Source organism: Scaptodrosophila lebanonensis, unplaced genomic scaffold (assembly GCF_003285725.1).
Source record: "Scaptodrosophila lebanonensis strain 11010-0011.00,11010-0021.00 unplaced genomic scaffold, SlebRS2 tig00000001-arrow-pilon, whole genome shotgun sequence".
NCBI classification, from domain to species: Eukaryota; Metazoa; Arthropoda; class Insecta; order Diptera; family Drosophilidae; genus Scaptodrosophila; species Scaptodrosophila lebanonensis.
This window is the reverse complement of record NW_022060529.1, coordinates 24,862,683-25,006,861: the sequence shown is the minus strand read 5'-3', so window position 1 is coordinate 25,006,861 and position 144,179 is coordinate 24,862,683. Positions and strand designations below refer to the sequence as shown.

General features: G+C 39.2%; 5 protein-coding genes across 7 annotated transcripts in view; all 5 read right to left on the bottom strand.

The window, feature by feature from the left end:
• The window catches only part of LOC115634424 (heparan sulfate 2-O-sulfotransferase pipe-like), a 1,096-nt gene extending 730 nt beyond the window's left edge, over positions 1-366 (bottom strand). Inside the window, exons 1-2 of the mRNA XM_030532131.1 lie at positions 352-366; positions 1-320 (exon numbers count right to left, since the gene is read on the bottom strand). The exon at positions 1-320 is cut by the window's left edge and continues 243 nt beyond it. Coding sequence (XP_030387991.1) covers positions 1-320; positions 352-366 — 335 coding nt within the window. The remainder of the gene's footprint in view (positions 321-351) is intronic.
• The window catches only part of LOC115623200 (heparan sulfate 2-O-sulfotransferase pipe-like), a 48,039-nt gene extending 8,147 nt beyond the window's left edge, over positions 1-39,892 (bottom strand). Inside the window, exons 1-6 of one of the 3 annotated variants that reach the window (XM_030517436.1) lie at positions 39,589-39,892; positions 17,069-17,235; positions 7,559-7,623; positions 4,937-5,763; positions 4,722-4,876; positions 4,427-4,656 (exon numbers count right to left, since the gene is read on the bottom strand). In XM_030517436.1, the coding sequence (XP_030373296.1) occupies positions 4,427-4,656; positions 4,722-4,876; positions 4,937-5,763; positions 7,559-7,623; positions 17,069-17,235; positions 39,589-39,677 (1,533 nt within the window). In that variant the 5' untranslated portion in view covers positions 39,678-39,892. Of the gene's footprint in view, positions 1-4,426; positions 4,657-4,721; positions 4,877-4,936; positions 5,764-7,558; positions 7,624-17,068; positions 17,236-39,588 lie in introns of those variants that run through there. The other 2 variants (XM_030517428.1, XM_030517445.1) reach the window with 2 other exon arrangements.
• LOC115634421 (heparan sulfate 2-O-sulfotransferase pipe-like) lies at positions 632-1,801 on the bottom strand. Its single transcript, XM_030532128.1, has 4 exons — positions 1,781-1,801; positions 1,158-1,717; positions 929-1,083; positions 632-876 (listed from the first exon to the last, which is right to left on the bottom strand). Exons 1-4 carry the CDS (start codon positions 1,799-1,801, stop codon positions 632-634), a joined length of 981 nt encoding a protein of 326 aa, XP_030387988.1.
• On the bottom strand, positions 1,935-3,720 carry LOC115634418 (heparan sulfate 2-O-sulfotransferase pipe-like). Its single transcript, XM_030532124.1, has 4 exons — positions 3,697-3,720; positions 3,070-3,626; positions 2,178-2,332; positions 1,935-2,122 (listed from the first exon to the last, which is right to left on the bottom strand). The coding sequence occupies exons 1-4, from the start codon at positions 3,718-3,720 to the stop codon at positions 1,935-1,937; spliced, it is 924 nt and encodes a 307-aa protein (XP_030387984.1).
• Positions 39,893-47,576: 7,684 nt separating the features above from the next.
• LOC115623825 lies at positions 47,577-139,442 on the bottom strand. The gene is made up of 14 exons (XM_030518373.1): positions 138,977-139,442; positions 117,899-118,112; positions 117,694-117,830; positions 112,293-112,418; positions 104,091-104,195; positions 103,053-103,144; positions 100,512-100,748; positions 98,741-98,899; positions 89,741-89,919; positions 65,992-66,179; positions 61,246-61,905; positions 52,254-53,185; positions 49,211-49,587; positions 47,577-48,540 (listed from the first exon to the last, which is right to left on the bottom strand). Exons 2-14 carry the CDS (start codon positions 118,110-118,112, stop codon positions 48,251-48,253), a joined length of 3,696 nt encoding a protein of 1,231 aa, XP_030374233.1. The 5' UTR covers positions 138,977-139,442; the 3' UTR covers positions 47,577-48,250.
• Positions 139,443-144,179: the final 4,737 nt, after the last annotated feature.

Sequence of the window (144,179 nt, the reverse complement as noted above, 5' to 3'; positions counted from 1 at the left end):
CGTACCATTCCCATATATATGGGCTTAGGTAAATCAAAATCCTCAAAGTCCAACCAATTGATGTGCTCTATGTAAAAAGTCCCTTCTTCAAGATCGGCAATAAACTCGGCTGCCTCACGCTGTTTCGTCCTATTCAGCTGCCGAAAGACACTCTGTTGCAGACCTGTGCGCTCCACAACTAGATCGTCATTGTAGTTTTCGAGCGCATTAAAAAGCTCAAGAATCGCTTCGCTGCCCACTTTAGCGGCCCGGTTAAAGAAGAGCACATCGATTTCCGCATCTCGTGTATTATTCAAGCGCTCTACGCTCAGGCGTTTCAGCTGTGTGGGCGTGGGTGAAGTTTATGGTTACTTCCACTGGACGCATTGTTAGTGGCTCGGTAGTGTTAGTATTCAAAGATATCTTGTACGTTCGAAATGTAGCGGAAAGAACGGGCTTTAAATAATGCTTAGGATGTTTAAAGCGATAGATTACCTCCAGAGGGAGCAGAATACAGGAAGAACTAGCTGGGTGCTCGGATTAATATTAATACTCAAATCTATTTATAATAATTATTCGCCACACTGTTCAACACAAATACTTGTATTTAAATGTAGAATATCTAAAAATGCAACGGTTCACAGAACAGCTCTTAATTAAGTAAAGTTCTAAAAAGGAGCCGTTTTGAGCCATTTTGAGCCGGCAATCGAGTTGATTCTTTGTTCAAACGCTTTAGTTCAGGCAACTTGAGTGCCAGATATTGCTTGTGCAAGCGCTGGCGACAAAATTGGTAGAACTCGATTTCGCGTGTAAAATTCTTGCGCACCATTTGCAAAACTTCTTCTCGAATATGCGGTTTCATGGGATTGTCATTGATTCGCTCATTGTGCAAGCCCGCTGCAAAAGTGATCCCATTAACTTTGATTCTGGTTGCTCGGTAAAGACTTACAGTAGTAGATTTTTGTGGCACTGGCAAAGTAGCGCGGTATATAGGCTTCCAGGACACTTAAAGTTTCGTTTGTGTGCTCCCAAGTACCCACGACTGCATATTCCCGCTCCACATTCATTTTGGCCAATTGCAGAGGCAGTCGAGAGTTAAAAGGCCTAGGTTGGAATGAGATTCCATATACATGTACAGAGTTATCGCTGCGCTTAGCTTTCCACTATTTAGAACTCACGTGCATTTAAACTCATTGTGTCCACAGAAAAACAACGTTTGCCTACGATGATCGCCTGCGCGTTCTAGCAAGGAGCCCTCGATATATGTGCAAGCTTTTTCTCCGCTAAGAACACACTGATCGAACTCAGTGTTGACCCACTTTGGATTGGGCATTTCGCGGTTGTTGCGCCGACGATTGGGTACAAAGATCCAGGGTGCCCGTATATAGTAATACCAGCTAATTACACGATCAACTGGATCGCGTACCATGTTGATATAGATTGGCTTGGGCTGATCGTAATAGCTAAAGTTTAAGTAGTTCAGATGACTAGCAAAGACAGAGCCATCATCTAAGCCCGCTATGTTTTCAATATAATCGCTCTCTTCAGCAGGCTCTAGTAATGGTATGATACCGCCATTCTGTGGGTCTTCGTCTACATCATAGCCATGCACCTTGCTTAATTGTGCCATGAGCTTGATCAGTTGCATGCTACCCGTTCTTGGTACTCGATTATAAAAGAGCACATCGATCTCAGACTTTTTTGTATTATTTAATTCCTGGGCATTTAGATGAAAGAGCTGCGAAGTGGTTTGGAACAATTAGGCTGTGACAATTTATCGTCAGGAGCAGATTGGAACTACATACGAGTACGTGTATATCATGAGGAGGGTATGGGAATGGAAACTTTACCTATTATCCGCTGAGATTAGTGAAATGAGAGAAAGACTTGTTTGGATTTTGTTGTAAGAGGAGAGCCCTGTATTTTGTTTTTTAAATTATTAAATCTGAAAGAACCTAATGCGCCTCGAATTGGCGCATCAACTCCTCTTTCTGAATCGCTATGTATTGCTTATATAGTCGCTGCTTGCAAAAGTTGTAAAGTTCAATTTCAAAAGCAAATTGCATTTTGAGCATCGCTTCTATATCGTCATCCAACTTAGTGTTGTGTGGTGTGGTATTAATATGAAATCGATCTCTTCCACCTACAGGAAGGTAAGGCTTAAGTTATATGTAATTTATAATAGGTTCAGCACCTACTGTAATAGACTTCAGTGGCATGACTGAAGAATCGCGGAATATACGCCTCCAACACAGCTAGGGTTATATTTGTATCCTCCCAGGAGCCAACCACTGCGTACTCCTTCTCCACGTTCCACTTGGCTATCTGTGTGGCCGTCTGCGAGTTAAATTGTCTGCAAAGTTGGTTGAAGGTTTCGCACTTTACTATTGATTTTGTTTAGACTTACTTGCAGGCGGGCATGTTGCCACACAAGTGCAAGGCCTGGCGCCGATTGTCGCCATTATAGGCATTAAACGGGGCAAAATTGCAGGCTTCATGAACACCCTGTCTTATGCAATCATTGAAGTCTGGTCTAAAACTGGCTAAATCACTTTGACTGTAGGAGAGCTTCACACGTTCAATGGGGTGCTGCACAGAGCTGATGAAAATTGGTTGAGCCTGTCCGAAGGCAGAGAAATCAAGCCAGTTAATGGATTCTATATAAACCAAGGGCTGCACAATTTCTGTGAGTCCTTCGACCAGTTGGCGTTGTTCGATCGGATCGGTTAACAGACTGTTCGTCTTATAAGGACCTGCGCTGTAACAGCCAAAGCCACGTTGCCGCGAAAGCGTGAGTAGCAACTTGTTGATGCTGCCACCGCCCACAATTTTGTGGCTATTGTGGAAGAGGATGTTTTCATTGGCCTTTATTGTGTTATTCACAGAGGACGGAATAAGCTGTTGCAACTGTTTTAAAAGTTGAAATTAGAAGTGTACAATGCACAAGCCACTTACACAATAAACACTTAAATGACTGTGAAAATCTACTAAATCTACACAAAATGTTAACCAACGACTTTCAAGGATTGCATATGGACAGAGTCACATTTAAGCTAACGGGTCAACTTTGTTATCAAGTCAGATACCTACACGCAAACAGGCTTATTCCCACACAGATGCAAGGCGAAGCGCCGCCAATCGTTGTTGAAGGGATTGTGGGAGTCGAAGACACATTCCGGAGCAATTTGCTGTCGGACGCAATCATTGAAGGTTCTGTCGAAGTACTCCTTGGTATCCACAGGTTTATTTGGCCGGCGTTGTATAGCATTGGCGTATATCATAGGATGCCGACGATAATAATATGCACTCATGACCTTCTGTATGGGATGTCGTACCAGATTGATATAAATAGGTTTTGGCATATTGTGACTCGTGAAATTAATCCAATTAGTGTGTTCCACATACACAGCGGGGTCTACAAGTTCAAGAAGCTGTTGCACAAATTCCTCTTCTTCTTCAAAGAGCTCCGTGTTTGGCTTGGAAGGAGGTATCTCATTGCGATACGTAGCAAACCCATTGCGCTCCCCCAGCTTGCCTAGAAGCTGGGTCATTGACTGACTGCCAACTTTTTCCAAGCGATTGAAGAAAATAAAGTCGCGCTCAGCATGAACTGTGTTATTTAATTGAGCTGGATCCAGAGATTGCAGCTTGAAATTAAAAGGAATATTGAGAGCTACTGTCAAAAACTGAGCTGATGTTAGTGGACCACCATAAGACCTGCAAAGCCCACCAATGGCCCATTCCTTAAATAATTTAGCTCATAATATAGCCCATATTTTACAAAATCAAAATGTTAAAAATGTATTTCCGACCACACTTACAACTTAAAACGCTTTATTTAAGATGTCATTAAGGCATTGCTTGACTCGCAATGGTTATTGTTTCTGTGATTAGGTTCGAGGCAAATAAAACAGAGGATTAGGGCAGATATTGAAGAGAAATATTTAATCAGCATGATATATAGTGCTCCAATGCCACAAAGATTGCATTTATATCCCTGTCCTCCCAAGAGCTCTACAGCAAAGTCCCGCCACACCTTTTGCTTGGCCAAAGCTAAAGCCCCAGGTACATTGAATATGCTAATGATGGAGGTTCCATTTCAGATTGAATCGTTCGAAAAATAGTTGGCAAAAGAATAATTTCTAACTCTTTGGACTGCCATTAAATTTACAAATTGTTCGACTCGATTTGATTAGTCAGGTTATATTATTTTTCAGAGCTCCAAGGAATTTGTCTGTAGTAGTAACAACTTTTTTCCAAGCTAATGTAACTCATGTCGATGTAACTAAAGGGCTTAGATCTAGTTGCTGCTCATTGGACAACCAAGTGTAAAGTGTCCAGTATTCTGTAGAACACACAAAGATTGAATTCATGAAACGCAGGAGGAGAGATGGACAAAAACTATTGACTATGCTTAACGATAAAATGTTTATTAATTTATTAATTATTAATAGTCCTCATTATACTCGTTGCGCTGGTCCGGCACCAGTAGATAGTCATCATCTCCGAGTCTCTTCCCTTGAGTGAGGGCGGCGTACTGCAGGTATAACCGCTGTTTGCAGAATTCATAGAATTCAATCTCATTTGTCAGATTCTTGCTTAGTATTTGACGTGTCTCCTCACTAACAATGCGTGTTACATTATTCCTGTTGACGTTAGAGAGTCTTTCCAGTCCCACTGCAAGTGGGGTTGGTTTATTTTAGAAAGCAGCTATAGAGATGAGTGATGATTTCATTGCTTACGGTAGTAGGCCACCTTTGCATTGCGAAAATAGCGCGGTATGTAGTGCTCGAGCACTGACAGCGTAATATTTGTGTCTTCCCAAGTGCCTACGACGGCATATTCGGCCTCCACAGTGCGCTTCGCCCTTTGCATAGCAACCGGAGAATTAAAGGGCCTATGTAAAGGGGTTGACAGTATTGTACGAGTATATCGATGGCCTTGAAAAGCTACTTACATGCACACTTTCTGATTCATGCCACAAAAAAACAGAACCTGTCTGCGATGATCGCCCACGGGATTTTTCATTTGCATTTGTTCAAAGGTGCAGTGTTCATTCTTCGTTCGAACACATGTGTCCAAGTCCATATCCAGAAACTCATCCGATGGCATAGGAGGCGCCTCGTCACCCAATTTGTCCTTCATATCACGATAGTACCAACGTGCTCGAATATAATAGTGCCAGCTGATAATTCGCTCCACAGGATGTCTGACAAGATTTATGTATATAGGCCGTGGCAGATGAAAGCGCGTAAAGTTTATATAAGCAATATGCTGACTGTATATATGAGGTTTTTGACGGATTAGCAAATCTGCAATTAGCTCCTTCTGCCGGTCTTTGCCCATTAGCACGGTCTCGTGTGCTCTGCCTTTATTGCGCCCGTGCTGGAATCCATTAACTTTTCCAAGGCGCTGCATTAGCTCCATAAGCGATTGGCTTCCCACCTTGGGAACGCGATTGAAAAAGACAAAGTCAACCTCAGCGAGCTTGGTATTGTTGAGTAGATCTGCGTCTAAGTTGAAACCTTCATCCTCATCCACATCGTCATCCTCATCTTCGTCTTCATCATCAAAGGCTTCCCTGAGCTTGTGTGACTTCCTTCTCTGGCTCTCGTTCACTATATCTCCTCGCACCAGCTGCTTATCGGTTTCGGCCTTGTGCAGGTGGTGCTGAGCATTGTGCCCATTCTTGAGATCGTGAATAAAGTTGTTACCTTCGGAATCCGGCTCTTTTTCCTCTCCGTTTAGGAGTTGCGTCCGCGCGTGTACGTTGCGCACATGTCGCTGTACAAGTATAGTGAAGTTTTCGAGTGATTATATTGATAAGTACAGGGCCATAGTGGCTGCTACCGTCCCAACATGGCATGCGATGACTGAATAATGTGCCATAGCAGTGTAGTACAGAACATAAAGCAGTGGAAAAGTAATTCAGTTACAGGTGTATTCTTGGAAACGATATTAGACAAATACTTGTTCACTTTCAGCACTTGAAGTTTGTTTAATTGCAATGCAATGGGCAGTATATTGTTTGTACAACATCGCGGCAACAAACAAACAAATAAAGCTCGATTGTCTTCTTGTGGGAAATTATTCCGATTGACTCTGCCCAGTTGTTGATACCAACGGTTAGTAGCCTGACTCCTGCAAAGAGGCGTGGCATATAGTTATATTTGTATCTTTCCAAGTGCCGACTACTGCAGTGGCCTGTTCCATGGTTCGCGTACAAGTTAGGGCCTAAGATGAGGGAACAATTATTGCTTCTTCTTGCTGTTGGCGACTGAAGAATCGCATTTGCCTTCTGAGGTCTGACAGTTTGCATTTCTGCCCTTACTCATAAACAGATCGCCGTTCTCCGAAATTATTTTTCTTCCAAGCTATATAGGGCAGTTCAATTAGTCTAGAGACTCTATGTGTTGCAATTAAGTTTTTTTTTTTTTTTTTTTTTTTGACTTGAGCAGCTTAATGCGAACCTCTGGCTCACCATTATTGACTCATGCATGGTTTCGGCGTCGCGTTTCAAATTTGTTCCGTTTTGTTAGCGGTGTAAGCACTTCCAGTAACTTTTTACTGCTGGTTTTCGGCACGCGATTAAAGACGACTGTGTCCAATTGTACATTCCCAGTGTTGTTTGGTTGTGCGGCGTTTAGTCGTTAAAGCTGTGAGGCAGTACTACCATGTACACACAAGACAAAGCGACTCACGTACAATCCGACAGATAGACAAAAAGCTACAGACAGCTACCATTAAAGACGACTAACTAGCACACGTGGACATAATGGTATTTGGTCAATAGGCTTGAAAACAGTCAACAAACAAGAGACCACGAAAAGCAGGCGCAATTGCCTCTGTAGGCGTTCTTTGCCCAATATGATTATACAAGAGTATTTAAGAGGCTCAGTATAAAAGTCCCAAAGCTGGCGTTTACAAAATGTGGTCAATGTGTCAAACACTTACCATTTGCCGAGCCTGCAGATCGTGTTTTTCTGTGTGTGCGAATGCTCAAGACCTGACATGTGTGTCGAAACTGGAGTCTGCCTCGGTTTAAAAAAACTGCACTAACAAATTTCCAAGACAAAGTCAAAGCGAAGAGTATGTTAGTGTAGAGAGACAGTGTTTCAGAGAGAGACAGTGAAAGAGAGCACAAGAGAACACGAAAGTCAGATCAAGAGAGATAGAGACAGAGAGAGAGAGAGAGACTGAGAGAAAGAGAACTATATCAACAACCAGAGTAATATTGTGTGTTGTATGAATGTTATGTGGGTGCAAAGCGTGTACACTGATTTACTGATTTACGATTTACGAGTGTGTATGACGAGAGACATTTCACAATATGAGAAGTGTAATAATTACCCTTGATCTAATGAGCAAGACAGAGACAGACAAAGACAGAGAACATGTGAGATGCCTTAAATATCAAACACCATGGAGCAGTTTCAGGCAAGCACCAGGCCACGATTCAAATGCTTAGCATTTTTATGGGATTCGACGAATTTATGGCCAATCAAAATTGAATTGAAGCATTGATGTTTACGACTATGACATGGATATGGCAGTATGTAATAAATAGGATATTTGATGCACTTACCTGTCCGGTGCTTTTTAAATATTGATAGGTACCATGCAGCGTATTGATGTCTTCGGGTTCTGAAAATGATATAAAACTTGAGTGATACGCTTAACCGATTGTAAGAGTACAAGAAACTAAAATTAGACCAGGCTGTGAGAAAAAAAGGAATGTTATGATGACGAGTGAAAGCAGGGCAAATCAGTTTCCCTTCATACATACATACATATGTAGTTTTCATCGCCTGCGTGCTTAAACTATTTACCCTATCCAATTCTTCAACTTGGTCCTTCCTGGTCACTATATTTAGAGTGTTCTGAAGTGGTCCGTACTGGTATTCATGTCCCTCCCCAGTGCGAAGTTCTAACACTGTGGAATTGACACAGGCAGACGTACAACGCCATTTGGATTTATCTGCTGATTAAACTATAAGTAATAGGATATTGTAAGCCATTCATCACTCTCAGTGTAACCTTTCACTTCTCTCTGAAGCTTAATGGCAGCCAAATGTAGACAAGCCAGCCCTATACTTTGAACCAAATAGCTTAGAGTCACCAATCTTAATATGACATTTGTCTTATCGGTAAGCAGATGAAAGAGATAGGTGGGTAGGTAGGTGCGACAGCCAAGGTGAAAACCCTGACTCACTTAGACCATTAAAATAGGGCCATTATGTTGCCGCTATCTGTTTGTCCCCATCCATAAGCCTGGATGAATTTGAAAATGTCCCCCGACTTCCTATTTGATAGTGGCGTTAGATTTGGGAGGAGGCTGGCCCCTAGAAAGCGTTGTCTTGACCTTAACAAGACTGGCAGTCGCAAAAGAGGTGGCTTACTATTTCCTCCTCTTCCACGTCTCTTCAGTTTCTACAGATGTCGGTCGATTTATGGTAAAGTCCCAGCCTGAATGAAAATCACTAGCAAGTAATTTTGCTGCTAGGCATTTATATATATGTTTGGTAAAGTGAATTTTCATATTTTAAATTGTTTATGCATGTATGTTTGCGAATTTTTGTGGAGTCATAACGAGCATTGATAATTATTACAGTTATGGGTGTAACCTTTTTTAGAGTCGATATACGAGTATTAGCTCGACTTGAATTGAGGAGAAACTGAATAAAGAGCTTAAATATTCTAGCGCTTAATTCATTCAGACTATTGCATATCGATTTGTCTTATCTCACTGATCAAGAAAATAATAAAATTGTTCTGGGGTATGTCATGCCTCCTTCTAGACCTTCTTTTAGGCCTTCATAAATCAATTTTGTCGGATTGACACGAACTTGTCCAAAGTGCAGAAGAGTTAAGCCAGACTCGTATTCAGTTTTGTCTTGAATGCTGCTTCTTTTGTCAATACTTTTACTTTTGGCTTCAAATGTTTATGCAATGTTTAACAGGGAAGTCCTCCACTTACTCCTTACAAAACAAAATCGACTTAAATATGCAACCTCATGATGGCTCCTTTCACTTTCGACAGAGCGTGCGCGTAGGATAGAGAGCTAGCTCAGGCTCCAAAATGTGTTATCAGCAGTATTCGAAAGTTTTCACCACGCACTTGCGATTGTGAAGTGAAATTAAAAAAAAGAGAGACAGATATTAGAAGTGCAGCAGGAAGCCAGACAGAGATTAGTCACAAATAGAATACAGGTTTTAATATTTGCTGAATGAAATTTATTTATTTTCAATTTCTTTCTGTCAATTTTGGTGTCAAAATACACCTACATACTATATAGAGCAAGGCGGAAACGTTTCAATTTATGTCCAATAGCCGCACCACTTTTGTTTTTGGACAAATACAAGTAAATCGTAATTTGGCAGTTGGTGGAACTGAATGAGGAAGTCTAGCTACCCCTGGTGCGTCCCATAAACTTCATGTTAAACCAGATTTGTTGTATTTGGACTGCAGTCCGCAGGAGTTTCTCGACGGAATCTGGGTTTGCTCGTGTGGCCTTTTTACTGAACGGCAGTCGTCAAAAATTGAATGAAAGTTGTAGCGTGTGAACTGGTTTTTGCGTATTCAAGTTACTGAACCAAGTTGTGCAAAGTGAAATACGTTGCAGATTTGCTTTGTATCTGTGAGATACAAAAAACAAGATGAAAAAGTTTTGTGGTCGTGAAATTGGGTTACAGGCTTAGTTATAAACATACAGCCGTACATACTAACGCATTTGCTATTGATATTGCAATCCCACAATTAGTTGCACCTGCTCCATAGTTGTGCACATTTGTAGATGATCTGAACAGATTTTAGCCTTCGTGGCTGAACCTAACCCGGTTATTGAACATTAAAGTGTCAGTAAAGCTAAACGATGATCGCTCGTATAACCAAAACCGACATTTTAAGATTATTTTTAGGGAAGAACTTTGCAATGGCGCAGTGGTATATTCGATCAGTAAGTTTTTGATTTAGCTAGAGACAATTGGCGCTAGCAATTTCATTGAAAAGTCTGAGGGTAGGTACACAAAAAAGAATTGGATGGACCAAGCATTAAGTTACATAGTTATAGTTACCAGGTCGAAAGAGTTTTGCGTTTTACTTGGAAAGATATTGAAACGTATGTTGCAATTGAGAATTTTATTGTCATGTTATGTCACTTGTTAAAAAATATATGTACTTCGGTGTGTTACATAAACAAACAACAAACCCATTTAAACAAATTTAAAATAATTTAATTAAAATAAATCTCAATTTTTTGTTTATTTTTTTAGAGTAGGTAAAAGGTATTTAGAAGTTTGGCTCGCACGGTTTTAGCATTCCTTTCTTGTTTGATGGGGCGTTTTGACTGGTTGTGAGACTTTGTCGTGATTTGTATAATTTGTTTTGGATATATAGCGAAGAGTCCAATGTGGTTTGCTTTTTCTTCAATTGAATAGGTCCCAAATTTTGTTTGGGTCATTAGAAATTAATAAATGCTAGGTCAGATGCGGTACACAGCTGCTATAAAAAGTATGTATTAAAAAATTGATGAAGTTCACACCCCGATGATATTTATTGAATTGCGCATACATAAAATTAAGTATTAAATTCGTATTAGCATTATGTTGCATTATGTTGTTTAAAAAGAATTGTATATGAAATAGAAATGAAAACAAACCAAATGTGCTAATGCTTTTAATAATAACACACGTGTATATATTATGTAAGCACTTTTCTACAAATGTTTGTACATACATATGTGCAAGGTAATGATAACTTCTCTTCTGTTTCTATAATTAGAAGACAGAGTGCATATTTGATTAACCGAAATATTGTTGTCAATTATTGGCAAGTCATTCCAAATTAGCGATAACCATACATACATATTTGATTACTCAAATTCAAGTTCAATGCTGTTTTGCCATTCATACGCGTATATGTATGTATGTATGTATGTATGTACATATGCATATATGTACATATGTACTTAAAGCAAAACAAAACAGACACAACAGAGTCGTCACGTTTTTAAAGTCTGGTGCATCGTCGAATGAGTCAATTAAATGAAATATTTATGAATGAACGAATGAAGTTGAATGATAATGTTGTATTTTTTGGACCGACGAAGACGCCGGCAGTGCTCATCAACGTCACATTTGTGTTGCCAAGGCCTTTTGTAACTTTGGCAGTTAGCTGAGTCTTGCCTTGTCTGCCAAAGACGAACAATTTGAAGATCTCGCCCGTCTTCGGCGCGTGCGGATCCCAGCTACAAAAAACGGCGACACCACAACAAAAACAATAACACTACTTGTAGAAACAGCTGCGCCGGCGCATGATGCCATCGGCAACGGCAACGGCAAAGGCAACCCACAAAAGCATTCAGGCACTGCTTTTGTCTGAGCATTTTGGTATTAGAGCGCATCTGTAAAGTCGTAGCCAGCAGCAACCTCTTCGTGGTCAGCTGTTGTTGGCTAGAGATGTTGTACATAGTTTCTGTCGCTGGCAATCGCTGGCACTAAGCCGTGAAGAGCTGTGGCAACAGTCGCTCGCTGGCTTGAGTACATTTCGTCAGCGCCAGTTCCAGCTCCAGCTGCAGCAACTGCAACTGCAACACTAATTTGCAAGCGGATTAGAGGCCTAGTGTGAAACTTCCGGCATGCAAATTAGGGTTTTGCATGCGGAAAGTTGATTTGATTTTCTTTATTTCTTGCTCTGACTGCTTAATAATAGAGCTATTAGTAAGTTAGTTGCATAGTCGGCAGCAGTCCAATTGCTGCAATCAACAGTCTCAAGTGTTACTTGAAGCTTCTAGAAGTCCCTTTCCCCTTTTGTTGTTATGCACTTCTTTGAAGTGTTGGCATTTTCAATTGGAACCAATACGCTTTAAATTTAAGAGTTCCCATTCTCCAATATTTTATTCCCAATGGTTTTATGTGCAATAAGCTATGAAAGTTATGTGACCGACTTTTCGAAATGTTAGCTAGAAATTTGAAATACTTGTAGTAATCGTATTTTATCAGCTGAAAGCATAGCCATGTCTTTATTGCTGTTGTCGTACAAGGCACATACTGTATGAGAGAGCGGATTAAATGCTGGAGAAGAACATTCCAGTCTCTTTCCACACTACGTAAGCTCTTGCTTTGACAAAGAATTGACATCTTTTTCCCTTCCACAACAATTTAACCAAATTATAATAATAAATTAGGCTTATTATGTCGTCCCCCGCGCTACACCCTTTGCCACAGCCTCGCTCTTCTCTTTATGCCGCATGTTGCGGAGAAGTGTACATAACATATTAACAATGCGATTGATAGCCCTTATATTTTGGATCGTATTTTGTATATATGTGTTTTTCCTATATTTGATCGTGTTCCTTCGTGCCCCACAACATACATACATACAAGTATATGTATGAAACATAAACATCATTTAGAAACATTTTGTGTGAATGAAGCAAAACACTTAAATGATCTTTAATTGCAAGTCTATACCATTCATACTTATTCTGACCTTATCTCCGGATGTAGTTGCACCATTATGTGCCGTGGAATTCATCATAAAGCGCCGTTAGAAAATAATAATAGCTCAAATGACGAACGAGAAACTTGTCGAGTTGCACCATAAGTTTTTGAAAATATCATCATCATGTTTCTTTTAAACGGTGGTTCACTATCAACTGTACTTATTATTATTATTACTGCCACATCGGCCGGGATTAACTTTAATCACCATGTGTACTTCTCTATTTCCATATCGGGATGTATCATACATATTCCTTCATTGGTAAAAATCAGCGCACAAATGGGTTAACTCTATGTATATAGTTCAGTCGAAATTTGTCACATCGAAACAGGATTGATTTGCTTGCATTCTACTGTAGAGCAACTCCATCTGTGTATTGTTTATACTAGTATTATATTATGAATGATAAACGAAACTTGCAATTGTCTCTCAATTTTGTGTTTCTGATGTAACCATAGCGGAAGCTGAATTGTAATGCCGAATAGTGTTAAAATATTTTCTTGATTTACGCGCCATTTAATTGTTCGAAGAAAGTCCGGCATATAGTGATTAACACGATTCATTTTGCTTAATACTAATTTGCCTTTATGGCGTCACGACTTTACAACATTATGATAGCAATTAATGACTTCAGATGAGAAATGTTTGACGTTGTATTTAATGCACACTTTATCCATTGAACCAAGAGACTGTCTTCCAATGTTTAGGTATAGTTACTTCTGCCCTTCTGGATTAGGAAGAATGTATACAATAGTTAGCATTCATTATCAGTCTAATTTTATAAGTGATTGGAATATGTAGTTCTTAACTGACTCTTTTTTTAATGTTTGTCTTGTACAATTTCCATACACCTTGCTTGGATGGAAAGCTAATAATCATTTTTTAAATATTTACAAAAAGCTTGTATTGGAACTGGGTATTGAGTCTGATTTGATTGGCATTGATTACCTTACATTATTTTTTAAATGGTTGAACGCACGTACTCGTATATCAATACTAATTGAATTAAAATATTATGGCAACATTAATTATTAACCGAATAAAACCCATATTACTAAATAGGTGCTAATGACTGTATTCTAACGACAATGCATTACATTCATCTTCTCCAAAGTTAAATAATTAATTAATGTTCTAAAAAACACAAAATTTATGAATTTTTATATACTTATACACGTATGTATATGTTACAATTATAATTTCTCTATATATCTTATTGTGCATGCATTATTTTTATTTTAATTGCTTAGTATATTAAGCGCATCATTTTCATGGGGCAGTCCGCCACAAAATATGCAATAATTTATGCATGCATAAAGCAACGTGCACTAATTTTGCTGAAAGCGATCAACTTATTTATGCATGAAGGCCTATTGTGCACAGTAAATGGCAACAAACGCTAAGCCGCCAAAGAGGTAGGTGAGTGTCGTGTGTAATGGCTTATTTCATAGAGCAATTAGAATTCAATTGGGCGAGGTTTAAGTATACACCAATAGCAAAACCTGACATTCTTAAGACCAACGAGGTCTTTCTATGTCTAGAACTCATTACCAACACACAGAGGATACATAATATTGTGGAAAAATAAACAAACAAAAGAGATTCAACTAAAATAAACTTTGACAGCTATATGGTATAGTAAAGACTTAAGGCAAACCTAAGATTCTAGTATATATAAAAAAAAAATAATAAAAAAAAATAAATTAAAAAACAAAACCAACTTTAGATCAGTGAACGTTTTTTGTTGTCATTTAAAGTGACTTAATGTTTCGATGATGATTTTAAAGTAACAGCGTCCTGTTCAGGAATAGAATGTTTAGCTATTTGGACTGAATCAGGTATGTTTAAGGTAGTTTTTAAAATTGATAACCTCCTTTTTTTTCGGCTAAAAAATATGTATATATATATATAACCAGAGTCCTGCCTCTACTCGCGCGAGTTTTTTTTACAAAAATTTTAAAAATTATACACTTTAAAACACACACACACACATACACCCTCCTTTTTGCTATGAATTACATAGAAGGAGTGAAATTTTGGATATTAATTGAATGATTTGTTGTTCGTTTTTAGTTTTTTTTGTTACTCTTTAGTAGGTCAGAGGTTCTCTGTAAAATATATTTGATGTTTTATTTTGTGGTAGCAAAATAAATAGATTTTTAGGAGCCGTGATAGGTCAACATAGAGTAAAACATTCCTTTCGTATGTCGATCCCTACTAATTCAAAAGCTTGGCCTTTGACTACCGGAAATTGAAGCCTATATGGCTTGATCAAATGGGATCAGCGGTATCCTCGGTATTCTCGTTATATGAGCTAGTTGACCAGTTGCTGGGCCGTTGATAATAGTTGCTACACAATTGTCCTGCAATTCCTTAATAAGCAGCCTCATCCCATTGTACATGCTTGGAAGGCTTTAATTTCTCAAAAGCATGATTGCAATTCCGAATTTTACCGTCAATTCATGTGGCGGCAGTCCAGAAGGGTTTAGTGAATTTAAATGTCTTCAATACTAATCACGGTGTCAGTCGATTTGTAATCTTTTATTTGGCTGGGGGCTTTTGAATAATATTGCCTTAATATTTAAAGTGGCAATGTTTTGAGGATGATTATGAACTAACAGCATTATGAACTAAACAGCAGGAGTTTTTAAGGTATTTTTTACACCTTTGGTTACATTATTGGCGTTTTAGTAAGGATTCCATTCTTTTTTGTACATATTATATAGCCCATGTTCGGTCCAATAGATTCGGAGCCTTTTCAATTCAAACAAAAAACAATCAAACATACAAACAAACAAACAATTCAATCTTTCCTCTTTATAATATTAGTATAGATAACATAAATACAAGTATATAAAACAAAATGTTATAAATACATATATCCATGGCTTATAATATATTTGCGACACCTAAAGTTTGTGCCCCTAGCTATTGTGGCTGACAAGTTCTCGGTGTTCATACGAATCGACGGTCGGATATACATATGTATGTAGATTAGTTTGTACTCGTATACCTTTAACATTAAAGCTGCACTGCAAATGGTCCATCTTATGCAACTCGTAGCACGGGTGCTTATTGATCGACCAAAGTACAAGAGCTATTTCAACAAACTAGTGCCATCATCATTGGAAAAATCAACATAGTAAGTAGCAGTAGCAAGCAAGTGTATGCAAAACGTAAGCGAAATGTTTAGTTAACATAATTTTAATTTGTTATTGCTGCATGCCAACAAGCATATCAGTAGCAAAGCTATGGCTTACACGGGCGATCCCAAAAAGGAATAAATCTATATTTTTGTTAGTCATTACACTTTGTGTTACCCTATATTATATTTTCTTTTGACTGCGATAATGCAATGAAATATTTTTGAGAGACTCAATTGTAAGTTTGCTTGAACTAGTATTCTTAGCCTACACTCAGGGAAAATAGAATAAGGAAATAGTACATATTTATTTACATGGTCAGTATAACTGCCATAATTAAAGCCAACAAGAAAGGAATGCTGAAGTCGAGCAGGCTCAACTCTTAAATACCCACAAAAAAGGAATTAAATTAATTAATTAATTAAATTAAATTAATTTAATCAATTAACTAAATAAATTTAATTAATTAACTAAATTAAATATAAAATATTCCATACATGCATACATATATTTACAATTACAATTACACATCAGAATCATGTCTATGCATATTGGTGTACTTGTACATATGTATGTATGTGTGCATTGGGCCTGGTTATATGGCTATAACTTTCTTTCTGATCAACGTATCATAATGAAACTTGGTATACGGATATATAATCACTAACTTAATGTGACTATCAAATTAGATAGATACTTCAAAATTTCAAGAATTACGGGAGTTATAGGAAATCGTGAATAGGGGGGAGTGGGGGTGGATCAGAAAAAATTAACAAACTCGTCCTTTCTCGGGTTCAGGAGAATCTGGATACCAAGTTTGGTTATTCTAGCTGTTATACTTTCTGAGAACCTTGCGTTCATACAGACAGACAGACGGACATGGCTATATCGACTCGGCTTGTCATGCTGATCAGGAATATATATACTTTGTGGGGTCTGACACGCCTCCTTCTGTGTGTGCTTTTACCCTTTTGGTACAGGGTATAAAAACTAATATACCCTTTTACCCTTTGGGTACAGGGTATAAAAAGGCCTAATATATTGGCCTCAGAATAGGAAAGGCTTTATTATTATTACCGCTTCGTCAGCTCAGATTTCTTCGATTGTTTCTTTGTGTACAAGTATTTATAGCAGGGGGCTTTCGCGCAATGCATCGGACACGCTCTTCCGTCCATCGACATTATCTTGAGCGTATCTCTCGCATCAAATCCCAAATCGTACATTTGCATACGCATTGAGTTGCGGCAATCGAGCGTGACTGCATTGCTATTGTCCGCTTCATCTAGGGGAGATGGGTTGGCCATTTTAAATGATATACTATATACTTGAATGTAGTGTTTAGGAGCCTACTAGTAACACACTTAGGGCAGTGGCCTTGAGCCCTTGAGCTACTTTTAATGAAGAAGCGAGCTGGTACTATGTAGGTAAATATGGAGGTACTTACTGCCCGTGTCATGTCCACTGATGTGATTGCCCGTCAAGCCCAGAGCGGAAAACTCGGAGGGCTGTAGTTTCACCTCCATTTCCTTGAGGCGGCTGTTCAGTTTGTTTGTGTGCATGAACAGAAAGAAGGTGCACGATATGGCCAACAAAGCAATGAGCTCCACCGATCTAGGAAAAAATGAAAATATTGTCAATTAATACCAAAAGTCTTTTGCTTTCTTAATCACGCTGTGGTTTCCAACAATTTACACAAAGTTAATTTTTCGTTTACACTTTAAATCGCTGTTACCCGGCCCGACGCCTTTTGGCGGCCCACCGGCTTGGCGGGGCACTATTAGCAAACTGCACAAAGTAGTGTGACAGCATTTAATTAAGTTCTGAAAAGCCAAAACTATCGAGATAAAATACAAAATGGCAAAAACGGAAAACAGAGCAGCAAAGCAAACAGCTTCGAAACATAAAAGAAATTAAGGAACAAAGTAATGAGCTAAAAGCGGCCATGAGGCAGCAACACCCTCTGCACTCTTAAATGAGGCTACCATATTTGAGGGAGTTGTGATACACTGTATACAATATACTAGGAAGAATTGGATAAGCAGCCCAAAGGTTTATGTGAATCTTCTTTAAAATTTTTTTTTTTTTGGGTGGTTGATTCACGTATCACACAATCTTTCTAGGGTTCTCTACTAAAAATAATGAACATAGAGAGCTTATATTGAAAGTTTTTCTTTCATCTCATGTCATTCATTTTCTGCTTTATGTTTAATCGTCTGATAATCTCTAATTAGCTCTAATGCGCACAATAAACATAAATATTTCCTTTATTGCTCATAAATTGTATGCGTTTTTTACAAATCAACTAAATTTGTGTTTTCTTTGGAAGGCCGAAGAAAACGTTGCCCAGCCATTCGTCACGGATCGGTAGGGAAGATTCTTGAAAGAATAAACAGGATGAAGTGACACACTCCATGTTGTCGCTTTGGACATTTAGTCTTATGCTTCAAACGCCAGCCAAAAGTTGTTCTTAAAGGATTTAAGGATTTGAATTCCAATTAGGATCAAACAAACAGCTTTAGCAATACAATTTCGTTTATCTCTATTTCTCTTCCAATCGATTTTTCCCTGTCGCTGAAACTTCCTGCAGAACAACCCTAATTAAAATTGTCAATTCTGTTCCCCCATAACCCAACAACGTCTGGCCAAATATTTTTCCAAGTGCTTTAACAGGCGGCGCAACCTTTTCTCCACCTTTCCCTTGTCGCCATCCCTCTCTCCTCAATAAACTAGCGCAGAACACTTTAACATTTTTGCCGGTGATTTTGTTTTTTATTTTTGTACGAGTACTTGTGTACATATTTCCAGCGCTGATAACAAAACAAAAGTAAAGTCACAACAGCAGAAAAAGAAAGGGAAGGAAAGGACAGAAAAAAGAAATAAGAGTAGAAATTGCAATGCAAACTGTTTTCTTTAGCAACTTTTTTAATGCAGCTGTCCATTCGCCTGCTCTGGCGGTCAAAAATAGAAAAAATTAAAAGCAAAATTTGTATTTTTTATTATTTGCTTTTGTTGGCATAAATCTACGGCTGCCTGGCAAGTACTCAGCCACGACAAAAATATGTTGGAAAAATATCAAAATAATAATGACAATAAATGCGCCCGGACTGTGGTATGTGAAGACACAGTATGCCATTACAATCTGCAACTTTCGTACTCTCCCTGTACAGGTACATACTACGTCATAATGTGTTTCAGGTACGATTTTTTACTGCAATTCGCCAGAAGGCCAACTAATTAAACCAGAGTTATTGTGGGAGTACGTAATCTTTAGTGACCACTTTTGAGCATGCCGTCAGACTACGTCCTTATCGCAACCACTTCTGTCGGAGCTTGCGTGATGAGGAGGAATAGGAAATGGTGATCCTCCCTCGGAATCACTTTGCACTATCCGCGAGAAGCCGAAAAACTTTTATATTAATTATATCAAGGCTTCTGGGTAGATCTAAAATATGCGTGGACACGTAGAACACCAGGGGAAGTAGAATAGCCTAAGTAGATAACTATCGCTCCTATCTAAAGGAATGCGGCTGTCTAATTTTTTCTGCCAAGTGAATTAAGAGTCGCACCACACTACTAAAACTTATTGTGACGTCACCTAAAGTGGACACCGAAAAACGCACCTGCAATGGTATACCGCATTTGTTTCTACCATCCGCCGGCCTTATTTTAGATATAAAAAGTCAGATAGCTGGAGTTCCTTAGCTGTTGTTATACTTGTACTACTTGCGATTGTTGTTGTTTTTGTAGCTGTGTCCGCTTCAGTCTTCATCAGGTGCACAAATTAATTTATTTCAAATGACTGCACCGCCTCTCTACCTGCAGTTCAACCCCATGGCGAGGCACCCGGGCCACCATTTGGCGAACAGTGAGCGGCAGAAGTTACCGGCCACCTCAGACGAAACTTGATGCCTTGCTAAAATCTCAGTCTAAGCAGCTAGAAGTGCAGTGTTTATTTTACCTTTCGAAAAGGCTTTCTTCGACTTTCTCTTTGGCCATAAGCAAATGAAATCTACGACTATGGCTCTTAATCTGATGGCCACCAGCTGTGCGGACTTGGCCAAGTTCTGCCATCGATTTCATTTCATTAGCCAACTGGGAAGTTGTCGCTTGCCATTTAGTAAAAATTAGAACGCAACACTGCCTACAGGCTGCAAAGACAAAGTTTGGTCCAAGAATTAAACTATATGCGTAAATATATATTTTTTTGTATGTGTGAATGGGTGTTGTCCACTTGTATTTCTTCTCTTGCAGTACCCGTCCGTCCAAGTTATTGTTAAAGTTGACACTAAAGTGCGCCGCAAATCCCACTCAAGCGCTACTTTTTCTTTGCTTCTGCTGATGCCTTCTATCGCCAAACTTTAGCCCAACGCCGATTTCTTCAAAAAATTTATTGACATTTTGTTTTGTTTTTTTTTTCCTTTCTCTGGAGCTTTCGGGTGCTGGGCCGCTACTCCCAGTGCGTGGCGTGTAAATGCCGAAAGTTATGTGATTATTAAAATAATTTTACGTGACTGCGACGACTTCTTTTGGACATTTGTTAGAATAGTCCACACATTTCGTTGCAAGGGAGAGGTGGGAACGGAGCCGTGTGGGCGTTCGAATTCTGCTGCAGCTCGTTTGTCGCCACGTAGCACATGTGCACGCCATTAGGGACCTACCCTTGGTTCGTTAGCGTTTTTGTGTGAGCACGAATACATTCATATGTATGTGCGAGTATGTACTATGATATGTATCTGTATCTGTATCTGCATGTGTGTGTTTGGGTCCAGATGGGAGTGCCACTGGTAGTACACCAGCGTACACAGCCCGGACTTAATGTTAAATTCCTCAATAGAATTGCGCATTTATTAGTAGTGGTCCATAGTTTTAAATTAAATTTGTATGTAAACATGTCAGCCGTAAACAAATGAATTAATTCAAAATCGAGAGACTAGCAACAATTGCTTGCTCAACTTTTTACCAACTTTTTGTTGAATGAATTGTTTATATCCTGTGTCCTGAATCATTATATCCAATAATTGTACCTATACTTTATACTTTTTGGTTCTATCACAATGCATAAACACACTGCCTTTTTTGGCACTTGCTGAATTGTTACATTCTCTTTGGTCTGTTTTTCAAGTTATTGAAGCCGAATTGGATATCGGGAATGGTGCTGTTATTCCCGTTTTTTTTTTTTTAAACGTAGTACTGTATACATACATACATATGTATAGCATGCAATTATTTAATGTAGGAATAAAATACGACAGTTAAAACGCTTTTAGGGGCTCACTTAATGAATTTTTGGAGAATACAAAAAGCACCCTACTATTTCAATCCTTAATAAAGTAAATATTTTTTAATGCACACTCATCTGAAATGAATGCAATCTTTTTGATTGGCTAACTACTTGGACCTTAATTGCTCTAAATGTAAGCTTACAAACTTTCACGAACTATTATGGAAATCGTTAGCTACTTATACTGTACTTTTTTATTCCAATTTGAACGCCAATCTTCATATATTTTCTACTGTAAATAAGGCTAACGGGATAGTTTTCATATACCTCCTGTGCTTGAATACTGCTAAAGCGTTTGGTTTCCGTTCTGTTATTCTGTTTACACGGTCTTTTTTACCCGATTTTGATAAAAAGTGAAAATATATTTCTTTAGAGATAAGGAACCAATCAATGTCTTTTTTTACACGGTTGTTTCTGGAACCAATCTACCCTGTAAAAACAGAATCAGGTGCATTTATATGTATGTACGTATATACGTGTATATTAAATTTATCAATGAATAACATTTGTTTCAGTCCTGTGCACCTTTTCGGACTTGAGTTCATTTTCAAATGTGAATTTTTGGCTAATTCAAGTGTATTTATAAAATTAAACGCAAGTCATATATTTGCTCTAGTTTGTAGCAGGGGTGTATACATATATGTATGTATATTATTTTACTGCAATTATTAAGATATTAATTTATTTATTGTACTTTATAGTTATGGACGAGGCTATAAGTTCTTCTGAAGTTAGACTCAATTTTGGATTCGATCTGTTCTGCTTTGGATTAGAAACATACTTTTTTCAGATTTATGAAAAATTTTACAATATTTCAATCAAACGAAATTAATATTTCTCGATAACGATTTCATTTCCCCGAACTGTTCTATCATACTATTTGCACAGCATTTCCATGTCCCACTTGCCTCATTCGTATACTATACTTTCAATCCTCTACAAATACGAGTAGACTAATATCTCAGATTGAGCAATGAAACTGTTTAATAATGCTTGCTTCGGGTGCACCTTTCACTAGCTTCCAAGCAAAGAAACACCCATGCAAATGGCTCTTTATTTCCGCTCTTTCTGTCCATCCATATAATCCCAGCTCGACTGTAATATAATTTGATCAAATGATAGCAAATTTTCCATTTAATCAAACTACAACCGGCAGCACCGTCGCGTCGTCGCCGTCATCGTCGTCGTCGTCGTAAACGCTGGTGCCGTCGACATCGGAGTAGCAACCAGTTAAGCATTAGAAATGTGTATTGCAAAATGCTACTATATAGTGATACATACTCGTAAGCATTGCACATGTAACTGGTTGACTTAATGCCGAAGCTGAGGCTCTTACGAGGAGCAGCCGCAACAAATTGCTTTTAAAAACATTTAGAAACCATTTTATATTTTTTTGCAATCGGTGCGCAGATGTGCCTTCGCACTGCGTGTTGGCAAATCAATGGCTTTGGCGATGCCCCTCCACAATGCCCTCGAATCAATTTTGTTTGCTGGCTTCACGCACTAGACAAGTTTTTGGAAAGGTGTTTGAACCCGCCTCGAGAATTTGAGGCGCTGATGGTAGTCAAATAGTCAAATAGCCGCGGGCTCAGCAATTCCTACAGGTCTGTCGACTTGTCCAAAGCAAGTTGAAAGAACTCGACTATCGAGCAGACAAACAAAAGATTTATAAATCGAACTTTTTTATACACTCGCACACACACACGTTTATAAATAAATACAAAGGGAATATGCATGTATATACATTTGTAAATAGATACATATACATATATGCCCCTGACTTTGATACGAAAAAGTTCTTGTCGGCCTCTGCTCACATGGTCATTAGCATGGCGCGCCATTTTCTAAAAGCATCGTTTTTGCTCATTAAAAGTTGTTAGAACCGTTCGCTGTTGCCGTGACATAACCGAACCGGCATCAGTGGGGCAGGGGCAGTGAGAGGGGCAGGGGCAGGGCAAGTGGCACCAGCATCGGCATTGGCTTCGCGCCTTCTTTTATGTATATGGAATAGTTTGCCCTCAGGTCAGTGGATGATTTGGCTGTTTATTATGCGCGAATACAATTTTCGAATATCTTGTGCCGAAGTTCAATAAACTGCGCATTGCTGGCTTTCGTGTCTGGCGAAAACCTTTAGCCCGACACGGTCGAGAGTCGCCATCATGAGCACTTCATTAGCCGCTGCTGCTCGTAAGAGTCGTCGCCATTACAATTGTCAACAGAGGTCAGTTAATGAGCTTGGAAGTGACTTACCTTTGTCTATACTAGTGTACTACCCGTTCCCATTGCCCATTCTCCTTTTGAGTTGTGTAAGTTGGCAGAGTCGGAGTCGAAGTCGAAGTCGGGTCGTACAAACAATGCCCAAGACCTGCTGATTTATTTATTTTATGTTTTTCTGTGACTGCCAACAGCGGCAATTTCTTTTAAACTCACTCGCACTTATGTGAAATATTTATGACAATTACTTTGCTTAAATGCAGCTATTAATGCGTTTTTAAATACCACAGTGTTTTATTTTGTTAATTTTTTCTAGCACCTTCGCCTCCGGCAATATAAACAATAACAACGACCGCAGTAATGGAATGTAGTTCAAATATGTCACAACATTTGTAAAATTAAAATAAATATAATTTTGGTGAGTTGTTTTCGCTTGGGTTTTGCTTTTTTTGCAGACTTCAATTAAATCATGTGCCATGCGGTGGCGGCTTCTTCAGCCAGCATAAAATTATTATTGTAATGCCATTGTTGTTTTTTTTTTTGTGTTGGGATTGCTGCAGCTATTTATACAATACGCTACGTGCAAATAAAAAACAACAATTACGTAAAAAATTCACATGGCTGACTGTCTGTCTGATTCCGACTTTGTGACTACTTGGCTGTCGGTCCATTGGTCCGACTAGCTGCTTCGTTACCCCCTCAGATTATACAACTTTCTAATCAAAATAGCAGTATTACATTTATTATTTCTCTATACTTGGCTGTTTTTTATTTAGCTATTTGTTTATATACGAGTACGTGTACGTGTATATGCGGCTTTTTGGCGTCTCGCAAGTACTTCATAATACAAAGTCTAAAAACAAACTCAATTGGGTCAATCAGCCGAAATGACCAGTAAAAAGCTGTGGACCACTTCACGCCATAAGTTGTCATCTTGGCCGCGGTCTTCAGCAATAAGCCAACGCACTATCAGATGGCTGACACTTTTCTAGGCCGCCTTCCAATAAAGTCGGTCAAATTGAAGCTGCGGGCAGCCAAAAAGTCACGTAGAACATTTTAATTGCAATTGGCCTAGTTTTTCGTAGCTCTCGGCCAAAGGGGAAAAGTGATGATCAAGTTAGCTGCGTTATCAGCCATAAGCTTCAACTATCACATAATCAGATTAGAGTAAATTGTTTCTTTCGGAATTGTGATCGCGCAGACGCCAAAATAGACGTCCTCTTGGCTGTAACTGTACAGAAAAAGCGAATGAATTATCGGCCGATACGCCGATCATATTTAGCCGTAGGACTTTAATATGAAGAAGGTAACAGCTCATTAATTGACATGAGAAGGTCATTCAGTTCGGTTGTTAAATATAAGCTGTTGGTTTTCTTAATACCAGCACATTTAGGCACTTAAGATGTGCAAGCGTGAAGTACTGTAGAAATTTTAAGAATTATTTTTTTCAAAATACCTCTAATTACAAGCTGTATTCCCGGATGGTCACAGGCCGCGGACTACGAGTATAAGCCTAAAGTGTCCCAATAATTTTCATTAGAAATAAATAAATAATTTTTATTTCCTATCATCGTGCATGACAATGACATTTCGAATACGAATGTGCAATTGTGTCTCATATCATGTCGTATCTATGATAACTGTGTGATATAGTGACCTAACAAGGTCGGTCTCGACCTAGTAATCGCAGAAAACAACTTCGGTGCAGCGTTTCAACGCGATAGCTCCAAAACAGAGCGAGAAGTGGAGGTGGAAAGAAACGGACCACGCTCTTCGAATTCGTTTCGCTATGCTGATCATACATACATATGTGTACTACACACCAAAAACAACATACCTGACACTTATCAGTGATGGGTATAGAAATATTGAGTCAATACAAAAGTATTATTAACCAAAGGCTTAGCATAGCTTTTGCTAAGAAATTTAATGTATTCATACAAGTATATATACCACGTAACATCCAAGATTCAATGACAAATAAGTATACAAGAAATTTATAAATAGCTATCTATTCCAAATTGATGATCTTCTGATTTATTGCAATTTCCAGAGCGTTATATCGTGTAGCCAAAGGTCTCCGCAGGTATAAGTGGAAGAATCTCAGGAAGTACAAGAGCTCGATTAGGAAAACTTGGCATCCAGGTTCCTCTAAGCCCTAGGCAGATCATTTATGATTTTCCAATAAAAATCATTATTATTTTATTTTACAGCAAACAAAATGTGCACTTTGTATTTAGGAGTTAGTCCTGCTCGACTCTAGCATTTTATTCTTGATTTGTATTTTATTTTAGTACATAATGTCAGTGTCTCCTTAATAGACAGGGCAATCGTTACATTTATTAACAGACGAACTATTATTGTTAAACGCACAACAATGCGCAACAAACAACTAACAATGTAATAACAATAGCCAAAAAGTTAATGACTTTTGCTTCGCTGTGGATGCATGTATGAAATCGTTATTAGCAGAAAGCACAGTGAAGGAGGAGCACGAAAAGAAAAAAGTCGAAAAAGTAGCCTTGGATAATGGATGTGTTTGGGAAAAGCGCAGAATCTGGCAACGTCAGCATTTAAAGCATTTCACGCCTATTCATTGAGCAACAACAATAACAACCACAGAAGAGGCAGCTTCAGCTATCATATATCGTTGGCCGCTCCTAGCCAAAGTAGCGTTAAACACGCACTTGGCCGAGTTGAATGTGCATCCCCAGCTGGCTGCCTCATGTACCAGCTAGCTATCCAAGCATGCGATGCATGTACATACATATGTACATACATATGTTTGCATACATACATACGCCTGTCGCTCTGCTCTCTCTCTCTCTCTCTCTACTGTTACTGTGGCGGAGAGTGATGTATATCTCGGTTACACTATACTATAAACTATATGTATGTGTGGCATGACAGTTGCATATCCATCAGCTGCCTCGTTGAAATATTTCACGTATGCAATAGAACGTGATCTCATAAAAAGTGTTCTCCTCATGAAGCTGGCCTCTTGGTCCAGTTGGTGCTGGCTCTGAGGCCGAAATACATACGGCTACATACATAGTACATATGTAAATACATATACTGCGTTTATGCTCGCACAAAGCCAGGAAAACAGAAAGTCACTTCATGAACTGGACATGAACACATTTTCTGGAGTTGGAGGGACGTGTTCCTAATCCTACTCGAACAAGTACTAGTGCCTGACTTATCAAGAAAACATTTGTGAATGACGCTAATTCTTTTCATTCAATTGTCTTCACACTTTGCGGTAACAATTTCAATTCGTTCAAATTGAATTTGCGTATACTGGCTAGCATAAACCAAGGAATATGTACAAATACATGATTTCGAGTGTACTCGTATATAGAGTCGGGCCAGTTAAGAGCTTGGGAAAGTCCATGCGGCCACTGAGTTGTCTGCAGTTCCCACTCTTGAAATCTATCAAGGCTGCTGAGGTTTTCAGCCAACTTTCAATTGCAAGTTGTGAGTTGCGGCCAAGTGCAACGTGCGTTGCAAGTGCAGTGGCAGCGGCAGCAGGCAGCAGGCAGCGGAGATACGGCCGGGCGAGATTTGCGACAAATTGTTTTTTGCGCTTTGCTGCGCTGCTTTCAATTCGAGAAAGAAAGACAACGTTGGCCATCAAAAGTCGATAGCTTGCCAGCCTACCTGCTGTCACAGTCATGGTCGTTGAATAAAAGTGTCACTCTTAGTGCAGTGGAAACAGACAAAAGACCAGCCACATCAAAACATCAACACCAACATTTGCAGCAACAAGCTTAATTCTGTATTTCTGCCAAGACAATACTAGTACGTTGCTCTCAGATCAGTAGAGCTCAGCTTAGTTCAGCTTGGATTCATTTGGATCTCTGGTGGCAACATGCCACATGATGTATGCGTAATGGGCGACTGCTCAATTAAAACGTCATTTTGTGACTTGCTAGTGAGGGATGCTGCCTCACCTCAACATACAAGTATAGGCCCTGCGGGGTGTCCTAGGATAGGCGAGGCATCTGCAGACGGCTCACTAACGAGGTGCTTCAGCAAAAACAGGAGGCTAAATACCTGGGCATTAAGCTAGACCAAAGGCCTACAATTAAGCCTCACATCGCCGTCATAGTCGCAAACAGCAGGTGGGAATTGGCCAAGCTCCAAACTGCCCTTGAGACGCAAGACGGCCTTTTACCGAAATATTGTTGTACTAACATGGAGTTATGGTATTCAGATTTGGAGATTAGCTGCAGCGGTGAACCGCAGACGGGTCCAGACGCTTCGGAATAAAGCCTTACGTCTTATTAATAGGTGCGATTATACGCCTGCGAATCCACGCTGCACCATGTTCTAAATCTGGAGAATTCGATTGCTTGCATAAATTGATAAAAAGTAGGTGAAGAGGCTGTTATTATTGGAAATGAAGCTCCAAAACGAAGAATTGCAGGCGCGAAGAAGAGCCAGAGTGTACAACACTTCTTTTGGTCAACCAGAGACGCCTACGGAAACGAGTCTGTCGACAACATGACAATGCAGGTCCTGTGTCTAAAAGGACAGCTATGTTTTAAATAGGAGAGCCAGCGAGTACAGTGCCAGAGAAAGGTAAGAAAATGCATACATATATGCTGGGGGAAATAAATAGCTAAGAGTACCTTTCAAGTGTGTCAAAAAAAGTGTTATAAATATGTACATTGAATAATAAATAATTTATTTAAGTATTCACTTTTTTTTAATATACAATTATGTATTTATATATTGCACGAAATCGTTTCATTCCAGTCAACAAATCCATAATGAAATAAAATATGTTACATTTTTACGCAATGCATCTCTGTACATACTTCGGACCTCTCACTGACAGGCTCATAACATTCTCAACGAACCGGAGCCCTAAAAGAAATGCTCTCGAGAACTCAACATATGTATGAAGAATATTTCTTCGACTTTGCTCAATCGAGATGCACGCACAAATTAAATAACAGATTAACAAATTAAGTAAAATATCATATCGTTTGTTAGATACCATTATTAATAAAAACTCGGAGCAGAATAATTATTAACAGAATAATTATCGATAAGAATGGAAAGGGCACAAAACATTCGTTTCCCGAACTATAATAATAAGTTTGATGGTTACAGGTGGGCGGACATGGCTATACCGACAGATTTAGTCATACTGTATAAAAATGTGTGTACTTTGTCAGCCACTTTTTCTTCAATGTGTTACATACTAAGGACGTCGGCAGGGAGGGGTGGGGGGGGGGCTATTTTGGGCCCCCATTTGGTAAAAGCTGGCTACGCCCTTGTTGCATACTCTGGAAATAGACTAGCACCCTTGGTTCATAAATAAGTATATAAAGAAAGGTACGAGTCACTGATCAGTGCTTAAAATGTTCTGCTAAACACACCCAATGGTTTCGTTTCATTGTGGGGATCCCCATCTCTGCCACTACATAGATCAATTGCTGCTGCTACAGTTGCTGATATTTTATGAGTGTCATGTGCATGAATGCTTGTTGCTGCCTCTAATTGTTGTTTTAGCTGTTGCTGTTAACATGTTGCCGGCTTTTATTATGGTGGCTGTTACTGTGCTGGCTTCCACTAACACAGTCTAATTGTCATTTGTGGCTCGCTGACTCTGCCAGGGTCATAAATTTTTGTTGTTTTTGATGTCAGTTCGTGGTACTTGTATGTGCGAGTCAATGTGGAAATATGTGTGGTTAATGGTTTGATAGCTTTCCAAATTATATACAATTAACAGCTAACTGTTTGGGTCATTCGCTGTCCAATTTGTGATTGCTTCCAGGTGTAATGACACGTGTGATTAGAGCCAAGAAGGATAGAATTGGGTATTATCAATGGAAATCAAGAATAAAATAATTAACTAAAGCACTTATCTTCTGTAAACTGACATGAAAATCAACAAAACACGTATACTGTTGATGCCAAATGATCGGATTCAAGAACAGGATGTACTTAAAACTGAACAAAGCTTTAGATGTGAAAGGTTAATTACGAGTAAATTCTTTTGGTCAGCGTTTAATGATTTGATATGAAGATGGAAGATCAATTTTTCATTTCATATATAGAAAAATAGGACTAGAGATGATTATATATTTAGCTTTTCATTCACGTTTTAGGTCAGTTTAACTCTAAATACATATCATATATATAGACTCAGTCTGCATCCCTTTTCTACCCAATAAAAAAAAAATTTCTTACACCTGTCCTACATAACCCTTTACCCAACTCTTATTGTGCAACTCAAATGAATAAAATTGTATATTCCCTGTAAGAAGTCAACATTTTTACTCTTCTATATACAAATATAATGCAAACTTCTATGTCATCTCCATAAGCTGACAGCTAAGCACATAACCCCTCAACTACCTGATGGGCCGGACACTCTCGTGTGGAGAGATTGGGACAGACTGCTACATCGATGGGAAGTCATGCAGGCGTTGAAAGAGTAGTGTTTGACATGTGCGCCGCGTTCCTGCTCTGAAAGCAGAAATCAGAAATTAGTGTGCCAAGTTGCGCGTCTGCAACGCCCGTCTTTCTGGCAAAGGACTGCCTATCCCTTCCCCCTCTTCACACCTCCCCGCGCTGCCAAAATTAATTGCAATGCCGCAAATGACAGCGTCAAGTAGTAAAAGTAAGCAGAAGTATGTAGGGCGGGCGATCCCGCGTCGAAAGGGGGGAACAGGGAGACATACGCGATAGTTGCTACAAGGATGAGCTCGTTAGAGGAAACGAAGACAACGTCGAGTTGTGTGTGAGCGCGTTAGTTCTGGTGTCATTGCCGGTTGGCTTTGCAGATGTTGCTATTGTTGTTTTTGTTATCATTGTTGTTCTTGGCACAAAATGTTATTAACATGTGCTACAAGCAGCACGCGCGGCGCCAACTCAAATAGGGAGCTTTGGCGGCTGCAGCGACGATGCGGTTGTCACTGAGCTGGCTGCCCTTAAAATTATGCAAGTGCTTTTTGTCTTACGCACACTCACACACACACACACACACACACACACACACAAGCATATTGTCGGAGGAAGCGTGCAAAAGTTTTGAGTAAATTGCATTTGGCAAAGGCAAAGAAGACGCTGCCGACACCGACCCCGCACCGACGCCCCCTTCGAGTGTCGGCAAACAGTTGAGCTGGCAAACGTCACCTACTTATGTAGGTAAATTTTGCGGTTGCTTCCACACAGAGCCGGTCGGCAATGAGGGCTGGGAATCTGAGGCTACTTCCTGCTGCTGTCTGTCTCGTGTTTGTCGCTGATGACAATTTAACAGGAAGAGTTGGCAAAGGAAAGTACTTGGAGTCGGAAGAGGCACCAACAACGGCGCTTCAAAAGAGGGTTTAACATGAATATCAAGTAAAGATATGAATAAAACCTTCAAATGAGTCCATTAATCAGGAACTGTAATCATTATAAGTGTTATTATAAAGATCACAAAATAATGATTCTTTTTCAATTTATTCATTCGCTCACAATATAATGATTCATTTTTAGTTTTACTTTACGACTTAACTAATAATCATTATTTTAGAGCCCAAAAAATCTCATAAGTTGTAAAGTAAAACTGAAAATTAATCATTACATTTTAAAGTTACTATAGTTGATGAAAAAACATAAAATAATCATTATTTGCGGTCCCTGATATTAATCAAAAACAGGTATGGAGATGAAGTGAAAAGGATTTTTGTCTGAACTCTAAGTGCTGAACGGATCAAAGAATATAGTACCCATAAGCGGAAATTGATTGTATTACGAGAGTTAAAGCAGATCTAGGACAACCTCTGTACTAGGTAGCTTCGTTATCCTAGCTTGTATTCTTTCTGCGATCCTTGCGTTCATACAGACAGGCCGGTACGTCTTGTCCTAATGATAAAGGACTTGTATGCTTAGTGGGGTCTGCGTTCTATTTTTGTGCAAGCGACATTTCTTGCCAGAGCCTTCTATTTCCTCTTCTGAAACACTTTCCGTAATATGCTAAGCACGTTAGCCTTCCTACATACCAAAAGGCACAAATGTATACATCGATGTGCACACGTTGTAAACTTCATAACACTAAGGGAAATTGCTTAATTAATTGCAAATCGCAATCGCAAAAATTGAAAGCACGGTGCGCATTTTACAGTTCGAGCAGAGACAGGAGAGAATAAATTTGAAGGCAGCTTACGAGCTTTCCGTTCCCTCTGTCCGCCCGTCACCCTCCGAGATTTCAGATCGCAGCTCCCTCAGGACTCGTTCTGTTGATATTTTTATGCATTTACTATAAGCGCCTAGTAGCTGTTTTTGCGTTTGCTGTTGTGACTGTTGCCGGTAAAACGAGTTGGTGATGACCTACTTTGGCTTTAGCTTTTGCTGAGCCAGAGCCAGAGCCTGAGCCTGGGCGGCAGTGGCAGCAGCAGCAGCTCGGCGCCACTTTCTTTGGCGACAACCACGTCCAGTTAGCCGCTTGTTTGGCTGTTGTTGGCTGGTTGCTTACTTTGTCGTAGTCGTTTCGACTTGCAAATCTGCTACTGTAGTTAACGCTTTGCACTGTTTCTACCATTATGCTAAAATTTAACTACAAATAAGCTAGCTGCTGGGTGACATGTGAGTGTGAAAGTTCCGACTACTTCTACTTCCAGCCATCTGCTTGGGGCACCCACGCTTCGAGTTACTTTTAATCAGGCTTTGAGGCTTTGAGAGAGGGAGAAAGACCTTGCCCTGAGGCAGCTGACTGCTTGGCTGTTCATTGCAGTTTCATTTGCAGCTGCTCTAAAATGAAAGTCGCATGTTTAGCTAATGGGTGCGCTTAACGAGCTGACCAGCCATCCAAGTCGTACTCGCAGCACCCGCCCCACCTGCTGTTACTTTCGTGAAAGGTTCCACTGCTAATGTAATGGCAAACTGAAATTGATTTTAATGATGTTGATGCTGATAGCCGACACTAACGCGTTGTAGGACAACAGTTGTAGTTGCATGTTGAACATGTTCGTAAATCATAAATCTTGCTATCATTTCTCTACGTAAAAATAAATTGACGAAATGTGTTGCCAGCCACGTGCTGAGTAACAAATCTTGAGTCTTTGCCATTCCACTATTTTCATTTCGTTCACAAAACATACAAAGGGCAGCTTTTTGGGTGAGCAATCACTGCCAGGTGCTGTTGCCAGTCCCGATCCCATGCTGTTGGTCGGGCCAGCAGGTCTGGGGAACTTAAAAGTTGCCATCGATTTGAATTGTGGGCTGAGGCAGTTGAAGTAGTGGGTGCGGTACTGACCTCCTGCTGAATTCAAAGAGACCGCCTTTCACCACATTAAGCAAACCAACCAATAAAAGAAAATATTAGGTATGCATGTCTATTGCATATCGATATCTTTATGAGTGTAGCTAATCAGCTTGCAGATATTTGAGCCAGGTTTGTGGTAACATTGTTCGCATTAAGCACTAAAGGCTCATTCTCTTAAAGCTTGATTAATCATGGACCACGTTTTATTGAAATAGACCTACTCTACATGATATTACAAACATAAATATATTATTCAACCTCTGCAGGTCATTTTATCTGTGAGTATATATTAACAATTTTTAAAACTTACAGAGTTATTAATTAAGATCATTGTGCGCTTGACTTGCTCGTTTCATGTAAAGTCTGCTTTTACATTAAACATTTTGAAACTTGTAAAAACATTCAATTCTGTCTGTCTCTCTTTCTATCTGTGCGTCCAATGTATAAATCGCTATGAAAGGTGTACAGTGTTTTCATATTAATCAAGCAAGGCAGATAGGCAATATTTCATATTTCGTTTAAAAAAGTGAATGGTACCATCCCTCTACATTTGTATAGAAGAAAATTGGCCAATAAACAGAAAATATTTGACGCACAGTTGTGGCATTTATGCAACATTCAATCAGAGGAAATAACTGATTTAAAATGTGAGTGGTAAGTACAAGTAAGTATTTCATTTTAAATGTTCTTTAAATGCCCCTAAAAATAACTATTCTTAAATAATGTGGTACAAAATTTTGTCTAGCACGCGTCTTTTTGACTAGAACATCCGAGTTTCTAAAGTCTTATTGATATTAACATTTGTATGTAGTTTTTAGTGGAAAGAAACTTAATTATGTTGCATAAAATTATATATACTAGAGAACCTTGAAATCTTTATGAAAAACTACGATTTAGTGCCCCACAAGTACCAATGCATAATATAATTAATATACGGCACAAGCTTAGCGGCATTTCTTTATGCATGCTATTAGAAATGGATTCAATTCATTTCTTGAAAATTTGTAGTGCATTGCAATTCAGGGAAAAATTAAATTTCTTCTTAAAAAATAAGTAACTAACAATAAAAAGTTTTCGAAGTAAAAGATAATACTTTAAATTAAACCCTACATTTTATAAAATAGGTTAAATAGGTTAATCAAATCGTCTTTATTTTTTTTTCAATTAAAATTGTACGTTTTTTTTGGCTATTGCAGTAATTTATAAGAATTTTTCTGTCGCACTAGGAAATAATAATAAATAAAGAAAGTTATAAAATTCTTAGAAGATTTATGTGAAGATTTGTAGTATTCAGAGCATGCTTGAAAATGATTAAAAAACATTTTGATTTAGAAGATCATTAATGCTACACAGTGAGCGGCCCACAGGATGTGGGGTGGAGGTGCTTGGAAAAATTACGATGGCTTAGAAAAGGTAACCACAGCTTTACATCTATCAGTAAGTCATACGTATACCTACTTTTGTAAATATAGTTTATGTATATATAATATACTTACATTAAATTTAAATTATAACCATTAAGGAAACAAATGACTGCACGCATGCGCGACCGTCGCTAGCAATTTTCGTCGACCATCGCGGTTAAGCCATTGGCGAACAGCTCCGAAATTGCAATGGAAGCACATGGCTTGGTTGCGGTCATTACGTCATGGCTGCAGTGAAAAAATTGTAAGCCATACAAAAAAAAAAAAAAAAAAAAAAAAACTAAAAACCGCATATTTGTCGTGAGCATTTTGTTACAATTTCAATTTGCTGCAAGACTTGTCATGGGCTTTTGTGTTCAGACTCGTTTTTGGGTTGCTTAGTTGCTTAGGCGTTGCCTTTGACGTTGGCAGCTGAGGCGGCATTGGCTGAGATCTGCTTGCCATTCCTACATGGCTTTGTTTAGTGGTTCTTGTTGTTGTTGTTTTTGTTGTTGCTGGCGCTTTTGCTGTTTCTGCTGCATTTGAAAGTGCTTTTGGTCGCTATCTGAGTGCTGGTGTCTTGGCCAATATTTGCCAGTAAACACCACACCGCCAAGCTGAAACCGAAACTGAAACCGAAACTGGTTTGATGCAGTTTGAGGATTCTATCTGCGCTGAGTTGCTCACAATTGAAAGTCTCTGTCCGTGTTTTTGTCCACCGTGCTGCCCCTATATAGGCTTTAGACTGACGTGAATGAGAGATTGATTGACTTCAAGTGCAAATACTACATTAACTGGTGTTTGATGGTGTGGACTACATTCACATTGGACACTAATAGTTAAGATTAACTTAAAAAGCTTAAGTCTCAATGAATTAAAGTATTATCGCAAATAATGTTTGATAGCAATATAGTCTATGTTAAAAAGTGTTAAAATAAATACAGAATTTTCTACATTTATATCAATGGCTTGCCATTCTTAGATTAAAATGCTTTGTGCGCAGGAAGGACGTTTTGCAGAGTGATTTTTAGTCCATCTGGCTTGAGAAAATGCCTCATATTTTAACATAATATTACAACAAAAATATTAAATGATAAATATTCATTGGCGAGCAAAAAAATATTCAAATAATTTAAATAATATAAAAATGTTATTACATATAAACGATGTGCAGATTTTTAAAGGAAAACACCAATTTTGGTAAGTGATATTATTTTATTTCCGGAAGTCTTATATTCGATTTATGTGCTGCAAAAATTTAACTTTCATAATTCGCCTTTTTCCAAAGCTATGACTAATTTCTTTGTGGCGCTACTTTCAATTTCGTTGCCCCCCCTCACCCCCTTTGAACAAAAACTCAAACATAGTTTGGTTTCTTTGCATAAACAATTTGATTTCTTGAATCAAATATGCATGCAAATGCCATAAAAAGTGTAGGAAACAAACTTCCATTTAATTTCAGCGCAGTTTTGTTTCTTTTTAGTTTTATTTTCATTGTTTATTAGCAGCAAGAAGAAGAAGAAGATTCCCGACTGCAGCGAAAGTAAATATAGTGTATATAGTGAGCGTCGCTGGCTTACAAGTACGAGTGCGAGTATGTAAATCACTTTTACTACAGCCCGGAGATTTATGGGAGTCGGCGACTACGGGTACTAAGCATAGATAATTTTTTATGTCGCGCATGCTTTGGATAGCAAAAAGGGGCGGCAGGTACTAGGTTTGACAAGAGCAGCTTGGTACCGTGTTAATCAGGTTTGTCGCTCGTACTTGTATATGTGGGTGGCCCGTTTGGAGCGGGATGCAGAATCGAAGCTAGTGCGTGAGTGAAAGGCATTGTCGAGCATGAGACTTTGCAATCAAGTAGATGGGGCTAATTGAGCTCTTAACCCCTAGCCTCGCTTCTGTGGGGCCGGCGCTAATCACTTGGCAGTCTGTTTTGATGGCTCTCTAGAGCTTAACAGAAAAAACAAAAAAACCAAAAACAAAAACAACCACTTAATCAGATCACCCAACATGATCATCATTATCATCTTTAAGCGAAGCGGCAACACCGTCATTTTTGTTTAACAATGTTCGTGTTTGTCTTGATGGCTCTTACGCACTTGGCCCGCTCGCCCGTTTTTGCCATATTTGAAGATCAGGTGAAAGCTATACATTTAAATTCTGTCTTGGCTGTTTGTAGCTGAAAGTGCTGCACATTTTTCACATGATTGTGTTAATCATTTTACCTTTTTCATGTAGTATATTATGCGAATTTGGTTAGACACCCCTTGTTTCGAATCCACCCACGCTCCATGCCTGGGCTTTACTCTGACTTTTGACCGCTTTCCTTTACATAACCGCAGTCGGCAACGCCAATTTGCAATGGGTCTTGTGTTTGGGGAGCAGTTGATGTGGCGCTTGAAGCGTAACCCAGAGAGCCGCAGCCGACTGGTCGATTAGTTGCTTTTTTCCTTACGACAACTAATAACATGGTCGGTCATGAGGGCGTGTAGTTGTTTTGCTATAGCTGTGTGGCGCTGACATGTTTTTATTTATGTCACAAACAGGGTCCAAAACGCGTTAAACAGTTGCGCTCGTAAATGTTATTGTGTTTGTCCGAGTATATGTTACTGTTTCGGGCTTTGGGTTAATGGTATTGGTAAACTGTTTTGTGGACTTTCTCTTGTGGTCACTTGCCAAAAGATGGGTTCGCAAAAGTTAAAGGCTCTTCGATTCAAATATTGGTGTTCAAGTCGGTATTGACAGTTGAAGAAGGACGGCTTGACAGGTTGGAGCACTGGAAATGCTTCTTGAAGAGCATTAACAGGCACTTTCATTTATTGGTTGTGTCTGCAACTCACACTGCAAGTAATTACTGATGCTGTTCTGTTTTTATATTCAAAAATGGCATTCAAGGGTTTATTTGTTAAATTAAATAATCCTTTTTGCTCATCCCAAATTTTGATTGATGGTTCACCTACATGTATGTGCATTGTGAGTTGTTTTGTTTTGCGACTTCAACCGACTATTAATGTTTGGCCCATAATGTATCTGCCGGTGTGTGCCGTGCTGCTATTTAAAAAATAATTGATTTAATTAATTAATAGCAATTCAAAAAAGTATTGTAAATAATGAAGAATGGTGAAAACATCAATATTTTTTAATCACCAGCCGTTTTTATTAACACTATTGCAATCACTTTTTTCCACTTTGCTTATATAAATATTTATATCAGTTTTATGTGTGGCTTTGGCTTCTTTATTCAAACAAACCCTTTCCTCTCATTTATCGGCAATTAATTTGGTAGTGAAAAAACAACAAAGCTACTTACTGACGGCTGCCACAGTGACAGATTGACAGACAGTGATTGGCAACAAGCGGTGCGTGTAATTGTCAAAATAGTCGTAAAATTTATGCAAACGAAGCTTCGCTGCTAAGGCACTTGTTAACTTAAATACTATTTAAGCAATAAATAATATTTAAGCAATAAAAACCTAATACAGTGAACTATTGTTTGTTTCAAAAATTAAATAAAAAGTAAAGCTGTCTTAATAATCCCAATAAATAAGGGGAACATTTTAATACTATTACTAAATGCTTTAAATTTCTCAATTAAATATTCAACGCCATTCAAAAGGATTCCTCCATGTTATGTACTATACATACAGACATGCATTTTACTACCTATTGCAATTCAATAGCTGTTCCAATTAAGTTAGTGGATACCCTTTTTATAATTAGTGGGGGAACGATTTAAGAACTGGTTATTGACAAATTAATTCATCTTGCCTTTTCTAAGATGCCACAACTCAAGGTACATGAGCTGATTTGAAAATTGTCCTTTTGACAAAAAGCAACAATTAAAAGAAATATTTTGTATTTTATTAATTTTTATTCGCCATCTAGCGGGTTGAATTTTCAAGTCGGAATTTTTGCTAAAATTTCATTGAAAGCATTCTTTTGTTTATTTGTTGTTTGCATTAGTTTATCAGGGTGTCTAATATTTATAGTAAAAAGACTTCAGAAGCATTTTCCCATACCAAATGGCTTGCTCTGTATGCATAGTAAATCCAATTAGCTAAGAACTGTTTAAATAGTACTTATGTGAGTATCAGTATATGATAAAATCATATCTAACATACACTTGCAACTTTTTTGGATGCCCTAAAAGTCAGCCACATACGAGTATTGCACAACAACAACAACAGCAGCAGCATACATATAGTTTCATTTATGGAGAGGCGCCTAATGAGTGCCCGGTCGGGCTACAATGCGCTGAAAGAACGAGCGGCCGGCCGGCTAGCCCGCTGACCGGCTGACTGTGTATATGTTCGGACAGCGTCCGCAGCATTTCAAACTTAACGTGGCTAACAAACGCCAAAAAAGCAAACACTGCATAAAAGCGCAGGGCAACGGCAACGGCAACGGCATCGGCAACAACAAGAACAAGAAAAACTCAAGCCGTCAGCAAGACATTGGAGCGTGGGGTGCAGCTCGGTGGTAGGGGCTGAGACTCAGGCTGCGGTCTCTCTGGCTACTTAAAATATTTTAAGGTTTTTCTCTTTTGCTTTTGCTTGTGCTTTTGTTCAAACATAAACATTTTTGTGCGCTGGCCCGAGGTGCTGCAATTGCTTCACAAAATGAAATATGAGCAGCAGCAGAGGTGGAGGAAGTGGCAGCGGAGTGGCTGAGAACAATTGAAAATGTGGTGTTCAGTCCGGCAGGTCGGCACTAAAACTGGAGCACACACACACACGCACACACATACACACGCACAGAACACAAACACAGATACAGAAAGCGACAGTCGACACTATACTTGTGCGTAATTGAACTGCTGGGAGATGGAGATGATGGCCATGAAATAACGAGCCGAATAGTTTTTATCTCATTTGGCATCCGTTTCTACTGTTGCAATACAGTGATTAGAAAACAAAACTTGTTTAATGCTAGAGTGGAGCGCCCGCCATTCTCCCATACACACTGCACCCAGCTCAGAAAAACTGTTAAACTACTTTTTTATTTTTAATTAAAATTACAACTTGATTTAATGACAATATGTTTAAAATAGTATTCAAAATGGGTTAAAACTTATATTTATGAGCCATTCATATAAACGCACATAAAACGGGTGATCATGAGTAGCTTAATTCATTTTTGCTTTAAATGAAAATGGTTTTGGAGAACGCAATTAGAAGGAATTACCGACAATTATAATAAAACGCTTCTGGGAGGGTTGTGAGGTGACTTGTCCCGACTTCGCAGACTTCAGCTACAATACTTTTCGAGATTCCCACGTTCAGAGGCAATGTCAACTCATTTCATCCTACTGACCAAGAATACATACTAAATTCGAGTAGTATTGACCTCGCCTCCCTTTGGTTGTTACCAAACGAATGAACAGTTTCATAACACCCTCCACCCTTAGGGTACAGATTGTAAAAAAAAAAACAGAATGTGTTTCCAGCAGCTGCATGAAAGACAGCGGCAATGGCTACGACTATTGCAGTCTAAAGTCGACCACAAGTCACCGTCGATGTCTGTCACATCGGATATATTTGCTTCGAGCACTGCATTCAATAAGCAATTATGAGTTGGACCGGTTTTCAATTAGGTGCCAGTACCATGGGTAACAGAAACTAGCCGTTTTTCTTGGCCATGCCATGCAATTTCTGGAATACCCGTGACTCCGGAGTAGAGTTGGTCGTACAGCGAGTGTCCAAACTTCCTGCTTTCCTCAATGTTCTTATGCTTGCGAATGATTTTGCATTTCTATTGATTTTGCATGCGCGGTACCGTTAGTTGCACTTTTGACTTACCGCTTGGGATATGGTATGCGGCGGTACTTAAAGGCATTCTCCATATCGCGCAGCTTCATTTTGTACGATCGTTCTGAGTTGGGCGACATGGGCAGAAGCTAAGCGCGAAACACACTCACAAGGTCGGAGGGGAACGCACAGAACTGCACTTTCAAGCTTCTTTCGATTATTTGTAAGTAATTTGTATTATTTAGGCCCGGTTAACAAATCGTGCACCACTGTTGCTGTTACGTCCGTTAGTACAAGTAGAACTGTTACTGGTTCTACAAATCTCAAGTTTCTTGGGTTTCTCTTTAAACTAGCAAAGCGTTTTGACGTCTGGAGCGCACGACGGTCGCGGCAAAACTGAGAATTCCTGTGACTGGCTAACCGCCTTTTGGGCCAAACAGCAGCGGCTAAGTCGGCGACGACGGCTTGGACTCCGACTCCGACTCGGGCTGCGGCTGCGGCTGCGCAGGTAGCTTGTTAAGCTTGCTCTTGTTGCCGCGAGTGGTGGCATTGCTGTTGTCGTTGTTGTTGTTGTTGTTGCGGGCTACTTTTACCATTTTCTTTTGCGCGCTCATTTGGCCGCCGCAACCGAGCACTGAGCTGAGCTCTTAGCTTTGGCTCTTTTGATTGCACAGCTGTTCGGCAGGTGTAACAATAGATTGGCACGCACTGTACTATACAGTCTTTGCGGTTGGTTGGAACCTTTGGATGGCTTGGCTCTATTGTTTCTAATGTGGTTAAATGCGACTCAATTTAGGTTGCCAATATTTAAACAAATGCTATATACAAGTATTCATTGGGCCGCCAGCTGATCAAATACAAGAGTCAAAACTCGAATTGTGAGGGAAGTCGCTTTATGATGACAAAATTAGATACGGATGTCGATATCCGCGCCTGTGCCTGTGTCCTTATTTATACAGTTGACAGCATGGTATCTAGCCCTACGCGAGTCAAAAGGGAGAATAAAACTAGAAAATTCTAGGCAATATAGCTGTCTATTTGTCTAGCTCCGCCACTTATTTCCACATGTGATCTGTCTTTAAACAGGTTTAGGTTTCGGCCACTCTCATTTGAATTCTTTAATTTTTCATAAATTATCAGTAAACTTGACCTTATCGTTATTTTGCCTTAACGAAAATACATTTGCTAATCGATTGCGCATAAATTAATGGCCGGCATCTAATGTTAAAGTAGTTTTATTTTCCCTATGTATGTATCGTGTGTGTAAAAACATGTTTGCAAGTTTCTTTAGAAATTTATTTTACTCCATTGTTGCTAAAGCTCATTGACCCTTACACTTATATATAGCGCTTTTTGCCCACACTTGTGTTTGAAAGTTTGCGCACAAGAAATCAAAACAAAATAGCTGGTTTTACCTGCATTAAGTAATTAATTATTTGCCTCGGATCTAGAAGAATCTAGGAACCACGTGTGCTCATTCTACCTTATATGCTTTCTGAGATCCTTGCGTTCATACGGACGGGCGGCCGCACAGACAGACATGGCTATTTTGACTCATCTGGTCGTACTGACAAAGATTATTAAAGGATATGAAGATATAACAAATTGTATAATCTGATCAAACGCAGGGATATCCAAAAGAGTCCTTCAACTAAGTAGCCGTGGAACGGTCGAGTTATTGTTTTGTTTTTCCCGATGCATTGCTTTTTTTTGCCCTATTTTTAATAGTTTAGATTTAACACGTTGTAAAGTAATATATATGTATATACCATGCTGAAATGGAATTATTTTATTGATAACCTATGTTATGTGAAAGTGAAAGCACCTACAATAAATTTGTACATTTAACTTTCTAGATCTACATAATGTACAGACTTTTTATTAAAAACAACCAAACCTCTTCTGAAAACTTTTACGAAAAAATAGAACAAGATGAAAGCTCAGTTTTCGTGCAGACCTTCTCACAAATGCTACTTGATATGTAAATAAGAGCAGCAGGAAAAGTTTTGCGGCACAAAATCTTTCGTTACGGAATAACTTGTAGAGTGCCTTGAGGTTTTTTCAGATTTCGGAAATTATTAATTAATATGCGGGCACATACTGCCCAACAGCACGGTAATTTGTGGAGTTTCTGACATGTGGATGGACTGGCGTCTGACGGCTGGGTTATGTCTTACGTTTACACATTTATATGTGCTAGGTCAACACTTTTGGTCGTTTTTTGCTGCCTGCCAAATAATTGTAAATATTTTTTGCAACAAGCTGAAAATTCGTGTAAACTTCTGCATAAAAAATACAAAACGCTGCCGTCAGCGAAACAGCGAAGCCCGTCGGTCGCCGGTAGCTGGTGGCCAATGCATCTGCCAGTATTTAGCTATGAAGTGCAACGATATTGGTCTAAATAGCCGTAATAATTAGCACTTGGAGTTTTTTCGCACTCATCGCAATGCTTGAGCGTTAAAATACTGTTTACATAAGTGGCTAGTGACCAGAGTGGCGGCTTGGCTCAAAGCCAGGGCGAAACGGAAATCGATGCGATTTGTGCAATACTGTTTAAGCTCAAGCGTGTGAATTGTGCAATGTGGGAGCCCTGCACTGTACAAATATGTAGCACTTACCATATGTACATATGCACAGATTTTCATGGTTCTTTATGCGACACTTGCGGCATGGCCAGGCTAAAAGGTCCAGGCTGGGGCTCGAGGGAAGGGTGTCCACACCTTACACTTCACTGAACAACTGTTATTTTTGTGTGGTTCAAATGACTGGCCGCCAGTTTATCAGATGAACAAAAGTCTGTTTGTTTGTTGCTCGTTTACTGCCTGTTGTTGAAGTAGCAATAGTGCTGAGCCGACAACTCAACTGTCAACAGCTTAAATTGGCTCTAGGCCCGAATATGCATTACATGCTTGTGAAAATGTATTTATTTATGTACTTCATTTTTGTGTGTGGTTCTAGCTTAATATTTCTTATTGATATTAGTTCATGATATGTTTTAAATTACCTTATACCCAAAGGGTCTTTAAGTCCTTTAAGTCTGTGTAATCATAAAATCAAAGTAAATCAAAGTATATATGAACTGGGCTAATGGCTTCCAATTGACACTTATATCTTGGAAGTGCTGATCATGATTAATCGACTCTAACGCAAGATATAGTCATAAATTTAATCTCTGTTCATGATCTGGCACAATTCGGTGTATGTGTATATATGTATATATGTTATTTGACTGAAAAGTAAGATAAAGCAATATATATACAAGGTGCGTTCCAAAGTAAACAGGACTTTTTGAACCTAGCGCCCCCTGGTGGCGCTATCTATATGTCGAACTTCTAGAATCTGCTATCTTTATCGATTGTCCAGTGAGAATTTCATGACATTTCATCGATTCGAAGTGAAGTTATTGCGTTTTAAGTGTCAGTACGTTTGTATTATCGGTGCGAAAATGAGCTTCGAACAACATTAAATTTTATTTTAAAATTGGTAAAACTTTTACCAAAACGTTTCAATTCATGGAACAAGCTTATGGCGATGATTGCCTATCCCGTAGCAGAGTGCACGAGTGGTTTCAACGTTTTCAAAGTGGTCGTGAGGACATAAATGACGATCAACATGTGGGCCAATTAGAATTCGTTATCACCGAAAATTCCATCGAAACTGTGCGTGAATTCATCAAAAATCAGCCGAAATCATTATTGAAATTGATGGAAATGGAACTGAACATCTCCAAAACATCGATTTATCGCATTTTGACCGAACATTTGGGCTTACGAAAGGTGTGTGTTCCGCACAAATTGATAAACGACCAAAAATTGCTCAGACGATCGACGCTTGTGACCGATTATTTGACTAAAAATCACATTTTAGCCATTAACCACTCGCCGTATTCACCTGATATGGCACCGTGCGACTTCTACCTTTTCGGAAAAATGCATTTGCCCATGAAAGGAAAGGGTTATGCAGACGTAGAGGCCTTTCAAAAGGCTTTCATCGGCATACTGGCGGCCATACCGGCCAATGAGCTAAAACACTCGTTCGACATGCTTTTGGATCGTGCAGAAAGCTGTATTGAAGCAGAAGGAGACTATTTTGAATAAAATAAATTGATTTTGCCGAAAAAACCATTTGTTCTGTTTTATTTTAAAGTCCTGTTTACTTTGGAACACACCTTGTATCTTTGCAAAAGTATATCGTGTGTTGAAAAAATACATTTGCTGGTCTTACTGAGGCATAGGAGAACATGAAAACTAAACAATTTCATAATATCCGTTTATTATTTGGGAGAAAGGGAAAACATAGAAAAAACAATTGTTTATACCACGTACTCAAGGACTAATGTATGTAACACACAAAAGGGGGCAAAGAAGTATCCGCGTTATCTGCATGTCAGGAAGATTCAACATAGCTATACCTAACTGTGCGTCTGTCCATTAGTTCTGATATCCACTTTCTCCTGCATAAGCCCGAGGCAGATCAGTCTTCATTAATGTTCGGAAAAACCCTTTGGGTTTGGTATCATTGTACAGACTGAATTCTTCTGACGCTATATTTCATTGAAATTATTCGAATATTTTAAAATTGGCATTTTACGGAAACTATAGCAATATTACTTTAAATAGCTAATAGCAACTGGTTAATAGAAATGCCAACTGAAAATGTATTTTCACAAACCCTGAGCTTAATGCGGATAGTGATGATAATTCTTGAAAGCTGTCTGTAAAAATGAGAAAAATACTTTCTCATAACAATTTATGAACTTTGTATTATCTATATAAATATATAAAAATGAAAGTATGTATGTAAGTATGTATGTATATATATATATGTTCCGTATAGACTCAATGCAAAGAACCATCGTTTTCTGGCTTATTTCTGATCATTTTAATATGTTTGACAGTCACTTTTTACTTTGGTTGTCAGTGTAAATTCAAAATAATAACGAATTGCGTTTGCAAGACCTTTGCGAAAGGGCATCCACATCTAGAGCCATAGAAACGGAACAAGAATGGGAGTTGCGGCTTTGGCAAATGCGCGAAAGGGCATCCATATCTGATCCAATAAACACCAATTGGGACGATGGACATCCTTGTACAGACAAAGAAAGGTGGACGACAGTGGGTACTCAATCAAGGACGTAATCGAATCCATAAAAATCGGAGGAAGTATTGGGAAAGATGTGACGTAGGAAAGATTAAAAAGCATTACAACTCAACTTAATAAAATTTGAAAAATAATGAGTTTCATATACTTACCTTGACTTTAAATGTCCATGAGAACGGACAAAAGTCCGAATACAACAAGTCATAAGAACCACTCGGCGCCAGAGGTAAGTTAAACAGATGGACGTATTTCAGTAGCACTGCACAGGAGGTCAAAAATATTAATCCATTTCTGCCAAGCTAAAGTATTTTACTTCAACATTAAAAATATAAAAGCTTGTTTAATTTGCTTAATGCAATTTGATAATTTATTTATAGTGGTCGTCGATCATCTTTGGCAGAGCAAGCCACCTGGTAGTTCCAATCTTTGGTCAATTCAATTGGAGAAGCTTATCTGTAATCCCAGAAATTCTTACCAAGGTATTAATGAACTGGATCCGGGTTTGTCATATATAATACTGATGACGGAAATCAGTAATGTATAGCATGTGTGTTTTTGTGATGTAAAATCGTCTCCATAAAATTACACAATAAAACGCAGCTTTTATTTGTTTTGTTTAATTTTTATTTTAGTCGTTTCTTCTATTTGATTCAGTGCGTCATTATTTCAAATTTTCTTTTCGATACTCTAAATATGTATATATAAATATTTCTGTTTTACTGTATATCATTTATAATACAAGTGAGCCTTACATGTTAGACTAGCGCTTTAAAAACGTCAAAAGTTCCAATAATAAATAAAAAGTAATTCGCAATTTATGGGGTAAACAAATAAAAAACCAGGAAAAACAGAAAAATTTGACAAGTGTGTATGTTGGATTTTTTTAAAGTATGTTTATACGTGTGTATGTTTACGTGAACAGTATGCCATACGACTATTTACACAGCTGCTGTATTTTATTTACTCTCCATTCCGTTAACGTCGTCTCGTACCTCGGCATTCATACGCATTTCACTTCTTTCCACGTTTCAAATAAATTACATGCAATGTTTTATGCTTGGCCATAATTCAATTTCTTTTTGTTTTCATTTTCAAAGTCTACTTTAAACAGTTGGCACAAATTTTCCGTAGCTGTGGAGAGGAACTGAACCGAACTGATGTGACCATGTGACAGTGGTGGCCATAAATAGCAACGGTATTATCTATATTTGTATTTTGTATTTTGTGAATATTTTTTTAAAGCTACATACTTATTCAAATTTATTTGCCCACCTCTATCTTTTCCATGCCTATGGCACAAATTCCATTTGGGCCTATATGCCATTTTTATTTGAAATTGTTTTTCGATTTGTTTACTTATGCATACGTATGTAAAATATTCCAGATATTTGTATGTTTATGCTATTTGGGGTTGTGTATTCTCCTAAATTTTAATTACTTTTATGCACTCGCATAAGCAGAACATTTTCCCTTTTATTGAAATTGTACAAAGTGCATTTCTTGTTGATATTGGCTTGCTATTCATAAAGAAACTGAAAAAATGTACTTTTAAGAAATCTAATTCTGACCTTGCCAGCATCAATGAAATAAATGTAAAGCCTATGTATTACTTAAAACGAAGGATTTCAGGCTTTCTCGAGTTCCAACAACAATTATGCATACAAGTAATTGCGCATAATTATTACTCACAAGAGCAGTTTTCATTTTTGTTAATGTTAATGCAAAAATGTTTCCCTTTTCTTAATTAAGCATCTATTAAATAAAGTATTTCTGTCTTAGGGGCTTGCCTTTAATTAGCTTACATTTCGATTATGAAAATCGGCCAAAAATTTGATTGTTTATACTCGTGTAAGTATGCCCTCGTACGTAGGTGTATTATGCTAGCACTTATGATTTATTTATAGTACCCCATACAATTGGCATATTTTACTATCTTATTACATAATGCGGTTATTTGTTTTCGATTTTTACAAATTTCTCGTTAAATGCTTTGAACTGTTAATGTGATTAGGTATTTGTTTGGAGCTAGTAATTGAATAGAACTTGAAAAAGAAGTTGAAATTGAAATTGTTAGGCCCGACTCAATCGGTTCGCCACTCATTACCATTAATTGTGCACACACATACTTATTTATGTACATACGAGTACTACACACACATACATATACACGTTGATATACGGGCACATACATACATATGTTTGCTTTCATGTGAATAAAATCGGCTTAGGGACTAAGTTGCTTTCAATTGCTCTCGAATATGTCCCGAAATACAATGGCAGACAGAAATGCTTGAGTTGAAAAGAGTCGGCAACCTTTTTCATGCAGACTCACTAAAATAAGAAGAAATGAGAAGTACTCGTACCTATTAGAGAAGTTGTTTATTTAACTTCTTTAAAATTTGACATTTGTATTTTGTGTTGGAAAAAATACTCGTAGTATCTATGAATGTAAAACACAGTAGATGTTATGCTTTGAAGACATTTAATGGCAGTATTTGAAAACTGTTTACCTTACGAGGATATCTGTTTAAGTACGAGTATGCGCGACTTCGAATGCCTTAGATCTATCATTTAATTATTAACAATTGCATTTCAATAAAGAATTCGCTAAGTGTTGTATTTGTTGCATTGTTTATTGAGTGCAGTACCAAAAACGTCGTGCGGCTTTTATCTTTCAGTTTGTGGGGACTAGGCGTGTTTTATTACGTCAAAGACTATACATTAGTACATACACGTACGTTTATTATGCTCTAACACTTGCTATATCTGCAATCTCCAATAAATGCCTCTTAGTAAATAGTTTTCAACGTAACTCAGTATGTGCATGCATGAGATCACAACACTGTCGAGATTTTACTTGCCTCCAAATGCTGCTAACCGTTTAAAGCTTAAATCTAAACTTACTTGCTATGGTAATGTAAAAGAGCCGAAAGCCCTTTTATGTTTCTGGTTTGTTGTTTAATTTGTTTCTTGTTTTTTTTTTTTACAATTTAATTGCAGCAGATTTTAGATTTTGTGTTGAGTGCTTTAGGGTGCTAGATTCAATTTTCTCGGACTAATGCTGCATTTATCTGTTCAAGGTACCTAATTTACAATAGTTGCGCTCGTGTAGCTCGATCCAAGGAAACTAAGGAGCTTCTGCAGCTTAAACATTCGATCCGAATTAAAGGTCTATTCCAACTAAACATTCACTAGAACCTCAACAAAGTCGTTATGTACACACTAGGCAGTGATTGTTAACCCAACTTAATTAAACAAAATACTATAGATAAGTCCAAGACACGTCATATATAGTACATACAATTCTTCATACACAACACTATCGGCTGGCTATAACAACACACACTACATACACTACACATTACTTAAGCGCTTAGAAAAAGTTACCAACTTATAATTAGTTTAGTTCACTCTATCTCTCTATCTGTTTCTCTATGTCTTGCTGCACCCATCCGTTCACACAGCTTTAAAATCCCCGTGCCACACACGCCTGCCTAGCCGCTGGGTACAGAGGTCAAACGATTTCCTGCTCGTAGAAGCCACAGCCGGTAGCAACATATCACACGGTGGTCTCGCGATCCACATGTATGTACTCGACCGGCTGGAGCCCGTGTCAGGACGCTGGGTCAACGAAGAGCGTGTCCTTCTTCAAGTCCTTCTTCAGAGTGCCCACGTTGGCCGCTACGTTCCCGTTGGTCGTCCCGTTCATGAAGCTCTTCTGCTGCGTCACGGACTTTTTGCGCTTACGCATAAGCCCGAACATGCAAAACATAAGGCAGGCGGTAAGGGCGGCCGCAATGCAGCCGAGGGCGGCGAAGACTCCGCCGGGTAGCTCCAGCAGCTTGCGCGCCGTACCGCATTCTTCCTCAGACTCATCGAAGCCGGAGGGGCAGTTGTGGTGGCCTGAAAGTGGAAAAAGCAGTGCGTTGAGTGAAAAGATTCGGGACTATACGTGTATTTGCAAATTGAAAGCGACAGTGCCAATTGGACATCGCATATCACGAACGGATTGGCTGACTGTCTCTTCGTTTGCTTAACGCCTTGCCTTTGCGGCTAAAAAGCTCGGTTTCGGCCCGCTTGACTGCCCGTAAATAATTAAAGCTAAAAAACAAGGCCAGCCTGTGATATTTTTTACAGCTGCTCTTTGCCACATTCATTCCCCCTCCCCCCCTCTCTCTCTCTCCACCTGCTGCCTTTTGGCCGACGCGGCAGTCGACAAATGCGGCGCAAATAAGTTTGGCCGCCACTTTGCACAGCTGCTGCTGCAGCGGTTATGGCGGGCGGACATTGCAAACTTTTGTGCAAGACATTTTGGGGTTTTTGCTGCGGGTTGTCGTTACCCAGCAGCCTGCTGCCTGCTGCCTGCAGCCTGCAGCCTTGTGCAGTTGTCACAAAGTTGCTCTGATTACAGAAGCGTGGTCGATGTGAGGCGATAGGGCTGCGAGTAGCCAGCATTGAAATTAGAAGACAGTCGACCACGAATGCGATGGCTGTTGTTTCTTGCGGCCAAATCACCGAATCACGTACAGGCTACAAGTCCCCTTCCCCGCCACCAGGTCCGCAGTCTACTTACCATCGCACCAGAGGCTGGCCGCTATGCATGCATCGATTTCGGGACATTTATATTCGCAGTCCGATTCCTTGGGATAGAAACCAAATTCGTTGAGCGTTTCGTTGGCCATGCTTGACGCTCCGCCGCCAGCTCCACTACTGCTTGTGCCGCCGCCAGTACCCGCAACTCCAGCACTGCCCGTGCCCACACCTCCGCTTCCGCTGCCCGCCGAGCCAGTGCCGATGCTCGAGCCGCCCCCTAGACCGGTGGTTACGCTTGCATTGACATGTAAATCCAATTGCTGTAGCAGAGCGTTCTTCGTCCGATGGATCTCCAACCATGTGAAGGCTATGTCGCCTGGCTCCTTCAGTATAGGCTCCAACACCAGGCTGACGTGTCTGTGAAATAGATAAGTCGCAGTTAAGCCAAGTTGTAAATATTTCAAACGTTCTGCATATATATCTTTGTGGCAACTTAGGTACTCCCCAATCCTCAGTCACAGCCCAACCCGTTGCTGGCTCCACAATGTGATCCAAGCCAAAACAGAAAAGTGTCTGATATCGCGCCTAAGAATATTCTAAGATTTATTCCAATTATAACATTGTAATCCAGAGACTGCGAAGATATTACTGTATTTAAAACTAACACTAGACTAGCACGATACCGTTAAAAATCCAAATTATATAATATAAACACTGAGTAAAGCAGAATATACGAGTATAGAGGGCTATTTTCGAGTTATGTTTTTGAGGAGCATTTCTATCTGAAGAGCAGGTGCAACTTCTAGAAGTTTCTACAATAGTAGAAGTCGAATGCTTAGTTTTTCATTTGTATTTTAAATTAGCTCGATTTTGTGCACAAACTGCAATGGTCCGCACTTTAGAAAACATTTCTGGCATTTCTGATCATATAATTGCATTTTAATAGTTACTAATAACCCTGGCTTGGCTTCCACAACTGCACTCAGAAAGCACCTGCTTAAAAATGCAATAACAGGAAATGGCAGTGCTGTGTATTGAGGCGCACATGAGTTCGAAACGGGTGGGGCAGAGGGGTAGTGGTTGGGGGCGATGGCTACAAAGCACAGGAAATTGAGCGCAAAGAAATATGCTATGAAAAAAGCAAACAAACATGGTCGTCGCTCCTACACCAGCATACGTGTATAGATATATATATATACACACACACACACACACCTGCATGCTCACGTTGGCACTTGTTTTAAGTTAAAACGATGTTCAAAAGCATGCAAAGCTAAACAGCCTGGCTGAGACCTCGACCATTGAGTCAGGCAAGCCGTAAAACAGCCGAGTAATCGAGCGAGTGTGTCATGACGTGTGTCTGGCAATTTATGTTCAAGGTGCGTGCAAAGAAAATGTAGTCCCATTTGGCTTGAGCTCCTGACTGTGGGTTCCTTTAACTTTGGGTCGTGGTCAGTCCAGCCTTGCACTCGGCTCAGCTCTGAGCGTCTTCTCAATATGTTGCCATTAAATTTTATGGCAATGCTGCATGCATTTCTCGCTCAACTTGTGCGTGGCATATAAATTTGTCGCTAATACCATACTCCACACATACACACGCACACACACACACACACACACACATGCATAGTCATCTACGTGTATGCATTGCTTCCAAAATGGTGGCACATACTATACAACGTGAAAACATATTTTTATGGCACCCCGAAGGGTAATTGCTTCGTGTTATGTGCTAGTTCCTTTTCTTGCCAAAAGGCTAATGAGTGTGCTTGACATTTCGTGGCCCTGTTTGTGATTAGAGTACCTTAACCCAATTGGTCAACTCCTCAGTTGCATGCCACCTTTTATAGATGGTGCGAATGAAATGCTGTATTTTCGTATACGAGTAGATCTGTGAACACATGAGTTGCCAAATACTTGTATTTATAAACTATATTTGTAAACGATACTAGTATACTCACAAATATCTTTTTGATTTGAAAAAAAAAAAACTATTATACAAGTAAAACTGCATTGTGATAAATCACGTATTATAAAACCTTCAATTTATTATAAGTATTTCCACGTATGGTCATTCTCGTTATAGTATGTATAGTTTGCTCTTTCTAAAATATTAAGATTTTCACAGAAAACCCACTTTTTAAACAACCGTACATATATCAAACGGGATGAAAAAATGTATGATTATTATTAATATTTGAATCACGTGTCTGATAACATTGTAAAGAGTAGAATATCTTCTCAGCTGCTGGTAAACATAGTTCATGCTTCTGATTAGTAAACTTTTCTGTTATATTAAATTAATTATTTAATTATTAATTAAATATTATCAATATTAATAATATATTAATATTATTAAATAGTTTTTGATTCTACACCTCTTGTTTGATTGATACGGTCGGTTTAAGTTTTATATTTATTTATAAAGTGAAAATAATATTGCCCCAAACGCCGGATTGGTTATAAAATATAATTGCAGTTTTCTATTATATTTATCATGGTTTTCCATACGTCGTCCTTTTTACGACTTAAATAAAATAAATAAATATACGATAATATTTATTTTAGCTCCCCCAAAATATCAAAACACGGTTTTTGGTTTGTCTTGTTTTAACTTTGCAATTTTAAACAATTAAGAAAAGGGAAAAAATGCATGCTTCTGTTAATTTCTTTCCAAAGGCGCCCCCCAACACGATCAAAATATAGTATTGGCAGAGTGTCCAGTTTTGAACAATTGAGAAAAAGTATACATTTATAAAAAAAGTTCAAGTTTTTTGTTTTGTTTTTCTAAAAGGCGCCCTCAAAATATTCAAAATCTGGTGACAGAGCGTATTGTTTAAACTTTGAAATTTTTGACAATTAAAAATAGTAAAAATTTATAAACATTGTTCAAGATTTTGTTTAATTTCCATCGAAAAGGCGCACTCAAAATGATTAAAATTTTGTATTGACAGGGTTTGCAATTTTGAACAATTTAGAAAAAGTATAAATTTATAAACGTAGTTCATGTTTTATTTATTTTCTATCCAAAATCACGTTGCATATCCCCCGCTTTAGATATAACTGCTGAATTGTTTACTTACTTATTCATGAACAACGGCTGTCCATTGGTCCAGTCCTCTGAAAATATGTGCAGCGACGTAGGTCGCGGACCGCTCTGTGCTGGACATACTACGCGCATCGGCTTCAGGGGCCGCCCAGAGTATACCATAAAACGGTTCTTGGTGTGGCAGCGCATTGCATCCTCCGAGGTTGGATCGACAGGTAGATATGTGCCCCAGGTTTGCACGAACAAAGACCGCTCTGCGGATTGCGCCTCTATGTACCAGGCCAGGCCCTCGCAGCTTGCGTCCTGCGTCTTCAGCGGATACTTAAGCTCATCCTCGCCTCCAGCACCACGAAGCTTGAGTTGCTTCCGGCAATCAGGTACGCGCTTGAACTCGTATGACGCGGAGAAGAACACATCTGCGAAATCTTCGGATATGTTGAGGCGCGTGACTGTGAAGCTCAGTTCCATGATGCGAGAGTGTGAGATGAAACTCAGTGGCGCGTTGCTATAAAGCGCGCTGGAGTTGTCGCAGAAACAGCCCAGCTGAATCTTAACATCGCGGAAGGGCACATCGTAGAGGCGCAACTCAGTGATTCGGCCCTCGGGGTCAAGCTGATTACACCGTGGCCGCCCGGTGTGCAGATCCGAGTCTGTGGTGCAGGCGCTTCCCTCGCCAAAGGATACATTATGCAGTACTAGCTTGACGCGCTCCGAGGCTCCGGCTTCAAAGCGATACAGGCAGCTTATATTTTTGGCTCCACCACGTCCGTAAAGAAACACGTTCCGGGGTACTTGGATGTTGCCTTTGCGCTTCCGAAAGATACGCGAGCATAGTGGCGGAACGGGATCTTCGCCACGCCGTCCCGGCCAAAATTCCCCACCCTGTTCGGTATCCACAAACTCGTAGCTTAGCGCGAATTGGGCCGGGAAGAGTGCGGTGCCCGTGTGCGTGTGAAACTCTAGTTTCTGCAATAAACAAGACGAAGTAGACAAGAGAAGAGACTCAATTTAGCGAGAAAATATTTGTAGTTCATATTTGCGTCGCGCTTGACTTTGACTACCAGCCGTCGGCGTTAGAGCTGGAGCCACAGTCTGTTTGGCTGTGCCGTCAAAAAGGCTAAGCAAGCTTATTGCGGTCGTCTATTTGCCCAACCAACCGCCCCTTCATACACCCAGTCACTAGTTCGCCAGCTCGCCAGTTCGCCTGTTAGCCTGTTTGCCTCCCCCTTGTCGACATGCAGTTGCCTCATGCGCGTGCTGCCCTTGTGTGCTCTGCTTGCGCCTTAGAAAATTTGAATTTGGCAACGACAACGACGCGTTGTCAGTGTTGATGCCCCAGGACCTGGTGAATGGTGAATAGTGAATGGTGGAAGGGGCGCTTCGTTATTTGTGCACGTCTGGCGGTGCAGTCAAGTGTTTAATTTGATTAATTTTGTCAAGTTTAAAGCAAATATAAATTTGCGCTGTGCCAAATTGTTGGCTTGGCGCGCTCGGATTCCTATCCCAGATGGCAGTAGTAATAGCTACTGCCTGTTCGTTTTTTCACCAGGTGCCAGTAAAATAACCGAAATGCACATTGTTGCACAAGAAACTCGTGAAGGAAATAGTTGCAACCAACTCCGCTATGAAGCACTGCATGTGGGAACTGAAAGCAAAGCGTTCCAATTGGACGGCCTGAAAGTATGCTACGTTTGTAGACTGTCAACTAAAAAGCCAAGTCTACTTTTGGGCTGAAACCGTATACTGCACCTAATTCTGTTTTATTTTTGTGCCTACCCTGGTAGCTACCAATTTATGGCATTGCCGCTGCTTCAAACCTAAACAAAATAAGAGTTGCTCAAGCTAAAATACTCAGAAAAATATGCAACGCTCCCTGGTATATGCGCACTAGGGACATCGAAAGAGACTTATGTGTCCCCAAGGTTGGCGATGTCATTCAAATGCACGCAAGCAATTACGAGAAGCGACTCGGCAGTCACCCCAACGCACTAGCGAGGCGGCTCCTGTCCAAACCTAAGAAGAGAAGACTGAAGAAGTGCCATCCAAAGGATCTCCCCACAAGAGCCCTTGTATAAAATACATAGTATATATCATAAAATATAATCATTTTTCATGTAAAACATTGTAAATATTGTATATATGTACATAGATATAAGTGCGTCCTATAGATGCTTACTATAGACAACTTTTGTATTCCCTAACTTTCAACTAGCTTAAGCTGCCATATTGGTAGTAGAAAACTAGTTTAATAAATTGTATATATGTAAAATAGAAAAAAAAAAAAAAAAAAAAAAAAAAATACCCTGGTAGCTGTCAAAGTGACTAGTCGACTTTTTATTGTGCGCTCCGTGAAAAATTGTAGTAAATTCCTCTTTTTCAATTATTTCGCGTATAGTGCGTTAAAAAAAAAAAAAAAAAAAAAAAAATCACCCGGAAACCTAGTTTCACCTTGGCTTTTTGGCAATCGTTTAGTATCCTTATTTTCTTGGATTCCAATCAACAATTAATCTGCTGTATGGGGCTGCTCTGCTGACGTATACACGTCATCGAAGCAGAGACAGCCCAGAATTTTTCTTCTTTGCTTGTTTTTGCAAGTCATCTTATCTCACGTAAATGAATGCTGATGAAGACTCGGCCGCTCTCGGAGCAGCTGAGGAAGTAGTCAATAAGCTGCCGAAGTACGTGGAGATGAGAAAAATTTCTGGTAAATCACCTTCGGAGCTGAGAGCAAAAATAACCAAGGACTTGCATATGTCAATGGGAAAACCATACTTAAAGCCGTCAATCTCAACCAGTAACTGGATTGCCTCAACCACTTGTACATCGACTACAAGTACCCTAACATTTTCTGTGGTGAACTCTCAATCAATGTATACTACAGTAGCGACATCAAATGGCAGTTTGTGCTCCACACCCGCCGTTGTGAGTACACCGGCTTCAATCACAAACTTAGTTGCAAATCCAACTCTGGACAAATTTTGCTCGTTTCAAATGCCAGTACCCGGTATTAATAGGAAGCGGAAAGGAGCCGTCGAGTCACTAAAATCGGCTCAAAAAAATAAGCCAACTCCTGTCAATACAACCCAGGGACAACGAACTGCGTCCTCCTCTCCGGCAGCGCTTCAAAATAATAGATTTGCAGCCCTTTCGGAAGAAGCTGATTCCATTATGGAAATGGAAGAGCCAGATTCCGAAGATCCATCGAGCCAGCAAAATGAAGCCAGCCGTTTCCAGCAGGGAAGTAGTATTCCTAAGCCTCCTGCTATATGTGTGCCACAAGTTAACAAATTGGATAAGCTGGAGGTGGCGCTCAATTCTGCTGTCTCCCCTGACGATTACGACATACGCACATCGAAATCTGGGATCTCGCGTATTTATACGAAGAATTCGAATGCGTTTCGTGCAATAATCAAATTATTGTCCAATCAAAATTGTCAATTCTGGCACCACCAGTTGAAGGAGAACAAACCCTGCAGATTGGTGCTCAGAGATATTCATCCCAATGTACCCAGGCAATTAATAGAGCGCACCTTTACCGACAAGGGCTTTACAGTTTTGAATATATATTGCCCCAGAAAACCGGACTGGCGTAACATTCAAATTAATGAGGAGGATGGTGAGGACATAAATAATGTCAAAACAAGACAAAATATGTTTTACGTTAACCTCCAGAACGCACCCAACGTTGCTGAGGCACTAAAAATAACTCAAATTGGTAGACACAGGGTTACAATATCAAAGGCCAAACAGAGTAAAGAGCTGGTACAATGCTTCAGATGCCAAGATTTCGGGCACACGAGGAACTATTGCCTTAAAAAGCCGGTTTGCGGTAAATGCTCGGGGGACCATGATACTGGCTCAAAATCATGTAACCTGAATGATAATGGGGAATTTATATGCGCTAATTGCGGCGAAGACCACATGTCGAGCTTCAGAGGCTGCAAGGTAAGAATTGATCTAGCCAAAAAACTTAAGCCAGCTGTGAGGTTGCCGAGAGATGGTCTAGTCATCGGTAGCAATAGGAGTTACCCAAACAACCAAGGCAATAAAGTACAGTTCATCTCAAGCTCTGCTGTTAAGAGTGGCTTCTCTTACGCTGATGCAGCAAGGCCAATTGAAGGAAAGCGTACCATCGCGCCAACAAACCAAAACTCGCCCCGGGCACACATTTCCGCTGAAGATTGGCATCTAAACAATAAATTTAGTATGCTGGAAAAGGCGATTTTTGATCTAAACGCAAGAATGGATCAAATGTATAAGCTCATTCAGGAAAATATGGATTCCAATAGAGCCTTCCGTGACTTGGTACAAAAACTAATATCCAAATGTTAAATCCGCTGTTAAAAATCGGATTATGGAACGCACGGGGCCTGGTCAAAAACAATGATGAACTCAGGCTTTTCCTAAGTTCAAACTTGATCGATATCATGTTAATAACCGAAACGCATATGCGTCCTGGCTTGAACGCATATTTGCCAGGATACGACCAGTACTACGCTAATCATCCCAGTGGCACCGCTAAAAGTGGTTCTGCAGTCATCATTAGATCAAGTATCGCTCATTCACAGAATGAGCCAATTCTAAAAACAAGCATCCAAGCGGCCAGCGTAACTATACCGACGAATGGTGGAAGCATCAAAGTCTCCTCCCTATATCTTCCTCCCAATGAAGCTTGGTGCAGGGCCGACTTTGATCTATTGCTTGCAACCTTAGGAGATAAGTTTATTGTAGGCGGTGATTTTAATGCAAAACACCAATGGTGGGGTAATTCCAGATCTTGCAGGCGAGGAAGGTGTTTGCAAGAGGCCATAGCTAGTACTACTTGCCAAGTTCTTGCTACTGGAGAGCCAACTTTCTACTCTTACAACACACGGCTTAACCCCTCTGCACTAGACTTCTTTATTGTCAACAGGATTGCCCTAAACAGACTCACCGTTGAAACAAAATATGAGCTCGCATCGGATCACCTTCCAGTAGTAGCGACGCTACATCATGCACCGCAATATAATCCCAAGAGGGAATATATTCTACCACCTGGCTCCCGTATTGATGTTTTTAAAGCCGATCTCGAAAGAAGAATTAACCTGAACGTCGAAATTAACAGCCCAGAGGATATCGAAGACGCGATATCAATCCTCATGAAGAACATTTCACTGGCTGCGTCTTCTGCTGCACCGAAAACTTTACGCTTGCCAACCCAACATAGTCAAGCTAGTCTACCACCAACGGCTGCTGCGCTCTTAAGCCTGAAAAGAAGAGTCAGGAAAGAATATGCAAGAACTGGAGATACTCGCATTCATCAAATCTACAAAAGACTGTCCAATCGACTGCAAAAAGAGCTTGCTAAAATCAGACAAGGCAGAATTGATGACATATTGGAAAGTGCTGGTCCAGATGCATCATTTAATTACTCGCTCTGGAAGCTTACGAGGCGATTTAAGAGGCTGGTCATCCCTAAGACTCCAATTAAGGATCCTTCAGGTGGATGGAGCTATTCCAGTCAGCAGAAAGCTGAAATCTTTGCAAACAGCCTAAAGGAAAGATTTAAGCCTTTTGACTTTACATCAGCAGATAGGCGAAGGGTAGTCGAGCTTAGGCTGGAGATGCCATTCCAAATGGCCTTGCCTGCAAGCCCAGTTACACTGCAAGAAGTGGTACAGCAGATAAAAAATCTAAAGGTCAAAAAAGCGCCTGGAGAAGACCTTTTAGACAACAGGACGCTGAAACTGCTCCCCACAAGGGCTCTGCTGTATATTGTTTTGCTCATGAATAACATACTCAGGCTGAGGCACTTTCCAAACTGCTGGAAAATGGCGCTAATTACGATGATTCCAAAGCCAGAGAAACAGCATACTGAAGTAGATGGATATAGGCCGATTAGTCTGCTACCTGCCCTCGGGAAGATGATGGAACGCGTGATTCTGGACCGGATTCTCCAGCTCGAAGCCGTGACGCGCAGAATTCCAAAATGGCAATTTGGATTTCGAAGAAGTCACGGAACACCGGAACAGCTCCACCGTGTGGTCAACTTCGCCCTGGAAGCCATGGAGCAAAAGATGTACTCAGTGGCTGTGTTTATGGATATTAAACAAGCTTTTGATAGAGTGTGGCATGATGGTCTCCTCTGCAAATTGAAAGGCATACTAACTCCTCAATTGTTTCAACTCATCGAAAGCTTTCTAAGGGACAGAAGCTTCAGAGTTGCTGTTGATGGAGTGAAATCCACGAGGCGCTCAATTTGTGCAGGAGTGCCCCAAGGCAGTGTTCTCGGTCCTACCCTGTATACATTATTTACTGCTGATATGCCTGCACCGCAAGAGATCCTTGGAGTAGACGAGAATGACGCACTAATAGCTACTTACGCAGACGACACTGCGGTGCTTACCAGATGCAGAGATATCGATGTAGCTTCGGAAGCCTTACAGCAGTATGTAAGTAGTTTCGAGAAGTGGGCTCTGAATTGGAACATTGGTATCAACGCCAGCAAGTGTGCGAATGTCACATTTACAACAAGGCCGTCGTCATGCGGAGATATCACAATGTTGGGGTCCACGCTCAGTCATACAAATTCGCACAAATATCTTGGTGTCATTCTGGACAGAAGACTCAACTTCAGCAAGCATACAACAATGGTCAAGCGATCGGTCATGGCAAAAGCCGGAAAGATGGCATGGCTGCTTGCACCCTGCAACAAGCTGTCTCTGCACAGTAAGGTGACAGTATACAAGTCCATATTAAGTCCAATATGGAAGTATGCGCTACCAATTTATGGCATTGCCGCTGCATCGAACCTAAATAAAATAAGAGTTGCGCAAGCTAAAATACTCAGAAAAATATGCAACGCTCCCTGGTATATGCGCACTAGGGACATCGAAAGAGACTTATGTGTCCCCAAGGTTGGCGATGTCATTCAAATGCACGCAAGCAATTACGAGAAGCGACTCGGCAGTCACCCCAACGCACTAGCGAGGCGGCTCCTGTCCAAACCTAAGAAGAGAAGATTGAAGAAGTGCCATCCAAAGGATCTCCCCACAAGATCCCTTGTATAAAATATATAATATATATCATAAAATATAATTTCATTTCTAATGTAAAACATTGTAAATATTGTATATATGTACATAGATATAAGTGCGTCCTATAGATGCTTACTATAGACAACTTTTGTATTCCCTAACTTTCAACTAGCTTAAGCTGCCATATTGGTAGTAGAAAACTAGTTTAATAAATTGTATATATGTAAATTTAAAAAAATTTTTGTGCCTACCAATTTATGGCATTGCCGCTGCTTCAAACCTAAACAAAATAAGAGTTGCGCAAGCTAAAATACTCAGAAAAATATGCAACGCTCCCTGGTATATGCGCACTAGGGACATCGAAAGAGACTTATGTGTCCCCAAGGTTGGCGATGTCATTCAAATGCACGCAAGCAATTACGAGAAGCGACTCGGCAGTCACCCCAACGCACTAGCGAGGCGGCTCCTGTCCAAACCTAAGAAGAGAAGACTGAAGAAGTGCCATCCAAAGGATCTCCCCACAAGAGCCCTTGTATAAAATACATAGTATATATCATAAAATATAATCATTTTTCATGTAAAACATTGTAAATATTGTATATATGTACATAGATATAAGTGCGTCCTATAGATGCTTACTATAGACAACTTTTGTATTCCCTAACTTTCAACTAGCTTAAGCTGCCATATTGGTAGTAGAAAACTAGTTTAATAAATTGTATATATGTATAAAAAAAAAATAAAAAAAAAAAAATTTTGTGCCATCCAAAGAATCTCCCCACGAGATCCCTTGGTTAAAATATATATAAAATATATAATATCATAAAATATATTTCATATTTAATCTAAAATATTGTAAATATTCCATTGTATACACATAGATGTAAGTGCGTCCTATAGATGCTTACTATAGACAACTTTTGTATTCCCTAACTTTCAACTAGCTTAAGCTGACATATTGGTAGTAGAAAACTAGTTTAATAAATTGTATATATGTAAAAAAAAAAATCTGTTTTTTTTGTGCCATCCAAAGAATCTCCCCACGAGATCCCTTGGTTAAAATATATATAAAATATATAATATCATAAAATATATTTCATATTTAATCTAAAATATTGTAAATATTCCATTGTATACACATAGATGTAAGTGTGTCCTATAGTTGCATACTACGGACAACTCTTTTATTCCCCATTATTTTTCAACTAGATTAAGCTGCCTTATTGGTGGCAGAACACTAGTTTAATAAACTGTATATAATTAAAAAAAAAAAAAATACACGGTTTAAAAATTAAAAGGAACCAATCCCCTGTTTTTGCATATGATCAATGACTTTTTTACTTGGTTTATTTACATGGTTTTTTCTGGAACCAATCTTACGTGTTAAAACATAATTGGTGTAGTACTATATGAGCAAACGAGCAGGTTTTGACCGCCATTGCAGAACTAATTTTTTTGCACACAATTGTACTTATATATATTTTGAGTATATATAGGAACTATCCAGAAGCGCATTATTTTGCTTGGGACCGAAAGATAGGGCGTACTTTCTTTTTACTTACAAATTTGTCAGTTCATGCAACCCGTAAAATATCGAAAAAGCCAATGCTCCTGGAGTTTAAATATTCAAAAAAACCTCGTGTCGAGAACTTCACTCCATACTGCAGCACAAACCATTTAGGCTGTGCATTGATCATGACATTGACATTCAGTCAGGACAAAATCATCAAAGTACTTCTCGTGTTTTTAAACTAATAACGCATTTGGGATCATAATGATTTACATAGAATTATAAATAGCAGAAAGCTACAACCACACAAGCTTAATTGAACTAATAAACTTAAGGACTTCGATAATACTGCTTTTTGCGAATTGTGTGACTTCTTTCATGTTTTGAAAAGATTCAGTAAGCTCGTAACATTTACGGATTGATGTACTCCTTAAAATTTATCAATAGCGTTTTATGGCATTGGCCATATTGAGTTTCCGTGCACTTAAACTGTTACCTACCAAGTCTCTGCCTGTGCTCACATAACTCTCCAGCAGGCTGCACGGACGCAACTTGTTGCCCCCCATTAGGGCGCTGCTTCCGCTTACGCCGCTTCCAATTGCTGTATGGTCGCATAATTTTGGCGTCTCATAGTCATATATCTCCAGCATCAGACGTCGCTTGCCCTTGGTGCTCATCAGGGCTACGGCGCTCTTATCAGCGCTGACTACGGCAGCCGTGGATCCACCACCACCACCGGCTTCCTTGCTCGACTTGCTGCTAGATATATAGTTGAGGCTGTCCTTGAAGGCGCTCAACTGCTTGCCACTCGGCGAGGAGCCACCGCTTGCTTGGGAACCGCCCTGTTGATAGCCACTGTACTTATTCTCCTGATTAAATACGCTTGACTGTGTGGGTCCGTAGATATAAGTGTCCACCGGATTCCACGCATTGTCTATGTTAACTCGCAGGTTTTTGCTCAGTTTCGGATTACTCGGACTGTAGTAGTAGGTGCCATAATTGCTCTGATTTAGAACTGTGGGCTTTCCGCCGTCCGCCGAAGAAGCAACCGGAGGAGGCGGCGGTGGTTGTCCTGTGGTGGCGCTGGTGGACTTTATGGGTAGATATGTGCCATAACTGTCCCACATACGTAGGCGCGTTATCCAAGGCGGCAAGTCGCTCTGCAATGACACACAAAAACGGAAAGACAGGGGAACATATGTTATTGTTTAATTTTCTTGTTGACATTCTTTTTATGTTTGTCGCCTGCAAACAGACAAGCCTACAGTGAACATTTTATAAGTAAATCCGATGCAAAAAAATATTAATAGAGAAGCATCATAGTTCAAAATACATATGTTTGTCTTCCATTCATTCAATTCTAGTAATGTGTCGTAACCAAGAAATTTTACCGCATATCGATTTCATTATTTATTTTTAAATCGGTATACCAGTAATTGCTTAAAATCTTGTAAATAGAGAACAACACTTTTTTTGTTTTCTAGACATTCCAAAGGCAGAGATTTGCCGGAGTAGTTAGGCAATCTAGGCTTCAATAAAAGTGTGGTTTATGTTAGTTGTAGATAGGAAGTTGTTCGTATCTTAATGGCCACGAAAAATATATTGGAAAAGTACACTGCTATATTCAATTTATAATTACAATAAACCCATTCTCGTCATAAATACAATTTCGATATAACTTTAGAGTAAAATCGCGGTCATTTTGGCGGTATTTTATTTTAAATTTTAACCATTTTAACCCACCATACAATTCAGTCAATGGAGTCAATATATGCATGTCTTTATGGACATTTTCCAATTTAAATTTTGCGTTTGGGTTCTGGAAGCGAAATCAGTCACCGAAGCTTGCAGTTTTATTTATTGTATTTATGTGATGTTGTATTTATCCAATTGTCACTTTACGAGTACTACTCCCAATTTATTCTTTGTTTTACCATCCGTCAGTTGTTTTTGTCGCTATTATTGTTAGTTGACATTTTACGCTGTTTGCCATGCTGTCGCCTCGGAATGTGGCGCTCAGTCCTGTGAAGTGTCGGACTTCTCATTTGTCATATTTGTAACATTCTAACAGTGTCCATGAAGCTTCGCCTGAATGTGAATCTGCGTCTGCTGCTGGCTGAGTCAGTTCCATGCGTGAGATATTTGTTTTTTGCTGCCACTGTTGTTGCTGTTTGCAGGCGTTAAATATTTTAACTCCAGCGCCTTGTGCGAATGTTGTTTTTTGTCGAGGCAGTGATTATTGTTGACTGTGCAAATAACTGAGTGACACCAACGGCAGCTGAGACCCGTTACTGGGAGTTCAAATGAAATAAAAGACTGATTGGCTGATTGATATACATGTATACGTATAGCAGGAGATATCGCTGACACGTGTGTCGCGATGCATAAATTATCAAAACTTTCGCAAGGTCATTGGATGTCTAGACAGAAAATTCTGAAAAGAATTTTCAGACACTTGAAATTTTTCGGTAGAAGTTTGGAAAACAAATAAATTAGAAACACTTTGCAGAAGACCTATAGTGGGAAGGCGCACTGATTTTGTTTCTCTATTTGTGGCTTGGCCCCCCCGCCCATGCCATCCAATCCCTCGAATTGTTTGTCTATGCTGATATGCTGGCCGGTCGTGTCAATTGCAGCTTTCCCACCCACGGAACATTTTAAATTGCTAAAACGAATCGCTGCCAGAAGCACAAATACAAGTATACTATAAAATAAAACAGAAAACGAGGAACTTTGCAACACCCGCTCACAATAAAAAGTGACAGAACAGGGAGACAGTCGTACACGTACATACATTCACACATTCATACACATACACATCTGCACATACCTATATTTTTAAGGAAAATAAAACATGAGCGGCATCACAAAAAACAGTTCATGAATTTTGTAACAGCAGTCGGAACAGGTAGAGAAACAACAACTACACAGCAGCAGGAACATCAACAATCAACATAACAGAAGTAACACTTCGGTGTGGCGGGGCGTTGGGCATTGGAGGGAATTACAAAGCAACAACAACGAAAGCTCAAAACAAAAAACAAAGTCGAAGGAATTTACAAAAAAAAGGAAAACAAACTTTTTAAATTAAGAAGCAAAGTTGAAACTCTGAACAAAAAAACCAACACACACATAGAAGAGTGGGTTTTGAATGAGGGAGAATAGAGTATAGCTGTGATATAAAAACGTTCAAAATAACAACGCGACGACATTTATGAGATCGCTCGAGCAGTAACGGTAACATGGTTGACTGAACGATGGCGTTGTTTTTGGAATAATCACTCTATGACTTATGTACGAGGGTGCAGGTCTCGAAGGAACAGATTTCCGGGAAAGTGGACACTAATATAAATGGATTCCAAGGCAAATTTTATAAGCCTGAGTGGTTCTAGTGGCTGCCCTCGCTCTGAAGCTCTTGTCCACCCCAAATATAATAATATAATGGGAGATGCCCATCTGATTTAAGTTAAAATTTCATATAGGATAAATATTGGAAGTTAATAGCCTGGGAGTATCTTAAGCTTCTACGCATTAATATTACAAATATATAAGAAGTGTATGTAAGAAGAGTAATCACAAACGGGTATTAATCAGCAACAACATCGAATAAATGTTTGCGTCTGCAAAAAAATCCTTTCAAATGTTAAATCCTTCGAGTAATCGTCTTCGTTAGTCTGTTTGTTAGTCCGTCAGTCTTTTGTTGAAAAAATGATTGTTCCAACAAAAGGGGGCTGTTGGAGAGAGTCAGGCTCTTGCGACTTTATATATTATTATTATCTCTCCTAGTTCTTTGTTGGTTTGGGAGAGAGAGAGAGATATATGTATGTGTGTTTTGGAAGTACATATATATAATACAATAATATAATCTTCAAATGACCTCAAAATCTGTTCCAAAACATACATATACAAGTGTGTGCTATCTCTCTATTTCTCTCTCAAATATGAAATATGACAAAATGTAAACTAATTTTACCTTGATCTCTCTCAAATGTAAATAAATAGTACCTACGTTACTTCATCTGCTCCAGAACCTACTTTCCATAACCTACATTTCGAATCGACTGTACTGAGGTAAGAGATTCACAAATAACATTTTTTAAAATTAACAAACTTTTAATAAAAGTTAAAATAAGCTTGGCTTGATGAATTTCTCTTGTCAATAATCTATAATTTTTATTGGTTCAGAAATCCTCCATTCTGCGCTTACATATTTATATTTACACAAACATAATATATTCTATCTTTTCATTCATTTTCACAAATCTAAAATACATTTTGCAGCCTTTGTGTAAAAGAAAAAAAAGCAACCAACGCCAGCAGACACGGGCTAGTGAACCGAATACAAAATTGTTTTTTATATTTTTGAATGAGTGCTCATCAATTATAAGGCTGGGATCTTAGGATCCCGCTAAGGAATACTTTCTTTGTTATGTAAATGAACTAAATGTAAATGAACTAAATTAGGTTCTGGAAGTATTTTTTCAATTTTGCAGAACTAGAGAAGAAGTTAGTTAGTTTTCATTCGAAGTTAGCAGTTGTTTTTACTTAATTAGTATAGTATTTGTATATATTTGACTGAGCCTGATAGGTATTACTGTATTGCTAGTTCATTCTAATTGACATTGCTCGTACAGAGCAGTTATTCAGCGCAAATTTTCCACCCCTACCTTATCTCTTGGGTCCGTCTACTCAGAGTGATGTTCTATACGCCGGGGTACCTTGACACAATTCTCAGCACACTCGGCAGAGGCGTACTTAAAAATGCAGTTCACTTACTGGTGGGGGGTGCTAGTTGTTTTGTTTGTTGTTGGTACTGTCACTCATTCTGACGCAGTGTTTGTGTCCAATTTTACCAGCTGGGGTAGCCAGCGAGAGGCTCCGAGCGAGCCTTAACATTTTGAAAACAGCACTGGAAGTCGTTTGCTTCATTTCACTTAATTATAAATTGTATTTTGTTTGTTGATGTCATTTATGACATATACTCGTGCATACTCCTATACATGCCTGCATTTTCTTAATTGGTGAGAGCACACATGGCTGGTGTCTTTATGTGTGCGTGGAAAACAAAAGATGTCGCCGGTGGCGTAGACGCAGCGCGCTTAAAAAACAATGCAAACAAGTCTTTCACTTGCAGATACATACAAACACCCACACGATGGAAAGGCATAAATTATATGCATTTATGGAAATGGTGACAACACACTCACTCCCCCATTCCTCGACACTATGTGGAACACTTTACTCACCCGGCCCAGAGTATTGTTGTCGTGTATCGCCTGCTGCAGTATCTGCAGATTGTAGCTGGTGAACGATAACCAAATCAGGTCACCAGGATATCCGTGAAAGTGGTACGTGCATGTTGTGTTCGGCGGAAGCGTGTGACGCGGACTCACAATGCGCCCCATGCGGCCGCGGCGTGAGAAGAGGACATCATCTGGAAGAGGGAGGCGTAGATTATATGTTACTTTGCGTACTTATGTAAGTATGTATGTACATCTATAAATGATGGGGACATGTGCCTGCCTGCACATACTATATACATATACTCGCATATGTCTGTATGTGTATGTATGTGGTGTATGGTACCTAGGCCTCTTCTTTTTATATGTTTTAATGAAGCGTAAGAACAATGTATGACAAGCGGCTTACACGTGATTTAGGTTAATTTACAATCTGGCTGGCAGCTTTGCCTTCACTCAGACCAACATGGCGTATGCGTCATTGCGTCATGCGAGAACAGTGCTCTTTAATGCTGAAATGAGCCGAAATTCCACCCTCAAGCCCCACTTGCTCCATTTATCGTCGTCGATGTCATCTGGGCGTTTGCTGTTTCAATTTCGACACTCGACTTTAATTAAAGTTGCCAAAAAGTAGCGACGCGACGCGTCGCATCGTCAACGATGTCTGGCGCTTTCGAAACTTTGGCAACAACTTCAAGTGACAAATTAAAAAGAAAGAGGAAAGGCGGGGCGAGGTGGCCAAGGAAGGAAAGTAAGCAAGAAAGACAGTCTGGAGAAGGCCAGATAGACGATTGTTATAGAATGCAGCTGTTCTTTGCGTTCAAGCCACGTTTCAATTGGCAAAAGTCACTCCATTTGCAGAGCATTGCAGACGGGAGCTAACGTCAAGCCTGCTTGTCGATACAAAGGAAACAATCCTCAATGGTATCGGTGATAACACCTGCACCGTCGCCACAGCCGTGAAAATGCGACAGCTTTTGATGTTCAAGTTGATGTAGCGCCAAAGAGTTTTGACGTGCACCGCCATCGAGTAGCAGGCGGAAGGCAAAAGTTGCAGTCAGGCACAAGGGAAAAGTTTCTCCGATGAGTGAGCTTCGGTCGACGCTAAAGTTTCCCATATTCTGTGTGCATGTGTATGTGAGTATACACGTATATGTGAATGCTCATGATGTTTATATATGTAATTGTGTGTGGGTGTGTATTTGTTTGCGCTCAGCCCACGCAGCTAATACATTTTTATGAGATTTTTGTTGTCACATTGCGATGGTTCTCAGAATTGTTGTCCTCTTGGGGAAATGTCAGGACATTTAAAATACATATTATAGCTTTGGCAAATCAAATGGACAACATTCGTCTGAAAAACAGTTTTACACCCCATTCTACTTCTAATGTTTACACTCAAAAATGCCATATTACATACTATGTATTATATTATTAAACTCAATGGCACAACAAGGAGAAAATACATGTCATTAAAGAGACTGTGTCACATTCCATCAAATAATTAATAGAATAAAACAAATATTTTTTATAACTAATTTAAATGCTCTTAATTTAAAAGTTTTAAATGTAAAATAGACTGCGACTCTGAACTCTGTTTTGTATATAGTCGACTGTGGGGTTCTGTATATTGGTTCCGTTGCCCTTTAGAAATGGAACTGGGTTGGATTTGTTGAAGTTTTTCTGTGGATCATATGCATACATTATTATTTTAACACATCCTGCATTATTTAATCTACATATAGTATGTAGGTATGTATTTCTCTATGTTCGATTTTGATAAAATTTGGTGGCAATATTTAATATAGACCCGTGGATAATCCTGTGAAGTTTCGTGGCGATTGTTCAAAGCGATCAACCACCGTTTTCGGGTTTGTTTCTGCTCATTTTTTTTCAAAGTCACTTTTTACTCTGTTCATGAATAAATGAAATTGTAAAATCGCATTCCAAAAAAAAATGCCACCAAGCATGCCAAAAGCATCTTCTGGTGAACAAAACCACGCTTTGCATACAAAGCACCAAAAGCATATTTAATATTTATTAATATTAATTTCTCGGTTAAATTAAAAGAAAAGCGCATATTCGCACTTTTCATGCAAAAGACCTAATCGAAGTCAAGAAAAGCAAAGGAGGTATTGGGAAAGATGTGACGTCGGAAAGCTTAAAAAGCACCACGATTAAGTGGCGCAGAAACGCAAACCGGATACACTAGCTTAATATACATATACAGGTTTTATACCCTTTAAATTTTGTCACAGAAAATTTATATATTTGGTTATACTTAGTATTGCAGCACTAAAATCCCTGACCAAACCTAATCTGAACGTAATTAAATGAGCAAATTGAATTAAAACATTAAACATTGAGTTGAATACAGGCATAACAATAAACTGCACTAATCTGAGCTGTGCTAATGTCCAATGCAAATGAAAGGTGGCAATTACAGTTTGATGGGCCTGACGTCTATAATGAATGGCATATTTATCAGCTTAAAGCGTCGAATAACAGCTGGCGTTGTGTGGGGCTCGTTCTCTATTCAGGTGAATATGTTGCATACACTCAAAAATACAACACACATAAATTTCAATATTTTTGCCATCGATCCGGAAATCAGAAAAATAAAATAAAATGATAAAAATAAGTTTGGTCATTGTGGGCTCAGGGGGTCCGATAAGCTTCCTTCTCCCCAATACATGCTAGGAACAAACCTAATACATATACATTTTTATCCTTTGCGTACAGGGTATAAAAAGATCTAACTCGATGACGCAGCTTGTGGGCAGAGTACCGGAAAATTTGTTTCACTAATAACTTTTCTCAGAATTTACCGATTCTTTTGAAATTTAAAATAGCGATAGATTATTATGTATTATTTAGTATGCAATGCTCAGACTAAGTAGCTTTGAAATTGTGGTTGGTATGCTTCCTTTTGCCTAATATACTACTTTTACCCTTCGGGTACGGGGTATAAAAATGATGGATAACCCATACCTGACACATACGACTACTTGCACTTTTTGTCTCTATTTTACATTTGAAAGTATTCGAATTAGTTATTGCAAATATTAAGTTCAGAAAAATATTAATATGTTCTGTAGACCTAAAGCAATTCAGCCAATTGTATGTTGAAGTCAGTAAATATATATAGTATCACAACTAAATATGGCTCAAATAAATTGAATGCGACTCATCTGATTGACATTACTATATGTTTACGCTATGTTTTGAATATTTGTTGTTTTTGTTTATGTGTTAAGTTAAATATATGTACATTGTTAGCTTTTAACGTAAAATATTTGAACAATGGAAGTATTCATATGTCCTATGCGATTTGTTATTTTTTTGTGAGTGTATCAAAATATGTGGACTATAGGTAGGTATGGAGCATATCTTTAGTTGTCGTTAAGAGAAATGTATGCCTATCGTTGTATACTATTAAATGGCCCATGCGGTTGGCTAATTGTTTGAATGCGTGAGCGTTAAATGAAACGCAGAATCAACAAACAAACATCCAAATAGACAAACACACACCTATGTATATGTTTATAATCCCTTGTGTACAAATATACTTGTACATATATGCACATATGTACATTCACATGAATGGCCTTATTTAATTTGTACCCGTACCCGTACCCATGTCAGCCACAAAATGTGAAAAGCAATCTAATATGGACGCTACTAGCACTGGCAGTCGCGCTCAATCAAGCTTAGCCTTAAAATGTACATATGCATACATACATACAAGTACTTAAGTATAGTACATGCGGATGTGTGTAGGGAATACGGCAGAGCAGAAGAGTCGAATAGCTCAGCGGCACAATCAATAAAAGTAACACCCGATAATATAATGGCCGAAATACGTCTGAACACAATTGCGACTACATTTCGCGGTAGGAGAGGCCTGGGGGGGCGATACCCAACTGCGCCATTGGGCAACCCAAATGCACTCTAATAATAAATCGCAAAAACAACAATTTTATTGCCACTATTACGGTTTTTGTTTTGCTGCGATGTGTGTGTTTCAAGTGCGTGGCCGGGCTGCGGATCGCGTTGGTGGGTGTGTGCCTCTTTATTCGCACGATAGTAACGCATTTTATTGCACGCTGATAACCATATTATTATTATTACTATGTGTTCTGTCTGAATTATATGCCGTGCGCCTTTTTTGTAACATCATGAATAACCCTAACGAGTGGGAAACTAAAGTCGGGTGCCCCGACTTTGGAATACTCTGTACCTTTATCTGTACGTGCCTGTGCATGTGCTCAGTGCATAGTTGAGCCAAAGCAACAGCAACAACAACAGCTGCGGGCAGAGCTTGGATAGAGAATACAGATAGTGGGGGAAGAATTCACAAATACACTTGTTCTACTCACAGTATAAGGCATCTTGGACTAAAATTGTGTGTCTCTGACTCTTCTAGTATCCGAGATATAGGTGATTGATTAATAAAAAATAAAACAAACTCATACTGCGCTCACATATAAGACATCTGTGTACAAAAGTTGGTGTTATAGCTTAAAGTCTTTGCGATCTAGGTGTTCATAAGGACAGAGAGTTCTGGATCGGTTCAACTTGTCATGCTGATCAATAATATATATACCTGTTACATTTTTCACTTCCCGCAAACATTCTTGTCCCTTTTAGGTACAGAGTATAAAGATCAATGATATGCAATGAACCGCAAAGGACGTAACACTAGTCGTGGGTTAGTCATATTGGAATTGCTTCAATTACCTAATTTTAAAGGAAAATGTTACCGAATTAACCATCGCCGATACTTCTATTTTTGCACCAGCCATAATATCATTCATATCATATCAATAATATCTAACCCACTTTCGAATTATTTAGGGAGCAAGCTAACATTAAAACTGACTGCTTGAAATTAAACAAATTTTTAGTCAGTCCTTAATCAGTTTTGAACCGTATATGAACAGAGATTATTTAAAGCCATTTGTAAAAGGGCAATAAGGTGTGTGACATTTTGTTGCATTTGGTTGTCAAATAATAGGAAACTTGAAGAAGGAGGCGGATGAATGAGAAATTTATTCTACAGCGATATCGAATCATCCCAAAACATACTCGTACATACCTAACTGTTTACCTCTGGCAGTACTGGAGGGTACACTCGAGTACATATGGTAGTGGCCAGACAAACGAAACGCCGGCATTGAGGAGCGGCATTTTCTGTCGACATGAAATTTATTGCAAAAAGCAACCAATAGGAGCAGGACGCAGCTCTTTCTGCAGGCTGACCCAGTAAGCCGCAGCTGCGTGGGCTTAGGCCGCAGGTCCTCAATCAATGCGAATGTGTCTGGGAATTCGCATGTGTGTTCTGTTAACTAATTCATATGGCGTACAAATAGCAATGATTACACATTTCATACAGCCAATGCAATGTAGATTGGCATATTGGCCATAAAATCTCTGCATATGCAACAAAAACAATGCAAACCTTCGATAACATGCCATTTGTTGACAGCTCGTCCAGCAGGCTTAATGCACGAGTTGTTGAAAGGGCGGGAATGGTGGTCCATTTTAAATATGCAAGTACGCAATATCTCCGATTGTCACAATAGGGAAAACATTGATTAGAGAGACTTCTCTCAAATTGCTAATAAATATAAAAAATACAACGCATTGCACAATTGAATGCATTCCACAATTGAAAACAGTTACGAGTTATTTATTTATTGTCAGCCAGCTTTATAGTATTTGAAAGCTGATAAAAATAATAAATAAAAATTAATGAATTAAAAATTTGTTTCAAAAATACAAAGATATTTGTATCTGCTCTGCTCTCATTGAAGGGCTATACTTCTTTGTCCTACATAGAAATGAAAAAACAAATATATTTTAAATATTCAAATCAAATATCTAATATCAGTTATTTGTAAAATCTTATCAATCATCAACAGCACACTTCCCACGCTTTCTGGCAGGCTTTAAACGCCAAAGCGTTCATTCTTATGGGATCTGATTTGTGTGTGATTTCTGCCAGTCGATCTACTTGTTCGAAATCTCCAGCAGCGTCGAATCGATTTATTATGGTCCTCTACGAAGTTCCGTTGTGCGTCAGAGATTTTGTTTTGAGGCTATTTGGTGACCATAATTATTATTGCCAGATAAATGGGGACTAAAACTCGATCAATATGCCTGTGAAAATAGACGCAGGAAGTGAGCAAAAAGGCCGAAGGGTCTGTAATTAGCTCGGCGCAGGCCTGCCCATAACTATTTTATATACATACACCATTCTGCGGCATGCCAATGCCTAATTATTACTCCGCTCACAAATACATTACAAAATTTTCCCAGCATTGATGTTGCTCGATGATGGACCGGGACTCGGGCATGTCCCTGCATATTTATTGATGTTGGTGCCCGGGTAGATTGTTTGTATTCGGTTATGTTGCTGGTTGAGCTGTAATTGTTGCTGTTTCCGTTGCTGTTGCCTCCACACAAGCACATCCCACACAAACATAGACGCACACCCACATAAATATGTACTTTGTAATTTCAAGCCCAAAAACGTAATTAACTCGCTCGACATCCACAAAAATTAAGAATTTTGTTTCGCTCATTTATTATGTATTGCCTTTACTTTGTTTATTTATTTTAATTGTGTACAGGATACATAAATGTTATTTTGTGAACACGGTTTTGGCTTTAGTAGGGCTTATAACAGATGGTGTAATTTAGTTTAGAATTGTGCGTTGACCAATGCGAAAACCAAGTTACACACGATTGCAACGCGGCTTCGAATCCGCAATCAGTGGTTAGTGGTGCAGAATACGGATGCAGATCTATTACTTGTTTTACATGATTTGTATTTCTCTCAATGAAATGTTTAGCTCTTCGGAGCTTAGGAAATCCAATCGAGTGCATGCATGTCCAGCATTCACTTTACCTAGATTGGGGCCGTGGTGTCAACAGCAGCCAGCATGATAGGATTAGGCTGGATCCGTACTTTGCAATTCGATATAGATAGTCGTCAATTCTACAAATCCATAGGGGTTTTCTCAATTATTCCACAATACTGACAGCTTTCAAAAACTAATGCAACTTCACCAATATTTTAATTAACTTTTTATACCCTATACCCAAAGGGTGAAAGGGTATACTAGTTTTGTGCGAATGTATGTAACAGGCAGAAGGAGGCGTGGCAGACCCCACAAAGTATATATATTCTTTATCAGGTTGACAAGCCGAGTCGATATAGCCATGTCCGTCCGTCTGTCCGTCTGTATGAGCGCAAGGATCTCAGAAGGTACAAGAGCTAGAATTACCAAACTTGGTATCCAGGTTCCCCCAAGAACTAGGCAGGTCAAGTTTGTTTTTTTAGTCCGATATACCCCCACACTCCCCCGCTATTAGTGATTTACGCAACTCCCGTAGTTCTTGGAATTTCAAATTTGGTAATTACATCCAGCTAGGGATTATGTGTCCGTATGCCGAATTTCATCATGATGGGTCAATTCTGAAGAAAGTTATAGCCATAAATAAAATCGCTGCTCATGCTCTGCTTGCAGCGCTGCCCGCATCTGTTGTTGTTGTTGATGCTTTGGTTCAATTTTGTGCTGCATACATACACGCATATAAATACACATAGACACGTGATGTAAATGTAAAACTGTACATAAACATGTCTTCTATGTATGTATTAAATACATTTTCTTAATTAATTTAATAAATTAATTTAATTTTTTTTTAAATAATTTAATTTTTTTTAATATTTTTTTTTAAATTTTTCTTTTTTGTGGAGAGTTCTATCTTGTTTTCTTTTTGGTGGGAGGTATAGGGTATTTAAGAGTTGAGCTTGCTCGACTTTAGCATTCTTTTCTTGTTTTATACCTTGTTCCCGTAGGGTATAAAGGGTATACTAGGTTTGTAAAAACTATGTAACATACAGCCGAGAGATATCGATCTAGACATGTCCGTCTGTGTGTCCGTCCGTCTGGATGAACACTAGGATCTCAAAAACTATAAAAGCTGGAATAACCAAAGTTGGTATCCAGATTCTCCAAGGTCCGAGAATGGACGAATTTTTTTTTATTTTTGGAAACATTTCACGCAAAATTTATATACAACCTACCTTTGCTTCAAATGTCACCTAAATCGGTCAATTCTAAGAAATGTTATAAGCAAAAAATTTCACTCCAGTACAACGCTCACAAACTGCAGCATCAAGTTCCCTCTTCTTCTTTTTGCTTCTAATAGGGCTCATATAACTCAGTGACGGAAGTTTGTCTGGCTACAGGGTATTTCACTGTCGGGCTTGTTCGACTGTAGCGTTCTCTTTTGTTTTCATATTATTATTTTACAAAAATAAATATATGAATGCAAGACAAATGAATACAAGACGAGCGGTAGCGTCTCAAATTAAGGAAACCATTTAAACCTTAGTGGAATCTGAACGCTGGTTCAGTATTGCTGGGAAAATTGTTGCATAAAGAAGTACTCGTCTAAAGAATACAAATTTGCTTGTTAATTTGAAGTTATATTTGTTTCTCAAACATATTTGTTTAAATCAACATACAATCGAAAACTTTTTCTTTGTGTCGCGAGGCATGAGGCTGCCAGTGGAATTTATACTTTATACTTGTACATATATACGATTTTGTTTATTACCATGTTACCATGAATCGTGGGAATTCGTGTCGTTATCAATTATTTGATTAGTATTTCTAGAACCACTCAATCATAATTTGGGCCAGACTTCTCACTCTTCAGCTGTTTTAAATATTTGGAAATTGTGGAAAGGCGATTGTGCATTTTTTCAGCACTTTCTCATTTTATTGTTCAAAAAACAATATTTTCCTAAAGGATCGCCCCAATGCGCAAAGTTAATAGTCAAGAGATAAAGATTGACAAATGTTCGTTCAAATATTGATCTGAAGTTCGTGTACATACATATGTACATACTTGTATGTATACATATACACATATGTAATATATGTTGGGCACACATACACTTATGTATAAATACACACATACACATATGTATGTATGTACATCCATTCATGCATTGGCGTACAAATAAAATGTTGGTATTGCCGTTATGTGCAAATATGCTAATTTGTTGTTTGCATTCCATCGAACACACGCTGTGTATTGAGCGGAGCAGGATTGGTGGGAGGATAATAATACGCGACAAAGTTTTGTGGATGAATGAACAACGTCGATAGCTCGACTGCTTTATTTATATATAAATTCTTATCCTAGTTCTTATGCTATCGCCTACATACTATCATCGATTCCTTATCTTCTACCATGTGTGCGTACTTTATCAGGTAGCTCATGTTAGCCAGCCGCAGCATGCTCATCCAGCGCGGTGGCGAGCCTGAGCTAATGATTTGTGTACTTACACATCCTTATCTATTAAGCTGGCGCCTGCCAGCTACGAAAATGTTGGTGTTATGTTCGGCATCTAAGGCCGAACTCATTATTATCTGTATAAGAGAGCATGTCTGTTTATCGAGGTTTTATCTATAACAATATGATAATGTACCATTCGTGGTCTAGACAGAGCAAATCTAGCTTATCAATTAATTTACATTTACTTAGGATCTCGTTAGAATTGAACATGCTCCCCACCTTGAAAGGACTCCCTTTCAACTAGTACTGTTTCTTAAGTTTAATTTTAATTATACACGATTACATATATTTTCTTAGTTTTTAGGATAAACGTGGTAAGGCAAATGTTACGGGTAGAAATTGGGTAGAAAGTTGGCACATCTTTTTAAAGATGATAACGATCGCCACGATGAGACAAAATCCGACAATCCAGGAGGTGATGCTGATACCGTAAAGTGCCATTTGATGCGTATCGAGATGAATCGGGAAATCGAAGATTGTTTTGATCCTTGGGATATCGCGTACCTTATATGTTTTGATTTCACCCTCTACCTGCATATGGCTTATTTCAGGCAAATGGCTGGACAGATTTACTGTTGGTAGACGGAAGTTAACATCCATAGTAGTATCCTCGTATGCCCACAAGTTGGCTTCTTCAGTTTGTAGGAAGCATCCTGTATTAAGTTGAAGGATCCCTTGACCAAATATGGTGAGGCTTGTGATATTTTCCTTGCAATGCATTTCCGCTGTTATTTTATTTGGCAGTGAAAATATCCAGGAGTTAGCCTTGTGAAGTTGAGCCCAATAATTTCGCGGGTTCATCACGTTTACCTGGCAGGTAGGCGGTAGCGTTTTTGTTTTTTGTAAAAGTAATATGTCGCAATTTGTAGCAGCGTTAACGTTGTATATTGGGTGGATTTGCGGACATAATAGCAGCCTTTCCATCTTTTGGCAGTAATTCAGATTTCCTTCTGTTAGTCCATAGAAACTGGCTGAGTTGTCATCGACGAGTATTTGAGTAAATTCGGGCTGAATACTGACGAATTTTCCATCGTGTAATGTGGGATATGGATAGATTACATAAGCTCTCATTTTATTGTGATTTATTAATGGGATTCTTATGTTAAATAACAGTGAGGTACTTGTAGCCCTCGTCGTTATTTTTGCAATTTTACCCAGCTCGACGGGATCCGTATCTGGTAATTGGACGCCCTCAGGCATATTTAGAGCCATGACTTGAATCTGCTGCTCAAATTGCTTCAACGGCATCAAGCTCCCCAGAAAATTCCCCTTAGTGTTCCAGACTACTGCGATGATGTCCCGCTGCAACTCTTCGAAGGCATCCATTCCAATTGAAAAGCTTTCTAATGCGGAAAGAATGTTATCGTTGTCTAGTTTCTTATTTATAGCACTTGACAACGTATACATCGTGTTGTTAATAACTTTGAAATTGTCCCAAATGACTTCATTCTGTTTCCGCATAATGGTTATTGTAGAATCCTGCACTGATGACTGGTTACGAATTAGGTCCCGGAGATACTCCTCGTTGTCTCTGCTCTGGTTGATTTTGTTGAGCAATACGTCCGCATGGTCTTCATCCATTAATCCAAATACGGCGTGGAAAACGTTGCCCATGAAACTGAGCGGCGCTCGAGGTTGTCGTTCTTTCTTGCTCCTCTGATTTTGAACAATAATGTCATTATTTTGTTCTAGCCTATTGAATTTGTTTTCTAACAGCTTCATCGTTGAGTCTAGAGTTGTGTCTTTTTGAATCTTCTCCTTAAGATGTAGTAATACGGACCAAGATGCTTCTATTCGATGCTTAAATGCCCAATACTCATCCAGATTTGCGTGAATAATTATATTCCATGATGTCCGCGTTAATCCCACGTCGCCAACGTTCTCAAAAAATATCCCTGCCTTATTTTCTAAATATTCTATTTTTTGACTCTTAACATTGTTAAATATCGACAAAAATGTTAAAATATATAAAATTACATTCTTATTTTTTAACTTTACAGGCTTGGGTTTATACTGTTCATTTTCATAACTATTTTGTATTTTATTTGGGTTACTTGTTTGTATTGCGGTTGTAACTACCGCAGTTGACGAGTTATCCTCGTCTTCGGCAGGAAAAGGACAAACATTGTGCACCGACCTCAGCGATATTCCATTGCTTGTCCTTACTTCTACCATTCTACAAAGGCCATCTTTACCTACAATGGTCTTTGTGACCCTGCCCCTCTTCCAATGCATTTGGGCCAGATTTTCTTCCTTTAATAATACAAGGGTTCCCGGTTTTAAATTTGGCATTACTTTATCCCACTTGTAACGCTTTTGCAATTCGGACAGATATTCTAACGACCACCTTTTCCAAAACTGTTCTTTGTTTTCTTGAACTGCCTTCCAGTGGTCTCGCAACCCTTTATAACTTTTACTGTCTACTGAGTCTACTATTGTAGAAAAAGACTCTCCCAATATAAAATGCCCTGGGGTTAGAACCTGAAGATCATTTGGATCTTCTGACAGCGGAGTTAATGGTCTTGAATTTAGTATCGCTTCTATTTCTATCATTAGTGTGGTCATTTCGTCAAAGGTCATTATTCCTTCTATAGAACGCGTAAAATGTTTTTTAACGGACTTCACGCATGCTTCCCAGAGTCCCCCAATGTGGGGAGATTTAGCAGGAATATTTACCCATTCAATTTGCCGCTCCACACAAAACTTGTCTATTGTATCTATCTGAATTTGGTCTTTGAATAATTTATATATTTCATTCAGACTATTTGCTGCGCCTATAAAATTCGTTCCATTATCGCAGTAAATTTTTTGTGGACAGCTCCTTCTACCTACAAATCTTTTCAGAGCCCCTATGAAGGCTGCAGAAGTCATATCTGACACAACTTCTAAATGCACTGCCTTCGTAGCAAAACAAACAAATACACACACATAGGCTTTGTCAACTCGTTTTCCTCTGATTTTATGATGAATGGCTATGGGCCCGAGAAAATCTATTCCAATATTCAAAAACGGACGTGTTCGAATTACTCGATCTTCGGGCAGGTTTCCCATAAACTGATGTATCTGTCTTGGGTGTGCCTTAAAACAGCGGATACAATTTTTTGTAATTTTGCTGACTATTTGCTTCCCTCTCAAGGGCCAAAACCGCTGCCTGATTATTGCAAGTAACCCTTGAGGTCCTATGTGCAAATGTTTTTTATGAAGTTTAGTTCCTAGGAGCTCCACCCATTTATCTGCATACGGCAAAAGAACTGGATGCTTGGCTTCAAAACACAACTGCGAATTTTGAATTCGTCCCCCTACTCTTATTATCCCTTTGTTATCTACGAATGGAGCCAAGGACTTGATATTTGACTTTCCTGGCAACTCCTTTTTATTCTGCAGAAGAGATAACTCCTTTGGAAAGTGGTTTTTCTGCACAATTTTAATTATTAGTGTTAGCGCTTCCTTTTTATAGCTTATCCATGTTTTTACTTCTGTTTTTCTGCACTTCTCTGTAAACATTATTATCATTGCCAGCACATTTTGTAAAAAATCAAAGTTGTTTTTGTGGTTGATCTCATGAAATATGGATCCTGTTTTAACAAGTAACGCATTATATGTAATTTTTTTTATTTCCGGGATTTCCTTTAATGTAACTGAATTATGTCGAACCTGGTGATTATTACTTTTTAAAAATAATGGCCCTTGAAACCACAGCTGGTTTCCTATTAACTCCGATGGGTATTTACCTCTAGCCACGATGTCCGCTGGATTCTGCTCTGACTCAACAAACTGCCAACATGCAATTTTTGTTTCTGTTTGAATAAAGTTAACTCTATTTGCCACAAATGTTTTTAATGACGCTGGGTCAAGTTTTAACCAGCTAAGCACAATCTGTGAATCGCTGTAGTAGAAAATTTTGCTGAATTTGATTTTCAAACTATCTCTAACCTTTTTCGTTAACTCAACTAAAAGTACTGCGGCGCATAATTCAAGCCTTGGTATTGTTAAAAGTTTAATTGGCGCTACTCTGGATTTGGACGCGGCTATGTTAATTCTAATTTTATTGTTACAATCTATTGATTTAATATAGATTACTGCACCATATGCTTTCTCAGATGCATCACCGAAACCATGCAACTCTATTGTTTTGGCGTTGTTTCCAATTAACATTCTGGGTATTTTCATTTCATTTAGTATTGGGAGTTCTTTTTTTATTTTTTCCCATGCCTTTACACTTTCTTCTGAAGGCGCTTGGTCCCAGTCTAACTTGGATTTCCATAGATCTTGCATCAGAATTTTCGTTGTCACTGTCACTGGACTTATTAAACCTAAGGGATCAAATATTTTCGAAATGTCTGACAGAATGCTGCGTTTGGTTACCTTACTATCACATTCCCAGTTGCATTTAATCGAGAAGTCATCCGTTTCTGGTAACCAGGCAACTCCTAATGCTTTAATGGGATTAGCTTGCTCTATATTAAATTCTACTTTCATCCCTCTATCTGCTACTGACATTGATTTTAAAAGGTCTACGCTATTTGAACACCATTTCCTTAAATGAAATCCATCTTTTTTAAGAGTGCCAGTTATTTGTTTTTGTACTTCTTTTAGTTCTTTTATTGTATTTGCCCCAGTCATTAAATCGTCCATGTAGAAGTCATTTTCAATTGCTTCAGCCGCCTTAGCCCATTTATTTTTTATTTTTTCTGCGGATTTTTTCAAACATTTTACTGCTAAATATGGCGCAGCTTTTGTTCCATACGTTACTGTTTGCAAAGCGTATGTATTTAAAGGCATTCCCTGTTCCCATCTCCAATATATAAGCTGATACTTTTGATCCTCTGGCTTAATCCAAATTTGTCTATACATTTTTTCTATGTCTGCTGTAATGACATAAGTGTGTTTTCGGAACCGAAGTAATATGTTAAACAAATCTTCCTGCAGTCTTGGACCTGCATGCAATACGTCGTTTAATGCTATACCATTAGACGTTTTGCATGATGCATCAAACACGACTCTCAGCTTGGTAGTAGTGCTTTCCGGCCGTAAAATAGCGTGATGAGGGAGATAATATTTTGATTCCAACTTTTCCGCATTTGCAATTATCTTCATATGCCCTAATTCGATATATTCTTTTATGAAATTTGTGTATTGTTCCTTTAGGCTTGGGTCTTTATTGAATTTTCTTTCTAATGCCGAAAAACGTCTTTTTGCTTGAGATTCAGAATATCCTAAGTTTTTCGGTGTATTTTTAAATGGCAGAGCAACAATATATCGTCCATCCGCTCCTCTTGACACATTTTGTTCAAATTCCTGTTCACATTCTACCTCCTCCTTTGATAATGTAATGTTTTCTGTCATTTTTTCTTCAATTTCCCAAAACCTTTTAAGTTGATGTTGAATTCCAACTCCAGAATAGGTCACTACTCGTCCTTCTTTTGAAGGACTCTCTAACTCTATTTTACCGTAAGCAGCCCAACCAAAAAGCGTTTCTCGTAAACGCAATCTTCCTTCGTTCAATTGAATCTTTCCGGATTTTTCCGTTTCATGCACCAGATCTATACCGAGAAGCATATCAATACCTTGTGGAATGTTGAACTGTGGATCCGCTAACTCTATGTGATGTTGAATATTTCCAATTTCAAACCTTTTCTTTGGCATATTAGATACAATTTTTTTACTAATTAATACCTCAATTTCGGTGTTGAATTCTGTGGTTTTTGATCTAATCTGAACACTCATACCTTCGTTTATTTGAGAAAAGTTATCTGAAAACCCTTCAATTGTTTCCTGTACCTTTTCTGCCTTTAATTTTAATTTTCGCTTAAACTCTGTAGTGATGAAATTTACTTCTGAGCCACTGTCTAATAATACTCTACAGTTTTGCCATTTGCCTTCTCCATCTAATACTTCAACGACTGCTGTTGATAGCAAAACACATTTTTTCTCCTTTTTGAAACATTTTGAGCTAGTCACTACTGAATTGTCTATGTGTAAAAGCATATGATGTGGACCGCTGCATGTGCGACAAACCCAATTACAGGTAGCAAAGGAATGTCCCATCTGCAAGCATTTTCCACAAATTTGGTTCTTTTTTATTATTTGCCATCTTTCTCTTATTGTTAGTTTTTTAAATTTCTGACACTTATATACGGGGTGACTATAATTGCATTCCAAAACACAAGTCTTTTTTTCTATTTTGTGATATAAACTTGGCTTTTCATTTTTATTCTTCTGCGCATTGCTGTTACCATCCATTTGGCAAGCTTCTAATGCAGAACATTCATGCTCTAAGAATTTTAACAGGGGGTCAATTTTTTGAACAGTTTTAGGATTTTCCAGGGATTTTTCATATCTAGTTCTAAGATTTTCGTTCATTTTTTTTACTAGTAATGTGTTAAAAAGGCTTTGTAGGATGCGTTCTTCAGACAACTTCATTGCTTTTATAGCCTGAATATTTTTGTTAATTATGCATAAAAATTGCTTTACGCTGTTTACGGACTCACTAACCGAGGGAGCTTCAATTATGTTGTTCAAATAAATAGCCAATGTTGCTCTAGGGTTGGTAAACTTGCTATCTAACAGGGACCATGCTAAATCAAAATTGTTCTCTGTTGACGGCAAATTTTCTATTGTTGCTGCAGCATCGCCCTTTACTTTGGTTTTCAAGGCACACATTTTTTGTGTGTTCGAAATGTTTGCTGAGCCAATCAACTGCATAAAAAGTTCCTTGAACGTATTCCACTCTGTATAGCTTCCATAAAAACACGGTATTTCAATTTTTGGCAAGTCGAAGTTCATATTTTCCTTTTTTAATTCCGGATTCTTATCCAATTCGTAATATTGGTCTGTTAACCTCTCAAACGTTTCTTCTAACTCTCCTATACCCCATTCATTTGAATATTGATAATAAAGATCATCTGCACGGGTTTTAGCTGTTTTGATTTCACTTAAATCTTTTCCATCATATCTTTTTAAGGACATCTTAAAACATTTTAATGCATGTTCTATCTTTCTAACAGCCGTACTTTTTGTATTATCTGGGCCTACTAATGACTGCGATTCTAGCAAATCAGCATTCCTATTTATCTGTTTATTCATTTGCCCCAATAATGAGTAAGTAACTGTAAAAAGTTCACTTACCTTTTCTCCAAATTTTTCTTTAAAATATGGTGATTTCAATATTGTCGCTGAAGGATTTTGCAGTCCGATTTTATTTGCCTCGAACTGGATCCTCAGCTCTTCTACCTTGCGGTTCCACTGGTCCAGCTGCTGACCCGATCCATCCCACTTTGCCGCTGCATTGTAAATGGCCTCCAAAACTCTTCCAATGCCCTCTTGCTCTTTTATTATTTGGGCTTCGTTTGCCATATTGATTTTTAGTGCAGTACTTTTAAATTTCCGCACAATATTTAATAATTTTATATTGGTATAAATGATTTTATTATTATTTTTATATATATATTTGGTTGCTGTTGGTATGGGTGCTGGGTGTTTAAGTCCACTATTTACTTTTTAGGGACACACGGCAGCACAACACAACACAACACTTTTTAATTTTTTGGCTGAAATTCGCACGGGTGCTGGGCTTATAAGTCCTTCTTTTGATTTTTAAGGACAATATAAATACACACCGCACAACACAACACAACACTTTTTTAATTTTCTTTGAGAGCTGGATGTTTTAGTCCACTATTTTAATTTTTAGGGACACAACGCAGCACAACACAACATGACACTTTTTAATTTTCTTTGAGAGCTGGATGTTTTAGCCCACTATTTTTATTTTTAGGGACACAACGCAGCACTTCTTACACTTGTGTCCTTTTTATTTTTTAAGGACAATATATTAACACAGCACAACACAACACTATTTAACTCGCGTGTACTTTTCGAGGGGTCACCAATGTATTGAGCGGAGCAGGATTGGTGGGAGGATAATAATACGCGACAAAGTTTTGTGGATGAATGAACAACGTCGATAGCTCGACTGCTTTATTTATATATAAATTCTTATCCTAGTTCTTATGCTATCGCCTACATACTATCATCGATTCCTTATCTTCTACCATGTGTGCGTACTTTATCAGGTAGCTCATGTTAGCCAGCCGCAGCATGCTCATCCAGCGCGGTGGCGAGCCTGAGCTAATGATTTGTGTACTTACACATCCTTATCTATTAAGCTGGCGCCTGCCAGCTACGAAAATGTTGGTGTTATGTTCGGCATCTAAGGCCGAACTCATTATTATCTGTATAAGAGAGCATGTCTGTTTATCGAGGTTTTATCTATAACAATATGATAATGTACCATTCGTGGTCTAGACAGAGCAAATCTAGCTTATCAATTAATTTACATTTACTTAGGATCTCGTTAGAATTGAACACGCTGCTTGTATTATTGTTGCTGTTACTGTTACTGTTGTCTCTATTGCCGTTGTCTGTTTGAATGCGATCCCAGCAGAGCCCACCCACGGCCCGATTCGCCATTACACACACACACACACACACACACACACACACACAGATGCGTAAACACACAGCTGATTGCATACAAAATTGCAACTCAATAAGCAAACTAAACAGCAAACAACCACACTTATAGACAGTCCTCTCAGTACCCCTCCAATACCAACTAGCAAATGACAAATCGCTGGCAACCTCATTCGATGGCTTTTCAATGTATGCAAAATTTTAATACTTGTGTAGAAAAAAGTACCATTGCATTTCCATTTAAATTTATGCCTCGCATTATTATGATTCCCGCTCTTCCCCCACTCTACAAATCATCCGGTGCTCTGTTCTGCGTCTCCGCACGCTTCATTGTGCGCTGGCTGGCTTTGTTTGTTTTTGCTTTTCTTGCGAGTTGACTTTATAAAATTAAAAAGCAAAAATTTCAACAAGCGCTCTTTACACTTTGTTAGTCTACAAGCGGGCGCAATGAACAAAAAAGAAATAACAATAAAAATAAAAATAAAGAAGGCTGGAAAGGAATAGTCCAAAGATTTGTTTAAAGTTTCCTGCAAACTTTGGCGCTTCTGCTGCTGCTGCTGCTGCTGTGGCTGCTGCTACTGCTGTAACAACAGACACAGTAAAAGTCTTAGAAACTTTGAAGCGCAGCAACTTCGACTACGCCTTTCCCCCTCCTCATCCAGGAGTATTTCTCTGCTCGCCCAACATCCCTGAAGCTCCTACAATAATCCGTAAATCAATAAAAATGCCAAGCAAGTTCCGTAGCAATAGCAAATGTATCTATTGTAGCAGTTACCAAACACACACACTTACACACTACATGCACACATACACACATACACATGCATACATGCGAGTGTGTGTAGGTGGAAACGTGTGATGAGTGTGCTTGTGAGTGAGTGCGTGCGTGTGGGTGTTGGTGTGGAGCCATTTGTAATAAAATATTGTATATTTGCTGGCATTTGAGCATATTTTTAGCATTTTGTGTGCTCGCCTCAATACAAAACACTGGTAAATGTTTTTTGGGGGGGAGGTGGGCGGGTGGTGGAGTAGGGTCGTCGGCGTCACCACCGTCTTTGTTGTTGCTACTTGTGACTCGAAGCGGAAATGTTGCTGAGTTTGTAGTGTAATAAATTTTCATAGCATGTGAGTGTGTATGGATGCGTGGGTTGTGGGTAGATAGCGTAAATAATTTTCTGCAAATCTTACAGCGATTTCATAATTTATTATATGACATCCACTGCTCGGCTTGGTGTGGCGCATTTTCCGGTCAGTGGAGGGGCTGTGTTTGATTTTGTTGTTGCTACGATGAGTTGGGTGTCGTCAGCAAGTTGATTAGTGCTAATTAGGAAGTCTAGGGTGAGGAGGCTCCTCTTCAAGTTAGTGTATGACTAATGAGAGGCTACGGCAACATGTTCGGAGCTTACAATAATGGGATAGTAACCAACAGAGAGACAGACTCCTCATATTTTTATTTAGAACGGCAAGAAGAATCGATAAAGCCATGTCGGTCTGTCTGAATGGAAGGGATGCGAACAGTATAAGACCCAGAATAACAAAATTTGGTCTCATATTCCCATAACCGTAAGTAGGACACCCTTAAAACAATAAAATAAAAAGGCTCGTGTTGTCTAGGGACTAGTCTCCATACCGAGTTTGCTCACTGTAGCATCATCCGCTTCCAAAATCCAAGCATTTATTCAGGTGGACGGACAGACGGATGGACACACACCACAGACTGATCATAAGCATGATCAAAAGCAAACGCTTTTCGCATTGTCCCTCAATTAAAAATTGAATTAAACATTTACAGCTTAATGCATTGCTAATGAACTGCACATATAAAGCTGACATGAATGCGCCGCAGGATAAGCAAGCGTAACTGGTGAATAACTTTTGTGGCTCACTGTGTGCCAGAGCAAAATGAACAAGATAGAACGCTACAGTCGAGCAAGCCCGACAGTAAAATAGCCTGTACTCTCCACAAAAAAAGAAAAATTAAAAAAAAAAAATTTTAAAAAAAAATTAAATTATTAAAAAAAATTAATGAATTAATTAATTAAATTAAATTAGAATATATGTTTATGTTTAGTTTTAACAGCATACATTTACATCACGTACCTATGCGTGTTTATATGCGTGTATGTATGCAGCACAAAGTTGAACCAAAGCAGCAACAACAACAACAGCTGCGGGCAGCGCTGCCGACAGAGGCAGCGCATGAGCAGCGATTTTACTTATGGCTATAACTTTCTTCAGAATTGACCTATCATGATGAAATTTGGCACACGGACACATTAGTACTAACTGGATGTACCTACCAAAATTGATTTCAAAATTCCGAGAATTACGGAAGTTATAAGAAAAAACACGAATTGCGGGGGAGTGGGGGGGTGCATCGAAAAAAAACTCAAACTCGTACTTTCTCGGTCTTAGGAGAATATGGAAACCAAGTTTGGTTATTCTAGCTCTTATACTTTCTGAGATCCTTGCGTTCATACGGACAGACGGACAGACAGACGGACAGACGGACAGACGGACGGACGGACAAGGCTATATCGACTCGGCTTCTCATCCTGATCAAGAATATATATACTTTGTGGGGTCTGCCACGCCTCCTTCTGTGTGTTACATACATGCGCACAAAACTAGTATAGCCTTTCACCCTTTGGGTACAGGCTATAAAAATATTGCCAGTCAGTCGCCAGGCACGCTAAGTTCAATTAGTAAACTGGGGAGAGGGAGACGTTTTAAATAGCCGCGGGTGAACGTGAAAGCAAACAAACAAACAAACAAAACAGCATAATTGTTTTGTTATCGACAAACACACACCATACTCTCTCAGACACATATAGCCACAAACATGCGAGAGAACAACGAGCGAGGTCTTTGCAATTGCCGAACTCGCGATACAAATAAATTATTGCGGGACACAACAACATGATTTTAATTAAAGTTTTAACGAAAACCAAATATTTATCGTTTCATTTTGCTTTTATTTGTTGTGTGCGAGTATGTGTGTGGTTTTGTTTGGCTTGTATGGTAAACACACACACACACACACACACATACACACACACGCACTCGCTTTTAGAGAGCGCTCCCAACAATACCGACAATTGAGGGAGCCGCAACAATGGATGGGGCAGCGGCATCATTAAGAGTTGACCAGAAATTCAATATATTTTATTTAAATATGCTAAATACACATGCATATGGGGGCTCTTTGTGTGTGTGCATGTGTGTAGAATGCCACTTATTTATAATGCAAGCAAAGGTCATTTGAAAGTTATCATAATGAGCGTGTCCAGCAGCATCGCATACGAAGGCCCGAGTGGGAGTAGAATAATGGGTTTTGCTGGAAGTATACATGTGGTTTTCCCTTTAATTTCAAAACAATTCGAAAATGCAAACAATGTATGATAAAACCCCAACGCGGACAACATGACGTATGATTAACATACTGCGGCAGCTACACAACATTGGCAATGATGTCAATGGGGGATTTTGTTGTCAGTCGGCCAGCTCGGTATACTCTGCAGCTGCAGTGGTTTTAAATTCGTTGATTGCGCAATGAAAGCTGTTGCATATTTAATTTAGACTGATTTTGCTTATAACTTTTCAATTCAGTTTAATTAAATGCATCGTAGAACTTTGCCCGGAATTAAAAGGCGAGATATGTGGCTTTTTCAATATTATTTCAGCAAGCAAACAATATACGTGTAGTATGTGTGTCCATATTCTGCATGTGTATATACAAGCTATTTAATTATATTTTAGCACTGTGCGAGCAAACTACATTACTTACAAAGCATCTAATTCAATTAAAATTTTCGAAACTTTACAACAAGCAATGGTAGACAAGATAAGCAAAGAAATTATAGCCATGCAACTAGAGATGTATTAGAGATGCGCAAAGAGAGATATGCAGACAGATGACTACGGTACTACTTTCGAATATTAAGTTTAAATTGGTTTAAATTGTCATAATCGCAGAATTTCATTAAGTTACTTTAATACCCATTAAAAAACCTTAATACCTTAACTTATATTTTTTCTTGTAGCCGACTGCAACGCATGATCCCGCTATGAATCCAAATTCTAAAATTCCAATACTATTCGATTCACATATCAACCTTTTTAAAAGGTTCACCAAAAAACCTCAATAGTTGTAATATTACAAGTAGTGTAAGTTGTTGTTATATTATCGATGTTGTCTCATCTACACAAATGGTGCAAGCACTCTTGGTGTCGAGATTCTCCTAGGCCCGAGAAAGGACAATGTTTGATCAAGCTCTAAACACATAATTACATACATATAGTACATTCGTAGATTGTACCTTGCTCTACAAGGCTGTCTATTATATTTGTAATTGCTTTGGGTTCATACAACAATATACTTATAAAAAGGCATCGAAAAAGCTCGCTGCCTCAACAAGGAAGGAAGTCATAGTCATGAAAGTAATGCCTACCAGCAGCTGTTGTTTTATAATTTTATGCAATTAATTTAATTTTCAAAATATAATTCGAAAGTATTTTTTCATGTTTTTCTTCTGAGTACAGGGTATTTAAGAGTTGGGTCAGCTCGCCTCTGGCATTTTATTCTTCTTTTGATTTCGCTTCGAGCATCATAATAAAAATGATGATGTTAGGGTCTAGCTAATGACTTCTTAGACACATCCGTTTGTTAAGCAAAACTCAGAGTCTAACAATTAAATGGTCCACAAAAAAACAACAAAATGGATTCCAAGTAAAAACAACATCAGCATAAGTATAACAAAAAAGGCAAGCCATGAAGTTAATGAGAACAGCAGAAAACTGTTAGGAGAATCACCAGAGGAGCTACTTAAAGTTTTGGGCAACGCATTCAGTTAAATCAGAAGAGTAAACGACCTGAATTCGGCGCCAAAGCCGACCGAGACTGCCTGCTCGACCAAAAATAATTTCGAATGAGAAATTTGCTAAAACAAACCATGAAGAAGGAATTGGATGAGCAAAAAACCTACTCAAAAGTTATTAAGTGCAAATTAATGAACATTAGCGGTCCAAGACGTTGCCTACTTTGCAGCGCTGTGTCGGTGCTCAGCAAAAGCTGCACAATGTGTCAGGCGATGGGCGGTGGTTCCTCCGAAATTCCGTTTAATAATTTTTCAATTAAATGCAGCTGGTGGGCATAAAGAAGTGTGTAGAGTGGAGGCTTATAATTTGCCGCAATTATATTAAACGTGGTTGCCATAGCTCACTCTCCAAATTTGGCTATTTAATGTGAACCCTCCATTCTGGATAGGACTGGAACACTGGACAAGACAAGAAGTGGAAGCACTGGATGGCCAGCACCATCAGTCTGGCCTTGAATTTAATTAAAATCCCATTTTGCCTGCTTAGATTGCCCAGGCAACGAGGCCATTAGCTTCATTAAGCTGCCGGTTGCAAGGATGCTCGCTTGTTCACTCCTTTCTGCCTCAAAAGTGGCTTGCGTAACACCAACTTTCAAGTGGCTTTTAACTTTTGAGTCCTGAATAAGCATAGCGTGTACTAATTAGTTGCGAGCTCAATGCAGTTGATGCGGCAATAAAATCATTGTACAACATAAATGAAATGAAAGCATTTCATGCGTTCCACCTTTTGAAAAGACGGTGCAATAACACCACCAGAAACGAATCGAAGCCGTCACACTTGAAAAGCAAATGTCAAGAAACGGAAGTAAGTGCGGTGGGGAGGCTAACCAATCCAATGCTTTGTGGCTGACCTAGTTTAGAACATTCTTTCCACCGATTCCAGAGCTCACAGGTGTAAAACTCCAAATAATAATCATTCCAAGGCATCAATGTCAGGTGAGCTTGGATCGGCTCACGCCCGAACAGTTCAATTGATAAACGTACCTGATGTAGAAGGGAATTGTGTGCCGCACACTACTTACCCGGATTCGTAGCATTAATATGAAATTCACAGAGATTCTTTGTGCCCTGGGCGAAGTCGAAGGAATCCGAATCAGTAAATAGGATGTCAACGTCCAATTCGAAGCCACGATTCGGTATGCCCTGTTGTAGAGGCGCCGAGAAAGGGCTGGAGTGAAAGGCCACCAGCATTTCCGGACCACTGCAAAAAAAAAATAAGGAAAAACACAAGTTAGTTGAAAAATTCATGTTGGCTCAGTGAGTACCAGTAGATTACTAGGGTTAATATTTTAAAAATGTCTGCATTTCCTATTTTTCAATTCCATTTTCATTCTATGGAATATCATATATCGATACATAGACATACACATAGATCTAGAGAAAAAACAAAAAGAAGTTTAGAAGAAAAAAGTTCTCTAAAGAATACACCCTGAATAAGCGGACCTGCGTTTCCTCGAGCTGTGATCTAAATGATATATTGATCTCACAATCTCAGAAGTGAGATCAAAATCAAAAGCGCATTAATTTGAACAATTCTATAAAAGTGTATAAGCCAAGCTAAATAAAAAAAAGTTTGGTCTGCTTTTAAGGAATTTGTAAGTTAAGAAAAAAACACAATTTTGTGTGACAGTTGCAGAATTATAAATTCTTGGTTTTCGAAGAAATTGAAACAAAGCGACTAAATGGCTAAATGAGGTAGCAATGCAAGTCAGAGCTAATTATGCTCCTCAAGTCTGTGCTAATTTGGTTTTCGGACCAATCTGTTGAATTAAGGCTCACATGGTCACGCTTGAAACCAAAATACCGAAATCTTGAATGATATGTTTCAATTTTACTGCTAATTTCACACCAAGAAGTTTTTAAATTCACGTGGACCAATATTTCGTAACGAAGGTGATTATGATTCTAGGCTGAAAGTCCAAATCTTCCTCCACCTATTGTAATGTTCGCCACCCCCCGCACTTCAATTACAGGCGTGAAAAAACTAGTTTTCACATAAATTTCATTTGCTCAGCTTGGCAAAATGGAAAATCTGTAAAGTTTTGCTGGAAAAGTACGAGGACACATACCAGCACACAAATAAAGATATAAAGCTACAGACAGCTACGTAGAGCCAACAGAAAGCAATGCCAATAAACAAACAAACATAACGAACAAATCTCTGCCAAAGAGCCGCGCCTAAAAGTATGACGCAGTGTTTTGTTCTGCTCGCATAGTTTGTTAGCCACGCCCCTACGCGCCCATTCCCCCGACTGCCTAGTTGCGATTTAAAGTGCCCGGCACACTATTGTTGTCACCCCCTACTGTCTTTGCCGACTTGTTTGCATTTTTGTTGCCAAATTAACTTTTTTCGCTATTGTCTGTCGCTGCAGAAGTTTAGGCAAATTTTTGGCATAACAAGCGGCAGGCAAGTGCCAGACGAGGCAAGCAACTCAGGCCGCCAGCCCACTCTTTCCCCAGATATTGTAGTTGCTGTTGCCCAATTTTACGCCGTTTGTCTTTTGATTTTTGGCAGAAATTATGAAATGACAGCCGTGGGTGTTGTAGCATTTATTGTCGCTGGGGCTGCTGTTGCCGCAGTTGCTGCCTCGGAGACACAGACAGCGCGTCGCCAGGCAAAGTCGTGCCCTAGCCAATGGTAACGACAACACCAAGTGGGGCATAAAATTTAAGCCACTCGAAGCTGTCTCCATTATGGACCCGCTTGCCGACTCGCAACCCCAAACTGAACAGCTAAATGGAGTTTGCAGCACTTAGGAATTTTTTCATTTAAAATTAATTTGATGCCGTGTTTACATTGTATGTACTATATAGGAAGAGTAATGCGGCTGGTACTTAACCGTGCATGGCACAGTCACAGTCGCAGTCACAACCACACACGCACACGCACACGCACACCTGACAATTTAACACCATCTAGACCACGTCTCAAAAGACATCAAAAACGTGGCCAACAAATGGCTTTTAAATAAATGTAAGTGTGGTTAAAAGACACACACAGACAGCGCCCCAACACCTAACACAGCACGCACTCATACACCCTTCCTTTGACCAAAGGATCCGAAGCATGTGCTTAGAGACAGCCCAGCTAGCAGGGAACAGCTGCAGCAATGACAACGAGAGCGACCACAACAACGTTTGCTGTCAGCCAAGTGCAATAAACTGTAAATGAAAAGTAAATTAATTTTTAATAAAACCCACAAATGCTGGCCCTGCCAGCAGGACTGACTGCTGGTGCTGTTTTGCTTCCAATTTTCCCGAATGTAATCGTGCCTGTAAATGCGTCACTGTGCGCGTAGCACTTGGTTGCTTTATTGCGTGCGGTGGCACACTTGTGGGTGTCGTAAAATCAACAAACCTTGCGCACGTTCCCGAGCTCCGCAAACCCCCATTCGCACACCTCCAGCTCGGCTTGTTTGGTCATCAATATACAGCTCAGCGAGCCACAAAATTTCACTTGCTCACCTGCTGGTTGGTTAACTGACCGCGAATGCTCCACAACCTTGTGGTTTGGGTCTTTGCTGGGGTTTACGTACGCACGCATGAAAAACGGTTTGATGGTCGCAAGGATGTCCAGCTGATCAATGCTGGGAAAACAGCATGGGTTGAATCGCGAAACTCTGGCCCTGTCTCTGTATGTTTGTCTGTCTGTCCGTATGAACAGATCTCAGAGATTATAAGACATACTTTTTATACTCTGTACAAGTACATGAAATGTACAAGAGTAAACTAGGTGGGCGGGAGCTGAAAAATGTAACAGACAGAAGGAGGCGTGGCAGACCCCACGAAGTATATATATTCTTGATCAGCATGACGAGACGAGTCGATCTAGCCCTGTCTGTCTGTCTGTCCGTCCGTATGAATACCTGGATCTCAGAGACTATAAGAGATAGAGACACCAAATTTTGCAAAAAGATGCCTTATATGTCTACGCAGTGCAAGTTTGTTTTATTTTTTTTTTTTGATTAACCCCCCCCCCCCCACTTCCCCCCCCCCCCCCCCTATGGGGTTTTTTTTTTCCATTCGTCATTCACTCATATCTCGGACACATAAGAGCCTGGGACACCAAGTGTCCCAGATGCCTTATGTGAATACGCAGAAAATGTGTATTTTGGAATTTCCCTCCCTCCTTCGTCTCGCCCGCAATTAGTGATTTTCCCTGTTTCTTGTAATTTTTCATTAAAATTCAAAAAATACCCCCAGTTAGTGATTATGAGTGTGTATCCTAAGTATCATCATCATAGGCCGATTTAACAGGAAGTTATAGCCATATATTTATGTATGACACCCGACTTTATCTTGTCTACTTGTCTTAATTTTTAAAATTTCTATGGTTCATCTACACATATGTACAGAGTGCTTCAAAGTCGGGAAACCCGACCTTAGCTGTTTTACTTGTTGCATTTATTTATTTTTAAAATTTCTATAAATATTCGATACATGTGTTCAGAGTATTTGAAAGTCGGGACACCCGACTTCAGCTCCTTTTATAAAGGAGTATAATAGGTCTGTGCTTTCTTCTTCTTAGTGCTGGAAATTTGTCTGGGTGCTCGGTATTTCACTGTCGGGTTGCTAGACTGTATCGTTCTCTCTTGTAAATAATAATTTTACTTTAATATAATTTTTAAAAATATGGAAACAAGTTTTATTTGAATATACCAAAGATCGAAATCAGCGCCGGAGAATACGTCTTGACTACGAACACGTATTGTGAATTTCTCATGACTTGTACTGAATGCTGATAACGCCATCTTAACCGGCTGCTGGACGCTGGCAACTGACTGCTTAATTCGACGAAATCGTGATATTTTCACCCAAATAATAAACAGTGGAGCTCAATAGATTGTTGTTTCACAATTCGATTGTCATAACATGTCGAGAAATCGATGGTATTATCAGATTTTTAAGCCATCTTCAAAGAAGAAGGACCCCTGCTAATAATTTTAGGCAATATTTCCAGCCAGTTTTTTATGCCTTTTACCCAATTTAAAACAAGAGAGAACCCTACAGTCGAGCAATCCCAACAGTAAAATAGCCTGTACTCTCCACATTGAATAAATTAACTAAATTAAATAAATAAAATGTTTTTAATATATAACAATAACAGCTGCGGGCAGAGCTGCAGGCAGAGCATGAGCAGGGATTTTAGTTATGGCTATAACATTCTTCATAATTGACCTATCATGATGAAACTTAACATACGGACGTATAATCATACGTAACTGGATGTGACTACCAAATTTGAATTTCGAAATTCCAAGAATTACGGGAATTGGAAAAAATACGAATTGAGGGGGAGTGGGGGTGTGTATCAGAAAAAAAACACAAACTCGATCTGCCTAGGGCTCAGGGGAACCTGAATGCCAAATTTGGTTATTCTAGCTCTTATACTTTCTGAGATCCTTGCGTTCATACAGACAGACGGACATGGCTATATCGACTCGGCTTGTTATGCTGAACTCGAATATATATACTTTGTGGGGCCTGCCACACCTCCTTCTGCCTGTTACATACATTCGCACAACACTAATATAGGCTTTTACCCTTTGGGTACAGGCTACAATTAAATTTTTTAAATAGCCATATTTATGTGAATTTTATTTTTATATCGTAGGGTAAATAGGCTATATTAGGTTTGTCCAAAGTATTCACCAGGCAATAGGAAGCAAGCTGTACTTATTTCAGTAGTAGCTATGTATATGATATTAAAAGCTGATTGTGATAAAAAACTTTAATAACCAATATGTATCACCGTAATTGAGAGCAGATGCAAAAGGTTTTGAAAAAATATAGAACCTTGTAGTGGGCCTTGAACGACTGGCAACATGCAATTAGCTGACTGATTACCTAAGATTTCGAATCTCTGCTACGCGAGAAAATGTCGCACAACAGCTATAAATATATGATGCCCCATTTAACTTATAGCATGGCTCTAAGTGCTTCTCGAGATGGCACACAAAAATTAACAAAATTTGAACAGCTTCATCTGCCAGTAAGCCAGAATTTGCTTAGAACCCGCCCTCGCACCCACACTACTTGTATTCCTTTCCAAAAGCGAAATAAAGATGCACAGCAGGAATCCACGCTGAAGCTACCATGGCCATGTTTCCTTGTAGCAATTTGAAGTAATGTCGGGAAATTAATAATTTTCATGCAGCTTATGCGCAGGGCGTCAAATGGTGGGGTAGGCAGGGGGGGGGGGGAGCCACTCAATGCATATGTATGTACTATATGTGTGTACACATAAAATTTCCATATTAAGTCAGCGTCAAGGCAAAAGGTGCAAGGAAAATTGTGTATGCCTGTCAGTGCTGCTTCTTCCCGGGGCTGAACTGGCAGCCAACTATCTGGGTATGAGTGTGCATTTATAATTCGTTATTCAGACTGCGCCACAACGACATCGGCGATAGCAACGAGCAGAAAGACTTAACGCCGTTTTTATTCGACTGTCGAGCGCTGGTGTCTTCCGCCTTGTCTTCGAGCCGCTCCCACTTACCAACCACAGCCCAGGACCCACTTTTTCCCATCAAGCTGAGCATCTTGCGCGTCTTGTGCATTTTACGCTCTATGCATTTTTGATGCGCACTGCTTCGTGTACTTTGTGAGCCCACAAACGGGGGATGGCTGATAGATAGTCGGTTTTAGTGGCATTCCAAACATTTTACCTTTATAGCCGGCACAATGTATCGCTTTATGGTCCACCAAATTTGGGATATGTCAATAATTTTCAGCTTTAAATAATTGAAAAGTGTCCTTTTGAAATGAAAGAGCGACGAGACCAATTCCAAAAAATATAGTCCAGTAGATCAACAAATATAACTTAGCAAGAGATTAGGTATTAAATCAATTTCTCTAAATCTTTTTTATTCTTATAGTATACCAATAAAATGAGACACCAATAAACTTAATGTGTGACTACTGCTTCTGCCCTCCTCTGCGTTCTTAGGTCGTCTTTGCTTTTTTGACTATCGTAGACCATTTCCATTAATCTTGTCTATAAAATCTTTTGCGGGTTAGGTTATAGTTAAGTGTATTCCCTAGTATCTAGAGGATTCCCTCTTTATACAAGGAGTGTTCCAAAGTAAACAGGACTTAAAAAAAAAAACAGAACAAATGGTTTTTCGGCAAAATCAATTTATTTTATTCAAAATATACTTCTTCTGCTTCAATACAGCTTTCTGCACGATCCAAAAGCATGTCGAACGAGTGTTTTAGCTCGTTGGCCGGTATGGCCGCCAGTATGCTCGTGCAAGCCTTTTGAATGTCCTCTACGTCTGCATAACGCTTCGTTTCATGGGCAAATGCATTTTTCCGAAAAGGTAGAAGGGGCACGGTGCCATATCAGGTGAATACGGCGAGTGGTTAATGGCTAAAATGTGATTTTTGGTAAAATAATCGGTCACAAGCGTGGATCAATGAGACGGCGCATTATCGTGCAACAAACGCCAACTTTCATCTTCGCGATACTATATTCGGGCCGAATACCTCGAATACGGCGCACCAAACGCTTCAAAACTCCAAGGTACTGCATTAACGTTTTGGCCAGGAGGAACAAATTCTTTGTGGACAATACCCATGGAATCATAAAAACAAATCAGCATTGTCAGCATTCACTTTAGACTTCGCCATGCGCGATTTTTTGGGTTTCGGCTCGTCCAATGCCTTCCATTCAGCACTCTGGCGTTTCGTTTCGGGATCATATTGGAAACATCACATTTCGTCACCAGTCACAATATTGTAAAGGAAGTTTTTGTCCTTTTTGACCTCTTTAATGATGTCCTTCGAATGTTGGATTCTGAGCAATTTTTGGTCGTCAGTCAATTTGTGCGGAACAAACCGTGCACACACTTTTCGTAAGCCCATATGTTCGAACAAAATGCGATAAATCGATGTTTTGGAGATGTTCAATTCCATTTCCATCAATTTCAATGATGATTTCGGCTGATTTTTGATGAATTCACGAATTTTGATTGCCATAAACTTGTTCCATCAATTGAAACGCTTCGGAAAAAGTTTTTCAATTTTAAAACAAAATTTAATGTTGGCTCTTTGTTCGAAGCTCATTTTCGCACCGATAACACAAACATACTGACACTTAAAACGCAATAACTTCACTTCCAATAGATGAAATGCCATGAAATTCTCACTGGACAATCGATAAAGATAGCAGATTCTAACGCACCAGTCGACATATAGCGCCACCAGGGGGCGCTAGATCCAAAAATTGCTGTTTACTTTAGAACGCACCTTGTAGATAAAAAACGTCTTTCTTCTACAATCATCGTGAAAACCTGTGAACACAACCACTATTGAGATTTCCTCCACCTAGTTGGAGATTTTCGCATTTTCTTAAATAAGCTCTTATTATTTAACTAGACAGTTGGTAATCGAACATTTGTATGTATATTCTTAAGAACCAAGCCCAATATCCACACTTCTTGGAAGAATACATGGAAGGTAATATCGAACAGATTAGAAATAATAATATTTAACGTTCTTGATGTTTATTGATTAAAGTCCTCGTTGAGGTAAAAGTAAAAGCCACCAGCATAAATGTCTGTTTTCGTTTATTTACTTATCAGCCATCCCTCGCACATGAATGTACATATAGTATACGCATACGTGTGAGAGTTTGCTTTTAAGATTTAAGATGCCTGCAGTTGTGTTTGCATTAATTTCGCCATCCTGGCTTTGTGAACTTGTCAATAACTCCGCTCGGCAAGCAACTCATTAAGAGATTACCGCTACGGGTGGTGTGTGAGTGTGTGTTTGAGTTTGCAGATACTCTTCCCCATTTCCATCCTGATGAGTAGAAGAGCGACGATTTTGCGTAAATAAATATCCAGCAGATTTTTAATTTGCAGCTTTGTGGCTCTGCTTTGATGGCCGGCTAAATGTTGTTGCAGGTGCCACAGCACATGGCCAAAACCCATAATCGATGTCAAAATGTATGTCTGGAGTGCAGGCACACTCACCAACACACGGGCACTAAGTGAGAGCTGCCAAAAGCGCATGTAGCAACAAAAACAGTGCTGGTCGCAACGTTGTCCCAACTGCGACACAAGCGAAATAGATAAATGACTGGGGTTGTGGCTATGTACTATAATGGGCCAGATACAGATATGTATTCGTCTGGTGTGGAGGTGGGTTGGCCGAGCAGCTCTTGATCGTTTTGCGTCAATTGGCTGTGGCTGCCTCAAGTGTCCCTTTTGCCACTTTTTGGGTGTTGCAGGACTTGAGATGCGCCGTTGCGCGCTTTAAGAATTTATTCAGCGCTATGCTGCCAACTACTAATGAGGAAAATTGTGCTATTGCATAAATCACACTCAACTCAAAATGTTTTCAATAATAGTAAAAAAAAAAAGAAAATCAAAAGCTAAAGCTAGACCAAGCCAAGTCAAAAAAGAGGGGCACAGCCACAACTGCACCCGCATCCATACAAGCAGCTCCTTCACCCGCACATCTAGCCATAGTTGCAAAGCAACATAAATCTATTTAGATATGTTTGTATACGTCTATGTCCCAATGACTGTCAGTCTGCCTGACTCTGTGCACAGCAACCCAATTTCCGGTTTGGCTTAAGTATTGCGCACAATTGCAATATGTGTCCATGGATGGCTGTGTGTGTAACTGAATTGGAACACATGCCCCCCAGTCAACTGCAGTGCAGTGCACTAGTTGCGGCTCAAACGCGCACATCCACACATCCATACACACACACATACATCCATACATCCACCCATCCATACATCCACCCATCCACACAGTCACGCAGTCACTTATTCGCACAGTCACACAATCAAATAGTCGCACACATGCGTGCTGTCATTAAAATGGCGCTGTCTGCTCACTCGCTCGCTTGTAAATGTATTATGAGTTGTGTTTAACTTTTTCATAAAAGAAAATGCCGTAAAATAAATGCGGCCGTCTTTTTGTCTCTCGCATTCAATGGTTGACAAGCTTAAAGGTTTCGAGCGTGCCACAAAGTAGGCGTGCATACTCGTATATCGCATAGAACTTACCGTGACACGACGCGTGGCAACCAATCGCCGCCGCAGTATTTGGCCAGTACGGGGTCGTTGGTGGAGCTGCCATCGTAGAATATCAGGTGATCCCGTTCGCCCGTGCAGTCGGACCAGGCGCGTATGGAGCGCGAGGTCTTGTTGAAGCTGGCAATAGAGCTGCAAATAAAAAAGCGAAAATATATTTTATGTTGACTTTTGTGGTTCTCAATTGGAAGGCTATTAGAATGGTTTAAAATTCGCATATACACTTTGAAGTGCCTCATTTTATTAGAGCTTTTGTTTATTGTCGTTCAGGCGCCTTTGTTTTTAGTCGCTTCTGCCGTATTCTTGTACTTTGCGCTCGCGCTTTGCAGCCTCTTTTCCTTCTCCTGGAACATAGTGCAATCCCCCAGGCAATTAATTTTATTTCCTTTGTCCACATTTCTCCCTGGACTAGACAGTTTTTCTAACTATTTGGAAATGTAATTTTTTTAATCCACTCAATGCAGAGGTATTGCTTAATTATTTGTCGTTTCTATAAATGCTTGGAAAATATAATTACTTTTACTTTGCAGCAACTGTGTAAATCTATAATCCTCTGTGCTTACCATGGGCTTAAATCTATATATTCTGGCTTCAGTAATGAAATTAGCCCCAGAGAAGTCATCATTTATTCTCTTTATAAATTTATCCCCTTCTATGCAACATAATCTGTACTCATGTATGCAGATTTTGTTAAGCGTATTCTATAGAATAATAATGCTATATATACTATATTCGCGTGCATGCAGATCTGATGCAGCTTAGTAGCGTTGATACTTAGTTAAACATTTGGCCTTTGACTGCTCATCGAACCACACCCCTAATAGATTAACAACTTACCATTGCAACGTATCACGACAAAACTTGATCAATTTGAGTAGAAATTCCAAGAATTACGCGAGCTAAAGGAACTAACTAAAAACGGAGTGGGGAATGCATCAGTAAAGAACAAAAATACAACCTACTCCTTTCTCGGGCTCAGCAGAATCGATAAATCTATATCGATTTATTTAGGCATTGCTGATTAAGAATATATACACATTATGGGTGTGGAGATGCTTCCTTTTGCCTGCTACATACTTTGCAGGGTATAAACCTACAAGTATGTATAAAATATTTCCAAAAACGCGTGGTTTTTCTGCTCTGAGACGAGTAAATATTCTAGAAATTGTAATACAAAAATTTATGAAATGGGTTTTTAGAGCTAAAACTGAGGTAACTGCAATAAAGTTAAAAATAAATGAAAAATATCCGAAGGTTATAAAAACTATACCGAAATCGTTCTGTTAAATGTGAGGCTCTATTAGAGGAATGATACACTCCATAAAATTATGTATTCCCGATTAATTAAGGGGAGTCCACATGTTTACCTCGGTGAATGCAAGAAACACTTGCATATAGTATGCATATACATAGTAAATCTCAATTTGGAAAGTTTAATGCATTCGAAATTAGTGTGCAAATGTAATTGACGTACATATGTTTGTACAGAGAATAAGTATAAGGCGTCTCGGTACGGGTCAGCATGAATAGCTACGACGAGAGCTGGCTTACATTGCTTAGCTATTTACAAAATTGAAATTTGTCATACAAATGTGAATGCATATTTAATGCGCTCGCAGGGCAGGAGTTGAACATTTCAGCATTTCCGTATTGCCGTCCACCTCACTCTATTCCAATTCCAATTTACCGTAAACCATTCTTTGCCTTCCATTGCTTTTTGTTGAATGCCCAAAGTTGCACTTACCGCTTCACCAGCGCCTTGTGCTGGTTCTCCTGACTAACGGCGACCATGGCATGCTTGCTGGTAGGAACTTCTTTTTGTCGAATGGTCCAATAGCAGGTAACATTCCTCGGATACATGCCAGGATAATTTGGGCTCTGCAGGCGACACTTGTTACGATAGCATTCATCGAATTGTCGTGTACAATAGGTGCCGGGTGTGACACGTCCCAGCTCAAGCGGCTTATCGGGCAGACCGTACCTGCAGAATACAGAGGAACGGCGGAGGACAATGAGCATTTCATTTAGTTGCTGGCATTTAAAGCTTTTCCATTGCAATTTGCATAAAGTGTGTGTGTGTGTGTGTCATGGGTTTCAGTGTGTTTGTCAGTCATTACATGTTTAGTTTTCTAATGGGTCTCTGAACAACTGCTCTGGCCATTGGATCGAATTCTTGCCATACCTACGTGTATTATTTATACATATAATATATGCAGCTTTATTGCAAGATTTTCTCAGTAAATGTTGTTTAATTTGTTCAGGCGTAAGAATACTTTTCAATTGCTTGTCCTGCTTCCAAACAATACATACATACGAGTATTCGACAACTGAATAGCGAGGCGTATGCACTAGTATGTAGATAAGTGGCCAGCCAAATGTACATTTAAATAGAAAATCCAGGTTTATGCAGGTTTGCTTTCAATTTAAAGCTCTTTATAATAATTTAAAAGAAGTTCATATTGGAATTTGCATCATACAGTTTTGAGCAAGTAAATGCGCGACTAATTTATATAACTCATGTGATTTATGAAATAGTATTTACCACATATATTCTATTTTGTGAGGTAGTTTGTTTTTCAAGACAATTACTCCCTATAGTATGAAACCAATTTGTATTCGTCTTATTTATCTTAGAAATTATAATGAGAGGAAACGCTATATAAAATATTTATTCCGGAAGTGGAACATTTGTGTTCTAAAATAGAGGCTTTGCAAGTTTTTCTTATTATTATTTTAAATTTTTATTTCATTTTTACATTTCTCAGTGCAGGGAAAAAGTTACAAATTTGTATTAATCACAAGATGATTACTCTTTTTACACTATGTAATATTTATACATTTTAAAAAGAATTAAAAGTAAATTAGAAATTGTCTATTATACTTAATGTATTATATTAATCAGTTCATTTTTAAGCACATAATCGTAGTTTTTGTGTGTGTGTATACATTTTTATAGCCTGTACCCAAAGGGTGAAAGGCTATACTAGTTTTGTGCGCATGTATGTAACACACAGAAGGAGGCGTGGCAGACCCCACAAAGTATATATATTCTTGATCAGGATGAGAAGACGAGTCGATATAGCCATGTCCGTCTGTCCGTCTGACCGTCTGTCCGTCTGTCTGTATGAGCGCAAGGATCTCAGTAAGTACAAGAGCTAGGATAACCAAAATTGGTATCAAGGTTCCTATAAGCCCTAGGCAGAACGAGTTTGTTTATTTTTTCTGATACACCCCCCCACTCCCCCGCAATTCGTATTTTTTCTTATAACTTCCGTAATTCTCGGAATTTAGGTACATCCAGTTAGTACTAATGTGTCCGTGTGCCAAATTTCATCATGATAGGTCAATTCTGAAGAAAGTTATAGCCATAAGTAAAATCGCTGCTCATGCGCTGCCTCTGTCGGCAGCGCTGCCCGCAGCTGTTGTTGTTGTTGCTGCTTTGGTTCAACTTTGTGCTGCATACATACACGCATATAAACACGCATAGGTACGTGATGTAAATGTATGCTGTTTAAACTGAACATAAACATGTATTCTAATTTAATTTAATTAATTATTTTAATTAATTAATTCATTCATTTTTTTTAATAATTTAATTTTTAAAATTTTTTTTTTTTTAATTTTTCCTTTTTGTGGAGAGTACAGGCTATTTTACTGTCGGGCTTGCTCGACTGTAGCGTTCTATCTTGTTTAAATTCATAAATAAACGTTCCAAAGTCTACTGTTAAGTGTTGGATGAAAGGAATATTGAATTCATCGACTAAGCTCATAGACTATACATATTAATTTAACTAATTATTTATGATATAATATTACAGTATGTATATTTTTATTTGATTGTATATGTATATACTTTAAGAGGCTGTCAGGGGGCCTAATGATCTTCAATTTTAATGTACAGTAACTTTCTTCAAACAATATATTTCACTTTCTTATTTTTTTTACACTTTCTTACATTTTTACTTACACATACGTGATACCACATTCCTGTTTTTAATCACAGTATTTGAAAACAAACGTCCACTTATTCCTATACTTATCTTACAACATATATGTTTAGTTAGGAAAATATTGTAATAATTATATAATTTCTTTTTCGCATGTGTATTTGTTACCAAAATTTTATCGGTGTTGCCTTTTTTTTATAAAATATTTCTTGAGCATACGTTGTTGGCTTAATGTGTCTTTTCTTTAATTTTGTCCGAGTGTTATTCTATATTGGATTATATCTTGTCGTTGGCAACTCAAGAAATTCATTTTGTAGCATTTGCGCCAACCAACTTACCTGACAACTGCATCGGACTGGCTTATAAATTTGTATCTTATACTGAACTCGAAAGGTTTCTCGTCTCGTATATTGCGTGGCGGATGGAATACCTGCAGATAGCAGAAAAGAGAATAAGGAAATAAATAGCTTGCATTTCGCTGGCATGCCGAAATGAGTTTCAAATTGAGTGTGGATATGCCCGCATTTATACATATTGCCAAATACATACAGCAGGTAAGTAGGCAGGCAGGGGAGCAGGCAGGCAGGCAGGCAGGCACACAGACGTATAGAGATATTGTCCTTCTAGTCTCGCGTGCCGGCAACTGCATGCCTCGAAGCCCAATTGTATGCCACACAAAAGACGTGCAGACGTGAAACAACTCGGAGAGCTGCCATTGAAATATTTATGTCTGGAAAGGGAGCAGCGCACGAAATAGAAAACAATTGCCTGCAAAGCGGTGGAAATTTTCTGTCGAACTTATGACAATTTGGCGCTTAATGAGTTAAGCGGAAACTTGTCGTCGAAATTGTCAGTACACAGCGCATCAGCGACATATAGTAGACACACACCCATATCAGACGCATTCATATTCACATGAAAGCGCAAATTTCTGTTAATTAAGCTGCGTGCAATCTGTGCGGCACGTCGTCGACTGGTCATCACTTGCAGCAATTTCTTTTCCTCGCACTCGGCGAGCTCTTGGCAGCCACTTGGCAAGCCCCGCATGCACCGTTGAATTTTTATTAATTTTCATAATTTATGTGCTTGCCCTGGCACTAGCGACGTATGCGCAGCGTTGGCCGATACTGCTGTCCACTTGCCCATTTATGGGCGGCGTTTATTTAAAAATTAATCAAAAAGTGGCAATGTCGAGAGTGGATGCTCAAATAAATATTGCGTATACGTCACGTGATGCTGCTGGTGTTTGGCGGAGAATGGGAGCGTGAGTGTAAATGCGAGCATGGCGGAAAGTTGTTCAATTTTAAATTATATATGCACTTCAGTTGTCGCTGTTTGGCTCACGGTGAGTCCCTCTGTCCGCGTCGTCCACCCACCTTAACCGACGCTGTCACCGTGGATGTTTCGCTAAAGTACAATTGTGGTCCAGTGGCCTTGCCACACCACGAGCCGCCTGTGAACGGACGTCCCAGTTCGCTGAGCTGCAAAAAAAAAGAAGAAAGAAATCAGAAAGTGTAAATAAATAAAATTTAATTAATTAAAAATAAAGTTTGTCAAGGAAAAGTTGTGAAAGCAATTTGGCAGTGTTTTTGTGTGGGTAAAAGAGCCGGAGAGGTGGTCCTATGAACTACTTTCGCACACTTTAAAGCACACTTTTTGGCATGCGGCACTCACAAGCGCTGTATGTAGGTGAAGTCTGCTCGTAACATTCGCAGTGTTTATTGATTTTATTGGCTCACACAAAAAACACATCCTTTATGGATGGCGCTGGCAAGTGTACAACGCATGCAAAATTAATAAACGGGTTGCATTTAAACTTATGCTGCCTCGCCATCGCTCTCATCCACCCACCTAGCATGGGCAATGGATTATGTTTGTTGTGTAATGTTTATTTTCAAATGCGGCGCCGTTGCCGTACACTATAGTATGTTCTATATTTGATTGTTTTTCCTTCGCCAGCAGAGGCACCAGCAACACCAACAAGTGTAACAATTGCAGGCACTCAGCCAGCAAACTGTACAAAATGGCATAAATTTGTGTGCTGTTGTAAAAATATAGTAGTTGGCAAAAGTTCTGCAGGTCGGTATATGCAATTGCAAATAAAATAATGTATCCATTATTAATAGCTGATGCCGGTCATCGACTTTCATTTGACATTGGACGAAACAGGACAGCAAGTCAGCATTTAAGTCGTTAATGGCGATATGCAGTGAACTGTTATTGCCTATGATGTTCCTCATTGCATTTGGTTCGAGCTTAGGCTTGGGCTGCTCGTTAGTAGTTGGCTCGTTTACAACTTTATGACGGCTTCTCGACTGTCACTCCACAATTGTCCAATGCCCCTTGCTAATCCCGATCGTATTTGGTCCGTGTCGTATGCGGTTCCAATTGATTAAGTCCTCAGTTAATGGGTTATTTGAACTGCAAGCTGACGAAGTTCAACCCGGTATCTATGCTGGGTCGTGCCTCGGGCAACCTCAACACAAACAGCAATTTTTGCTGTAACTGCACTCGTGCTAGGGCTTGTACTTGTCCTCTGTGAACGAACGGGGCTATAACTAGCCAATATTTGCAACTGGTTAGAGTTCATTGCTATCATATGAATGTTGCAAGTCCGTCCCTTTCTAACTGGCCGCTGTGGTCAGGGTCCACTGACTGGCGTAATGGTAATTTTCTGATTTCGATTTTGTGTAAATTCATTGCAGTCTCCTTTCCTCTATCTCTATCTTATCCTTTTCCATCGTCCGCTGGCCATTCATTGTTCAACACTGACCAACAGGCTGGAGTTCGCTTGGAATTCGATCTAGCATGGTCAGGGGGGTATTTCTTGTTGGGCTGCGGCTCTGTTCACATTTTTCATGGCGGCCTCATCAGCATCCAGCCATGCCGGTTGACCCGTCAGTTAGGCCATTGTGTGCACTGGAGCGTTATTAGCATCGACTTCATAACGAATTATTGGACTTTCGCTTTGTGTCTCTGCGAATATACTTGCATATACATACACATACACAAGTATATAGAATATATATGCATGTATCTGCAGTTGCAACTCTAATATTTTCCGCTCTTGATTTAGTGTTGATTTAAAATTGATTACATTATTTTTGTAGTTGCTTCGCCATGTTCTGTTCCAGTCCCAGTTCTGCTCCAGTCCCAGTTACTCGTACATATTTTGTTAATTGATTGCACCAATGTAGACATTTAGGTTTAAAAATCGACAAAATGCAAATTGAAATGGGTAGAAGAAATTTTTGAAATGACGAGACGAAGCTAAATCTTAAGCTTTTTATTTCCCTTGCATAACAACTTCAATCAATATTCATATTCGTGTTGTTGTCAGCTCATAAAAACTGGATTTGTCGAGTTCATTACACTCTACAGGGAAGGGATTTAGCCGATGAAGAAGAAGTCTAGCCCCATATGCATTTAAGTCTCTCCGTAATAACTTTTTCGAGGGTCAGTCGATTATGATGAAACTTGTCCGAAACTTATGACTTACTTCACTGTTCTTTCGGTACAGAATTTTTATGAAAAACCTCCATAGCTGTCTAAATCGTCAGTCGTCTAAATCGACAAAAAATTACTCTTCAAAAGTTAGAATCCTGGCAAGATATGTATGCAATCGGTATGAAAGAAAGGCGATGATTTCAAGATAGAAATCTAAATTCACCTTTAGTGGACGATATTGAGATACATATGGTTATTACACCTAGATGCAATTGAGGCCCATAAATTAAATATTTTCTTCAGAATATGGGCAGAATAAAACATATTTACTCAATTCACTTCTAATTTATTTAAACTTACACAAAGACAGATAAATTATGTGAAAACGCAAGGCCAACAAAACGAGATAATATAAATATTCCAGCTTTTATAGTTTCTGAGATCCTTGCATTCATCCAGACAGACGGGCAAACGGACGGACAGACGGACAAACGGACATGTCTAGATCGATTTCTCTCGTCATGCTGATTCAGAATATATGGACTTTATGGGGTCGGAGATGCTTCCTTCTGCATGTTACATACTTTGCACAAACCTGATATACCCTTATTACCCATGGGTCCAGGGTATAAAAAAAATATCGTTACATAACCACCGTATTCATTTAGCTCCAAGGGACTTTTACTTCTATTTGATTAATTGGAATAGACCAAATCGAGGACACCGTTTTGACACAATTGGCGAGACTCAAGCCAAATCGAAGCAGGTACTAAAGGCAATTCCAGAAACTAATTTCTTGAATGGATTATTTTGAAGGAGCTTAAATAGATGTTAATATATAAATACAAATTGTGAAAATTATAACCATAATTTCGGGTCATACTGTACTCGTACATACTATATTTATTGCACATCGCCAATGAGCGTATATTTGTTTGTTGGCGAAGGAAAAATGAACTGATTTCAGATCACAGTTTCTTACTTTAATACCTATATACATACTGTATATCTGGGAATAATTCCATTACTTTATATTATTTGATTATTGAACTCAACTTCGGCTGCGATACTCGCAATTTTTTGCATTGCACAGTTCTGCAACCATATGCCCTTTTGAAATATAGATAGCCCAGAAGCAAATAATATACCCCTGCCGGGGAGGAGGTGTTTTTTAGATATTATTGGGTTAAATTTCTCCTATTTAGGCTTTCCTAGCTTATAAGGTTTTTTTTTTAAATTTTTATACATATATTGTTTTCCTATGCCAACAGTCAATGTTTGTTGACATAAATATAAAAAAAGAAAATAAATAAAATAAATGGCGTTTAAGCTACTGTAAGCGTATTAAAGTTTCATCACAGCATTTAATGCCACATAGTGCCCATTGTCAACCTGATGCAAGTTACGTGGCAGTTGCTGGCTATTGCCTGCCCCCCCATGCCAGGCTGGTATTCTCTTAACAATAAAATAAATAAAGGATGCTGCTGCCGTGTGTTTTTCAACTTAATTGTGCCACATTTTAAGCACATAATGCATTGCATGATCGCCCTCGTCCCGTTCTGTTTACAGAGTTCTGCCTGGCTTCCCACTCATGTTGTACTGAAATTTAATGCATTATCATATTCCATTAAATCATTAAAAATAAATTATTGCACATCAGCAGACAGCTTTTGTTTAGCACGATTTGTTAAGCATTTCGAAACTAGTTACTGGAGGTGAATGGTCATTTATAAAATCCCAACTTCTTGCACTAAGGCCTGAGGCCTCATAAATTCTAAAACAAACTTGTCAAGGCGCCAACAACAATCAGTGAAGCGTCAGTTTGGCGGATGAGTTACGCTAGAAGTGTGGAGAGTAGATTCAGGACTTGGATCCTGTGGGCCGCTGTCCTAATGTTGAATTATGAGCTTGTCTATCGCGCCAACACATACACATAAGCATACGAGTACACAGGCAACTTATATTGCTATTGACAAACTCAATGTGCTCTTGTCTTTGCCACTCGCAACAACAACAAAAACAGCAACAGCAACAAGAAGAACAAGAACACCAACAATGACAGCAGCTGCGACAACAACAAGAACAACAACGAGAGCAGCCAGGCATATCTCACAAATGGAAATGGGAGGGGCAGCAGTCGCTCTAAGCGGATGTTATGATTGTCAAATATTGAGTCATTTACTCAAGCTGTTTGGCCGTGTGTGTGTGTGTGTGTGTATATAATGCTCGTTAAAGCGAAAGGGCAGGCAAGGACAGCAACCTACGACCGGCCCGACTCGGACAACGATGACGACGACGACAACAGCGGCTGCTGCATATTGTTGTTGTTTCCATTGTTGATTTAGGGTAATACGTTTATGCATAAACTTTGTTATTTATGATTAGAAATATTAGCAAATAAACAGGGAAAGTATGGCCGGAACAGTTGCCCTGTCTAGCCGGGCAAATTTGAAGGCAACTTTAAGGCTGGCTGTTAAGCCTAAGAAGAGGCGTTAAATTATGAAAAATAATAAAGAAAAGGTCGCGCCAAGGACACACGAGCGCAGTTACTACGTTTCCTTAAGCTTTTTAAATTGGGGTTGAGGATAGGTTATGTTTTATTGACACTGATGTTACAAAATGAATGAGACAAGATGTCTAACTAGATTGAATAAATGATTGAGCAGAAACTGAAGTAAAATCAAAAAAAGTATTCTTGCAAAGCTGCATATGAGTAATTAAAGCCGTTCGACAGCCATTTTAAAGGGTTTTCTATACATGTAAGTGCTCCACAAGCGAAGGCTGTTGAGATGACAAAATACACCATAATAATACCATCTCATGAGCTATAATGTCTAAATAGGAGAACTAGCCAAATACACTAATATCTAATTCATGGAAATGGAAATTTATTTTGCGGTTGGGCAGCTATCCCCTTTTCAATCCCTTTTCAATTTTAAAAGGAACGTTAAAACACTAAAACCAGATACGTACAAAATACATAAATATACTTTTAGGTTGGCAATCTCACATATTATTTATAAGGCCCAACAAACGGAACTGCACTCAGTTAAAAATGTTGACCGTTAAAAAATGTAAATTGTTGTTGCTGGAACTCTTAATGTGCGATTTTTTGCCAGCACCACAAAATTCACCACGCACCGAACTGTAACTTGTTGTTTTTCCTGACAACACAAACCTGCGGTTAGTTACGACTTTATAAAAGGGGTGGAGCCACACCAGCGGATGTATTGTTAACAGGATATATAAAAACAAATAAAATTTCAAATATTTAACTGCATATCAAGCCGAGCAAAGAACGAAAACGACCATATGAAAATCTGGTGATGATGATACACGTATAAAAATGCTTTTTCACATTCAATTATTTTTTCACCCATAGTATCTAAAAATAAGGGCTTTCCAAATTTGTCGCAGCTAAAAGGTAAAGTACAACACAGACATTATGAGTATAAAGCGAGCATAATCCAAAATCTTGATAACCATCCGGAACAAGAGCATTCCGGAGACCTGAACATTAAACTCGATAGAGAAGAGATTACAGAACCACAACAGCCACAACAAAACATCAGAAAGCGCTTGCTTCATATCCAAATCCTCTTACATACCTTGTACTCAGAGTTATTCAACAAAAATACAGTTTAATAATTAATTGTAAAAAAAATTAGAATGAGATTTGAGATTTGATTACTAGTCCCTTAAGAAAATAAGCGGAGACTCAATAAATAAATAAAGAATATTAAAAAGAAGGTAAAGTACAATATGATGATGAGGCCGTTCGACGCACTATACCGACTCGTTGCATTATATTTAAGAAGAGTATGTATAATATTTGCTTTTTTGGCGTCTTCCACGCCCTCTTGTGGGCGTTACATACATTCGGACTAAACTAGTATTTAGGAAACTTTTACCAAATGCGTACAGGGTAAAAAAAGAAACGGAAAAACGGGGCGTGCTCCCATAAATAGAGCGAGCATGTCAAGAGCGAAATGAAACCTCAACACACACATTGGCCGATGAGCGAATATTGTATCACAGTGGGTCAGATATAAGAGAAAATTGCACTCCTTGAACAAACTCATATCGAGATGTTCATCTAGACAAGATCGATTTGCCCCATTCTCATGCTGACTACGAATATACATATATATTTATGGTAATGGAGATACTTCTTTTATCTTTACATACCCTATTTATCTTTCGGGTAAACAGTAAAAAAAAATGAACTTGTTACTTTGTGAGTATATTTTGGTGTATATAGTAGTACGGAAGACACAAAAGATACAAAGCTACAACCAACAGAATACCACATTGACCTTCAACTGAATGCTCATTTACCTACACGTCGAATAACTCAATATGCCCAAAATACTTCGAAGAAATTACATACCAGTCCAGTAGCTGATCTAAGGATCGTTCATTCATGCGCTAATTAAGCTATTAATAGAAGAATATAAATAGAAAATATAAAAAGAAAAAGCCCTTAGGAACTAAGATTCTGTCCCTGATTCTGTGCAAACAACCGACAGTTTTTCTTCCGAAACCTCTTTTGTCACAGCTTTCGATAAACTGCGAAACTTTGGATGATCTTTTAAATCCGACTTGTATCACGTTGAATTACAAATTTGAAACAATATCAAAAATTAAATGGCCAGCACAGCAAAGGTCATAACAAGGACAAATTGTGATTTGTCATAATGAAGTTCATTACTTCATTCTTCAGACTCTTCGTGTAACCGTAAGATTTAAAATGTCTGCTTCAAAAAAGAAACTGCTTTCGAGCAGCTTTTCCCTTATTGTCGTATCTGTATAATAATTGATATTTATTGAGGACCCCCTATGGATCAATATAATATCAAAATGTTCGAATTCAATGTTTTGCTTATCAGACGGCGAGCATACAACTAGTAGAATAAAAGCAGCGGCGCTTCTATCCAAAGTCCATGACGAACTTCTGGATGCAAATAAACATTAGGAAGTACATAGTTTGTTTGTGTTCCAGTTCCAGCTCCTTTAAATGAATTCCACATCTGTAGAGGAAACCTAACACTTTACATCAGAGAAGCCAGCTTAAGGCAACTGAAAGGCAATGAAAAGTGTGCAAAAAGGCCAAGCGTTGAAAGCTTTAACAAACTCCAGCTTCTACATTTAATGTATTATTACAACATATACATATACACAAGTACATTGTACGTTTCTACAGATTGCACAAGTCAATTACAGGGATTTTGTACATTTTATTTAGTTGGCTTTAGTTTTACTGCCATGGCCATTAGAAGAGGCGTCAACCCATGGGTGGTATCCTGCGCCCCCGATCATTCCCCAACCGGAAAATGCCTTACAAAGTAGCAATGTCCATAGGCAGGAGCCGCAAAAATTCTGATAAAAATATACAGTGTTAAAAATACATAGCGCTAGAGTTTTTCCTCGTTCGCACTCACATCCACGTACATATAGTATACTAGTATATGTATGTACGAGTATAGTATATATAGTATGGCCAGATTTTGATGGCCGGCCGCACAACAAGCAAATGATACGGCCAACAGCCATCGTGCTGATGTCACAGCTCATGCAGTGTTGGGGTCGTGAATGAGCATGGGTGGTCAAGCGGGTGGTAGGGTAAACGGGTGGTCGGGAAGGCCGGGAAGGCCAGGCCATGCGCACAATTCAATTCAATTTGCTGGGCTAATGTGGTATTTGTCAACAGAACCAACAGAAAATTACAGAATTACTCGGACATTGATTGAATTGAACGAGCGAGCGAGAAAGGAGCCAGTGAATCGCATCCACAGAGCCGAACCCTGTCGGAGGGTGAATGTGAATACCGGAATGACTTACAGTGTGTGTGTGTGTGTGTGTGTGTGTGTGTGTGTGTGTGTGTGTGTGTAACTGCGTTGGTGTTGCCTGGCATAAAATTATAGTCAACGTAAGTTCAATAGCAAACAAATGGAGTGCAAACGCTGCACGCTCCTAGATCGGTGAGTTTTCGTGTTGGGCTAATGGCACAAAATGAAGTGGGCCGAGATGCCATGGGAGTCCAATGTGGTGTGAGCGGATTGGCCAAAACATTTCAACTTCGACGCTACACCTGCGCTACATTAGCTTTAATAAATTTAATTCAAACTTACCTGCATAAAACCCTCGGGGCAGCCGGGCAGCTCCCCGGTGGGACTCAGATTCGCCTCATAGCCGTCGACATCCGTATCCACCATGCCCTCGTCGAAGCGTCCCACGGTGAAGCCATCAAAGATAATCTGTGTGCGAGAATAGGATGCGAAGTCAACTTTAATCATTTATCATATAAGAAACTAAGTATATTTTATGTCTTCTAGCTTCAGTACGTTAAGTTAAAGTTATGCAAATAAAATTCAATCGCTATGTCCGCCAGTGCAGGACTCAGCTAGCTCCGCTTTTATTTTGCGGAATGTTTGCATATTTGATTGGTCATACATAAGAAAAAGAAAACACTCTGCTGGGCAGAGCTAGAGCTGAGCTCATCTTGGTACGGCAACGTGCAGAGCTCAACTCAAGGTCAAAAAATGTAAAAAACAAGCAACGCACAGACCAGGACAAGAAGTCAACTGAATCAGAAAGCGATGGAGACTAGGCAGCGGTTACCAATTCAAAGTCTTTTCCGGCTCTTGCAGAGTCATGTTGAGAATCCTTTTGATACTAAGGCCCGCACAATACACTCTTATTCAGTATACTCGAATATAGTATTTTAATAAAATATGCAAATAAACGTGCCTGTGTGTGGCATTTGTAAATTGAGCAAACACTGCAATGGGGTTAAACTCCTTGACAGGCGGCAGCCGCAGGAATTCATGAATTTTTAAAAACCAACACCCGAGCAACAGTCACATACGGGAAAATAACAACAGCAATAAACAGGCAGGGTCCCACCTAGTTTCAAGTGAACTTATTTTCAATTTCAAATATTAAGAGTGTTTTCCGAACAAATTCAGTAGCGAGTTTGGCTCTACTCGTATACAAACGTGCCGCTCTTCATTAGTAAACCTTTTCATAGGTGGATGTAAATGCCTCTGCAGTTGAGACTTCTATTCTTCAGCCCCCGCGGCTGAGCCTCTCTCGACCGGAAGCTCGGGACCTCTGCATTTTCGAGTTATTTATGCTGCTCATTGGCAGTTCGGACATGTTTTATTAGTGTGGAAACCTGCAGGAAGTGTGCCAAGCGCTTACACATATGTACTTGTATTTATGTATAGTAAGGAAGTTGCGTGTCCTGCAGACCGTGACGAATACCTAATTTTGGTTCGTGTTATGGAAATGAAAAAACTGAATGCATAAATACATTTAAAATGAATATAAATAGCATTACAAGTAGGACACAAATTCTATAAGATCTGGTAGAATAATATTGATAAGCTTTCATAATACACTTTGCTGTTAGTTGAGTAATAAGAATCTTCTTTCCATATAAAAAACCACTATTGAATAATTCTGTTTTTTTTTCTCAAAGGGTAAGAGAAGGGAGAAGATTTTTGATTAAAATGAATTTGATCTAGCTGTCTGTTCATCTGTTCGAACGATTTCAATAGTTGGAAGAATGCGCGAATAATTGTTTCAAGTAAAAGGGTTGCTTCATGTATCGGTTATTTTAAATTTACGGCTAACATCTACAACTCTTGTTATTTTTACAATTTTTATTTAAGTACATATGTACATGGGGTTGGTTTTAGAAACTCACTCTTTTGCCACATTTTATAAATAACACACATTATATAAAAACACATTTTACAAATAACTTATATCTGAACTTATATTTTCTATGATTGTGGTATTTTCATAAGATGGGGTAATTGCTCAAAGTAATAATCCTCATTTTCCATAACATATTATATCTTCAAAATATCAAGCATATTTTCGACTTGAATTAATCAATTTTTGTAGGTAAACCAAAATTTCTGTAGTTCTTTAACAAATTTGTAGTAGCCAGATATTTTTGGTAAGAAACGTATTATGTCCAATTCTTTCTTCCTGTGCACATTGGGTGATATTGTATGTATTTCGCGCCGTATATTTTTCAATTCAGCGGCACGCGAAACTGCCCAACGAGGACAGCCTTTAGGTGCAAAAATAATACTATATATGAGTATACTATATAGCAATGAGGCGGCTTTTTCCTCGATATACATACAAGTATGTACATAAATCAACGCCACCCAACCACTTTTATTATTATATTTTAAACATAATTTTTTATGCCGTTTTTGTTATTTTTGTTTTATGAGGAAATTTTGTTTTTATGTTTGCTGCAGCATTCAGAAAATTGTATTTGTTTTGTTTGCCGCTTGATTTTGTTTATTATTGGGTTTGTAGGTTCATTCTCAGAATTTTGTGCAATTTTTTGTATGTTTCTAAACGAGCATAGCCACATTTATAGCTATAATTTGAGCTTTTGTCTGCTTCTTTAATCATGTTATTGGTATCAAGTATTTAAATTGTCAAATCTCAGAAATCCTAAAGGAAAAAGCGATAATTGTCTCCATTCACCCGAATTCTGACAAATTTTGTTTGGAATGCTGCATTGATTTAGATTCTAGCAATATTTTTGAAATGATCATGTGCTTATAGAACATCTAGCATAATATCTATATATCAACTGGACAAATGTCTCTAAAGTAACTTGAAGCAAGTGTTTACTTTTTTCGACCATTTATTTTGAGTGGCTTGCGGCTTTAGGCCACAACATAATTGTTAGCTTAATTACAAAATACCACACTAACAGTTTCAGTTTACAAATTATTCACAATTGCATAACGTGAAACATTTAAATATATAATTGACATCACTAAATAATAATAATTTGCTAATAACTTTTCTTAGAATTGACCGAATTGAATAAAATTCAAATGAAATGTGGACGCTATTGACGAAATTCTGTAGCGGGGGAAGGGGGGGGAAATTAAAAAAAAATAAAATAAACTCGTCCTTACTCGGACCTAGGAGAATCTGGATGACAACTTTGGTTATTCTAGCTTTTATAGTTTCTGAGAACCTTGCGTTAATCCAGACGGACGGACAGACGGACGGACGGACATGTCTAGATCGATTTCTTTCGTCATACTGATTCAGAATATATATACTTTATGGGGTCGGAGATGCTTCCTTCTGCATGTTACATACTTTGCACAAACCTAATATACCCTTTTTACCCTACGGGTACAGGGTATAAAAACACAAACTCTATCTGCCTAGTGCTTAGGGGAACCTGAATGTCAAGTTTGGTTATCCTAGCTATTGTAGTTGCTGAGATCCTTGCGGTCATACAGACAGACGGACGGACGGACGGACATGGCTATATCTATCTCGTCTTGTCATGGTGATCAATAATCCTCCTTCTGTGTGTTACGTACATTCGCACAAAACTAATATAGCCTTTTACCCTTTGGGTGCAGGCTATAAAAAGTGTTATGCTTTTCCTTACAGGCTGCCTATCAAAACTATTTTAAACCTAAGAATTCTGTTGTTCAAGAAAATTCACTAGAAAAATTCTATAGAATAGTAATCATGATTTGAGAGAGAGTGAGCAAATGGAAAATATAAAGGTCTTGGTCAATTGCTTCGTGTATAGCTTAATATGAAATAAGTCCAAGTGTTAAAAAATTAATAATAAAATGAAATAAAAAATATTCAATACAAACATTCATAAGTGGAGACAAATGTTTTTACAGCTCCAACAACATACATTTACATCAAAATCGTACATACATAAGTGCGTGCTAGTAGGCAGTACAGAATTAAGTCATAGCATCAACAACAACATCTGCCTGTAGAGCAGCTTTAATTTACGGATATAACTTCTTTTTAAATTGTTCTATCAAACTTAACATACGGATACATCGCTAATAAATGTAATTACTAAATTTGAGTTCAAAATTCCATGAATTACAGCAATTATGGAAGGGTGCATCAGAATACAAAAACAAACTTGGCCTGCCTAGGGCTTGGTTATTCAAGCTTACTTACTGTACTTTCTGAGATCTTTATGTTATCATACAATATCGACTCGTCTTGTCGCCTTGATCCAGAATAGTGGGGTCTGCCACTCGTCCTTATTTCTGTTACATACATTCGCAAAAAACTAGTATCCCTTTTACCTTGTGGGTACACGGTATATAATGCATGCCTTACTCAAAATAGCATAGATGTACACCAGGATGTCATCTATGTGGGTCTATTTGTGTCTTTTACAATTATGGCTTTACTTGTAAACGTATGTACACACTGCTAGAATAACCGAACCTGACATTCGGATTCCCTTGTCCCTGGGCGTAACTAGTTTTTGTTATTTTCCAGATGAATTCGATCGGATGAAAAATATAACAATTCTGGAGCCCCTATTTCCCCTTTTGAAGCCTGAATTGCCCAAAACGACCTCCTTGTGGGCACCTTTACTGTAAAAAGAATCTGGTGTCCAATTCATTCAGTCAGTCAGTCGTGGCAGACTGTTTTGTGTAAGCGAGCAGTGTTAACAAAGTTAGCTTTGAGCTCCAAGAGGCACTCTGACATGGCAACAGAGATGCTTCTAACTTACATGGTCGTAAGTAAGGCGTCGCAATTTTGCCAGCATCGTCAACTTCTCACCATCGCCCCCTTGCCTGCTGCTTCTCTGCTACTCCGATGCTCTGCTGCTGATTTTGCCGTCAAGCAAATTGTATGAAATCAATTATTTTTGAAATTGCAATTTTTCTGACACCTCGCAAACATATTTTGAAGCGTGTCTAATTTCATTGCCAGCGCCGGATGTGCACACTTCCTTAAAGGTACGAGCAATAAAGCACAAGTTCGCCAAGGTTTTGAACGGGTAGAGAAGGAGCATAGACATTGGCATCGTCGTAATGCTAATTAAGCACGCATATAAGGCGAAAGCCTCGAGCCAAAGTCAGATATGTATTGGGGTCGACAATATGAGGAGCCCTGACTGTAGGGGGATATACGACTGCATGGTATATGTATGTTATGTTATGTACATTATGTATACATGTGCTTCGAAATATTTCACCGGGTATTTATGCGTGACAATGTCAGCGATGTGGATGGAGCCATTCCCAACGTTTATGTTTTAGAGATGACATAATACATCTCTAAAATGTTGTATACTGAGGAGTAGAAAGGAGTAGAAGAAGAAAATGAGGCGAATGCTAGAGTCGCGCACACCCGGCACTTATTAGCCTTTACCTTGAGGAGTAACAGCTTTGTAATATATGTACGTGTCCTTAAATTTTTTAAAATATTATCTCATCTCACGAGTTTTCAGCACGCGATCACGCGCCCATCTATGGTGTACGAGTACGTTGCTGTTTGCGCCGCAGCTAATCTTTGGGCTTACGTCTGGTCACGCCAATAACCAGCAACGGCAGCAGCAACAGAGAAGCAACAACAGCAACAACAACAACAACAGCAGCAAGTGCTGCAACCTGGCAAACACTAGAGGGAGCCGCAGGCTCGTGAAGCTGTCGACAAACAAGTGCACAGAAGTGTGTGCGGACCCCTTCTCGGACTCACCTGAACAATGTCGCCTTGATCGTGGCCGGACGCTGTGAATGTCAAGTGGCAGAGGAATGGCAATTTATTCCACTGTGGCGTTGGCACTTTTATGGCATAGGTGCGTCCAATATCGCCGTAGTATGTGCGATTGCAGACTGCAAAAATGAAAGCTTATTCTGTGAGCATTGGCTCCGGGTCGTTTCAGATGTAGTTATGCACTTACCGGAACAGTGTTTGGGCTCATCGCTGCCATCGGGGCAGTCGCTGCGTCCGTCACAGTATTTGTCCAGGGGCACGCAAATGTTGCCACTATTTAAGCTGCCCTTGCAGGCAAACTCCGAGACTCGGCAGGCGAGGTAGAGCGTCAGGGACGTGATTGCCAGGAACAGCCAGGGCAGCAGTAGTTGCTGTACATTTCTGTGGCGCACGCTGCTCATCTGAAAAGGGAGAGGAAAAGGGATACAAATTGAAAATTTGTAGTGATTATATTAAAACAATTAACATTTCCGTCTACCGTGCGTATGATACAAGTATTTGTCCAGTCCTTCCAATGTAATGCCTTTTCCACCTCAAGTCTTGGGTAAAACGTTACAAAGACGTGTGTGAAGCCCACAGAGAAACTTAAGACATAAAAGGTAGTAGAGTTGCCATGTCCTTTTGCAACTTGGTCAACACTTGCCAGAGCCCTCGACCGTTTTGCCTTTTATTCTTATCATTTATAGCTAAGACCGAGCAAACATTTCAACTTCAAGTTTTATGCCTGTTGTCAACCTTTCTGTTACATACTTGTACACCCCCACACATTATGTATATTGGGGCCAGACAAGGGTGTCTGTTTCTGGATATATTGAAGACTCAGCATTGTTATGACTTGGAAACAAACGGTACAGAGAGCGAGAAGAAGAAAAAAAACCAAACAACGATGGCAAAAAGTGCGGACGAAAAACATCGTCTCCTACCATGATTGTACGGTAATGGCAGGTGCAAACGTGGCCTGACGCAAAAACTGTTATCGGTTGCTATATAGGTAAAGTCCTTAAAGTGCACTTGATTGCTCAAATCCTTTGTGTATCCTTTTAAGCCTTTTGTTTTCCATTATACGCCGGAAGTGTTGTAAACACTTCAAAAAAAAAAAAAAAAAAAAAAAAAAACGTAGCACCGGTCTGGCCAACTCGCAACAATAACAAAACATTCTCCAACCGAACCCTAAGCAGAGTCTATGCCGTCGACAGGCCGACTTAAGCGTCTCAGGCGGCAACGACGCCGACGCCGACGCCGACGCCGACGCCGACAACGGCGACAGACAAACAGGAATACACCAAGGCACGAAAACCCGAAGACCCCGACGGCTGGCTATGTAAATTTGACGACATTTTTATTAAAAATAAAAGGCACGGAAATAAAGCATAATAATGTGGCATGACAATCAAAAGGCAGGCGTAACTCACACACATACACACACACACACACACACACACAATCTAAATCGCATATATACAACGACTGGAAGACGGCAGGAGCAGCCCAAGAAGTTAACATGCAATGGCAGGCAAGGAGCGCGCGTGTCAAAAGGGAAAACACTCATAACGCTTGGGCTGCCAGCTTTCCTTTTCTTCTGGTCCGGGGTCTGGGTCCCTGGCTGCTTGCCTGTCAATATGTTTGCCGCTTGAGTTGTGTTATAATTGTGTTGAGAGTCGTTTTGCATGTGTGGGTGCAGGGAGCAGCTTGGGACACTTTCCGAGTTACTTAGCCAGCGACTGTTTTCAGTTTCTTAAGTTAACAAGAAACTTGCAAGTGGCTAGCATATGCACGACGGGAGTGGCCAATAAAAGCAGAGTGTACAAAATTGAGGATGAAATAAAACAATAGAAAATGTTCCCAACTATTCTTTCCCTTCTGTTTTGTACACAAATATCATGCTGCCTAGGGACGCTCGTTTGTTTACTAAGGTCCAAAACATATCGTCATTACAATTAAATTTAAAAAAGGGCATAATCCGAAATTGAAGTTGTAAAATGGAAAACTAACAATATACTATTGAAAGAGAGAATGGGTTGTGATTTTCAAGAAAATTTAAATCAGCATTCATTTTGCTGTCCTAAGAATATTCAAGTTTTTAAATATTATTCATATGAGAAATGTTTATCTAATGTGATTGAAACAAAATTGAATGCTGGAAATAGTAATCTTGAGATGTTAGAGTTTGCTGAGCAGCTTATAAGATTCAGCAGCTAACGAACGTAATTGTTTTCCAATTATACTATGTACATCTAGAAATTGTAATACACCAACAAAGATTAAAATAATTTATTTTATGTTACTGCCGATTAACTAAAGAGTTCGGCCTATTTAACGGTATTTGCATTATTAAATTGGACTTGCTGCACCTTCCTAAATCAGACTGCCATTGCAGCCCCCAATTCGAATTTAACGCTTCACGCAATTTCTGGCAATTCCATTATACTCTGTGCAATACTTAGCTAGCCCCTCCACTGGTCCGCCCCATTATCAATCACTGTACCTACCTGCCCCATCACAATCAACTTCTAGTTGCAATTTCAAGTCTTACCCGAATTCATTCATAAACAGTTGAAAGGGGGCAGCACAGTTAGGGAAAGGAAACCAGACCACAAATGAAAAGGGGTAAGCTGGAAGAAAGCTATGCGGCATCAGGCCGCCACCAGAATTTTTGGTCCAGAAGCAACAACATTTGCCACGGTTTACAAAGAATTGATACGATGTTTATGAAAGGCTTAGGGGATAAGTCGGACAGTTTTATTTTTTTGCGCAGCATCGCTGTTGACGATAAAAGAGTTAAATGGCAAAAGCCACAACTGTAAATAAACGCAGCTGGGCAGCAGAGAAAAAAGAAAATTGTGAAAGCTCGAGAAGCTGGCAAACATTCGGGAGAGCCACCCGAATCAGGAACACATATCCGGCTCACAGCAGGATAACAAAAGAAATTAGCGTTTACATTTTCTGGGAAATTATGTTGCAAATTTGAACAATTGTAATTTTTGCATGATACCAAGAATTAAACAATTTCGGTTTGTAGAATACGAAAAGAGAACACATAATTAAATTAAGGAACAGCCACAGCCGCACCAACAAAGCCAATCAAAACGAAAAACATATACAGTGGCATCAAAGGAAACAGTAACAGCAGCAATGACCAGAAGCCTGGCCAGCATAAGCTGTGGAAATTAGCATAACAAAGCCATTATCGTGGATCCGGGGCGGGGGTGGGGTAGGGGGTGGTAGGGGTCGAAGTCAAAGTCGGCGCTGGTCGGTGCGAGTAGGAGCGTTTGTTTGTGATTTCAAAGGCAATGGCCTAATCGTCACACAGTGCTGCCGCTGCCATTGCGGCTGTGACTGTGACTGTGGCACTGACAGTAGGACAAGGGCAGAGTCGCAGTCTCATCCTTGCACGCTCATGTCTGTCGCCGCTGCCGGGCAGCAGAAGAAGCAGAAGCGGCAGCGGCAGCGGCAACGCGTGCCACAGCAAACACAAATAGACTACAAATGTCACGAGCAGGAGCCCTTAGTTGGTATGTGGATGGTGGATGGTGGTCGCCCCATGGGTTCTGCTCTGCCTCCATTGCGTTTACGCCCTCGCAGTTTGCATAGCTGAGTTTATTTTTCCTTTTTGGCCCTCCATGCTACGTGCGCGTTGTTGTGCCCGCTACTTTTTGAGTAATGGCCAAGATTACGATGCAACCGAGAATGGGAGCAGAATGGTAGATGTTGGCTGACGGGCTTTGCACAATTTAAAGTTGGTGTCACGCATCACGCTTCGGTCTAATGAGTCTGTCTTCTCTGCCGTTCCGTCTCTGGTCCTTTCAATTTGATTTGAAACTGCCGCGGCTGCCAACACTTAATCACGCTTAGAGTTGGACGAAGCAACTGATGTATTGTGGTTGTTGCATGGCGTTTGAGTAACATTTAATTGTAATTGGGGCTTAGATTTGCAGCTTCGAACGAACACATAAGTCTGCGATACTTCAAAAGGGATTGGGAAATACGTAACAAAAATGATTTGCAACAATTTGCAGGAAGTTAATAAATCCATAGTTCCTGCTTGAGAGTTTTATTTAAGTGGTCAGAGCAAGCATTAAGGAATCCATTAAAATTCCAGTTGCATACGCACATATGTGTGCAATATTAGTTGTTTCCAGATCTTTTATTCTCCGAGGTCTAATTGACTCGTCTGCTAATGCTGATTAAAAAAACTTGTACTATATATACGTTGGGGAGTCGAAAATATTTCTTATGCCTGTTAAATTGTTCGCGTTGAGAAATATAATGTTTGCAACTCTTAAGCACAGAGTATACAAAGAGATATAAAGAGACATAACAGCTGAAGAGTATCGGGCTTAATGTGCTATCTTTTATATACCCTCTCCATTAGATAATTAAATTTATTAGACGTAATACGATATCTAAAAGCAGATCCAGCACTGAGCGAAGCTCATGTTGCGAGTTATTATACTCTGCTGTCGCATAATGCGACAACAACAGAGTGAAATAGCGAAACTCATATGCAGTATTGTCTATTGTAAAGCTGACATCATAAAGGGTGCAGCTAGGAAATCTAGTTGGTGCATTAAAAAAGTTCACTTTAACGCAGCAATAAACCCTCCTTCTTATCCCTGACCCGGTTTAAAGATGTTGGGACTTCGTGGTGCATAAAACGTCCAAATGCCAAACGCTCTTGTGTGCTCGTAAAGCAAACTATTGTCGCTGGTTATGACAACAATGTAACTGATTTAATGCCAGGACACCAAGCTGTTGGGGCACAAGTGCGAGAAACCACACTCCGAGCACCAGCCAAGCACATTTTATATGAACATTTTCAATTTAAATATTTCGCGCGAAAATGCGAGGCTTGCATAGGAATTAAGACTGCTGTGTAAAAAGTGTAAATTGCATTTTTTTGGCTTTCATTTCAGGCGAAGAATTACACGGAAATACCAGCTTTAATGGCTGCTTCCTTCTGGGGTGCATCGAACCCTTGAAGCAACCTCGAAGGGTGAATTCAGCCAATGACTGAATGTCTGCAGATGCTGCTATGACCTCCAGGCATAGACCGGAAAGTCTTCAAGACACCAAGACTTGCTGCTTTGTCTCTTGTTCAAAATAAAAAACCCCACTGATAATAAGCCAGACTGCAACTTTTCTTAAGCCAGGCGCACAAGCACACGTGGGCCTTTACTAAGAGCTGTGATGTGTACAGGAAAGCAGCACACATTGAAGCACCCATGGTGCCGTGACGTTTGACAAGTTCTGCCTGAACCTCACCGCGATCTGCTGGCGGGTGTTAGGTGTTAGGCTTCCCAGCGACAGCATTTATGCACTATCCTACCTTTATCGGAAATTTTATGAAACAAAAAATGCACATTGTGCCCGACAGGCAGACAGTGTTACAGCGATATTCTATGGCTCAAGGACTGAGCGACTGTTTGGCTGTCTGTCTGGCACAATCTTATGAATCTTTGAACATACTTTAGCACTTTGACACTTTCCCTGCGGAAACGTTTTCGGGCGGCTTTTCTACTTTGTCAACAGAAAGTGCCTGCGTGCGAGTGAGCCTGCCATTAGTGTGCAGTTGGCGGATAGCGGGCTGACAGGCAGCCATGGCAGGTGCTGGAGGAAGGGGGGCGGGAGAGCAATGGAGCCTGCTTTAGATTAATGGCATTGACGCTGGCGTAGGTGGCGTTGGCGTTGGCTTTGGCTTTGGTTTGGCTGTGGCGGCTTTGACTGGCTTGGGCTGCGTGTGGTACTCGTACGTGCTTGAGTGCACATAAAAAGTATGCAACGGCTGCTTTTCGGGGCAGACAAGTTTTGGTTTGTAATCTGTTACAATCGAAGCATCATTTTAATTGGGGGCACTCAGATTTGTTGCGTCTGATAAGGCAAAAGTTACTTTTTGGGTAACGAGAAGTGCAATCCCACACCAATCGAAGCTTTTCGAGAGTGGCTGCGGATGCTCTCAGAACCAAAATTAAGAATATCTTCGCAATTCATTTATATGATTAACTGTAAAAAAACACTTGACTAAAAATCGAAACATTGTTTCTGCCACTTTCGTATATTCCTACTATGCATATTGAAGACTTATTTAAACTGATAAAGAAATAACTGTACTTCTTTAAATGATAGTCTTGATTGTGTTTAGACTTCTGCTCATCGTGTATTACTGGAGTCAAATTTCTCTGAATTAGCCCTCGCTTAACATCGGATTTGCGTTCCTAGAAAACCTCGTGTTAAACAAAACGGTGTTTTTTGTTTGTTTATTTATTCCCTCGAAAGCTGTCGATGTAAAACTTATAAAACTAGAGAAATAAAAAAGACTAAAAAAATACAAAAATATTTAGTAACGAATCCGACTCGGTGGGGGGGAGTAGTCAGGGGCCTTATTAAACCTAACAAAAAAGAAATGGAGTTGAAAAAATTGCAATAAAAGATAAAAGGAAGTATGATTAGGCTTTGCGTTTGTTTCAAAGCTTCTGTGCCTTATAAGGTAAAAATATTCTTTCCAACTCTGTATTAAACTCTACTGATCTTCCGAAAGGCTTCCAAGCTACAAGCATATGCGAACCATTCTTAATGTTTTTCTATGGTTAACTTTTTTAGAGGCTTAGAGGTTTCTTTCGAGCTGCTCCCACCTTATTTTGAATTTCTGCTTTATTCACAGCAATGTCATGTAATTATTCCATAAGCGTATTTTGCTCATCATCGATAGACAATTGCCATCGAACATCATCGAACATCCGTTGACTTCTTAGGCTCTTCCAAAGACAGAATAGCAAATTATAGCACTGATTACATCGATGGAGTCAGTTCAGTTGTATCAAAAATCAAGCGTATAAAGCGCCTAATATAGTGCACATGTAGGTCTTAAAAAAAATCTACACCCCGATCCATTGTCTGCAGAAGTAATATTGTATTAGATTAAAGAAATTTTTTTGTCATTCCGATAGGATCTATTTTTGCACAGCCTGAGGCAACAAAATAGCTTTACAGTGAAATTCTTTTATTTTAATATTTCGTAAGAATTAATAATCGTATTAGACTGAGTTCAAATTAAAAGAGTTCGTGTTAGTCGAGACATAACAAATGAGTCATAATTCTTACGGGAATTGTAAAAGTTTCAAAGTCAAGCAAAGAAGAGAGCAAACTATGATAATATTGTGGATCAGGCTGAGCATTCTGCATTTAAAATTATATACTCCATTTGTGAAAGTTGTGCAATTGCGAACTGCTCCCCCAGTTCTAAGTAACATTGCAAACTAATACCGAATGTAAAATTTATAGAAATTCAAATGCGACCCCCAGCCAGATTCGGGACAGCTTAAAGCAGATCGGATCCAATGCTATCAATTGCAGCTGCAGTTGCCGCCACAGCAACCGAATGCAATGCCCAAATTTGCATATAAAGTAAAATTGAAAATGCCAGTGGGAAAGGAGCGGAGTGGGCGCAAAAGCCGGCTGCAGTTTAACTTGGCAAAGGCGCCACTTGCCAGTCTACAGTCTCCAGTTACCATGGGAATAGAAATGGGCATGGGCATGGGCATGGGCATTAGCATGGGGCTGGGAATGACAGCAATGGCAAGCAAGCCTTTTACTTGTAAACTATTTCAATGCAACGGCGAAACTAAAAAACGAATCCCAAAAATACGGCGAACGGGGAAGATGGAGGGAGGGAGAGAGGAAGAGTTAAGTAAAAGGGGCAGCAACTGAAAGCCAAAGCGTGCTGCATTCAAAATATTTACATTGATTTTGTGCGCCCTCTCCCTTCCCTTGTTTTGCTTTTATTTATTTTACATATATATGTAAATATTTTTATTTTTGCCTTTTTTTGTTTTGTTGGTCGGGCAGGATATAAATTGCAGGCACTTTACATTTGATAGGCATACCTGAAAAGCAGTGCGAGCGGCAAAATGCGCGTCACGTTCAAAAACCAACAATTTTAACTCAGACGCCGCAAATCAAAACGCCCGCACCGCTGGCCCATTGTCATTGCTGGCCCCCTCCCCCCGTCCACCCGTCCACCCATCGACGTCATTCCCATCCGCATGACTCGCCCGCGCCTGTCAAAACGTGGTCGCGGTGTTGCGAACTATTTTTGAGGCAAGAGCTCCGAGGCCTTCACAACTGCTGCAGCAACTGATACAACATTTGTGTACACGTATGTATGTGTGTACTTGTAAGTATGTATGTGTGCTTGTGGAAGGGGGATTGTGGCAGGGACAGGGGATGTCGCATGTAGATAGTTCATACGTGCGGCTGACTGAGGTGTGTTCCTGCGTGTGTTCGTTAGCTTTAAATCCGCGCCGACTCAATCCGGTCCTGCTTTCCCTTTTTCCGCCGTGTTGCTGCCCCTTGGCTCTTGTTTCCCCCATTCTGTTCACATAGTACGCGTACGAGTATATATGTATGTATGTACGAGTATAGTAGGTGTGCGTAACTGTGTCCCTGCTAAAAACTAATTCGAAATTCATGGGCTCGATTTGCATTTTTGATTACTTGAGTACCCCACACACTACCCAGTTAGAGCGTGGCGGCTAGAGTTATCGCACGGCCGACTGCCTGCCTGGCATTTAAGTAATACTAAGCTAGTTGCAGTCTATTGTCTGGTACGAATGTGTGTATGTGTCTGTGTGTGTGGGGCCTTTGTCTATGATGACGACGATTGGGCTAGCGCTGCTACTAAGGTGTGATATTTATATTTATGAACGTAAATTGTTGGCGCGTTTGGGGAATTTTCGTTAGTTTTAAGTAATTGGCAACTGCGGCTCCGTTTTTACGAGTATCCCAAAACCACACATTCACACTGTACACACACACACACGCACACATACATACATACTCGTATGTACTATTCTATGTGCAGATGCAAATGCAGGTCTACGTGTATACTTGTGTGTATGTGTCCACACGTGCTCGTGCAGTCTCGTGGGGCACATAGCAAAATACACATAAATATTAAAATAAAAATAAAATTAAAATGTATGCGTTACGGTTTAATTGCATGTTGTTAAAAGGGTATGTGTGTGTGTGTGTGTGTCTGTTTTTGTGTTTGTGTTTTGTGTGTACAAAGGAGCTGGCATACATGCGATGCGCTTTGCAACTTTAATTAAAAAGGTAATGACTGAGGGCTTGGATTCTATCTGGGGGAAGCAGGCCAGCGAAATAATGTTTTTTGGCGGATTGCAGAATAGGTTTGAAAACTTTCAGATTTATGGACAACCAGAGCTTAATCTGTACAAATAAAACGGTCAGCTGCTGCAATGAATCTTAAATTAAAGCATCCGAAAAAATACTCTCACTGCGTGTACATAAAAAGCATCTATGTGAAAAATTGTATGTCTCTAGCTCTTATAGTCTTATAGTCTTATAGTCTTATGTGTGGTATATATATTCATACTAAAATAGAATATTCTTTTACGCTTTGGTACAGGGTATAAAGATATCTCCCTCATCTAAATCTTACCCAACAATTATTAAAAAGTTGAAAGCATGCCCGATGGAATTACTACAAGTGTGATTTTAAATCATGGTAATTATTTCAAAACAACAAATTGGTTTAGAGGCAGCTGAAAAGCATTTCAATTAAATTCAACTACTTATGAATTATCTATTGATAGCAGCGTTAAACGAAAATTATTAATTCAGGGACGGACAGCCCAAACACACAGAATATTTTATTTTTTATGAGGTTTTGCGAACCGATCGGACATGTCTACATTCATTCTGTCAGTCTTGCCCTGCTGATCATACTACGAGCCCTAACCACTATTAATTTGTAGGGTTACTTTTTTTCGATAGTGCAACTTTTAATGACTTATATTTCTTATTAGATGATTATTGCCCAAACATATTTATACCTTTAATTTTTATCCAAAACATGCACACGTTTCACATGACAATAATGCAAAAAATCAATTTAAATAAGTCAACTTTCATAAAACACGAAAAATTTTTGACCATTATTAATTGGTACGGCAAAAATATTTATTAATTAAACCTGAGTATTATCTTTTTTATTTTCAAAAACAGCTTTAATTCTCGTTTTAATAGTATTAACTAAATTTAGACATTCTTCAATAGTTATAAAGTCCAACATTTTCTGCAATTTTGATTTTAATCCAGACAGAGAACGTTAGCTTCAGCTTGGTTAATAATTACCCACAAGTTTTCTATTGAGCTTAGACCTGGGCTTGATGATGCCCTATCTAGGACATCAATACCATTCTCTTGAACCCAATTATTGGCTATTTTTGCGGGGTGTGTAGATGCAACATCGTGTTGAAGATTATTCCCCACAGTCAGAGGTACAGTCTGCAGGTACAGCTGCATATACATATCAACATAACGTACATACACTCAGAATTTTTTTCATTCTTCAGGTGAAGAGCATTAACAAGTTGGAAAGTAACACGGGAATATAAATGCAACATATGGTCCTGTATCAAATGACTGATAGTAGGACAATCGTAAAATGAAACGTGTTTAGTTGCTATGACCCTTTAACAGATTTTAAATAAGCAAATATATACAATAACAGCAGCGACTTTGAAGGGCCTGCGCATTGAAATATTATACTGTTTTGATTTAAAGCTTTTCAGTTTAATCCAAGCACTTCAGTTTATTTGAATTGTTGGTGCCATTTCACCACCGCCATTGTCGTCTCGGCCATTCCAATTCCAATTGTCATTATCCTTGACGTTGTCTACGTGCCATTCCTGCTATTGTGTCGGTGTTGTTGGCCTCTGCGTGTTAGCTGTACATAAAATGCCAAATTACGTTGACATTGTCAAATGCCGTCAATGGATAGCTTAATTAGTCAAAAACTCCGACGGCATTAAGCCAAGTTTTCCCAACAATTTTCTTTTTGCCGTCCCCGCTTCAATGCCAGACATGTCAATAATTTAGAAATATTCCCGCATTTTGTGACTATGTTAATATTAGTTGGGTGGCTCTATTTTCCCAGAGAAATTAGATTGTTGATGTTTGATTCTGGCAGCAGACAGAGCTGCGTCGCTGGCACGTGGCAAATGCCGTGGCACATCGTGTAATCAGTGACCCTCGTCAGCACCTGGCCTGGGCTTAATTAAAGCCCACATACACCCACATTAAACTTTGCAATTCTTCTCTTGACGTAAATTGAATTTTAATATACGTATACGTAATTTTGTTTGTTCATCGTTGCGCATTTTGCAGTCTTCTCTTTGCCGAAATCAATAGACAACTTAGCTCAAGCACTGCGCTGGCACCCAATCTTTCATTCTCAGACAGACTCTGGCCATTTTGTGAAAGAAAATAACAAACAAACAACCAAATACAAAAATCAAGGAGAAAATAAATGAAAAGTTTTAGGCGCACTAAGCCCAATTGCTTCTTTTAGTGTGGCCTACTTTCCGGCACGCCGCACACAAAGTTGAGCAATCAACTTTGGACTCATATTATAAATTGAAACCACCAGGCAGATCGTGTTGTTTATTAACCGGGACTACACTTTGATTGGCAGCCGCCCACTTCAACCGCTTGTTAGCACACAAAGCGAAACTTTTCAAAAATGTTTGGCACTTACTGCTAGCCACTTAACGCTGTCTGCCACGATCTACTAAGTGACAAAAGGATTTGCTTCCACATTTTTTCTTCCTACTCAGAGACAGAAGTTGGATGAGAGAATTTTTGGTTTATTTATCACTTCATATGGGGGAGTAAGGTTTCACATTTTTATAGTTCAATATTATTTATGGAGCCTAAGTTTGTAGCCTTGTATAGATCCTCCTATACTTGTATATATGCACTACGAAATGAATAGTGATGTCCGTCTATCTGACTGTCTATTCAATCACTACTTCTCCTACAACCTTATCTATAAGCCGAGGCTTTCTTTTGACGGGCCAAGTTCGATCAATGATCATGTGATTAAAAGTGCATTTGTGCTTAAATTGAAATTGAGAATATTGCAGTCATATCTGATAAGTACTGTTGAATCATTTGTAAGTTGCGAATGGTAAATTATTCGTATTGCACACAAAAGCAATAATAAATAAATAAATAATAAATAAAAGAATAAGCTATATTCGAGAGAACCGACTTTATAATACCCTGTACTTACATACATATGTGTTGAATGATTGTACAAAGTTTAAAAATACTATCAGCAAAATTTGAATAAATAAAACAATAAAGTTATGGCTATAACTTTTTTTACAATAAATATATAATGATACTATAAATATAAAATGATAAAACTTAACATACGGACACATAATAACGAACTTTCGGACATATATTATATTTTAACTTCCTTTAACTTAACAGTTTGGAAAGGCATCTGCTCTGTTCTGGTAGAAAAGAACGAAGTCAGGCACTATTTTTTATTGGAGTGTCATGCTGGTAGTGTATGCCGATGACGTTGACATACCCGTAATTGGAACTTACTTAGAAACTGAGGATAGCTCCCGCTAACCGGTGTTACTGGGCATAGTAATAATAGTAAGACCGATAACCGGTTTCAATGGCCACCAAAGAAGAAGAAAGAAAACTTTATCTGAAAAGTTCAAATTTATGTAAAAAGTAATGGAAATATTTGTTTGTCTACTGACATTGTCAAGAAGTAGAAAACGCTGTTCAGGAATGTTCATATTGACCGAATATGAAGTCGAAAAAGTATGTGATTTTATTTATAATCAGTCAAAATCTACGGATAAGCTAATGTGCCTAACCACAAATCAACGATCCATCGCATTCTAGCCGAACATTTTATTAGGGAAAGGTGTGTTCTTTCTTTCAACGTGTCAACGTGTGTGTACGTTGACGGATTACCTAAAGTTGATTCCTTGCTAGATTTTTCACTAATAATCGCATTTTAAGCATAAACCCCTTTGCATATTCGCCTGCTATTTGGCCTCGTGTTACTAATATATTTGTGGGAAATGGCATTCGCCCAGAAGAGGAAAGCGTTCTAAGGACGTTGAAGCAATTAAAAAGGCTTGTACCATCATCTTGATCGGAAAATTATATTATTTTTTTGTTTTGATTAAAATAAACTCATTTTGCTAAAATATCAACTCCGTGTCCTTAAAGTTAAAATGTTCTGTTTACTTTGCGAAGCACCTTGTATGTGGAAAGAAATTTCAACACAATTCCTAACCCTCTGTTCAATATTATGTTTGTCATATCAATCTGAAGGACAAACTTCAAATTAACTATAAGCTGAATGCAATGTGAGCTTCAGTGACACCAAGAACAGCCAAATGCACAAATCGATCAAAGAAGGAATTCGGAATGCTCATAATTTACTCAATTCAACTTTGGCAGCTGGAACTTTGCTGGGTTTGCTTGTTAGGCAAATGGAATATGAATATTGATGTACAATAAAATGCGCAAGTTGGCAGAAGATGGCTCCACAATTTGGCTTTCATTTTTACTTTCTTGCTTGCCCACATTGCTGTGTGTTGACCAAAGCAATACTCGGCATTTATGTGGATAAGAGAAAATTCCCTTGCATATGCAAAGTGAAACTAAATGGCGTGTAAACTAAAAAGCCAAGAAAGAGGGAATCGTTTGAACAATATACATACGTATATACAATATATATATATACTCATGCACGAGTATATATGAGAAGACACTGAAAAACTGAAAACATATTAAAGACTGGCGCCAAGTTTATCAAATTGATGTGGAGGGATGCGACTAAGCCGGGCACAGACCACAGACGACGACGAAGACAACGACGACGTCGAAAAGGACGACGACGACGACGACGTGTGTACAAATGTAACTTATAAAGTTTGCAACAACAAAGAGGAACGAGCGGAGTACCAAAAAGCGAAAAACAAGTAAGAAACGAAATGGCACGCGAGCCAGCACAGAGGGACTGAGAAATGAAGATGCCTGGGGTGTGGAGTTGGCATCGCCAGCTAAAGTACCACTGAGGACACCACAACCCAAACAGAGCGCAACGGACACGTAACGTGGCTTCAGTTGCTCCAGTTGCCAATGCGGCTTTTGTTGTTGTCATTCTTGTTGTTATTGTTGACTGGTGCGCGTATGCAATAAGAGCAAGAAGAACAGCCCTCTTGGGCCTCTTATGGCACAGTTCAATTTCATTTTCGAAAAAAGCATACTATTGTAAAAAAGAAGATAGGAATTTGTACGTATGGCGGCCAATCGACAAGAACGAATTCGAATTCGTACATACATATATGTACGTAAGTATATGCACACATATACATACATACATATATATGTATTTGTAGATATGAATGGCTGTGGAAGGGCAATCGGGCATACCAAACTATTGAACTGCAAATGCAGCTTAGCCGAAAGACGGCTGACTCTCTCCACCTCATTCCGGGCTCGCAAAACGAGCAAGACCAGACAATGCTCTGGCATAGGCCAAGTCAAGTTTCTGCATAATTGGCGACTACTTTTGAAGACTTCATCATCATGCCAAAGAGGGGGTTGGCAGACGGGCAGAGCCAGCTCTTTGGCTTTTCTTCGCCTAGTCAGGCCTCGCCAAACCGCCTGTCATTTGTGCATGCAAATTTCATGCATCCTCTTCCGCTTCCGAGCTCAACGACAAGAACGCCTGCCATGGAGATGAAGATGAGGATGGCTACGATGCTGGCAATGGCGAAACTGCCAAACAAGCAAGCAGTCAGGAGGAGGCAAAGACGTCTCCCATTTGTTTGCTGCCATTTGCTGACAAAGGAGATTCATCTACTCCAGCAGCACATAGACACTTACACATAGGCCATACGAGTATACCATGTATCGTGTATGGACATACACATAAATACATTCCAACCAAAAAGCAGCTGCATAACTTTTTCAGCAACTCTCTCAAAGTATGATGAGAATAGCGCACTAATTAGCGTGCGACCCTGTGCCAGTTTTTCCATGCGCACACAAAAATTTCATTACGAGCATAAAATGAAAACATATAGAAGACGAGTTCGCGCCATTTTTCATTAGTGTTGTAGTCTAGGGTGCAGGTGCAGGCGGGTGAGGGTGCGGGTGCGGGCGTCGAGTGGTCCCTCATGGTGCATGTAAGCAGTACGAGAATGTATGCGTTTACAATATAATTGCAAACGACCCGTCCGCACCACTCATGTGGGTCACTTGCTGGACGGCCTTTCAGCCTGCTGGACTGGCGTTTGTCTAACCCAACTAACCCGCAATAAAACAACAAAAAATGACCAACACGGCCAAAACGCTGCGGCCTTGGACGAACATATAATTTGTTTTTAGCGGGTTTTCCTTTTCGTTACACATTTTCAACACGCAAGGCAAAAGGCAAAAGCCAAAAGCTCACATATGTTAAATACGATATATTAAACAAATACACGCCACCCAGTGAGTTGCACACCAAACCGTATCATCACAACAGCAGGCTCTATACTATACTATAGACATATGTTTGTACTATATTTAAACTATTATTACTTATACTTATAAGGAAATGCGCACGATACCTTCGAAATTCGTGTTTAGAGTTAAGATAAGGTTCCAAATGGGTGAAAAACTTTGCGATTAATATTTTCCTAGTGGCTAGTCTAAGTTTCCCGAATTTATTTCTTAGAAATCCATGATCTAGCAAGGGCTTAACAAAAAACACAAGAGGTATATGTATTAGGTTTGTGTAAAGTATAAGAAGACATCTCCGACCCTATAAAGTGTATATATTCTTAATCAGCATAGCAAAACTAATATAGAACGATATAGACATCATACTTGGTATGTGGACGCTCCTAGTCCCTAATCTAACGAGTTTATTCAACTTTTTTCAATTTTCTCCCCTTCCCCCGCTACAGAATTTTGTCAATACCGCCAATACTACATTCCAAAAGCTACATAAACCAAACCTTGGACACATAATCAATAAATAATTATCCACTATGTTTCAGATTTCAACTACATGGTTCAATTCTAAGAAAAGTTATTAGCGAAACAATTTCACAAACTTCAACTTCTAGTTCGCCCTTCTTCTTCATTTTGCTTCTGTGTGGCAGAACTTTGTTTGGGTACAGGGTATTTCACTATCAGGCTTACTCGACTGTAGCATTCTATCTTGTTTTTATACCCTGTATAAAGTATAAATATGACGAGAGAAAATGTTTTAGACATGTCCATCCGTCTGTCTGGATGAACGCAAGGATCTCAAAAACTATAAAACTTTAAATAACCAAAGTTGGTATCTGATTCTCCTAGGTCCGAAAAATGACGAGTTAATTTAATTTCGAATTTTCTTCGCCTTTTTCCGTTACAGAATTTCGTCAATACCGTTCACATTTTGAAATCTACATAAAGGAAACTTGCACTTCTAATCTACATATATATAATTATCTAATTTTGTTTTAAATTTCATTTAAATTGGTCAACTCTAAGAAAAGTTATCAGCGAAAAAAGTTCACCCAGTACTATTCTCACAAACTGCAGCCTCGAGTTCGCTCACCTTCTTCTTGCTTTTTCTAGGAGCTCATATAACTCAGTGTCCGAAGCTTGTCTGGCTAGGGTATTTCTCTGTCGGGCTTGCTCGGCTGTTTTCTATCATTTTTTAAAGTTATATAATTATTATCTTGCACATACAGGGTATTTCAGAGCCATAGCTTTTCCACTTCTTTTTTATTATTTGCATTTTATATTTATGTTCTAATCAAATTTTTTTCTTAATTGTGTTGTTATTTTAAAAATGTAAGAAACAAAAACTTCTTTTGAATGCGGAGATACATATTGAAGATAATTTGCATTTTGAGAATGTTGTTATCAGACCTGATGGTATGAGAACAAATGATAGTCACAGATCCTTAGATTATGGCCTTAAAGTCCTAGTGCTGCTAAATATATTATGTACTGAAATAAATGAGAACTAGTGTACTATTATCTGTAAAATCGAGGGTAAAAAACTTGTCCCTTTTAGAGTTTGTTTATTTTGTTTCCGTTATATGGCAAAGCTGCGCTTAGCCTTCAACTCTGCTGTTGCTCTTATTGATTTTTTGTGTGGCGCCATCACGACAAAATGACAAGGTTTTTTAATATTAAACAGCAAGCTCGATCCGACTCTACTATATTGCTGTCCTTAGCTGCTATCCCACTTGCACGCCCACTGTTACAGAAACACAATTCGGAAGTGACCTAAATGCTCTAATCTCAATAAAAGGGCATTTGACTTGAACTGTCAGTCAGTTGGTCTCTCTCGTTGGGTCGGTCTGCCTGTTGTTTTTGCCCAACTTGTAGTACGTGTGTTTGTGTGTTGGTGTGTGTGTTTGACGCTTACATTTTCTATGCCAAGTGCTGTGCCTGCCTCTGCGACTCTGACTGACTAACTGACTGACTGACTGACTGACTAAAGGACTAAGTGACAGACTGCCTGCCTGCCTGCCTGCCTGCCTGCCTGCCTGTTTGTGCACCTCGTTTTTTTACACTCTCCTTCCTCTCTGTTTGTTTGTCTGTGAAATTGTGTTAAAAATCGCATTCCTAGCCATTTCATATGTACGAGTATGTATAGTACATATGTACATACGAGTATGCATGTTGTGTATGTATGTATGTATGTGCAGTAGTATATGCGACGGAAATTGAAAATAGCGTCGAGCGCGTATTGCAATGCTCGCGTACACATTTGTGTGTGTTTGTGAGCCCGTCACATTCCTATTCTCACATGCTGTTGTTGTTATACCCTTGCATAGGGTATGTTACGTTTTGTAACGCACAGAAGTGGTGCGCTCGATTTTATAGGTACATAAGTGATCGGTAAACAAAACGAATTGATATGGCCGAAATTGTTTTCCCTGTAGCCAAAGAGTAAACGGGTATATTGCGTTTATGCAGATGTATGTAAAAGTTAGAAGAAAGCACCTCCGACCTCGTGAAATACTTGTATAGTATATATTTTAGATCAGTGTGGCAAATCGATCCAGTCATGTCCGTCTGGTATGTCTGGCTGCTTCTGAAGTCATTTTGTTTTGAATACAGAGTATTTCACTGTCGCACTTGCTCGACTTTAACATTCTCTCTTGCTTATTGCTGTTGTTGTCGTTGCATAAAATGCTCATATGGCATGAAAATTTAATTGGAGTAAAATGCATGTTCGCAACACTCCAACTAACTAAAAATGGAAACTGTGAAAACAGAAGTAGAGCAGGGCAGAGCACAGGAAAGGAAAGCACGGCAAGCTAAAAAGAATATGGCACATAAATAGCGAGAGTTTCAAGTAAATTGAAATGTGCATATAACATTAGCTTCAAACATACAACACACACAACATAAAACACACTTTCAAATTGCATATATACATTTATAATTACATGAATAGCTGTGGCTGCAATCAGATTTTTCCTGTCAGCAAATTAAAACATGCACGTCATAAACAATGAATAAAAGTAAATACGTGTAGTTATGTTGAGCTGGGAAACTTGGCAGCAGTTTGAGAAACAGAACAGGAATCTGTATCACTAGTGCTATAATTTTTTATTTTACCGCTTCAGATCTATTGGAGAACGTACTCCGAAAGTAGTACATACTTCCAAATGGTCTATTTCCATGAGACGAGCGCCAATTATTCTTTAAACTTGCTGTTGTCGGAATATGGCTTTTATGACTATTGCGTCTTCTTATACCGTATCCCCAATTGGCAAATGGGAACAAATCCCAATGCCCCTCTCTCTGTTCCAATGCTTTCATAATTTCCATAATTTCAATGTTCAATCTACACCGATCTCTATATCATATATCTGATAAAATTATACTATTTCCAAAAATACAGGAAAATCATTTTTGGAACCGAATTTCCCATTGAAAACGTAATACATCACTAATGTACTTTCAATTGTAGACCATAGAACACCAAATGTAATCACATTTATTGAGAAGCTTGATCGGTAAAACAAAACGAATTGATGTGCCCAAAATTGTATACATTAGGGTTTTTCTTGTGGCACACAATGAAGGATATGCAGATTCGGCACAGCCGACTTCTTAACTCATTCGTTGCATATTTCCTTGCAAAAACTAACTATTCAAGAAAGCAGAATTTCTAAAAAGTCATTTTATTATAAGGGTGCCAAATTTTCCTTTTGGGTTTCGAACTTTTGAGTTAAGTTTTTTTTTGCGTGTGCTATATAAAACTAATTTGTCTGCTATGAATATGTATTGATAGTTATTAATAAATACATCCGTAATTAAATTTTGTGTCGTCCATAACTTTCTTAACCTAAAAAGTTTTTCTTATATTTGTATAGTATTCATGAGGATTTTGAATAAACTGAACATTTTCTGCAAGACCTAGAGGCATCAATTTCCGGCTGTTAGTCCGCCTCTCCATCTGTATGCCGCGAAGATCTCGAAAAATGTACACGTGAAAGCTATTCGTATTCATATTCCCAAGCAAGATAAGTTTCTTTTCAAAGAACCTACAATCCCTTTTTTCATTGCCCTCAAGATTCTTGGAACTGTTTACCCACATTGAATCATTGTTTTCGGTTACGCCATATGTATGTACTATAATATTACTATATTATGTTATCTTTAAAGAAATGTTATCTTTGACCATGATCTGGCATCAGATGTTGTTGCTGCTGCTGCTTTGCCGCAACTCCGTATCAACCAAAAAATCATAACCATAAGCCCGAGAAAGTGAAGGAATTTAGAAAATATAAATGAATTTAGGTACGTTTTATTATTTAAAATTATTAATTATCTCCTTCCGTAGCTTATAAATTTCGCCGAAACTCTCCTCAATTCCCAATCGCCATAAACTAAACTTTGTCTACCAATAATTAAAATTTTAAATGTTCTTATTCAATTTTTATGTGTTTTTAATGCATTCATATTATTAATATTCTTTGTTATTACTGCGGAGGTAATAAAGATGTTTTGAAAAGAAATAACTGAAGCAGATACTATTGATTTTCTGCTATTATTTATTTATTTGTGCTTTGTTATTTAATTTTGCAATAAACAAGCAGCAAATTAATATTGTTTATTACATTTTTCTTTATTGATACCCAGTAGGGACTGCAAATTCACGTTTTATATGCTGTTTGTGAACATTTTTGTGGGCCACAACAATACATTTTTAGCCCATTAAGCGAAGTGGAATATAAATTTTTACTGTCATTGGTTAATATATACCAACTTGCAGGTACTTGTGTTTTTGCACTCTCATTGTCTGCCCTGTAGCGGCAACAATACAAACAATATTAAAGTTTTGCTGACATCAGCTGTTCAGATTTTGATTCTCCTTGGCAGCTTAATTGCTCCTCCCATTCCCCCAGCTCCTGCTTCGTCTAGCTGAATGCCAAAATCAACAACTTGGCCCAAAAATATGTTGTCCAATGGACAAATATTTGTGGTAATGCGTAAAACAAACAAGAAGCAGGCGAACTAACGGCCGCAGACGATATTTGGGCTTACTACCGCACATAACTCATACGCAACGTGGCCAGTGGGCGCAAGTACATACACGTATGAACATACTCGTGTGCTCGCATACTCTGTCCCCAGGACAGGGCACTTGGAGTCTCATTGGGACACCGCTGACCGACATGTTTGTCATTCTTAGAATTCGTAGAACAAACTAAATTTACTGTGTTTACGGGCTGTACTTTAGAATTAGGGCTTAGGCAGAATCCACAGCGGCCCAAAGTAGAGCTGTAGCTTTTCATAAGCCTATTGCAGTCCTGTCCGAAATGTATGCAACTGTATCAAGCCACAAACAACGTAAGGCCGTGCTCACTAATATAAATGCAGCTGAGGCTTTTAGTTGGCTGACTTTGTTGGTGTGTGTGTGTGTGAATCCGCTCAAAAATAACCACAGCAGTTCGTTGTCCTACAAAGATGCACGGCACCCACACGGCCTGTCTGCGACTCAATGACATCTTCTGCATGTTTGGCTATAAGTGTGGGTTTGGGTTTGGGCTTGAATGTTGTACATAAGAGGCGTTTGTGTATGCAGCCGGCTTAAGGCTCAGGGCTGCTGCATACGGCTCAATGAACGTATATTCTTATTTGTGTATGTGTGTCAGCCAGAAACTAAACTAAAAGATAAACTTGTAGTGTGGCAAAAACATAGAGCCCAAGGCGGGCTCACGTAGTCGCAGCTACCGCTTCGATTTTTCTTGCACAGTCAGCCCGACCTGGCTTTATTTCACTTTCCTCTGTCTTTAGATTTTCTTTACTTATCGCATGTGTGACGTTTACAGAGCACTGGGTTGCATGCAAACTAACACACACACACACGTACATATATACAAAAAGACAAAAGTAAATAGGTGCTTACTTTAATTTCGAGGTTTGATTCCACACCCACACTAACACAACAAAAAGAGTGTTGATTTAATCTGTGCAAGTGATTCTTTGTTTGACTTTGGCGTTGCAATTCGTTTTTGTTTTTCACTTTTTTATTTCGGTTTGTTGCTTTTTACTAGTTTGTTTTTGTACTTGACATTTTGTCAGCGTGCAACGTGACACGTATTCGTTGCTTATTTTGTTGTTGGCATGAACTTTTTACGGCTTGTTTTACACTTTGCGTGCCTTACTTAATAAACTGAACTGGCCCACACACCGACGGACTAACGAACTGGGGGACCGACGAACCAACGCACCGACGGACCGACGGACCGATGGACCCAGCGACGCGCAAGGTACAAACACACGCAATGATGACGTGGGCAGTTGGATAGATGGGCGACGGGGCGGTCAGGCAACCTTGAACACAGGACAGGAGTCGGAGCAGCGGCGCACGCAGAAATCGCACGTTTTCTCTCGACTTCGTATTTCTGTTATGGCGGCTACATGGCCAGCGTTTTACGGCCAGCAGCTGCTGTGGACACACAAGTTATTTATACTTTCATGCGTATATATTTAAGGTTTGACTGGCCCTTTTGTATGTAATACTTATGAACAATATCTTTAATATCCTTGAGCGCCACGCAGATTACACTCAATCAATAAAAACATCGCTCAGGCGCGAACCCACACACACACACTATAGGACACACACGCCTACGAACACGTTGCGTATACGTAACACTTTGGCTTGGCAACTCAGCTGATTTCTGATTTGAAGTGTGGGAACTTTAAATTCAATTGCATGGCCCGCACCAACAAAACGTCACACGCACGTACACACACTCTTGCAATAACATACGCTGACATGCCACACAATCATTTTTTCCTTCATTGAACACTACGATCTCGATCCGCTCGACGATTCGCGCGAGTTCTACACGTAACGCGTCCTTGTTTAAACTGCTGACATTGGCCAAACGACCAAACGCGTCTCGGTGCCGCTGTGGCTGTCGCAGTCGCAGTCGCAGTGGTGCCTCGTCCTGGGCGCAGAACAGAAGGCAGCCAGCAAAGCTTTTCCTCTCGCTCGATGTGCTTCCATTCAGCGCTTCTGCGCACTCGTGATTTTCCGCTTTCTCAACATATTCTCTCGTGTAGCACACAGGTTTGCTCAAATCTGCTTGCTGTTGGCCCAGGTTCTCGTTGGCCGCTTGGCACACATGCTGCATCCGCTGTAAACACTGGCCCCGCGATTTTGTTTTGTTTTGTTCGTTCTTTGGCTAGCAAGGTTAACAGCTACAACAATTGTCGGTTTACGGACTGAGGCTAAAGCTGAAGCTGGTGGAAACATCTGATTGCTGTCAAACTTTTGAGCTGCTGTGAACATGCGCGCTTGTCAGAGAGCTTGGGTGATTGTTTGGATTTTAATTTTGATTATGGACCCAGCAGGGTGCATTAAGGAATGCAGCGGGCGTGAAACATGTGACAAGACTATTTCTACTGATTAGGGTCTGCTTGCTGTAAAAAAGCTAAGAAGCTGAAAGTTTCCTTTTATGTTGAAGCGTCTTAAAAAATTCGATCCGCAAGTGAAATAAAATCTATAATGGCCATGGAAATTTGATGGAGGAGGCAGAGTTGGTAATACGGAAATGTTGGACATCGGCTTTCAGCGACGAAAACAAGCAGCAAACAAAGGGCTTTTTGAACTACAAGAGTGTGGCTCTGAGAAATTTGATCCACATTAGGGGAAGAAAGCGGTTAATGTTTCATTTTAAAAAAGTACCCTGTTTATTTCAAAATAGTTTCGGCACAAAAATTAAGCAATTGAACACAATGATAATCAGACACTAATTTCCTATAACATTTGGTCTACGATTTATTCGCCTTTGTGATACAAATGAAAAAATACCAAATACAAAAAAGGTAATGAATGCTTTCTGTTGGATTGTATTAATATGAACTCGGTAACTCACCGACAACTAGTATTTAAGTGCGATTGTATTTAAGTCCGATAGCATTTAAGTTGTTCCGATGAATGAACTGGACGATGAACTCACTTGTAATTGAGAACCTAGAGAGAGCAGGCGCAAATTAAGTTAATCGTTATAAATAAGGCCAATCCTAAGACAAATTAACTCAAGATTTCTATTGAAATAGATATACTATATAAGCATAGAGAAATATAATTGTTGTTGTAAGTCACAGTAAAGGTAAAAGTAAAAGTAGCTTCGTCCCGGTTAGTTTTTGTACATAAGTCTTTGTAATATAATCTTTAGATTTAAATAATTTGGAGGACATTCTATAGGTTCTGTTTCCTCAAAGTGCAGGTAAGAAGCGGATAGTCTAGCATTCCCGAAGCCCTTGTAAGCAAATGAAATACAAGACCACACACAACTACTGGTGAAAGCCTGAAATATGCTCGTATATGAAAATAAAGCCAGAATCCAAAATATGAAAATCGAGCTTAACAGTAGCCTCAGTAGCTGCCTCAGCTGGACAGGAAACAACTGTTCGCATATTTCGAAGGACTTGTCGCATTTTGGCCGCAGTCCTGCCCATCGTTGGCGGCGCCTTTGCTTTTTATTTTCGCCGGCGCGTGAAAATCCAAGAGGTGACACTTGTCCAAATTATCTTGCAGGATAAACAAGCGCACTTAACGTGTTATCAGTACAAACGATGCCAGTACACAAAAACACACGCATACACATGTAGGAGCGCGGGAGTTTGTGTGTGTGTGAGTACGCATGCACAGCCAACGTGGCCGCATTGTAATCAAACACAGGCACAGGCAACAACCAGGAGCAGGACTCTCCGCCGCTGCAACACTCGAGAAACAATCACACGAACATGACATGCAGTTGACTCCAAAAAGAGTGTTGGCCAGGCAGCCAAGTGAAGGGGAGCGAGGAGAACCGGGGATTGTATGGCCAAAGCAAAGCAAGCCAAAGCTGCGTGCAACGGACGCTTGAGTGTGTACAGTGAGCCTTCCCCACAAACGAACCATGCAATTGGAGCATAAGGTCCGACCTTGTATCTAGCGATAACCCCTTTGTTGTAACTCAAACATGTATCGATCAGTTCCAGAACAAAGCCGTTTATGTGAAGTCAGCAAATCTTTGAAATTGAACAAAATTGTTTCCAAACAACCATGAAGAAAATACATATGAACTGATTAAGAATATGTAGTATACTTGTATTCTTTATGGGGTCGCAGATGCTTCTTTCTGACTTTTACATACAATACTTTGAAGAAACTTAATATACCCTTTTTAACCAAGTGGTACCGGGCTTAATGAGAAACTATGGTCTTATACGTGTATCTCAACAAGCAGAATGAAGTATTTTAGACTCCTATTTATCAGTTTAATCTGTAATCTATATGTCCTCTGTTTAAACTATCCAACAAATCAGCTAGTCTGAAGCGAAGCTATAAGCAAAAACAACTCTGCAGTTGCTCTGCAGCAGAAACTTATTTGGACACAGGATACTTCAGTGCCGCGTTTGTTCGATTATATGTTAAAATATATTGAACATTCCTAATTTCACTTTCAGTTGCCCTTAAAGACAAAAATGGGCTTCGTCGAAGCGATCGGCGTCAACGATGAAGGTGAACGTAAGCGTTTTAAGGATTCCTTCCCGTTTCAGAACATTTGTAACGAAATTTTATGGCTTTCAACTGAAACTGGAAAACGCTTTTCTTCAATAATGTCCACGACTTATCGAATATTATTAATAGTGGCGAATGAATAGGATATTTCAATATAGCAATTTTAATAACTTAAGCTTTTGATAATCAAAAATATGAGTATTCAATAAATTAACTGAATGTTAAGTGTGTTTTTAAGTGTGTGACGCCTTTTATTTATGTTAATTTTTTTAATTCATCAAAAAATTTACTCAAGCCCATGTCAGATACCTACATTGTATATGGATATGGTGATATGATATTGATATGATATTACTTTATTGATTTAGATATTGCAGCCATATAACATGTTAATTATGTTTTTATTATGCAAAATTATGTAATACATAAAGTAAAATACAGGGTAGGGTAAGATAAAGCACTTTTAAAGCTTGTTAACGGTTGTTTTTTAAAAATATTCAAATGAAATTATCTTTTCTAAATAAAAATGTGTGCATTTTGTAGATCAGTCACCAACAATTTTAAAGTAATAGCAACTTTTATTAACTTTCTTGCTCTAGAACCAGTTTAAATATGTATGTAGTCGTATGTATATCGAGCCAAGACGGATCCTAAGTAACAGACTATTTCACCTTTTAAATATATTCAATATTTATAGCAATTTCAAAAATGTAATATTTTTTCTTACAAATAGAACATTTTGAATAACTTGGCTCTATTCACAGGGGGTTTCCTGTTTTAGGAAGCTCGTCATAGCAGACTTTTCTTGTATATATGTATATATATATATATTGGATGTGTGTGTGTGTGGATGAGTGAGAGTGTGAGAGTGAGGCAAGTCGACAGATGCTGCTGCTACTCCTGCTGCCGGCAGACGACTGCCGCATAGCACTTTGGCCTGCACAAACAAACTCACACACATGGGGAAAAGTGCACGCGGCGAGCCAAGTTTAAAATGTTTAACACGAAAAGGAGTTATCACGCTGACACTGTGACTGCTGCCTGCAACAGAACTATGGAGGCGTGAAGGGGCTAGGGGCGACTGCGCTGACAATGAGGACCAGGATGAGGACAACGTGCCGCAAAAATTATGACAAAGTTCTGCTGGTCGGCCCGCCAGCAAGAGAAAAGAATAAAAATTCCAAGCGCGGCGGCTATAAAAAGTAGCCCCTAAACTAAGCAGCTGCGACGTTAAATGCTAATGCTGCGGCCACTGCCATAGTTAGGCCATTGTAGGACATTGGGTCGCCTTGAAGCTAGAATGGGGGCTATCTCCAAAGTGTGGGCGTAAATTTGTTAGTTGGCACGTAAACTCAAAGTGCTTGTTAGTTTTTTTTTCGCAGCAAAATCAAAGCCGCAGCCGTAACCGCAGGCAAGTCGCAAGCTAGCGACAGGCCAAACGACGCCCCGGGCAACTATCCGGCTAGACAAAACTCCCGTAACCGACATGGTGGTCGCCTGCCTGCCGTGAGAGGACGCCAGCTGTGGCACCTGGAGCCGAAATGAATGCAGCCTTAAATTGAAGCAGCGGCAACTTGCGTCAGATTAA

What these genes read in the sequence shown, in the direction of transcription:
- LOC115634421 (XM_030532128.1), bottom strand. Translation starts at nt 1,801, where the DNA reads ATGATATACACGTACTCGTAT. An exon ending in CACAATGAGTTTAAATGCAC is followed by an intron (nt 1,084 to 1,157) that starts GTGAGTTCTAAA and finishes ATTCCAACCTAG; the next exon opens with GCCTTTTAACTCTCGACTGC. An exon ending in TGCCACAAAAATCTACTACT is followed by an intron (nt 877 to 928) that starts GTAAGTCTTTAC and finishes TCACTTTTGCAG; the next exon opens with CGGGCTTGCACAATGAGCGA.
- LOC115634418 (XM_030532124.1), bottom strand. Translation starts at nt 3,720, where the DNA reads ATGGGCCATTGGTGGGCTTTGCAG. An exon ending in GCCATTGGTGGGCTTTGCAG is followed by an intron (nt 3,627 to 3,696) that starts GTCTTATGGTGG and finishes TTTAATTTCAAG; the next exon opens with CTGCAATCTCTGGATCCAGC. An exon ending in GGGAATAAGCCTGTTTGCGT is followed by an intron (nt 2,333 to 3,069) that starts GTAGGTATCTGA and finishes CCAACTTTGCAG; the next exon opens with ACAATTTAACTCGCAGACGG.
- LOC115623825 (XM_030518373.1), bottom strand. Translation starts at nt 118,112, where the DNA reads ATGAGCAGCGTGCGCCACAGAAATGTACAGCAACTACTGCTGCCCTGG. An exon ending in TGAGCCCAAACACTGTTCCG is followed by an intron (nt 117,831 to 117,898) that starts GTAAGTGCATAA and finishes TCATTTTTGCAG; the next exon opens with TCTGCAATCGCACATACTAC. An exon ending in CAGCCGTTGTTCATGAATAA is followed by an intron (nt 49,588 to 52,253) that starts GTAAGTAAACAA and finishes TCTATTTCACAG; the next exon opens with ACACGTCAGCCTGGTGTTGG.